The sequence below is a fragment of the Saccostrea echinata genome, unplaced genomic scaffold, assembly GCF_033153115.1.
Source record: "Saccostrea echinata isolate AGI-Se365-2 ecotype Australia unplaced genomic scaffold, CSIRO_AGI_Sech_v1 ptg000056l, whole genome shotgun sequence".
Taxonomy (NCBI): Eukaryota; Metazoa; Mollusca; class Bivalvia; order Ostreida; family Ostreidae; genus Saccostrea; species Saccostrea echinata.
Window position 1 is genome coordinate 18,125,377 of NW_026889805.1, and position 144,179 is coordinate 18,269,555.

The 144,179-nt window shown below is 33.1% G+C and overlaps 6 protein-coding genes and 1 long non-coding RNA gene across 8 annotated transcripts; 4 read left to right on the plus strand and 3 right to left on the minus strand.

Annotated features, from left to right (window-relative positions):
* Positions 1-41,033: 41,033 nt before the first annotated feature.
* Positions 41,034-43,177, minus strand: LOC133173434 (ankyrin repeat domain-containing protein 29-like). The gene is made up of 4 exons (XM_061308417.1): positions 42,990-43,177; positions 42,537-42,638; positions 41,812-42,018; positions 41,034-41,399 (listed from the first exon to the last, which is right to left on the minus strand). The coding sequence occupies exons 1-4, from the start codon at positions 43,174-43,176 to the stop codon at positions 41,236-41,238; spliced, it is 660 nt and encodes a 219-aa protein (XP_061164401.1). The 5' UTR covers position 43,177; the 3' UTR covers positions 41,034-41,235.
* Positions 43,178-73,536: 30,359 nt separating this feature from the next.
* Positions 73,537-82,687, minus strand: LOC133173768 (prefoldin subunit 6-like). The gene is made up of 4 exons (XM_061308796.1): positions 82,571-82,687; positions 81,733-81,803; positions 75,255-75,379; positions 73,537-74,101 (listed from the first exon to the last, which is right to left on the minus strand). The coding sequence occupies exons 1-4, from the start codon at positions 82,629-82,631 to the stop codon at positions 73,981-73,983; spliced, it is 378 nt and encodes a 125-aa protein (XP_061164780.1). The 5' UTR covers positions 82,632-82,687; the 3' UTR covers positions 73,537-73,980.
* A 29-nt stretch (positions 82,688-82,716) lies between these two features.
* Positions 82,717-97,078, plus strand: LOC133173767 (surfeit locus protein 1-like). The gene is made up of 8 exons (XM_061308794.1): positions 82,717-82,807; positions 85,216-85,410; positions 86,443-86,564; positions 89,057-89,239; positions 89,524-89,644; positions 90,011-90,134; positions 92,393-92,474; positions 96,937-97,078. Exons 1-8 carry the CDS (start codon positions 82,772-82,774, stop codon positions 97,058-97,060), a joined length of 987 nt encoding a protein of 328 aa, XP_061164778.1. The 5' UTR covers positions 82,717-82,771; the 3' UTR covers positions 97,061-97,078.
* A 2,087-nt stretch (positions 97,079-99,165) lies between these two features.
* Positions 99,166-108,217, minus strand: LOC133173119 (uridine-cytidine kinase 2-like). Of its 2 annotated transcripts, XM_061308051.1 has the most exons (8): positions 108,206-108,217; positions 107,925-108,069; positions 107,516-107,675; positions 105,715-105,811; positions 105,424-105,566; positions 104,576-104,673; positions 103,582-103,630; positions 99,166-103,447 (listed from the first exon to the last, which is right to left on the minus strand). In XM_061308051.1, the coding sequence occupies exons 2-8, from the start codon at positions 108,039-108,041 to the stop codon at positions 103,332-103,334; spliced, it is 780 nt and encodes a 259-aa protein (XP_061164035.1). In that variant the 5' UTR covers positions 108,042-108,069; positions 108,206-108,217; the 3' UTR covers positions 99,166-103,331. The 2 variants fall into 2 exon arrangements, with proteins under 2 accessions (XP_061164035.1, XP_061164034.1); XM_061308050.1 differs by lacking the exon at positions 108,206-108,217 and having other exon boundaries at positions 107,925-108,179.
* A 6,656-nt stretch (positions 108,218-114,873) lies between these two features.
* LOC133173195 (protein PML-like) lies at positions 114,874-117,217 on the plus strand. The gene has a single exon (XM_061308149.1). It carries the CDS (start codon positions 115,040-115,042, stop codon positions 117,056-117,058), a length of 2,019 nt encoding a protein of 672 aa, XP_061164133.1. The 5' UTR covers positions 114,874-115,039; the 3' UTR covers positions 117,059-117,217.
* A 5,043-nt stretch (positions 117,218-122,260) lies between these two features.
* Positions 122,261-123,950, plus strand: LOC133173272 (uncharacterized). The gene is made up of 2 exons (XR_009719013.1): positions 122,261-122,647; positions 122,934-123,950. It is a non-coding gene; the product is annotated as an uncharacterized LOC133173272 (long non-coding RNA).
* Positions 123,951-128,070: 4,120 nt separating this feature from the next.
* On the plus strand, positions 128,071-139,505 carry LOC133172942 (uncharacterized). Its single transcript, XM_061307795.1, has 14 exons — positions 128,071-128,133; positions 128,526-128,604; positions 129,675-129,889; positions 130,668-130,869; positions 131,421-131,570; positions 131,916-132,058; positions 132,221-132,446; positions 132,651-132,788; positions 133,373-133,522; positions 135,709-135,818; positions 136,955-137,153; positions 137,323-137,433; positions 137,514-137,684; positions 137,998-139,505. Exons 1-14 carry the CDS (start codon positions 128,071-128,073, stop codon positions 138,282-138,284), a joined length of 2,244 nt encoding a protein of 747 aa, XP_061163779.1. The 3' UTR covers positions 138,285-139,505.
* Positions 139,506-144,179: the final 4,674 nt, after the last annotated feature.

Below are 144,179 nucleotides of genomic sequence, written 5' to 3' on the forward strand. Positions count from 1 at the left end.
TCTGCATGTATGGTTTTTTACAAATCTTGACTTCCTTTGAATATGAGCTAAACACTTGTTAAAGAAAAGTGATGTCAAGGTCAAAGGGAAGGTCAAGGTCAAAATATGTTGATACAGTTGAATAGCTCTCATAAATATGTATCAGCATATGAAGTTTGCTAAAATACCTTGAAACGTTTCATTGAAACGCAAAGTATAACGGAGTGAAAGACGGAAGGAAGGAAAACGGACATGACAAACACTGTATGCCCCTGCCATATTCATGGCGGGGCATAAAAAAAAATCAAAAATTAACAGCTTTTATCAATTTTCCCATTCTGAAACTGTTTCAAAAGAGATGTCTTAAAGATCAATTGAAGAAAATTTGGGTGTAGCATTCCTCCCAAAACAATTAAATGCAGGTTTAGTAAGTCCATACGGGTAATCTCTATCTGTATCCCTTAGAGGGCCCATTAATTGAGTTTGATAATTAGATGTTGGTTATTGGTGAGTAGACGTTCGGGGAACAAACCTTGTGGGTTGGGGAACACACCATGTGTTTTGTTGACATAGAGTAACCTCTGATTAATGTACCCTTTATTTGAATTAATTTTCGAAGGAAATTTTAAACTCTACTGATTATACTTTGAAAACAAAGCTGGTCTAAAATAACTTATGAAAATGTAAATGTTTAGTACATTTGGTTATTATTATTATTATTATTATTATTATTATTATTATTATATATATATATATATATATATATATATATATATATATATATATATATATATATATATATATATATAAAAGTGTAAGTTTATTTGAATATACAGAAACTAATTTTTTTGAACAAGTTAAATTGTTTATGTTTTTAAATATGATATCAGTATAAATCTTAAAGTCTTAATATTGATTATCATGTTCATTTTCAATTCTTTTGAAGGACCCTCTATACACCAGTGTAAAATGTTTTTTGGACATTGAGAAAATTATATTGTATATGGGTGTAAATTTTGAGCTTATCTATATAATTTTCAATATATAGTACGTGGGATTTACCCCATGGAAAAATGTTCAAAGACAACAAAATATCAATGAACCGAAATCACTGTTGTTTACTTCAGTGGATAAAATATATGCAAATGAAGTGTTCAGTTAATTTATCTTGGCCTTTTAAAATGTTAAGAATGCTTGAGCTGATTACAAATTGAGAAATACACTGTAGATTTCATTCAATTGAATTTAGATCTAAGGGCAGATCACTCTAGCTGCAGAAAAATTCCACAGAATCAGAACTCTTTAGTGTGCAGTGTAGAGAGGGTTCTTAATTTAAGAAAATGACTACACCTACACAAAGTAATGCAGTGTAATGCCAATATTACACAAGATTTGAGAAAGTTAAGCATTACATTATCATTACATGTAATACAACTATTTTGGCATTACACATTACTAGCATTACTTCACTTTAAAGTAATAGCAATATATAACCATTAAATTCAGCATTATCCCGAGCCTGCTCTCTACCTAATTTTTCAATCCTTTTCATTTCTTGGGGCAACGTAAACTATTCAACAGATTAAATCTTAAAACGTATTCTTTGTAAATAGCGCAGTTTACAGAAAACGCATGGTTTATCAATTCTTTTCATATACATTTTTTACCATTTATTACACCTTTGAAACTACTTATGTCTCTTTAGATTTGGTGTTACAAAAATCAGCTATTGAAATCAGTCTACAAATAAAAATCTAAACATCATTCAGTGTAAAAAAAAAAAAATGGGGAGGGGGAGAATATCATTTTTTGAATTGACTTTTAATATTGAGGTAAAAAAAAGAAAGCCACTCAAAATGAGGAAAATTGTTGGGTTGGGCGGGTGTGGTGGTTGATTTATCAATAGTACATGAGATAATATTATTTAGTAGTATTCCACTGCCACCTGCATATGGTTTATGACTCCCATCTGATTCGGTACTACAGTGCAAGCCACTGATAAACAACTCAATACTACAGGGCTTTAACATACCGTTTACAGTAAGCATTTGTAAATATATGGTCGGTATGAAGACCTTTTTTCAAATAGAACCTTCATCTGGTGTTTGCATGTTTTGTATTGCTTACATAAATTATGAGATTGATCAAGGGCCGTTATCGTCACCCTTTTTAATTTCTATTCCTACAGATAATTTTTCTGCATAGGTCATAGAGTGATGTGATTATACATGTAAGCATACTTTCCCCTGAATACTGATGAAATTCATTAAAATTTGTGATGCACTTGATTTCAATTACGAACAACGATGTCAGAAATGTGGAAAATATGTTTGCAATTATTCGTGTTCAAATAGCATTTTCTTATTCTAATAAACACTTATTTTTCATATCTTTTCTTAATTTTGAAACCTTATAAACTTTTAAGTTTAACTTCTAACATATTCTTTATCAAGATAGCAATAACTGTTTGATTTATGGAATGAGCGGTAACGTAATTTATGAATTGAGTGACTTAGATGATTTTAAAATTTATTATCAAGGACATTCTTGATGAATCGTGCTGATTTCTAATGAAAAGTTAGATAAATAAGCCTTCATTTAACTTGAGATTTTTAATTAAAATAAGCATCAGATATATATCGAATTAATATTAAGAATTAAAAATTAAGAATTAATTTTATCACTCTCGTTACAATTTTCAACTTGGAAAACAAAAAATAGATTTTTTTTCCCTTTCAACTTTTTTCTTTTTTTCAGTGGAATTTAATTCTGCGTCAAATGATCACATTTCAGCTCCTCCTCTCTCTCTCTCTCTCTCTCTCTCTCATGCTGCAACTTGAGGCTCGACACAAACATTTTGCTTCTTGAAACTCATTCACATGGTATACTTGGTATGTCAGTGCTTAATTATAATGCATATGCAAACTTAACATTAAGTATGCAAAATTACTTTTGCATTGCATTCAAATTTGTGAGAAAATCTGCAATAGTTTTAACTAAAGCGGATGTCATTAGGTTCTAAGAAGGAGAAAAACATCAGTTGAGCTCGAGCAATAATGCTGGCGTTGGGGGGGAGGGGGGGGGCAATAATTATCTTCACTTTTACAGATTTTATAAGATTGTGAATTCTCCAACACTATTGTTGTACCAATTTTTTCTTTCTTGTTTTCTTTGTTTTATTTCCAAAATTCACTCTTTTTCTTCTGTCTCTTCAATGACCAGTTTCTCAAATCTCATTATTTCTTTTTGTTTGAAAATAGGAAATCGTTTATTTATTTTTTGGTTGTCGCTAAACGAAATAACCTTATTTTATTTCATGGTATTCATTACTTTTGCTAATGTTCAAATACATTACAGCTAACAAGCATATACACTTACACATTTTGCATGGGAATGAAAAATATATTTTTTATGCAAATGTTAACACATAAGTAAAGAAAGGATTGGATAACTGATTATATTCACTCACATCTGGCCAGTTTTTGGTTTTTCTTAAAAACTTTTTGCAAAAAAAAAATTATTTTAACATTAATGAAGTCGTCAAAATGTTTCATTATTAAATTATTTAATACGCTTTCAGAATGGTTTTACGGAAAATTGGTCTAAAAGGTCAGCCTGCCAGATATAAATCTTTGCATTTAGAAGTAATGTACATTACACAGTGGTACCATGTCAAAAGTTTCTCACTACTTTTGATCAGAAATATTAATGAAGAAAGGTTTTATCCTTTTTTAAATTTCTTTTTCTGATTTATAACGTGATCAAAAGGTAAACGATATGACATTTGTAGGCAGATGGTTTTTCATAGTACAAGGTCAAACATAAATCAAAATGATCATCGTTCATCATTTATTAATTAAAAGTTTAACGATTTTATTATCATTTAATTATCTTTCTGTTTGTTTGAACAGTTTATTTAAAGAAAATGATAAGTCATTTTTTGTGAATTATTACTCACTCCATACAATTAAGCGTAATTTTCTAGACTTTTCTCGATCTTTTGCTTAAATATATATATCCATAGATACATGTATATACAGGTACTTCATTTCTTAATTCTGCAGAAATCAATGTTAGTTTTTTCCTTCCTTTGTGTTACATGTATTTTGATACAAGGCAAAATTTGTAAAATTACAAGTTATATTATCTTTCATTTGCTTGGCATCAAGGGCATACGACTGTGCACACATCCCTGAGAGTACACGCACGTCAGACACGTAAGTCATCTTTAATGTCCAAGTATTATCCTAGATTATTTAAAAGCAATTCCATATGAATGTTTTCTTCCTCTTAAAGAAGTCTCAAAATAAAGCTTCATATAGAAAAAAATTCCTCTTTACTTCAAATTATTATAAAGTATCAAGGAGTTAAGGTATTCAATGTATAATGACCATATTTTGTACCTAATAAATGAGTGGTCCGATATTTTTAAACATGGTAGCATTTTGAAGGTGTTTATTAAATAAAAATCCTCCACCAAAGGAATTTACAAAATTTTGATTATTATCAAATTACATTGAAGTCTATGGGCAGCGCAGGTTTTATTAAGATATTGTAAAAAGTAATTTGAATTTCATTCAGATCTCTTGGTGAAAATATGCAAAAACTCTCTCTTTATTAAAATATGAAATTAAATAAATCATTTACCACAGATATTTTGATAAAATTAAAATTTTCTTTTTTTCGTCAAGGGCAGATAACTCTTCAAAAACTTTTAAGGTGCAAAATGACCAGCTTCTTTCCTGTTATCAGTCATATGAATTTGGTTCATTTCCTTTCCATCGTTATCTAGCAATGCATTTTTAACTAGTTTAAAATGATTAAAAATTGTTCAGAATCCATTCATCATACATTGAATACCTTAATAAGGAACAATTAAACTACTATGACAACATGATGTAAAATCCTTTGCTGTGAATGCCGGGTAGAGTGTCATCCAGTTCATGTGTTTTAATTGCACACATTACAGGCTGAATAAAGAAAGGATACAGGCAAAGCATTTACAGTTCTGTCTCAAAATGTTAGATAACGCGCGTCAAATTAAGGATGTGCTTTATCGTCATGAATGCTAAATGCACATGCATTATTGTAGTCAAAAAGAGTCGCAATATGATTAATTTGACTTGTTAATTAATTTTATTTGTTTCCATTTTTCGAAAGTTTTGACAATTCATGTCATTTTTATTTGGAGATTCCTTATTTTTGTTTAATCAATTCTCATTATTTGTTTAATTAAAGCAATACAATTTAATTAACGAAAAGGTGTCGTGATGGGCGAAACATACTGCGCCCTCCATTAGTCAGTTGTATACTGTCCACTTTTTTTTTTAGAAATCGCCAGATTATAAACATATGGAGTTATTAACTACTAGTACTGCAAATTTATTATTGAATAACACATTTGTACGTTATCGTTAAACCTATCCCCAAGGGCCCAGATTAAAAACCTTTCATTTCTAGGATTTAGAGAATAATCGATGTGTGTTACAAAACATTAGGTTTTAAGTGATTCGCGCAGAGATATTGTAAATAGAGTTTGTAATCGTTAGTAATCGGTTTCTCTCCCATTACCGCTATATCTTCAACACAGTAATTTTTTGAATCTCTACAATGTTACCCAATTATGACGTCATGTTCTAAGTTATATTGATTTGTGAATGTTTCATGTGGTAAAACTGCACATATAATTTTGAATAAAATATGGAGATAACGAACAGTAATCAAGCTCAGAGGTTCATTGAAACAGGACGAATCGGGAACAGAGCAAACATGACACTCTAAAAAGCGTCAGAGGTGGAATCAGGTGCCATGGAGGAGTAAGCATCTCCTGTCGACCGGTCACACTCGCCATGTGCTCATTGTCATGATCAGGCAAACAAAAGACCCGTACATTACATGTATTGAATGTGTAAATAACGGCCTAGCAAATATTATGAAAAATATGTCAGTCATCATTCGACTTAATGATAGATTGTATTTGCTGACAAGATCATTGTATGGACCATAGAACTTGCGAAATGACAACTTTAAACGAGACTGTTGGTATTCTTGTTTCATCAACTTGTTTGCCAATAACTTGCCTTGTTTAAGAAAGTGTTCGTAAAGGTGGAGCATGCTCTTGCGTATCAAGTCAAGTGGGAGATAGAAACCCCATATGCAGGTGATGAGTATATTGCTAAATAATTAAGGAAGCTGAGGATAGAAACGTTGAAGTCATCACGTTTATCATAAAGTTTTGTTGTTAGGTAACCATTAACGTCCTTTTTTTTACAGTAAATATCCAAATGACTCAGGATCTGTGGTATCTTTGATTTCAAGTTCACTGGGATACATCGAGTCGAGGTTTGACAGGTAAAAAGGATAAAGAACTAGAGCCGAGCTCGTTGCAATGCAACGAATAGGTCTTCCGTCGGAGCTCCGGACAGGACAGAGCGACCTTGAGTCAAGGTCATGCAACATTTTAAGGTTATAAACAATCCTGTAAGGGGCATCAACTTTCAATGTTTCAACAGTAGAAAGACAGCAAAGGAATGTAAAATTCCCCTGTCAGTGAACTTGAACTTGTCCAAATAACTTTGCGTCAAGTCATGACACATTCTGCAGCTTGTTAAGAGCAAACACCATCTTTATGTCACCGACATAAAAAAAAATCACAGTCACGTATTCTTTCAGACTATTCATCCAAAACATCATATTCTAAGTGACCTCGTATTTAAGTCAAGGCCATTACACACTCTGGATGATATATTTATCATCTTTTTCAGTGAAATGCAAATGCATGCAATTTTTTCTATTACAAAAGTATAGACCTTTTTGTTTATTTGTTTGTATGTTGTTTAACGCCCCCTTCGAGAATTTTTCAATCATATGGAGACGCCACCATTTGCCGATGGAGATCTGCAAATTTTGACCTATACTCGGCACACATGGCCATTTATCAGTGAGGGATCTTTTTCGTGCCAGCACCTACTGCCAGACGGGACCTCAGTTTGTACGGTCTCATCCGAAGGATCAGTCTCTGCGTCCCACAGTGGGATTCGAACCTGCGACGTAAGGATCAACTCCATAATCCACGACTCTAGAGCAGACACTCTTACCACTGCGCCACTTGGGCGACTAGACCTTTTTGAATTTTACACTTATTATATCAGTGACCTTGAACTTGCCTAAATGACCTATGTTAAGGTCAAAAACAACCTTTGAACAAATCATGAGCTTCCAGTGATACCCAATGACAAAGATATACCTGAAAAAGAATATTGCACTTTTCTGTCAGTGACCTTGAACTTGCCAGAAAGACCTTGGATTAAGGTCAAAACACATTCTTGGATCATAAGCAATCTCTGTATCAAGTAAAAGCTTCCAGTGGTTTTATATAACAAAGTTATAGCATGTGGAAAAAAAATATTTATCTGCCAGTGACCTTGAACTTGCCGAAAAAACCTTTGTTCAAGGTCAGGAAAACCCATCTCAAGCAATCTGAGAAAAAGTTTCCTGTGTTCCTCCCACCCCTTATAAATTTATAATCCAGGCACGAATTTTGCCACTTCTTCTGCCAGTCTAGTACTATGTTATCTCAAACCGGTGGATCATAAGCAATCTTTGTTCCAAGTATGAGCTTCAAAAGTTATAACACATACAGTAATCTTACAGTTTTCTGTCAGTGACCTTGAACTTACAGGAATGACCTTGGATGAAAGTCGTGTCAAACCCTTTTATTTTGTCATAAGCAATTTCTGTATCAAGTATGATACTTGCTATTTTTTTCCAATGACCTTGAACTTGCTGGAATGATGTTGGATCAAAACCATGACACACCTTCGGATCATTAGTAATCTTTGTACCAAGTATGACCTTCCAGTTTCTTCATAACAAAGTTATAATATCCTTGGCGAACTATCACGTACAGACGGACAGCTAGGCAGACGGACAGTGTGATTCCAAAAGACTCAAAACACCCCCACCCCAAACCCACACACTTCGTTTGGGGGGATATATAAATTCCTTTGTTAAATTATGAACACTCTTTCCGGCCCAAACCTTCTCCCTGGAATCAATATTTGAAAAAAGAAAAAAATGAATGTATGCTATGTTGGAAATTTTCTCATTCTAGTCCAGGGATTCTTGAGAATACTATTTTCAAATGACCCCATGCGCGGATCTAGAGGGGGTTGGGGGCAGTTAAATGTATATACTAAACAAGAGGCCCATGGGCCACATCGCTCACCTGAGTAACTTTGGCCATGCTGTTCATTACCAGACTTCCCCCCTTGTAATACCTATTGTGGCCCCACCCTACCCCCAGGGGCCATGATTTGAACAATTTAGAATCTACACTACCCCAGGATGCTTCCACATAAGTTTCAGTTTTTCTGGTCCAGTGGTTCTTGAGAAGATTTTTAAAGATTTTTCCTATATATTTCAATGTAAAACTTGTATTTCCTATTGTGGCCTCGTCCTACCCCCGGGGGTCATGATTTGAACAATTTAGAGTCTACACTACCCCAGGATGCTTCCAAAAAAAGTTTCAGCTTTTCTGGCTCAGTGGTTCTTGAGAAGAAGATTTTTAAAGATTTTTCCTATATATTTCTAAGTAAAACTTGTATTTCCTATTGTGGCCCAGTCCTGTCCCTGGGGGTCATGATTTGAACAATTTAGAATCTACATTACACCAGGATGCTTCCACATAAGTTTCAGCTTTTCTGGCCCAGTGGTTCTTGAGAAGAAGATTTTTAATGTAAAATGTGTATTTCCTATTGTGGCCACGCCCTACCCCCGGGGGTCATGATTTGAACAATTTAGAATCTACACTACCCCAGGATGCTTCCACATAAGTTTCAGCTTTTCTGGCCCAGTGGTTCTTGAGAAGAAGATTTTTAAAGATTTTTCCTATATATTTCAATGTAAAACTTGTATTCCCTATTGTGGCCTCGCCCTACCCCCAGTGGTCATGATTTGAACAATTTAGAATCTACACTACCCCAGGATGCTTCCACATAAGTTTCAGCTTTTCTAGCCCAGTGGTTCTTGAGAAGAAGATTTTAAAAGATTTTTCCTATATATTTCAATGTAAAACTTGGATTCCCTTTTGTGGCCCCGCCCTACTCCCGGGGGTCATGACTTCAGCTTTTCTGGCCCAGTGGTTCTTGAGAAGAAGATTTTTTAATGACCCCACCCTATTTTTGTCTTTTCTTGATTATCTTCCCTTGTAAGGGAACTTGGTCCTTTATTTTAAAAAAAATTAACTCCCCTTCCCCCAAGAATACTTTGTACCAAGTTTGGTTAAAATTGGCCCAGTGGTTCTTGAGAAGAAGTTGAAAATGTGAAAAGTTTACAGACAGACGGACGGACAGACAGACGGACGGACGACGGACAACGGGTGATCAGAAAAGCTCACTTGAGCTTTCAGCTCAGGTGAGCTAACAAGTAAAACTGACCATGCCCCCCCCCTTTAGAAAACACGGACCCTTCCTCGAAAACGCGGATCTGTGTTAAAATGGTATGAAAAGTCTTAGGTATGAAGCTTTAAAAGTCAACGACCCCCCCCCCTCCCCCATACACACACACAAACACACACACGAAATAGGATTTCACGTTTGGGAAAAGAGTTTCTTTTTTTTTTTTGGCTCGTCAAGAAATTTCTGGGTTGAAATATTTTTTTTATTGGGATCCCCTCCTCTCCCCCCTCCGTGGAAAAAAATTCCTTGATCTGCGCCTGGACCCCATCTAACTTTTTCTACATGTATCCGTTAAAAGAGGATGTGACCCTTCATTTGAACAAAACTTTACCAAAAATATTCTGTGTTAATTTTCGTTGTTATGGTCCACTGGTTCTTGATAAGATAAAAATGAGAAAAATTTACGAGTAGCTTTAGAACAACAACGACGATAATGCTTATATACACCAATATAGCAAACAAAGATGAAGAATTATGAACAGCAAAAGCTTACTTGGGTCTTTGGCTTGGGAGATGAGATACTTATTAAAAATTGAAATTATTTTGTCATTTTTTCTTTTTACAATCGACGGGCCTGCATTTCAAAGAGAGAGAGAGAGAGAGAGAGAATTTCTAGCTAGGTCTTTGAATAACAGTGAGATCGCTTCAGAAAACCAGGTCCCTAAGAATGTACATGTATATAAAATAGGCAGTGCCTTTCTCTCGGAATTCATCACCTGCTTCTATAAAGCTCCATCCTCACTTGTACTGACATGTACCTGGTAAAACCAGTAAGAACCACTTTATTTTAAAAAACAAATAATCGTCCTATTATTGGCGCCCATGATATATAAGACTAGGTGTTTAAATAAAACATAATTCAGATATCGACATCCAAGAGAACAACACATTCTTTTTCAGTGGCGGAAACAGGAATCTTGAAAAGGGGGCCCGACCAGTTTTGTGTCGGGGTAGGGGCCCAAAGCCACATTATAAATTGATTTATTAAATCTTGTGTATATTTTGGATACAAAAGGGGGCCATGGGCGGATATAGGATTTGTGAGGGGGGGGGGGCGTGGATAACTTCGTTCAGGCATGGGGTCTGGGGGCCGCCTTAAGGCCCCCAGTGGGTCCAGGGCGAAGCCCTGGTGGTGGCCCAGGGCGCGAAGCCCCCGGAAGCTCCTGGGTTTTCGTGAATTTTAAGAGTCAGTAAAACCAGACACAAAAATAGTTGTATTGATTACTTCCTTTACACAAAAGCCTATAAGATATGAATTAAGTTTGTAACTTACAATACTCTAAAGTCTTTGTAGGAATTTCACGTCTGCTTAAGAATAATGTACAAATTTATTAATCATTTGATAATTTTTATTTCAAATTTACTCTTGAGAAAGCAGAAACTTTGTGTATCTCCGAACTTCGTGAATCTCCGAACTTCATGTATGTCAGAAGTCGTTCTGAATCATTATTATTTCAGCAAGGATGCTAGTCAACCTGATATTTGTATGTAACTCTAATGTTATTCCAAAAAGTGTTGTTGTTTTTTTTTTTTAAATTCCATTCACTGACCTACACATGTATCTCCACCGCAGCCAACGAAACAATATAAACAAACACGCTGTAACGTGCAGTTCCCTTTATAGCAGTATGAAATAAACGAAGCACAATGATACACAAAGAATATCTGAATATTGAAAAATTAAATATTGCAACGTTTGTTTTTATAAGTATTATACATATATGACAGATACACTGTAGGGTAGGGTGGTGTAATTCCGTCCGATTATTTTTTAATATTTAGATTTGTTCAAGTATGTCACTGCCTATTACATGTATTATGTTCAACATTTATGGATTATTTTTCCTTCGGAATACCTTTTATTGTTCAGATTACATTGTGTTATATTTATTATTCGTCATGATATAAAATAAATGTGTTCGATTTACAAGATATGTGTGTTGGGTAACTTCAATTGCACACGGGGTATTTTCGATCGATGTGCAAATATAAATGAAATTATTCGCGTCATCTCTAATTTAAAAAAATACATATATATTAATCTAAATTATTCTGTTGTAAAATATAAAAGATTGTGAAAAAATGCTGACAAAAAGAAAAAAAAGCAATTTTCAAAATGTACCTAATTTGAAGACATTAAGTGCACCAGGTGCCTAGAGACTATATATAATTTACCGATTTGTCAAGGCATGCTACAAATATATATATGCGCAAGCATCTAAACCGCATGTACAAACAAAACAGATGATTTTTTCCACGGTTATAGAACTAGTTTCTACGGAGTATTCTTGTACATAATACTTATCCTAATACTTTTTTATACGGATGGTAGTCATGATTTTTTTTCTGGTAACAAATAGCATTGCGTCATTTTCATTGGTCGAACTGAGTTACCTGCTGACGCCGTATTCATGCAAAGGGTAACTTCGGCCGATTTCTGTTCAGCTGATTTGCATTTTATTTGTAAAAACTAAATACTATAAATTTAAAAGGTATGAATTTAAGTTGCAAATTTAAACATAGTTGATAAATTTCACGCCAGGAATATCCACTGTGTCTTTCTGTATATACAAGATATTTTTAGAGGTGATAAACTGATAATTTTAAGGTATTTATGAACAGTCGAAATTAACCAGGTGGTCGAAGTTACACTCGTCTGTGACCATCCTAACCTATATCCTGACGTTAAAAAAAGTCTTGTATCTATGTAAGTAAATTACTGCATAGTTACACCATTTGATAAATAAATACATCAATCAGTGGATAGGTTTGTAACGTAGACCTTCTGATTTTAAATTCATTTATTTACCTCACTCGGCACACCTCGGCCGATTCGTACCTCATCTGGATGAAGGTGACGGAATCAGCCGAGGTTTGCCGAATGTTATTTACCTTCGACCATCCTTTAAATATTGCAGTATTTTTCTTTGCATCATCATAGGAAATTGACAAGTGCTGTCTACCCTTCAAACGAAATCGGGAGACGTTTTCCGCTTTGAATAATTATGAGATAATATTCATAGCCTAGGGAATGCAAGGTTTTCAGACTTGATTTTTAAGAAAACCGATACTTGATCATAAAATAAAATTACCATTTTTTAATTGACCATTAATTATAAAACCAAAGTATGGCATTATTAATATTAGTCATGTCATATTTTGAAAATTTTAGGGGGGGGGGGGCGTGCGCCTCCAAGCCCCACTTAAATCCGCCAGTGTGGGCAGACACCCTGAACCTCCTCTAAATCTGTCAGTGTTTTCTTTCATTATACGGACTTGCAGAATAAGCGAAATACTCCAGACATTTAATAAAAATCTCAAACCCGATCTAAAACGCGTTGACAAAGTCAAACCAAAAGGTTTTAGTTTTTACGGCATTTTTACAGTGATATGAGAAAAGTCGGATAATTGCTGTTAATTTTAAGAAATAAAGTTCGGCATTTTTCAACCTCGTTCGGTATAATATAATTTACAGATAATTTTTTCCGTTATGGAGGAACACATGGACGAAGGATAAAAAAAAGAGGTATTCTGCATGTACATGTACACATCATTGCTATAAATGTGTACTCGGGATTAAACCCAAAATCCTTCGTTACATTGTATTTGGGTATGATTTTCACATGTTCTCAGGCGGATAATCATTTATTTTTATCTGTCTAAAGACAATAATTTCAGTTAATAGAGAAATGTTTTTATTTCGTCGTTTTTTTCCCATCCTTTTAGTTTACACGTTTCCTTTGTACACAAAAGCGCGTGTTCATATACCGCTGTTTCTACACGCTATCGATGTGATCAGGGAGAACATGATATCCTCCAGCAATTTACTTCTTATGAAAACACTCAATGAAAACATATTAGGTGAAAATATATACACCCATTAGTATCTTAGTACCTTAGTATCGACCTGTTTAATTGCAATGTCACCAACCGTAACGATCGCTGGCCAGGACTTGAATATAATTTATTACCGTTATTAAAACAACTCGTCAGCTGAGTGGACCTATGATTTAAACAGTAAAATAGAGAAATTCCAGAGTTTGAAGTGTATTTATTTTGGGAGCTCTTCCGCATAAACAAATTAAATCGCATTTACGCGTACTTACATGCATGTACCAATAATTTGTGTCATGGGTAAATTCAATTTATTAGATGAAATAAAACAAATGCATAAGATTAATCTTCGTAAACAACACGTTTTTAAAACAATCTATCTGAAATAACTGACGGTATAAAATAACAAAGAAAATAAAGGGTTTGTGTTTGTATTTAATTTGGAATGAGAACAAATCTTAACCTGTCAAATCACTTATAAAACATACTTCGTTTTCCAGACACTAATTGCCATGCGTAATCTTCACATGCACTGACCAAGAGGTCACAAGTTTGAAATGTATGGCTTCTCATTGCGTGAGTTTTGTCAACACATGTCGGAGTAGACTATCTAAGCCAATTGATTCCCAAAGAAAACTGCATAGGAAGGGGTTTTTTTTTTTGGTACACTTTTTAACGGGTAAAATTCATTCGACGCTCGATAGAATTTTCAAATACAAGTGAAATATTGAGGCGGTTAAGTTACATGCGTCCGACCTAGTATTTTGTATGCAATAATATTGTAAGTTAGGAAGAAAATAATACAAACTCAAAAGTACTTAATTTTATTTTCGATTTTCCTGACAATTAAAAATGTGACCTCTACATACAATTATCGTTTTTAATTACATACATCCTGTTTAATGTTCATGAAAGAAATAGCAACTCGTTAAATAATAACATAAGAGAGATAAATAAACTGTTTCTTTAATACGCAAAGAAAGTGGTCTTTTCGGCATTCAAAATGCATTGAATTTGAAGTGAATAAGTGAAAGGCAGTTAAGACTAGCTGATTAAAACGAGCGAGTGATAATTAAACAGTAAGACGGAATCATATGAAAGATTCGAAATGATTTTAAAGTAATTTTCCACAAAGCGCAATTATCTCAACAATGCAATGTTTATAAGACTAAATATGCAACTTTCTTGTAATTGAGCGAATAAAATATAAATCGAAATGTACTAGCGACTTAATCAAAGATATGAAATAATCTGAAAGATTCAACATATTTATCCACTCATCACTTAGTTAAAATGTATTTGGAATGGCCATTCTATTTGTTTTGTGTATGACCTTAGGTCGCTGGTTCACACGCCGATTGATCCTCGGTGACCTCCTTTGCCACGCGCTATCGAGGGAGGGGTTACATAATTGTAAACACACGAGGTGAATGTAAAAGGCGTGTACTTAATGGCTGTGAATAGTCTATGTTTAAAGTTTTGTTTTATTTTCTAACTTTATTGTTTGTTTTTATATGAAAAGAAGAAAAGGTTGTCTTTTTTTCCCTGTTTAGTAGACTGGTTTATCCAAATTTGAAAACAAACGAAATAAAAGGGAAAGTTGTCAGTAAATAATTTGGAAATAAAGCACAAAATACTTCAAAAACCTGATTCTAAAGAATATTAGCATCTAATATAGCAAGGTTTATTATTTATAGTAAGTTTATTTTAATTACACGCATGAAGGGCTCTTGTTTACTTGCTGAATGAAAACACTTACCTGTATATGTGTTATGCTTCTAGCTCATTTAGAACACAAGACTCAAACAAAATAACATTTTCTTGAGATCAATAAGATGTTAAATAACAACTTTAATTACGGCAGCTATTTCGAAATATTTACCGTTTTTGAGTTATAAAGCAAAAACTTTAAAGGGCCCCAGATCCCTAATTTTAGGGGCCAGACCCTTTTTAGTGGTCTCAAATGAAAGGCCTTAAAATTGTGCACAACTTTTATTCTACATGTTTTATCAAAATATTTTTAGTTTAGAAGATAAAAAGGAAAATATGTGTAAATTTTCGCTCTTTTTGGCGTTCTAATTTTTGACCCCTCTCTAGCGCCATTTTGAATACAGAAATTGAAAAACAAAAACCGATGTGCACAACTTCAGTGCTTCTATTATTTAAATTCGGTAGAATTTCTACTCCAGCTTCAGTAGTCTCTGAGCCTTTGTCTGGAAATGAAGCCACCTAAATTTTCATTTAAAGGGAGATAACCCAAAAGCGGAAGTGGGTTTTTGAAATGTTTGACAGCATTCTGATAGAATTTTGTAACGTCTTTAAACCCTGCAAATTTGAGCAAAATCCGTTGAGAAATGAGCAAGATATGAGGTCTCAAAGTTGGCGTCTAGGAAAAAAAAAAAAAGAATAATAAGAACTAGAGCAAAGCTCGTTGCAAAGCAACGAGTGGGTCTTCCTTCTTAGCGATTAGCTTGTAAGTTGACGTCGTAATAAAAGGATAAATATTTGTTTAATTTCCGCCTAAAGGTTACATGTTTCTGTTTAGATTGTCAACTTTGCTAGCATTCTCTTTCTTCTTTGACCCAAATATCAGGAGACCTCATCTCCGGAACTCTGAATCTAGAGTGAGCATGAGGATATATAATTCTGAATAACTGTGCTCTCTCCAACAGTACTCTTGAAATTGTATCCAAAACACTAATACTCCCAGACCCTCATTTCTTGAATTTTGACTTTTGATTTTTAATTTCTAGACTTTTTCTATTCATCTAACATCTTTGATGCAATCATGTTAGTAACACGTGTCATACTACAGAATCATCAGTGTTTTGCTACATCACTGTCATAATAATTGCTTGACAAAACATTTACTCAGCATAGCTACATAGTAAGTAATCCATATGTGTTACTGATTGAGGATATCCATTCTTTGACAATCAGTAAGTAGAAAAATACTCTTACAAGAAATGCACAGGGATGATTTCAGTAAGACACGGTGTCACTTGTGGAAAATTTTAACATAACCTCTCTTTTAGCCTTTAACTTAAAAGTTAAACTTCATTATCTCAAAAACCGATATCTAAATACATGTACCATTTATATGGCGAAGTGAGCTGGTACTCCCAACCCCTTATTCTTTAAGTCTTTTACCCTGCATGGTTATCTGGAGTCATTGGATATCTTGATGTTTAATCTTGGTCCAGTTGAAATTGAGAAAAAAATGGTTTTACTGTACTTCTTGCGTTCATTTATTTAAGCGTTTTACAAGGGGGGAAAAAGACACATATATTTAAATTTTTGTAACATGTTAAAATAATCTTTTACATGCACAAGTATATTACACATATATTCAAGTAAATTTTTTTAATAATAATTCATTAAAAATATTTGAATCCATTGAAGTTGATTGCAGTAGATATAATGTGAATTATGAGCCTAAGACACAACAAGCAAATTTATGGAACAGTGGTCTCATTCTGTCATTTGTCAACTGAAAAAGTTTGATGATAATAGGCTTGAAACTGTTCAAAATATGCCTCTAAATCATTTTGAAAAAGAATGGCTGCAAATTTAAAAAGTAGGTAACCATGAACTACTTTTGAGTCAACATGATATGACGTCCTTAGATGCATCAACTGACAAGATTTGATGATCCTAGTCCTTATAGTAAGCAAAATATCAACATTTTAATAAATGTAATTTTTGGTCAACTTTGAAGTGACCTTGAGACCAAGCCCTTTGTCCCAGGGCGATTCCCCATGCAAATTTAAATCTACAATATATCCTCATCCTTTTGTGAAAGTTTGGTGATAATCTGCCCAGTGGTTCTTGAGAAGGCGATTTTTTAGCAACCAGTTCTTTTGGTTTTATTTACCTAATTATCTCCCCTTGTTTACGGGTCACAACCCTAAGTTTACTAAAAACGGGAGCCCTTGGGCCATGGATACACTATGACAAATTTGACAATAATTGCCCAAGGGGTTCTTGAGTTATGGCCCATATTCTAACAGAGGCCCATGGGTCACAATGCTCACCTGAGTTTCTTTGGCCCTGCTGTTCTTCACCAGACCCTCCCTCCCTTGTAATACTTATTGAGGCCCCACCCTACCCCCAGGGGCCATGATTTAAAAAATTAGAATTTACACTACCACAGGATGCTTCCACATATGTTTCAGTTTTTCTGGCCCAGTGGTTCTTAAGAAGAAGATTTTTGAAGATTTTGCCTATATTTCAATGTAAAACTTTAATTCCCTATTGTGGCCCCGCCCTACCCCCGGGGGCCATGATTTGAAGAATTTAGAATCTACACTACTACAGGATGATTCCACATAAGTTTCAGCTTTTCTGGCCCCCTGGTTCTTGAGAAGAAGATTTTTAAAGATTTTGCCTATATATTTCAATGTAAAACTTTGATTCCCTATTGTGGCCCCGCCCTACCCCCGGGGGCCATGATTTGAAGAATTTTGAATCTACACTACCCCAGGATGCTTCCATATAACTTTCAGCTTTTCTGGCCCTGTGGTTCTTGAGAAGATTTTTTTAATGACCCCACCCTATTTTTGTCTTCTCTTGATTATCTCCCCTTGTAAAGGGGGTTGGTCCTTCATTTTAACAATTTAAACTCCCCTTCACCAAAGGATGCTGTGTACCAACTTTGGTTAAATTTGGCTCAGTGGTTCTTGAGAAGAAGATGAAAATATGAAAAGTTTACAGACGGACGGACAGACAGACGGTCAGACGACGGACAACTGGTGATCAGAAAAGCTCACTTAAGCTTTCAGCTCAGGTGAGCTAAAAAGTTTACATACATCAAACAAATGGCCATAGCATTAGCTCTTTGAGCCTTTGGCTCATAAGAGCTAACAAGAGGCCCATGGGCCACATTGCTCACCTGAGCACATTGGTTAGGCAAAAGCACAAATCAGTTCAGATTGGGGGAGGGGGGGCTTGAATTTTAAACTACCTTCAATGCCAATTTAACAAATGGCTTTGTTGTACTTGAAAAGCTTTAAAAAAAATTTCCCATATATTCCTTTGTAAAAATTTGATCCCCCATTGTGGCTCCTCCCTATCCCATGGGTCATCATTTGAACAAACTTGAATCTACACTATCTGAGGATGCTTCCATATCAATACGACTAAACATAGTTTTCTGTTCTTGAGAATATTTTTTTCTATATGTTCTTATGTAAAACTTTGGGTCCCACCCTACCCCTGCAAAGACAGATCCAGGGCCAGCGCACTGGGCATGCTCCCCCCGTTTGAATTTTTTTATGTAGAACTTATATGTCCATTATCCTAAAATCAAGGAAAAACATCTTTTCTTTGTCAGCTTCCCAGACCCCCACCAAGGCCTTGCTCTAGACCCACTGGGGGCTTCAATGGAGCCCCCAGACCCACTGCCTCTACCCCCCCTCCCCCCCCCGTTACGAAATTCCTGGATCCGCCACTGCCCCGGGGGTCATCATTTGAACAAAATTGAATTTACACTACCTGAGGATGCTTCTATATCAATATGACTAAACATGATTTTCAGTTCTTGAGAAGAAGATATTTTCCTATATGTTCCTATGTAATTTTCAATCCCCCATTGGGCCCCACCCTACCCCTGGGGGTCATCATTTGAACAAAATTGAATTTACACTACCTGAGGATGCTTCCATATCAAAATGACTTATCATGGCTTTGCACTTCTTCAGAAGAAGATATTTTCCTATATATTTCTATTTAAGACTTTGATCCTCCATTGTGGCCCAACCCTACCCCCCCGGGGGTCATGATTTGAACAAAATAGAATCTACACTACCTGAGGATGCTTCCATATAAATATGACTCATCATGGCTTTGCTGCTCTTGAGAAGAAGACTTTTAAATGTTTTTCCTAAATATTTCTATGTAAAACTTTGATCCTCCATTGTGGCCCCGCCCTACCCCCGGGGGTCATGGTTTGAACAAATTTGAATCTACACTACCTGAGGATGCTTCCACATGAGTTTCATCTTTCCTGGCCCTGTGGTTCTTGAGAAGAAGATGTTTAAAAGATGCTATTTATTTTTCACCCATTCTCTATTATCTCCCCTTGAAAGAGGGCGTGGCCCTTCATTTGAACAAACTTGAATCCCCTTCACCCACGAATGCTTTGTGGCAAGTTTGGTTGAAATTGGCCCAGTGGTTCTGGAGAAGAAGATGAAATTGTAAAAAGTTTACAACGCCGATGACAACGCCAACGACAGACAACGGACAAATTTCGATTAGAAAAGCTCACCTGAGCCGAAGGCTCAGGTGAGCTAAAAAGATAAAAAGAATTATGTATCTTAGAGTTGTCTATTTGTAATCAAAGTTATATTGAAATCAGACCAATTTCTTGAAATAAAAAATTGCACTGTTGTAGTGCAAAAAAATTAATGATATTTTACATGTTGCTACAATATTCAAGAGAGGGCATGTTGCAAAATTTTGAATTAAATTAGAGGGGTTATGACTGTTTCATCACTAATTATAGATGATCAATGCGAAAACACAAAGTTGAGAATTGCAATGTCATTGAAAGTCTTGGAGAGCACCGAGCTATTAAAAAATTATTTCTTCAGACAGGAAAATACCCAAAAGAGACTAAAATGTTTTAAGATGCTTCAGGGATTGCCTATACATATCTATGACAAAAGTGTTCAAATAGTAGTAGCTTTGTTAATGGAAGGATTAACATTTTTGATGACCCAGTCCATGCGATATCCCAGTACACCGCTTATCGCATGGATGTTGCGCCTATGGATTTTGCATTGTTTCCATACCTATTGCTTTACTGTGTAGACATAGATTTTAAGAGCTCACTAATATTTGATATGCAACAATAGAAAAAAGTAACATGACTAGCTAGAGTTATTCAATTTTAAAGTAGAGAAAAGACATGTAAATGCTAGAAATGAAAGGTATTTATAGCTGTGAAAAGCTCAGCAGGTTTGGAATCAGGTTGTCACATCACCTAACATCAAAAAACATCAAATATTGCTTGCTCCGTGAATTCTTTGACTGCACAGTAAAAAATCGCATATTTTCAAAATTTTAGTAAATGGACCTGATTTTTTACATACTAATAAACAGATAAACAAAATATAAGAATTTAATCAGATAAATGTCATTTTTCAAAGTGCACAGTAAATTTTTCTTAAATCAATGTGTCCGCAAACTTTTCTAACAATCCTCATTCATGTACATGCCCTTAGCACTGAAGTCATTTGAAATATGCACATATGTTAACATTTGTTGTTGTATATGCCAAAATAGCAGTTCTCTCTAAATTATTTTGTAAAAATACATATATTACAAGTTCTTAATGTATTAAGGCCTGATGTGTCCATAATCCTAGATGGAAGGACTTTTATCCTTGTGTGACTGTTTAAATTTCACTATGCTGCTTATTCTTCGTCATCTCCAAACAGATGCTCTTCTGGCAAATATGGTCATGCTTGGTATCAAATTTCAGTTATCAGATGGCAGTCACACCTATCCAAAAGAAATTGAAATTTCTCATTTAAAATAAAAAAAAAACTGTACAACTTATAAATGATAAAAAATTAACGATGTTAATTTTACTCGGACAGCTAAGTCGAACAGTCAGATGCTTTAGTCAAATGAAAGTCGAGTACTCGTTGAAATTGAAATTAATTTTTCATGTCATTTTCCTTTTTGTCTTTCAGAGACCGCTAGCCTGTACAATATTTAAACTACATTATAACCATTATATAACAAATTATTGAATCATTAACATTTACATAGTAATAAATATATGTATCAAATGTATTTGATTTCAAATATAATATTTACTGCCAGTGTTTTTTTTTCAGTACTTTGGGACTGGGGGCTGGGGCCCTCAGAATTGGGAATTTCAGCATCAATTAGGCTAAATTGGGAATCTCCCAGAAAGCCCAATCACTTAAAAAGCATTGTCAAAAAGCTTTGTTTTTGTCTTTGTATTACTTTAACAAACAATTGTTATAACTAATCAAGACTATTCTTGGCATGGATTATCTAATTACTTGCATCAAGAACAATAGTGGTATGAATTATCTAATTATGAATCAACTTGGCTGAGGTGGCAGAGGATAGTTTTTTAAATGCCAAACATGTGCCGAGGGGGTACACATATACATGCGATCCATAAAAACATGTACATGGGGACAGTTTTTCAGGGGCTAATTAATTACACTTCATATGCCCATGGCTCACAAATTATGTCAACAAATTACATGTAATTTGCCTAGTAGAGTGCACATGTACCAAAAATGCACCTGGGGTCTCCCCAAATTTTGGCTTGTTTTTCCAAGATTTGGGCCTCAGTCGCACCCATCCAACCCACTCCCAGGCCCAAGCGAGCAGGATAAAACACCCAGTAGTCTGTAAATCAATGCATGCCCTAATGAAAATTCACCAATTGATATGGGGCCATTCACCTTCCCTCTGAGATACACACCTTCTTCTAAGGCCTACTGCTTTTCAGCTGAATTTCCTCTGCAACTGACCACGTGTCTTAGGTTCGCATTTACAACTCTGTATATGATAAGCATCATAGTGACACCTACATGTTGCACATTAATTTTTTCAGCAAGCACTCTGCTACACTGCAAATGTGTCCCATAATTATTCGAATCATTTTTCTACATAAAATATCACATCAAACAGGGGATATCTCAAATTTTTAAGAAATTTGACTGGGTCTTTAGTACAAAACTATCCCCTGCCACCTTTAACTTTCAAAGTTTGCTTTTTAATTAAAATAACTTTCCATATTTAGAAAGTGCAATCAATTCTGAGTAAAAATATACTAAATATGTCTTATTTCAATGAAAAATAAAAAAGTTAGAGGCAAATATGTGACCCCACCAATTGTCGATCAACTACCTTAACCCCATATTCTTTGTGTTACTTCAAAAATGACCAACTCCTACAATTCAAAAGAATCTATTTCTTATCAAAACAGTGTTTAATGGTAACTTTGATCAATTTCAAATGCAGCTACATATAAAAAATTCAATAAGAATTGCATGCCTAGATGAAATGTACTCACATGAAACACATACTCTCCTATTTTTGATGTTTTGAGAAATCCCATTTTACCTCTTAATTGCTTGAATTTATACATCTATAGCTTGTTTGCAAAAAGAAAACCTAATCTATTTTTCAGGATATTTATTGTAATATACAAAAACCCCTCTTCCATCAAAGGTTCAAGAAGAAGTATCCTGGAAATTGCAGTTATCTACCCTACCCCTCCAACCATTACCTGATTCTATAGAAAATATACTGTGGAAATCTGATTTTACTGACTGTCCTTTTTCTGAGTATATTTCCATTCAATTTCAATGTATCTGAGTGATCAAATACATGCATTTGATTCCCCTGAATATTTAAAGTGATCATCCTGTCCTTACTTGGCATTTGTGAGTAAATTTCAGGTGTTTAGTAGAATCCAATAATTACATGAAAATGTACATATTTCTGATATTTTGTTCATTAAATATGCAAAAAGACCATCTGTTTTGTTACAATTTAAAGAAAAATATATAATCTATATGAAAATAATGAAAAGTTTAAGTTCTATCACATCATAGAAGACAAATGAGGGGGAAAATGAAGGGGAGGGGGTATTTTTGAGCCCCTTTAATTTTAATTAATACTAAGTGATTGCATCAAAATTTGATAAAATATATGTGACAGTGCCCAAACTATTATTTTCAAACAAATAAATTTTTTTCAGACAAAAATTGCCTTACTCTGTTAAGATTTGTTATGCTGATGCTTCAAACTCTTTGAAAATGTGTACTGGGAAAGGTTTACCCCCCTTGTGTTTAGGTCTCTCTACCTAAATGAATAAGAGTCAAATAAAAGAAATATGGTGAGTTTTGAAAATGGCATACATCAATAAACTTATTTAGAGAAGAATTAGACTAAATTACATAAGCATCATAGTGACACCTACATGTTGCACATCATTTTTTTCAGCAAGCACTCTGCTACACTGCAAATGTGTCCCATAATTATTCGAATCATTTTTCTACATAAAATATCACATCAAACAGGGGATTCTCAATTCTTTAAGAAATTTGACTGGGTCTTTAGTACAAAACTATCCCCTGCCACCTGAACATTAAAACCTGCTTGAACTTCACTAAAAAACATGCAATAAACAAACTGAATTTGATCACATATTTTGTAAGTTTTTCTTTGGGAAAACTTCCATTACATTTTGGGAAAATACAGGCATATTGCCCTAAAAAAATCACTGACTGCACATTTTATCTATATACAGAACATCAAATGCTCCTATTTATCCTTTCTTTTCCTGCCGCTAGTACATGTACCCGTTATTGATTTCTTACCTGAAGCCATTTGAATTTGTTTTGTCAGGGACCCGTGATTGTTAAACAATAAAAGTTAAGTGTAACTCTTATAGAAACAAAATTTTAATTATGAGATTTTTGCAATCAATCAATACAATTTAAAAATGATTGATATTAATATCAGAAAGAAACACCTTTGAATTATGCTCATAATCATTCCCCAATTTACATGTATTTATAAAGTTTTATTATTCTTCATTAATTGGTAGTTGCATTATATGAGATCTTATGAAATTGCAGGTTGAAACTTTACAATTTGGATCCGATGTCTTTTAAAGTATGCCAATGCATGTTTGTCGAACAACAAAATTCCTTTGAACAATTAACAAAGACTGGTTAAGCCTTTCCCTGAGTTTGAACACTGATACGTTAATAAATGAACTGAGCAGATCCATTTTTTTTTTTACACTGAATTTAAGAGTAGCAAATTTTAAACGAACAACCGACTTAACAAATTTTAGTTGATAGTCAATATGATTGAACGATCCGTGTATTATTTGTAAAAAGTACTCTATTAAATAGATGTTTACATGCAGTCAATTTTGAGGATGTAATTAAAAAATATAATATATATAGGGATTAATTAGGAGTTTTTTTTTCATGATTTCACATAAAGGAAATGCACGTTACTTGTACATGTAAAAAATTTATTAGGGATGGCAATGGTCAACTGGGTAACCATCTAATCATTCAGAATGTAGTAACTGGTTTTGTATGGGATGACAGGTTATGATTTTCATAACCGGTTAGTTGGTATTTTTTGTATAATATGTACTTTTTAAATAATATACCAGTATACATATTTTTTTTTAAAAAAATTACCACTTAGATCATGTAGATAGCTTGTGTAAAACTAATATCATTCAAGCAGATGCTCGACTGTCTCCATAAACTCCTGCTCGTTGGCGTTTACGGACACAGACAAGCATCTGCTTGAACGAGATTAGTTTAAAACTGAAAAGTTGCAATCGACTAATTAAATTATTCACAATATACAGCCACTGTGAAAACAAATCCCCATTATTTTGTCATTACAGTAAAACATGCTTATAAGTGACAGGGACAAATAATTTTGATTCATTATAAATGTACAGTGCCCACTGTCCAATCCGACAACTGTGCAATCCGGCACACTGGACTTTCCGACGTAATATTTTATTCCCAAAAATTTCTTTATAATTTATATAGAATAAAACACTGTATATTCCGACCACTGCACATTCCGAATTCCGGCGATTTTTTGTCAACAGAAGTAGATAATTACTTTATGATTTACCCTGAGTAATCCGACATAATTACACTGGTGTACCGTAATTAGCCGCTGGCCAGGTACATGTAACATGAATGTCACGTTTGGTCACAAGATTGGTCTACTTAGAGAGTAGTTAATTACATGTACGAGTTCAAAAGTGTTTATGTAAGCAATTATAAATGAACAGTTTTTGAATTAAAAATTAGGCAATTATTTCTCTTTGATGTTATATATACGTACGTCCCTGTTGTTATCAATTTTATTCTCGCATTGAAAAAAAAATAGCATCCACGCGACAGAAAATAAAAAGAGTACATGGTGTTTAGATCGCCTTTACGTTACAGAATAAATAAGATTTTTAGCTTGAAATTAAAATCAAATATGCAGTCAGGGTCCTTTGTAAAGCCATGTTATGAAAAAAAAAAATGAGTTCGGCGTTCTACTGTGTAACGTATACAATACACAATTTGAAAGGCAGCATCTTGTCTTATAGAAAACGTTTCATTTCCGGGTTAATATATACTGAATCAAGCGAGGCTGTGTACATAAAAGATTCGCCAAAAGCAAAAAATATCGCTTTCATTTGCCCTTTAATTTTAAAATATTACGTCTGTTTGATTAAAATTCAATCGCACAGTTTTAGAGTTACGTCCCATTTGTATGAAAAGTCGCGTGAGGGTATTAATAGCACAGTCTATGTTGAGAAATAAACAATGGCGAAAATCTGTAGAAAAAAACAATACCACTGTGTAGAGAAGGTAGACGAAATATTTACTTTTATATCGACTGTCAGTAAGTAAAAATTAAATTGCAACATCTCGAAATCTCGAAGCGATCGGCAGTTCCATGTTTTGTCCATTAAAAAAAAAGAAAAACATTGTATATTACTGCAGAGTTTACTAATGCTATATCACAAATGCTGTTTCTCAAAGAAATGCTAATCAGATATATTTTATACAGCGAAGAAACACACGATTATGCAAACACTTTGACAATTAAATACAAGTGTACTCTTAACCTAATGAAAAATGATTTTTTTAAAATTTTGTATGAAGTCGTCTGACACTAATGATAATGCTCAGAAATATTCAACACTGGGTAATCCGACACACTGCCTAATCCGACATTGTTTTTATTTCCCGCAGCATGTCGGATAAGACAGGTTTCACTGTATTCATTTTTCAGTTTAGTTTTCAATATGTTTTAAAACCACACGGAATGAAAATCACTTCACTATACGCTTCAATTCCTAATTTAAGTCTGTTCGCAGTAAGCGTGTTTTACTGTATAACCCAAATACCACTCTAAGTTTACATACCCCAATCAAAAAAAATTCTATTTTCTAATTTCAAGAACTAATTTTTTACTAAACAATGTTTTACATGGTAATTAATCTAGTTCATTATCTGTAATGGTAGCCTAGTTGTAGGGCATTCATTTTGTAATCAGGAGGCTTGATTCTCATTTGCTGTGTCAAACCTAAGACATAAACATATAGGTAGTGAAGGTTCCTTCACCAAGCGCCAAGCATTAGAATGAAAGTCAAAGGTTTTTCAGATGAGACCTTAAAAACCTCACAGTAGATGTTGGGACAATAAAGAACCCTCACTGCTCAATGGGCCTTAGTGCCAAGTATTAAGGTCTATGTTTGAAGCCCTTCACCAGTATGTGGTAATGTCTCTATACGAAAGAAAAATACTCAAGAAAGATGTAAAACAACAAACAATCAATCAAAGTGTCAGTAAGAAGCTGATCCTTACGTCGCAGGTTCGAATCCCACAGCTGGATGTGGAGATAGGTTCCTCGGATGAAACCGTATGAACCGAGGTTCTGTGTCACAGAAGGTGCTGGCACGAAAAAGATCCCTCACTTCCCAAAGGCCATAAGTGTCAAGTACAGGTCTATATTTGCAGGCCTCCACCAGCAAGTGGTGGCATAATAATATGACTAAAAAAAATTTGAAGGGGCAATAAACAAAACACAAACCAATCCTGCAGTCTTATCACAGAAATAATTCAAACTTTTATGTATAAATATATTTCCAAATTTCTTTTGCAATTTAACTGAGTGACATTTTTGAGATTTTCCAATAATAATACACATTTACTAACTGGGTTCGAGGGCAACATGTGTTTTGTCGGACACAAGAACCAAACTGTTTGCCTGAGGCCATTAGGCCGAAGGGAAACAGTTTGGTTCAAGGGGTCAGCAAATTGCATATTACCCCGAGAACACGCCCTAATAAATGTTTTGTTATATCTTTTATTTTATTTTCTTGCTTGACATATGCATACATATATTTTGTACTGGCTTCCGTGATGTAAATTTCCTTTACCAGCACTGAGGTAAAACTCTGTCAATTCTGTAACTTTCGAACACCAACGAATGCAAATGAGATTTAACTAATCCCGCGGATACTGTAATATGTAAGCAGTCCAATGATCTCATCGACAGGTTCAATATCTCACTTTGCGGTTCAACATAGATTTTTTTATGATTGCTCATAAAACATTGGAAATGTTAGACATTTTATGTGTACACTGGTATAGATTTAAATAGAAACAAATTTTTAAAGGTATAACAAATTATAATATTAATTAAGGCCCTAGTTATAACTGCTATTCATACTTGTTGAAGAGTATAAAACAATAATTATCATGGTTATACATGCAGTATGTTAGATAGTGTATTGTTGAATTCTTGCATTTTTTTGTTTCAATAAAAAAAAAGTCTTGGTGAAATTACATGCTCTCATGCATTTAAATATAAGTTAAAGCAATGGGGATTTGACAATGTCATGTCAGGGCTAACAGACAGAGACTGAACCATTAAATAGATAACATACATCAGTGTTTGTGCGTACATTTATACATTTGCTGGCATATACATGTAAACATCAGTGCTGTAAGCAGCTGTTAAATTTTAGATAAGAAAAATTCTAACCTTCATTTCCAAGGTCCACGCCAATCATATATTAAAATGTCACCGTGAACTCTTTCATCACTCGCTACATTTATCACAGAAAACTCCGACACAAGACTGTTCATCGCTGTTAATGTGATCGTCAGAATTTCCTCGTAAACAATTTGCGCAAGAATATATATATCCCTTTAAAACTAATGCTCCCTGTACGCAACCAAGGATTTATGTGCTTCGTAGATGTGGATTAAATGTGCATGTCTACATACGGCTCGTACGTTAAGAAAATGTACAACTGTCAACTTAACATATTTTCTTCTCATTTTCTGTCTGTAATTCCGACTTGCATGGCTACTTCCGGGGACGTACTAAAGACTTGATATACTAAAGACCTGATATTCGACCTGATGATTTTTCAAAAAATAAAATAATCAGATTGAGTGTTATACATGATTTATTTTTAAAAATTATTGATTATGAAGCATTATGCTATACTAAACTACACTTTTTTTTTTATATTTGCCAACAAAGCATCAGATCAAATCACGTTTTTCGTATATCGGGTCTTTAGTGTCTTCTTCCCACAATGCCGCTCGTGATTGTTTACATCCAGGTTACAAACAAGAGGCCCCGATTAAGACTTTCTATACGAATGCATTAGTAAATGTTGATTTACCTTTACTTGTGTAAATAACTTGCATTTATAAACGATTTAAATAATAGAAAACAGAGAAATGGAATCAAAACAATTTATTTAAAACACAACAACTATCTAAAACCGTACAAGCATGTGTTACGATGCCCTATAAGGCGTGGCTGGTTTGTAGACAACTTGTTCCTGTACGATTCTCGAATAATTATTTTATAAAATAGAATAAAATATAGCACGGAGCTTGTTTCTCTCTATACCACATGACAAGATTTAATATGTTAGAAATTCTGTCATTCAAACTTTTTCATAATATTTTAATATTTTTAGCTATCCAAAAAATACTTTTATGACCTGCTGTCCCCTGAATATAGGGGCCAGCCCCTTTTTCTTGATGTTATCTGAAAGCTCTCGTAATTACACACAACTTTTATTCTATATGTCTTACCAAATTTTTATCAGTTTAAAAGTTATTAAACAAAAAGCAGCAAAATTTCATGGAAAAATAATTCTTAAAACTTGCCGTCACATAGCTTCCGAACTTAAAAAAATTAGCCTACAATTTTAATGTTCTGCGCATCTGCAATGTATTAGTTACAAGTTCTCCAATTTTCATGCAAATATCATGTGTCGTTCTTGATATTTCTACTGGACAAGAGACCCTCCAAATATCGATTAAAGGGCAATAACTCATGAACGGAGGTATATATCAAAAATTTGAAAAAACCGTTTTTAGGCAATAATACATTGTATCTACCCTGAAAGTTTCATAGCAATCGGACAAAAGGTCTCCGAGAAATCGCCTGCTGAAAATCGGCGGGAAAAAAAAATAAAATAATAATAAGAAACAGTAGAATAACAGTAGGGTCTTCCGAAGGAAGCTCGGAAGACCCTAATAATCTTAACCATCAGAATCAGTAGAAGGTCTTCCGCCTGGAGCGGAAGACCTTAACTACACCCGTTTCTAAGTTGCACAATGTATCGACTAAATTTCTACGTAAGAAAAAAACACTTGCTGTGGCCTTCAACTCGAATTCAGATATATCGACGATGTTTTATCAATTAACAATAGTTACTCGATATATCCCAGTGAACTTAAAATAAAAGACACCAAATAATTTGCCACAACTGTTTTATATTTGGATGCTTTACTGAATATAGACGATAAGGGTCAACTAACAACAAAATGAATGAGAACGAGATGACTTCAACTTTTCCTTCGTCAACTTTCGTTGTAGTAATATTCCGCTATCACCTGCATATGGTGTTTACGTTTCCCAGCTTATTCGATACTCCTGAGTGCGGTCAATCTTTAAACCGAGGCAGTCTACTAAAAAATAAGTTGTGTTAAAGGGATTTCAACAATCTCGTTGTAAGAATTTCGTAAATTCTACGGTCGTCATAATGACCTTGGCAAATATTACCTATTATTGGGTTGTATTTTGGCTGAATTGTTTCATACCAATTGTTAGACTTTTTATACTTAACTTATACTTAATTTGACTACGGAATACTCCGTCTACCTGATCAAAGCATGGGGCTCACGGCGGGTGTTTGGTCAGGCCCGTAGAACGCGCGGGGAGGGGGGGGGGCAGGGGGAAGTTGCCTACTCACTTTTGGTCAGTTTATGTTTTTTTCTTCTTTTTTGCTTGGCAGAATTTTTGGGGAAGTTGCCCCCCCGCCCTTTTTTTGAAAACGCTACGGGCCTGTTTGGTCAACAGGGGATGATTACTTTTTCTAGGCACCTAATCCCACTTCAGGAATTTCCGGGGGTCTTGTTTTATGTCCTGTTCACTGATTTGTATCCTTTGTAGATTTTTTGAGATCGATAACTGTTCTTTATCTACATCTTTTTCATTCTCGCTCTCTTGTCCCTCAAGTTTTTAATTGTCAGAACACACTCTGCAAGCTTCGTGGTTATATAAATTAAATAGAAGGGGAACTCAAGTTGGAGAATAAGTAGTAACTACTGATTAATCACTAGTTTTCGTAGGGGTTTAAATTTCCTTTTTTTTTTTGTGTGTGTGAAGAAATTCACAATCCATATCCCCCCACGAAATGTTTAAAATTTATTTTCATACTGCAGTACTATGTTTCTCCTTTAACCATGAAATTAAATCCTCTCGAACCTGTATTTTTTCATCAAATCACAAAAGTTTGACCCCACGAAAATAAATGATTTAATAGTAACTTGCACGAGGTATAGCTTGTGTATGAAGTTTGCTTTTTATCATTTAAATTTTAAAATTCCAATTCAATAAGTCTTTCGATGTGCATGTGGGATAATCAAATTAATATAATTATGAATAAACTGATGATAATGAATATTTTGATTTAAAAGTCTAGAATGGTCATTCAAATTCGATTGCACTGTTCATGCCATGGCATAAGCTATTATAATTTTTAATTCGTCTGCGACGCATCCATCACCTAGCTAATAGAGACATGTACTTTAGACTTTTCTATTTCAGTAAATACTAGTCTGGTAATTTCTCAAATATAAGATCGACCATTAATCTTTCATTGTTTCGTCCATCTATGATTTTCAATAATAAATTGATGGCGTTATTTAGATATTCAAATTTTAATGCAATTCGAAAGAAATATACATATTTGGATTACCTCCTCAAGGATTTTCTAACATCAAATAATGTACTGTTAATGATTTATGACGTATATTTAGAGAGCAAATAAAATGTGATAAATCTGAAATTATCAATATCTATTATGTATTATTAATACTCGCTTAATCATCAATCAATTTAAGTATGGTATAAAACTGAAGGATAAAGAATACTACTGACTAAGGTTGGTTTTATAACTTGGTTATGTAATTTTTAGTTTTATCATGTGAACAAAGTTGTATGCTCTCGTCTCTGCATTCACAGTAAAGTCAAGTTTTCTAATACCACCCCGTATTCATTTCCCATAGACTGAAACTCTTATCCCTTATCTTAAGAAGCACTTGAAATTATTGCTAAAATGCCTACAAAAACATAACTATTGTTTGATTTCAAAACACTGTGAGACCATCTTTAAAAAATTGTTTTGTTGCCCTCTCTCGACCGACTGGCTAAAAATGATCCGACTCAACAAAAAATTTAACCTCCAAAAAGCAATTATTGTTTATATGCATCCCGGAAAATAGAGTTCAATTGTTGTGTGTCAAAGTATACTGGGAAAAAAGAACGCGACTTTGGTTTTTTTTTTTAGCATAGTAAAATAAAGACAAATACTTTTTAAAAGAGTTTTTGTTTTGATTTCTTTTCTTAGTATAATTGAATAGAGTAGATGGATTTTTTAACAATACTTGTTATTTTTCTAAAAATTATGAAAAAAAGAAATATTTTTGTGTGAAGTGTTGCTTTCTGAATATTATGAAATGATGACACATTTTGTGTTACGTTTTCGTACATATCGTTTTGTATCAGTAACAGCATTTCTGGTATAACAACCTCATTTCAGATTTTGTACTGCCGCCATATCAATTTTACAATACATGCATATACAACTCAAGTCCTTAATATTATTTATTTGCATAAAATTGGATAGAAATTAATGCATTTTTATTTACTAATAAATTCAAATGAAAAACATCTCTAATAATAAAGTTTTCACAATTTACAAATAAATAGCAAGAAATATACATTTCCAAAATGAGTGAAACAGGTCTTTACATAACTATCATGTCAACATATGTTTCTATTAAAAGATTGTTAGATACACACTGGCAAAACTTTGTACACACAATCATTGATGATTTTCCTGGCACGGTCACCTCGGAAATAGAATGAGAAACTTGTAACGATGCAAAGTTACTAAGTTTTAATCATTTTAATACAGGCCTTAAGAAAAGAGGGATAACTCTCTCCCTACACTCAGATTTATGTTACCTTTAAAGATACATACCACAAATAGTCTTATCTCTCACACAGAAGAGTTTATTTTTTAATCATTTCTTTTAATGGAAATCTAATAAGGAAATGTTAATTGCTTAAAATGTTAAAAAAAAATACTCTTGAAAATGTTTCGGAAACTTTACAGAGACAAAACTTCATATATTTCTAAAACTTTTCAAAAATTATGCTGAGCTGTTAAGCTACCTTTTTCCAGTTTTCGTCAATTGAAATTATATGGCTTGGTCAAACCTGAATTTGTTTAGCTAAAAAGATATTACTTCCTTCATGGGAGAGGAAACCTATTTAAGTAAAGCTATTTTAATTCTGGGAGAAAAAAATTCTTTGATTTATTCATCCCTAAGTTCACATATCAAATAATAGCAATGGACATTCTCCATTCCACTAGCTGATACAACTGGTTACTATATGCCTATACTTAAAATGAAGTGGTATTTGTCAATACATAAAGGGGATTCAAAGTCCAAAAAATAAAAGATCATTAGACAAAGTCAGTGATACAGGAAATAAAGGTTCAATTTTAACCTTGTAAATTAAGGAACTTCAGAAGCAAAATAATTTATTACAATCTAAATCTTGCATGTCTATGTACATGTAAACAAGCATTCTGAGAGTATTGCATTAGCAATGCTAGTCCCCTACCGGCAAGTCTAATCTGGTTCCCGTTAAAAATTGAAAATGCCATATTTCGGTCAAAAATCAATGAAGTGAAATGAAAATGCAAACTTGATCTATAAATCATCAAGGTAAAGTCACATACCAAAAATCAGCTCAATATTTGCAAGCGGTCATAATGTAAATAATATACGGTCACCAGATGTGTATTTAGACAAATTATGTCTCTTCAGTGATGCTCATGCCGAAACGTTGGAAATCCGAAATATTTAAATAAAAAAAAAACTTTGAAGAGCTGAAAAAGGGGGGGGGGGCAAAGACTGGAGCCAAATCCGTTGAAGGATCAGAGCTATGCATGAGGGAGATAATCCTTAATTTTGAAAGAAATTTCTAAATTTTACCACAGCAATTAATACGTCGAAGGATCAGAGCTATGCATGAAGGAGATACATGTAAATAATTTCCATGTCGATAAATCAAAGTTGCAGACACCTGTTGGGACCTAGGGTGAATAAATAGGTCCCCTGGAATCCCTTGCATGTCGTAAGAGGCAGCTGAATGGGGCAACTTGTTTTGGTGGCGATGAGGAACCCAGTAGCTGAAGTCTGCAGGTGCTGGGTGTATCTGACTTGATCAACACTACACATTGGCCCCATATTCATCTAGACAGAAAGGCAAGTTTGGCCCGACTTCATCAAGTCACGCCGAGCTGATTTTTTTTTTTATCTACAAGCCTTAGTATGCTTGATGTATTTGCAACTGCATTCAATTTGTTATTATCTCTCTTCCTTAATAACATATTTTAGTCAGATAAGATCAGATTCTTTGGATTCTCTTGGTGTCAGTCTGACTGGATATCCATTTGTTTTGACATCTCACTACTTGGCGCTTCGAGGCAAGCAAGGAGCAAGGATTCTGAAATTCTTTCATTTATCTACGGCTTCTTCAAAAAAAAAAATAAATGTAAAAACATTATTACCCATCAGCTTTGGAAATCACATATTATTCCTGTTATAGAACACTGTCTTCACTTCTTCAAGAACATTCAAGAATGCCTTACTGGAACATTTCTGAGCTTAATCTGATCCATTACAGAGTCAAATTTCTTTGATCTTTTAAGAGAAGCTGCCTCCATCATGGTGAGAAAAATCAACATCGCTCTGCCAATTTCCCTTGGTGGCCAGCAAAAGCGGCATTACACGATACTCCAGAAGGACGCGAACCCTCTCCGTGGTGACAAATTCAAATAAGACAGAGCTTTCTGAGGGCTCTTCCCCCGAGATAGATGGAGGGACTAATGAAGACAATTGTGGCAGCTGTAGGATCTGCAAACTTCCAAAGGACGTATTCCTTAATGTCTGGAAGCTCAATGCTGGGAAATAATGTGGAGTATACAGGCCTCTTTTAAGTAGAAACAAGCTTTCCTGGGATTTAGATGACATGGAAGAAATAGAAGTCTCAGAAAAAAGCAGGAGGGCAATTGACAAGAGGCTGAGATGTCACTAGTAAAGACTCATGTGGCACATCTGCATCCTGGGGCTGGCCTTAACCAACAGGAATAGCAATGAGAGGCTCGCAATCACCAGATGCAGGTGGTGAAACTTTGGCAGCTTCGCTAGTTACCTCTTGAGTTTGTTTTGAAAGTTCTGCAAGAAATAAAAGGATGGCCTGGATAGTACATAGGCAGGTGGTGAGGTTCCTTTCCTTACAGAAACTACCAGCTTGGCATCCACCCTAGCCTCTTCGACATCTCCCTCACAGCGTAGGTGACGTGACATGAGTAAACAAGGTTGGGAGCAGGAATAATGGGTCTGGCCGGATATTTTGCGACTTCCTCAGACAAAACTAGCGACTAGCTTCCGACGTCATTACGACATTGAATACCTTATTCTCTTCAGACATCACATGGACGCTAATCAACCCACCTTCTATGTTGATTGATGGTGAACTTCTCGTCTTGTTCGGGCTTTGATTGTGAATACCCTCTACCTTTTAACCACTTGACTGGGATCTTCTTCCACGTCTTCAGAGTTATCCGCTCAACAATGTTCCTCAAGTGTGAGTGAGGGGCTCCTACCTAATTCCCAATCTTGTTCGAGTTCCTGAAATCTTTTCCTGCTCAAGCTGCTGTTTCTCACCCAAGTTATCATCTCTGGTCTAGCCCTGGTGGCAGCTTCACTCCTCCAATGATTAGGCTGAACCAATTTCTTGTGGTCTTGGGTATGAAGCACGAACCAGAACCCGTTTGCCTCGGAGGGCACGTCCTTCAGTCCTCCTTCCTCTTTGAGATATGAACATTTAGGTCGGCCATCCTCTTAAAAAATTCTCCTTTTTCATTTTTGACAGGACACAAAGGACACGCATCCTTTCATGGGGCCTGGAGATGAGATTATTCATTCTGTCCTTGAAAGTCTTAAGCTTTTCTGGATACGGCCAGTAGGCATAGACTAATGAGGACATGCTGAAAGCGGGTAAAAAAAAATATGTCAGTATTATTTTTTTTAAACTGAGAATAAGGTCGCCTGCAGATATATATTAATTTTTATTGTTAAAACTTATTCTAAAATCCACCCCCTACCCAGCTATCACAAAAATATTGATGGCCAGCAGGACAAGGAAAAGTAAGACATTTTACAACACAACATACCTAAGGCAGAAAGCAGACACCACAACAATCTCAATTATACATATATAGATAAATAGCATGGCAGAGGTATAGATTTTCTTGGCAGGCGTATTTTTCTCGACAGGCCTATTTCAGTATGACCATTTATAGATATGTTTTTTGTAAAAATGGAAGAATGTGATCATGCAGTTATTGCACTGCAATGCACACATATTAATGCAACACATATAACTGAAAGTCAGAGATCCCTTGTTTTTAAAATTAAACAAATTGATAAATGTGAAGTATTCGTATAAGTACAGTAAATATATAGAGAGTACATCAATTATATGACAGGTATTGATGCAATCTGTTTAAAGCTGACAGGCGTGGATGATTATCCATCTGATAGAAATACACTTTCTGATTCTTACACAAAAGCTGCCTTTGGCAGTGATAATGATCTTCACTTGGATGGCAAAACTGATGAAACCATCAAAGAATACCCGCATATGGACGATACATAGTGGGGTTTCAGGTATTAGGCTATCATTTGAAGAAAGACTGTGTAACATGTGGAGAGACATTGCATCTTTCGTCATACATTTGAGAAAACAGATATGGCTTAGATAATTTGAAATAAATTAAAGTTTCATTGTGTGCTTTACTCACTGGCATCCCATTAAAAGAAGTTATCTATCCCTTGATTATACTGTATAGTTTGTTTTCTAGGAATACTATTAAATATTTTTTTTCTTCTATTTATACAAAGGAGAAGCTTTAAAGTCAAATCCAACAAATGTATTTCTTTACACATGTATCATTAAAATCCACAGGTCATAAAATATTTGCACAGAACATTTAATAAATTCATTGTGATGGAATTTTGTAAATTAAGAACAATTTTAGACAAGAAACTTGGTTTTTGTTTTATTTTTTTGTTTTTCTTTACTTTAAAAACTTTTTGATTCATTGGCTGTGCTGTACAAGTGCAAAATAATCATAGCAAGGCCAACAAATTGTCACTTGTGAAGGAAGGTATTGCCTTTATATAAGGCATATATAATTTAAAAGGTTTCGACTTCAGAAGGGTTTATGACTTTTTTGAACTTGAGAATACAAAGGATAATACTTTGTTTGCAACATTTACACAAATGTAATAATAAACAACTCCTAAAGTTTAATTTACCGTCCATAGTTTTTGAAAAAACGTACATTTTAAGCATTGTAAGAATGAATTATTTGAAGAAATTTACGCTTAATATAATAAAATGACAATATTTGAAGGTGAAGGACCAAATAAAAATGATTTTTGTGACATTAAGACTCATACCTAATGGTAATCATATAAGTATTTATACACCAACATATGATTAAGGAGTTTTCTTGAATAACAAATCGACCACAACGGGTTTATATACTGGTAACAACAACTATAAACTCTGTCTGTGGCTAAGACCATTTGTCATCAATATAAGAAACACTTTTTCTTTTTGTAAGCAAAATGCAAATGTTGAGGTAAGGGTTAAAAATCGCAGATGAACTTCCGATGTTTTGATAATAGCAAAACGACAGGAAAAATATCTTCATCGCTGGAGAACGTCTTTGGCTGAAAATAAAAACAGAAGTAAAGAAACTTGTTTCATGCTGAATTTAATCTTATTAACGTTGATATTATTTGGTTTCTTATCACAATTGAGTCAATATCAGATTTATTCCTAGATTTTGTTATTTTGCTACAAGTGTGTGGATGCTTAATATATTCCTGACTACAATATGGAATAATTTTCCCCCTGAGCAATGACTGCAGTGGAACAAAAACTTATTTATAGTCATGTTATGTTTCTCTCTTTGATTGGTAAGAACTTTAGCATGGTGGCTCAGATGCAACATTTGAAAAACTAGTGAATTCATTTTATTTGAGAAATGCCAACTTTGGTATTAAGGTGTTATCATAATGGTAATCTTGCGAAAGTTTCGCAAAACATGGTTTACAACTAAACAAAAGAAAGCCAGATTGTTCTGCAAGTTTCGCATGCTAGGTTTCGTTGTCGGTTGTCACGTATAGTCAATCAAGGTATTTCCAAAAAATATTTTTAAATGCATCGTTGTTTTATACATTCCAGAATACTAGTAATGTGTGAATATTTTCTATGTGTCTTTTCTATACTCAAAATACTATGAATCCAAACATGCAATTCGTATATGATTTATCCCTTCGTTAAAAAACGATATTTTTGAAAGTGACCCCCCCCCCCCAAAAGAAAATCGACGTGTATAAAGTGTGCGAAAATCTCTTTGTATATCATGAAAAATTTGCATATATGAAAAAAGGTAAGAGCATAAAACACGGACCCCTGATTAATATTTGGATGTTTTACTGACACTTGACGATGAGGATCAACTAACAACTACATTGTAAGACAAACAAGATGACTTCAGTTTCTCCATCGTCAATTTTCCATATTTATGTAGTAATATTCCGCTATCACCTGCATATAGTGTTTATGTGTCCAAATTATTTGATACTCAAGAGCATGTTCTGAGTACGATCATTTTTTAAACTAAGGCAGGTTACTGACAGATATATTGATGTTACTTGGATTTCAACAACCCCGTTTAAAGTCAGCATTTTGTAATTCTATGGTCGTTATAATGACCTTATTAGCAAATATATAACCTATCACTGGATCGTTTTTTGACTGACATATTTCATACAATTTTTGTTGTTGTTTTTGTTTTTATACTTGATTCGAGTACGAAATACAGGCCCCACGGCGGGTGCTTACTCCTCCTAGGCACCTGATCTCACCTCTGAAATTTCCATGGGTCCGATGTATGCCCTGTTCAAAGAATTGTATTGTCTTGTGTGTGTGTGTGGGGGGGGGGGGTTCGATCATTGTTCATTTTCATTTTCCAACCCTAAACAAAATCAATTGATACTACTTTACCCAATCTGTCATTAGAAATTAGAAAAATATTTGAAGATTAAATTTCTTTTTTCTTTGGGGAAGAAAATTCCATTAAGTAGAAATACTATTATTCAAGACGACAGAGAAGGTGGTCTTAGGATGGTAGATTATTCTGAATTTTGTTAGCAATTAAATGAAGCTGGATAAGAAGATTAATCTATTCCGATTTCAAGTGGGTAAAATTACGAAAGTACAATTGCATACAGATATTAAAAATCTTAAAATCTTCATTAATGGGTCCATACTTTACGGCAAAATTATTTAAGAAAATAACAAAGAATATTTGGATATATGTCCTTAGAAGATGGCTTGAGTATCTCATAAAGAACAACAGAAAAATACAAATATATTTCTAGAACACATAATTTAATCCAATGGGTACTGCATGGAGGTCATAAACAAATTTCAATAACGCAAGGGCATACCCTAAGTCAGTGATAAATAGTTTCTACATATCTTGTAGTTTCTGGGAAGTGCTGCTGCTTTAAACAGAATTTGCATTTTATTATTTTAAATTTCAAGTTATCAGACTCAAGGTGAAATATGTGTGACCTTGACTATATGATATTTACTATTTTTTAAGTAATCCCGATTTCACGAAATCAGCAGGAATGTTCAAGTTAAGGAAATCTTTGATTAATGGGTCCATATTTTACTGCAAAATTATTTAAGAAAATAACATTCTTTATGTATATTCAAAAAATGGTGAAGATCTACAAAGGGTATGTCTTTGCGAAAAGGCGATTTAATGAGACACCTCGATGTTAAACACGCCAACTCTGTACACAAAAACACGATAGAATTAATGCAGTACATTCGTTCGATGATAATTAAATAGTGGCACTAAACAAAGGTTTCGCATCAGTATTCATCGTCTAACTAACATTTCTAAATTAAAAATATTCTCTTCCTTTATTAAAATGCATTTTTTTACTGTGAAAAAATTACTTGATCCACCTCCACTCCACAAAAATGCGTCAACTTTTACTACGATGATGTCTGACCTTTGGAATGATATTGAAGAGTGGTTTTTATTTAAGTTTAAAATATCTGTATATATGTATTTTGACGGACAAAGAATATTATTCAGTAAATATAAAAACAAGAATGTTTATAAAGAACAAAATTTAATTACGTTGATAATCAAGGATTATAATTATTTCAATTAAGTACATGTATAAAAGCATCCAGTTCTATGTGCAACGGCAACGGCTCTAAAAATGAAAACGGTGAAGATAACGAACAGTGAGGTATCATTGTGAAAAGAATCATGATAGAGATTTTTTTATTATTATTCAAACAATGTAAATATACAGGATATATATGATATGTTGTAAATTATGTGTACGAATGTAAAATTTCATTACAAATGAATTTTACTCATTACCTACTTAATCTATATAAGTACTGTGTCTCGTATACTATTTGACCCCCCTTCCTTCTCATTTGTTTCCCTTTTTTCCTCCTGTTTATAAAAACGTCATTCACAAAAGTATATATATTTAATATTTACATGTACATGATTTATTAATTTGATGTAAATGTGAAAGTTAAAATAAACATATACAAAAAAGCAAAAATAAATAAATAAAAACAAACAAACAAATGAATAAATAGATAAACAAACGAATGACTAAATAAAATAAATAAAAAAAAACACCCCCCCCCCTATTTTTATTAATTTTTTTCTTTTGTTTTTATGTATATTTATGTATTAAAGAATTTAAGATATATTTACAAATAACTGTCTTTTAAGAAAAATGTTTGCTTGTTTCTTTGTTTTAAACTTCCCTTTAAGAATTTTTAACTCCTATTGAGAGGCAACCACTCGCCGGTTGGGGCTGCAAATTAAGACTTGTGCTCGGCTCTCACGGCCTGTGAGCAGTGAGGGATTTTTTTCGAGCCAGCACCTACTGCGACGTGCGACCTCGTTTTAAATATACGGTCTATCTGAAGGACCAGCCTCCACGTCCCGCAGTGGGATTCAAACTTCGACATACGGATCAACTCTACTCCGCGACTCTAGAGAAAAAGCTCCTACCACTGCATCACGCAGGCGACTCAAGAAAAATAAAAATATGTATTAAATGCTACAAATTATTTTTGGTAGTTGTGTTCTGCAGTACTCTAAATTAATATATACACCTTGACAAACAAAGGAATATCTATAAGAAAGTAAAAAGAATTATTTTATTTCTCTTGGTACATTACACTTCTAATATAATTAGGAATTTGTAACACTGACCTAAATCTAAGGTAAAAAAGGGTTACGCAAAAACAAAAAAGACAAGCTATCAAAAAATTAGGTGACAGGTATTTTTTTTTTTTTTATTATTTCATGTCAATTATACTACATGTGCTCAAGTCATATGAGGTCTTTTACGCATTTCCTGCATCTTTCCGTGATGGGATTTTTACGATTTAAGTATGAATGCATAATCCACTTCTCACCAGCGACTTGTCAGGTGAAGAAATTAATGGTCAAAAAGGGCAGCCTTGCGCTGCATAGGTGCCGACTGGGACCGGGCTTGTGATGAGGTTTTTATGGCATGAGGTTTTTTACGCTCTTTGATTTGGTAGAGCTCTTGCAATTCATCATATACTTTGGCCTGATGAACTGGATTTTTCACCTGAAGCTTCAGGTCTTAAGGGTATTTGGTTTGGCTTTTCGGAAACTCGGAAAATTTTTCACCCTCATGCTGAATGTTCGCATCACCTTGGGAATCTTTGTTTTTCGTCCTAATGTTCTTGATTTTACATTCGCCGCCGGAATCCATTCGTTATGGTCCTCTAGATTAAAACCTAAAAAAAAAAATAAAGCTTTCGTAATTTGTTTCTTCAGATTTTACATTCTGGACTTCTTTCAAGTGAAAAAGGTTATAAAGGCGTTTATGATAGTCCAAATTTTACTTCTTTTTTTCAACAGTTTTTCCGCCAAAAATGAGTTTTGTTGGACCTGGTTGTACATATATCAAATATGTACATATATTATATTTGCTTTATTCTTATATATATATGATCTCTACGTAAGTGAAGGAAACAATGAGTATGCAAATAAAAAGATCCTTTTTATTTTCTCTTAATGTTGTAAAGGATATTTTAGTATTCAACATAAAATCATTTTAACATTTATATGCGAAATGTTATGTATACGGGTATAAATTAAAATGTTTTGTTAAATTAATGGTAACAGGCTGTGAAATGTGAAACTTACCACTTTTGAGAATTTTGTCCACCATTCTGATACAATGACTATGATTTCCATTTGCCACAAATTGAAGAGCGCTCTGTCCTAGTCCGTCCACAACGTTAACATTACAACCACGCTTAATAAGGTACTCAGCAATTTCAAAACGCCCCTCCTCCAGCGCCAACAGCAGCGGTGTCTTCCCCGATCCATCAGTACAATCGATGTTTGCTCCTACAGGAGATTTTACATGCATTTAAGATAGAAATAGAAAGTTCATATTTGTTGACCGAGACCACCAAAAACACAATCGACTTAATAAAGACAATGTAATGAGTAAAACTTAATTATGTATTTGAAATTTGAAAAAAACAATTAAGCGTGTAAATAACATGTACTTTATAAAGTGATCAGTCTCTGAATAATCTATAAATTTCTACATTTTTTATTCGAATCATAACCTATTATACCCTATGATGTACACATACATGTATGAAGGTTTACAACATTTGTCTTGATTCATTGACATGGGCAGTTTTACTCATACGTGTTTGTGATCTCCACATGCCCTCAGCTAGGTGTACCTTATATATTCAAGCTCATGTCATGTACAATAAAGTTGACCCAATACCCTATCTGACCTACTGATCATGAACTGACTCTATGACTTGCTGACCACTAAAAATATTTAACATGACAAAGAATAGTCTTATGATAAAATCCATCTGTGTCTTTGTTGTACATTGTCTAACCTGCTTTTATGAGGGTCTTCACAAACTCCATGTCGTCCAACTCTACTGCAATTAGCAACGGAGTCCGGAGATCTTGGCTGCGAATGTTTATATTGCATGTTTCTGCAATTGAAAAAAAGTTAAACACCATTCACATAATTTTTTTTCTAATGTACATCAGTATATTAAACTGGGTTTAATAGAGACACAGTTCTATGCTGAAGAAAGAAAGAATCCATTATGGCATGGAGGTTATTGGGGTATTATTGGTAATTCACATAAATAATTTTATGCCAGAAAAACTTTTAAACAGCTAATTACTTGTACAGAGAACAAATATTTTTTCTCTCCAAATTTATTATGTTAAAAATAAAATATGTTATGATGGAAATTTTAATACATGTATTCTAATGTGGTGTTTACTCTTGTTCTAGGAAATCAAGCAGCATTCAACGATTCAGGATTGTCACTTACCAAAAGACAAGAGTATATCCATCATTTCATCATCCCCACTGATAATGGGAAGAAAAAGGAGCGGATTTCCCTCTTCATCGTAAATATTTGGATCCGCACCAGATTTCAGCTGCTTTTTCACTGCACTATAGTCACCTTTATTAACAAACTTTACAAGTTCTTTCTCAGAAAAATTTTTCACTTCCATATTTTACGCTGTAATTGAAGATATTATGGAAATACGTGAACAAGGGTCAGTAGGACAGAACCAGAGAATAAGGAAACTAAGACTGTCAAAGGTTAAATCATAACGCGTTATATACATGAAGTGACCGGTAAAAAATCATGGTTAGGAGGCGCGACGGTTCCGCAATGTGATTGGCCCAGCCCTCTGATGGTGGCGCTTCTGACAGTAATATTCATTTTTTACGATTTTCAATTAATTTAATGGTCTTTCTCTCCTTTTCCACCGAGAAATATAACGTGTCCTAATTAGTAGAATAATTAAAAGAATTTCTATGTCTTATATGTATGTCAAGGTAGTTGTAGTGACATCGTTCATAGATGGCTGGTTTTTATAGTTTCTTATATAATACCATCTAAAGTGTGGCATGCTGAGGACATGTGCATTACTGGACATTTATTTTTAATACCTAACATTAAATTGTTTATTTATCTTAATTATTGTTCAAAATTCATAATTGAAGCGTCTGTTATAGCTTATGATCAAACGTTTAATTTTGATACAAATTGCCTCTCCTGGCGTATTGCATCGTAAGATCATAAATGTTTTAAAACAATATGAGCTGCAACTTTGTTGTCAGAAATTTTTGTTGCAAAATTGTAATTAACTATTTCAATGACAGAAAAAAAGAAAGTTATAAACTTCTGTTGTTCATATTTGCGATGGAAGAACTATTTATAAGGTTTGAATGAAGCAAAATTACATTATTGTCGTCCTGTACAATATTGATTTCTTATATAATATTATATATTTGATTGTATAGAATCCTTTATTCTGAAACAATTTGATACTTTATTTTTGTCTAATTGATCAAAAAGGTTTAAATTACATACAAATGTATCATGATAACACATTTTAACAGCAAAATGATATTCTCAAAAATGCAGCTCATATTGCTTTAAATTTTCGGTGTCATTTGACAAAATTGTCCCAAATGTGTTCAATAGGGCTTAATTCCAGACTTCGAGCAAGCCATGGTAGTGTTGCAACTGACTCTCAAAGCAACAACAACAAAAAAAATCCTATACTGCAATTGTCATCCATAAACACTGAACTTGTTCGTAGAGGATGACTGTCAAAATGAAACGCAACGCTTGCAGGACGAGTATCTCTTTTGAAATTAATTGTGTTTATATTGAGGTTGCCTTTAACTGTAATAAGATCCTACTTACATGACCTTACATTCTAACTGATTCGTCTCATAATAGCATATGCAGAGCTAGGTTTTCCGCTTAGAGCCAAATTCCAACGATGGCAAGCTTCATCCATTACAAATGTTCTGCTTGTAGTTGGGTGTTAGAGGTGTCCCTTTATGGGTCTTCTTGCAAATAGCCAGATTCCACATCAAGCAATGTGGTAACTGTCCTTTTTTCAAAACTGAGCTTTTGACAGAACCGTTTTGTCTAGCCACACTTCTTTGTGTATTGTCCCTCCAAACAGATGTTTCGTGGGGTCTTCCAGATTTTGCACGATGCATCATTTGTTAATTGATAGTTAAATGGTGATGATCCACTTCATATTTACTATGGAAGAAAAGTTAATTTAATCATTCTAACTATTTATAGATTAATTTAAGAGCCAAAGCACTGTGTACGAAAATTGCAATTCTGTTGAAAATGAGTACAATAGTTGCAAGAGCGATTCTCAGCAAATAATTGAACTCTAGACAATTGAATACAATTATGTTGTAAAGAAACGTAAAGCACAAATTGTGTTTCTACTTTGGAAAGTCCTATAACGGAATAATTTTGGTGTGACATAATTTTTTTCAAGTATATATAATTCTCAATAAAATTCATATAATTCTACTCATGCAAACCAATTTAATCACGCCTATAAGTACAGCTTGGTTTCGGTTACATATATATTGTTTAATGAACATGATATACTGATAACAACAAGTGATTCATCTCATTGTTTTGCCATCAGTCTACCGTTATTCTGTTGGTGACAAATGAATTACTGTCAACACTTTGTTTTGTAATGTAGTAATTATACAAAAACAGACTCAGTACAGGTGAGTGGATTGTGCTAAGTAAACAACTTTTGTTATATAGACGTAATATACATATATATTTGTTACCTTAGGTGTACTGGATTCCAAAACTTTATAAAGTCCTTACAAAGATACATTTCAAGATCAAGTAAATGTTATCTCAAGCCCTACTTTTCTCTTCATGTATTAACTGTTATGAAGGAGATGCATGTACGTACTGTTTTCACATATGATCAAGAAATGTTTTAAATCAAATGTAGATTAAAAAACAATAGAGAACATTTTTAAAAAATTTGAAATTTCAACTTTTTTTAACATCAAAAACCATTTTAAGGTATGACTTTACAAAACTTCATACAAAACTTTATTTTCACTATAAATGAAAACCATACAAAAGAGGAAAAAAACTAGCTTCTTCAAAGAAATGGAACTCAAGACATTTTCACATCTTGTGAATGGTCATCTACAAAATTATTCTGGTAAAAATCATTCTGATTCTACACACTCTATAGTAACTGTTGATCTATGAAAAAGGAAAAGATAACAATCTTTGATCCACCTCATAAATCCTGCAAATAATATCAAACACGGAACAAAACACAGACCTCTGGGAACACTAGAGATGAGATCACTTACCTAGAAGGAGTAAACATCAGTAGAACGGTCACACTGGCCCTGAGCCATTTGTACTGAACAGGTAAACTCGATAGATCCTAAGTCTGCCACATCTGTTTCGTATTTGAATATTTTACTGACTATGACACTAATGGAAAACTAACAACTTAACTTCATCAATTTTCCTTACTTATATACATGTACGTGCATATTATATTTCCACATGGTGTTTATGTCTCCCAACCTATTCGGTCCGAAGAGCTTGTTCTGAGTATGACCATTTTTTAAAACTAGTCAGGCTACTGACAAATAAATTGATGATACGGGGCTTTAAACATTATCGTTTAAAGTCATTTTTAATTCTCTGGTCGTTAAAATGATTTTGTTTGCAAATACAACATATCGTTAGGTCGAACTTGACTGACATGTTTCATACTATAATTGTTATGTCATTGTTTTATATTAATTTTGGCTAAGGGTTACTCCGTTTACATAATGAATACAGAGGGCTGACTGTGGGTGTGATCGATCGGCAGGGGATGCTTACTCCTCCTAGCCACCTGACCCCACCTCTGGTGTTTTCAGGGGTCCGAGTTATTGCTCTGTGAACGATTTGTGCTGCTTACTAGTAGAGGACTAATGAGATTAATCACTGTTCAACAATTATCTTAACCTTTTTTATTTCTATAGCAACTATCTTTATTTTACATTTGTGCATTTATCTTTTAAATAAAAAAACACAAAATACAGTTAAATTTGACTCTTTTTAATGTCTTTTTGTGTACATTTGTTAATTTTTTTTACACATACATTCACACACAAACACACACCCTCTCTCACACACACACAGGGAGAGAGAGAGAGAAAGAGAGTTCACGCGAATTATTTCACGTTCTCAAGAATTATTATTTCTCATTAGCATACTCACTTTTAGTTCAATTTGGAAGATGAAAAAAGGACATCATAATCAAAGGCTATTTGTTTGTCCTGGTTCGTACTATGTTGTATTTTTAGTGCTATTGTTCTTTGGGCCAATTGGGTTACACCCTCTAATACATTTTGCATTTTATTATATTGCCTCTATAGACTGGTATTGACTGGTATGAAGTGGTGATAAAACACAAGCGATTATTTGCATTGACTCACCGACTGTCTACACATGATACACCGTGTCCATCTGATGACATTTTTTGATAATAATTTTGAACTGACAATTTCATATTGAGTCCTAAACAAAAAAAAAAAACATCTCTGGGATGCCAAAAAAAATCATAACTGAAACATAAGTGAATACTATATTGCAAAACTAAATAGACAAACTGTCTGAATGTTTCAGCGTGACAACATTTTTTTTCAGCCTTTCCCCTCTTTAAAATTTTTATTTAGTTTATTTATTCTGAATATTCTGTCTTTTTTTTTTAATTATTCGTATATATATATATATATATATATATATATATATATATATATATATATATATATATATATATATATATATATATATATAATTTATTTGTTTATTCTCCTTATATATTTATTTATTTGTTTGTGTAATTATGCATTTAATATTTTGTTTTTTAGGAGCGAACATTAGCTCTATTATGTTCACACATTTGTTTTTGTTTTGTTTGTTTGTTGTTTGTTTGTTTGTTTGATTTTTTGGTTTTGTTTTGTTTTTTGTTTGTGTGTGTGTGTGTGTGTGCTATTTTATCCGGGAAAAGTGGCTGTATATTTGGAACAAAACCATATCTGAACAACATGTATTACATAAACAATAATAAAGTGCATATGCCATGCACAGAATGGACAAGATATGATGAAAACTGGGAATACTTATATGCTCTATTAATTTGAACCTCGGGTTTAATTCAGATTTTGACTTCCGTGATTTTGACAACAACTTTACATGATACACTTACTCATATATTTCCTTTTCAGGAAAAATTCGCATTTTACAAGTCACGATATGTAAAAAAAAATCATTCCGATCTCTGAATATTTTAATTCATTTGTTAGCATTTAAAATATGTCATATCGAATATCCTCAGCGCTTTTATCACTTGAAAATATAGATTATATAACTCATTTTCGTGAGTAAAGGAAGATGAGAGCATCTGCATGGGAAATAATAATAAATATTTCTGAATTCGTGTCAAGTACCCTTAAAATTGTGAACATGGTTGATCGACTGAAAATATACATCTATACCAGAATATAAACATTTCCATGAGGAAAAGCGTTGGAATATTTTCTCTCGTCCTGAGCCCGATGAAAAAATTAACAAATTTGACAAGCAAATGGGGAGTAACTGTCATTCATTTTGCCAAAATGGATGTATTTGAACTCGGTTTTCTTTCTTTCTCTATTAATTTTAACTTGTTTATTGACTTAAATACATTATTCGGTAGGGTGCATAATGCACTTTTAGATAAGTATTCGTCACGCAACGTTGGAAAAATAAATCTCCTGATATAGACTATTACATTTATCTAAAAATGTGAAGAAATACTATACAAATGGAAAATTCAAATACATAATTCACCGAAGTGTTTAAATTATAGGGTTTATAAGACTGAATGTGGATTTGAGAAGTATTTTTGCAAGTTACCTGTTGATCTTAATTATGTATACATTTTGCAAATTCAGATGTGGTAGTCACAGACTCCCAATTGAAACTCTTGTACATATGTTTGTTCGTATTTTGTTGACTAGTTTTAGATACATGTATTTATAATTGTATTACATGTATGTTTGTTCTCTTATGCCACATGTAAGGCTTTGAGTAAATAAAAAGTTTTAAAAGTTTCAAAAAGTTGGTGTATCAAATACTTTATTCTGATATTTTGATCTGTTTTTCGTTTTTATAAAACCACGATTCCTGGAAATCGTTTTTATTAAATCTTTTGTTTTAAACATAATGGGATGGTCTAAATATTGTGCTTTTTGTGCATATTATAAAACACACGTGTGATAAAAGCTGGATATTTGAAAAGACTACTTTGACATTTCGATTCTTGATTATTGAAATAAATAATCAGCCCTACCAAAAACAACATTAGCTGAAATTTATGACTACAGTAAAATTGAAAGGTTAGATCGAAGTAACTGTATCAATTTGTGTAATATTATCGTATCGTTTAGTGCCTTTACAGATAACTCTCGCAACATTTTGGTCATTTCAAATTCTGCTGCTCAGCAAAGGTGGGCCGACAACCCACCAACCACAATCCTCATAATATCAGGTTGTTTTAGCGCAAAGTATACAAATCTTACATAGAAATAAATGTAGGTCTGATCTCTTATAACTGTGAGATACACAGAGAACACCTGCAATAATTGTAGCCGCTTTATCACGAGGATAACCTTAAGCTAAAGTTGATAACGATCAAACAAGAAAACATTAAGCAAGAACAAGGATACATGACTAAGCTTTTTTTCCCACTATATGAATTGTTCAGGGAAAATTATTTTATATTTTACTAAGGTATATACGATACACTTTCTTCGATATCGATTCGAATCACAATATTTATACAATACAATACAATACGTACATTATCAAAATCGTTAAAACTGGTTATAAAATTTTCTCTCTTTTTTGGAAAAAGCAATATATTTCTTCACAAATAAGGAAAATTTACGCAGAGAAGCTCTATATATGTTGTGCATGTAAACAAATTATTTTACAAGGTAGTGTTAATCATTGCGTATTTCATATTTATATTTCAAATATTTATTTTATATATTTAACCCAAAAGTTAAGTAAAAGAAAAAAAATAAGTCTGGGAGTTTATTTTCCACATCGATATTTCTGCTCATGCATCGGTAAGCGTATCGTCCACAGATTTTCGGTATTATCGCATCTCTATATTTTAGTCAGTGGGATAAACCAAGCATCCATAGATTTGTAGATGAATAACAAAATCATTTATTAACGAAAGAGGAAAAGAATTATGAAAACAACCATCCAAGTTTAGAGAATTAAAAATATACTTGTATTCTACATTCGGAAAATAATGGTTTTGACTTTGTACGAAGAGCTTTTTAATTCTTATACTAACTGTAAATTTTGCCGCAGCTTTGATTAATGCGACCTCACACACACAAGGCATTCCTTGGTGAAATGTTTGGTATGATAAAATTCTTCAGTTCTCATCATTCTGAAATTGGGATATCATCTAGTTGGATATTTTTATTGTATTTTATGAAGTACTTTTGGCGTTTTGATTGATTGATTGATTGTATGCTGTTTTACGTCTCATTCGAGAATTTTTCACTCATATAGAGACCTCACCATATACCGGTGAAGGACTTCAAATTTAGACCTTTACTCGGCACCCCGGGCCATTGAGCAGTGAGGGATCTTTATGGTGCCAACGCCTGCCGTAACATGGGGCCTAGGTTTTTAAGGTCTCATCCGAAGGACCCGCAACTTTCACTTCAAAGTGCCGAGCGCTTGGCGAAGGAACAGTTGCTACCTATTTTTTATCGACTTAGGTCAGTCGCGGCCAGGGCTCGTGACGGTTTGGCGTTATGTGATACATTCCTAAACGGTAACGCGTGTAATATTCTATTCTTGCACTGTACTGAGATTCTGAGGATGTCTAGCTACATGTATTTATGACGAGTAGCTATTTATGACGGTCAATGACAGATTTGGACTGCTCTTTCCACATGCAGATGATCAGACACGGAAGTTATTGTATCAATGACTTCCCTGCGACAGGTGACAATGACCGATGTATAACTCAACTAATCTAACCAATTCAAAGTTCACGTGATGTGTATTGAATGTACAAGTGGTATAACTTTCATTGGTTAATAAAAAACGGGTAATGTAGCTTTGCAATCTTACTTTTTGTGCCGTGTGCAGAGCAGACCGACACTTAAGGATCACTTTGCCTGCCGTCGGTCTGTCTCCCTGTCTGTCACACCTTATATCTTGGTACGTGTTAGAGGTAAGGATTTGGTATTTTATCAATATATAACTTAGAAGAACGGCTTTTTTAAAATACCAGGGTTACCGACCTCGTGGCATTTTAACTTGAACTTTGACATACCTTTCAAAATACACGATAGTGCCGATATACACATATCTTTTGACCTTTGAGAGATAAGTCTGTGACATTTGGCATGTCCACTGCTTGACGTAACACATGTTGAAAGGTATATTTAGCGTTACTGTCCACCTGACCTTGACCTTTGGCCTATGAATTTTTCAAGAACACCCCGAACCGTTAACTTTTAAGAAGTAAGATTTTCATCCTTAGGATTATAACATCATAGCATTTTCTTTCGCGTGATGCTTCGACTGTTCCGTTAGTTCAGGATATTTAGATCTGTATACTGACTTGGGCTTGTGTGAAATAAACCCGTATGAATGGATATTTACTTTTAATATATTAATCCAATTTAATTATTCGTTTTAACTTGAATTTATTATGACTGTAACTTTTATGATAAATAGTATTTATTGCTCCATGTCTTACTATATATTGTGTAAACATAAGATTTTATGATGGTTTTTGCTGTTTGTTTTTGTTTATATTACATAATGTGTTTAATTGTGTTTGGTATTGCCAATTATACTATATGTGTTTATATATTTTGGTTGCTTTGTAATTCATTTATTAATAAATGATCGTTTAAATTCCTACCTTGCGTTTTCATTTGTGTCAAACAGAGCACCGCCATATCAGGTATGCATAAAACAGTTCTATAAAAACATTTATAAATACTGATAGTTTTTGTATTATTATTTTAATGCTCCTTTGGGAAGCCTCTCTCCCTTGGGAGACCCCTTTATTCTTGTCTTATCACTATATGCGCATGCCCGCAAGACAACGTCAGTTTCCATCTTTATCTTTTGCTGTTAGCATTGTTTACAATTTTCTGTTGCCGCCACCCACCTCACCTTCATATATTAAATAACGTCTTTAGTTTTAAAACTTTAAGGGTGGATGTGGCACAAGCTTTGACACTTTTAGATTTGAATTATGTGCCCCATCTTTGACAATGTTTAGATCTGAAATACGCATTCTTTTAACTTTACATTTTTGTACCTTGCGTAACCTCATTGCATAAATTTTGTAAACTTGGCGGATGTTGCCTCATCTTTGACACTGTTTAAATATGAAATACACATTCTGTTAACTGTACATTTTTGTACCTTGCGTAACCTCATTGTATAATATTGTAAACATAAGATTTTATGATGGTTTTTATGCCCCAAGATCGAAAGATCCTGGGGGTATATTGTTTTTTCCTGTCTTCTGTTTGTCTGTCTGTCTGTTGTCAACTTCAACCTTGCCCATAACTTTTGATTGGTTGGAGCTATGAGTTTCATATTTCACATGTGTATTCCTTGGGACAAGACCTTTCTTTGGGTACCATCATATTTGACCTATTGACCTTGGAGTTTGACCCACTTTTGCAAAATTTTATGAGACTTTAACCTTGGCCATAATTTCTAAATAGTTGGTGCTTGCGGTTTCAAACTTCACATGTGTATTATTTGTGACAAGGCCTTCCTTTGGATACCAACAACTTTGACCTTGGAGTTTTACCTACTTTTGAAAAACTTTAACTTTGGCCATAACTTTTGAACGGTTAGAGCTAGAGCTTTCATACTTCACATATGTAATCCTTGTGACAAGACCTTCCTTTGGATACCAACCACTTTGACGTTTTGATCTTGACCTAGGACCTTGACCTACTTTTGAAAAACTTTAACCTTGGCCATAACTTTTGAATGGTTGATGCTAGGGCTTTCATACTTCACATCTGTAATTCTTGTGACATCACCTACCTTTGGATTCCAACCACTTTGACCCTTTGGCCTTGACATAGGAGTTTGACCTACTTTTGAAAAACTTTAACCTTGGCCATAACTTTTGAATGGTTGGTGCTAGGGCTTTCATACTTCACATACGTAATCCTTGTGACAAGACCTTCCTTTGGATACTAACCACTTTGACCCTTTGACCTTGACATAGGAGTTTGACGTACTTTCGAAAAACTTTAACCTTGGCCATAACTTTTGAATGGTTGGTGCTAGGGCTTTCATACTTCACAGGTTTATTCCTCGAGACAAGACCTTTCTTTGGGTACCAACATTTTTTATCTTTTGGCCTGCATTTTGACTTGTATTTGAGAAACTTTAACCTTCGCCATAAGCTGCCATACGGGAGCCTCAGTGTTTCACAAACCCATCTTGTTTCTACATGTTTTTGTTCATATAACATAATGTGTTTAATTGTGTTTGGTACTGTCAATTATACTATGTGTTTATAATTTTTTTGCAGTGTAGTTGACTTTTGTACCAGGTTATATTGAATTCAGACTAAAACTGTTGGAGGTGTAGTGTTTTGAAAGTATTTCACAGAAATATTTATTTTTAGTAACCATGGCATTCCCGTTTATCGAAATCAAAAACCCATACACAGAATTAGGTATCTTAGTGTAGTCTATTTGTGTACCAAGTTATACTGAATGAAAAATATGGAGATAGCGAACAATATTCAAGCTCAGAAGTCCATTCAAACAATACAAATCAGGAGGAGAGCAAACACAAAATTCTTAAACATCAGAGGTGGGATTAGGTGCCATGGTGGAGTGAGCATCCCTTGCCAACCGGTCACGCCCGCCGTGTGCTCCTTGTCATGATGGGAAATAACGGAAAAATCCGTCGACAATTCAGTGTGTAACTAATGGCCTAACAATTAATATGAAAACATTAATTTGACTTAATGATAGATTGTATTTCCTGACAAGATCATTGTATTGACCAAAGAACTCACGAAATGGTGATTTTAAAAGAAACTATTCTTGTTTCCTCAACTTGTTTGTCAATAATTTACCTCGCTTAAGAAATTGTTTATACGTAGAGCATGCTCTTGCGTGTCGAATCAATTGAGAGAAATAAACCCCGTATGCAGGTGATAATGGTATATTGCTGGATAAGTAAGGGAAGTTGGCGATTGAACCAAAACTCTTGGTGGAGTAGTGTTTTGAAAGTATTTCACAGAAATTTCTATTTTTAGTAACCGTGGCAACACCGGTCATCGAAGTCAAAAACCGATAGACAGATTTATGTAGTATAGAGTACTTGTGTTCCAAGTAATACTGAAATCTGTCAAAAACTGTAGGAGTAGCATTTTGAAAAAAATGTTTACAGACATACGGACTGACTAGAAACGGACGACCGACGGACACCTTACTATCGCATAAGCTCTTCTGGTTTCTGACCAGTAGTATTAAAAAATGATAATCAAAATCTTAATTTAGACTCAAGTGTTTTTTTTCTTTCATTGTGTTATCTGAGGGTCTGAGAGGATCATAATGATCAAATGTAAGTTTAACAGTGATCGAGATATTATTATAGTCCTACTTAGGAAAGAGCGGTATACGGTATACGCATATTTTTGCCCCCATAAAAGTCAAAATTTGAAACATTCTTGAAATTTTGCTGAATTGTATATATTATATGAAAAAATTTAATCTACAAATTGTAAATCACATACGGTACCAATTTTGATGCACCAGATGCGCATTTCGACAAATGTTCTTTAGTGATGCTCATGCCGAAACGTTGGAAATCCGAAATATTTACGTAAAAAAAACTTTGAAGAGCAGAAAATGTCAAAGGATCAGAGCTATGCATGAGGGAGATAATCCTTAATTTGGAAATAAATTTCTAAATTTTACCACAGCAATTAAATATATATCCGTATTTTCAAGCTATAGCTAGTACCGACGTACTTAGCTACTGGGCTGTAGAGACCCTCGGGGACTAACAGTCCAACAACAGAGGCCTCGACCTAGGGTCAAAATGTAAATCATATACGGTACCAATTTTGATGCACCAGATGCGCATTTCGACAAATTATGTCTCTTCAGTGATGCTCATGCCGAAATGTTGGAAATCTGAAAATAATAATTTTGAAGCAGGCTGTTGGCATTTTTTGTTTCTATGACGTCACAAACTATTTGGACTTCGCGTAATTTTTCAAAAAGAGGACAAAATGGATTGATTGATTGATTGTATGTTGTTTTACGTCCAGTTCGAGAATTTTTCACTCATATAGAGACGTCACCATATACCGGTGAAGGGCTTCAAATGTTGACCTTTACTCGGCACTCATGGCCATTGATCAGTGACTTCTTATCAAAATATCAACGTAATATACACCTTTTTCTCTATATATCATGGAAATTTTGAATTAACGTCACTTTCCTGGCATCATATTTAACATGGCTGATGAAAATATTTTAATGCTTTGAAGCCTACAGATATACCACTGATTTAAAATTTCCGTCAAAGTTTGGTTTTTTGGGCAAATATGTTGTCATTACCGAATAATCCTTTGTTTATTTGTTTGTTTGTTTGTTTTTATTATAAATAGTTGCCCAAGTTATACTTTATAACTTGGGTTGGGGCAGTTTGCGCTTTATTAACCGCGAAGCGGTTTATAAAAAAGTATAAACTGTTCCAACTCAGGTTATAGCAGTATAACTTGGGTAGCTATTAAATTTATTCCTTATAATTTAATTTTCCATCATTAAGTATAGAAATTAAAACAATTTCTCCTTCAAAAATACCTTCAAACTGTATATATTTTAAATGTAACATCAAGCTGATTCAGTACGTTTTTGGCGTAAGTCATTGTGACGCAGGCAACGCAGGAAATACGATATAAACCAATCTTTTAATCCAATCAAATAACGCGTTACAACTAAAATTAAATTATATATTAGTAATAGTAAAAATTAGATTTGTTTGTCGAGTTGAAGATCATTTTAATTCTATTTTTCTACTCGAAGCATCGATCACGTATGTAATTCAGTTGACTTGGATATTTTTACATATTTTTTTTTTTATAGAAGTCCAGAGTTGGTATGAAGTAAAATGCTATGTCGTCCTTTAACAGAAATCTCTTATTCATTGTTAATTTCTAGCTGTTAGTAAATTGTTTTAACATATGTCTCCTCAAAATCTACACAGCAAAACTGTCTGAATTCTCTGGAAATGAACATTTCTTGATATGTCAACAGAGGGGAATCAAAGTTGGTACACGATAGTTCACAAGGGGATCAAGTCAGCTGCGCAGTATATTTATCATGGCGGAAACTCTCTTTCTCTTGCATCAACGGATAATGACAATTCAGATTTGAATACATAGCAAGGAATCTCCACCACACAATTTGCTGCGAAAAAAATGCCGACAAATTTCTCATTCTAGAAAAAAAAAGTTATGGACTATCCAGAGCTATTTTGATTTTTCGATTCTGCGCTACATTCTATGTAAGAATTGTGCATCTAAATTCTGTAGATGCAGAATCGAAAAAAGATGTATAATTTATTTTCATAATATATTTATTCTCTAAAACTGCGTGTTCCTTTACATTCCGAACTTTAAGAAACTGGACTAGTGTTCATTCTTCGGTAGGCTACTGGCGACCGCGAATGGAATTTAACCACTACCTAAATCCACCCCACCCTTAAACCTATCCAACAGGCGCTAACTCTACTCCAGAAGGAGACAATATCGCAGACGATAGGTATGCTTATCAAAGGCATTCTTTGCGTAAAAAAGTTTACCCACATACATTGTAGTATGATAATACTAGTACATTGGAGTAAAATTTTATTACAGAAACAAGTATGTCTATTGCTTGTATTTAGAGCACTGGATTTCCTAAAGAGCTCAATTCGAATAAAAGCATCATTTCTCGGAGACTTTATCTGTAGAATATATCATGGTGCTCTGTAGATAAAATTTGAGTTCTTGGTGTATGTATTCATTTGATATCCCATTTTTTTTTTAATATTTTCACTGGCACGTTGAACTAACATCTTTTTTGAATAACGTTTTTAGAGAAAAGAAATAATTGTTATGTAAGTCATATTTTTTATGCGAAAGACATATCATTTCCTTTTGTATAGCGATCATTTTCGTATTTGTTAGGACATGTTATTGCTTTGCCGGAAGGTATTTCATCGTAGTACAAATACGGCCATCACGTTTACGTTTGACAAACAATTGAGGGGTCTGCCTTTTCATAAAGCCATGTCGAAAATAATTGTTTTGTTGTTGGTAAGTTTTTCTTTACATTGCATCACAGGGGGGCTTGCTCCCTGTGTGTTAGAAATATCTAACTATAAATTTTTTTACCAGCAACAGTCGTTAGTATATGAATACCTTAAAATGTTTTTACAGAGTAAACCCTTGTGATTGCATAAATTTTTACCCATATTTTTAAAGATTTTAACAACTCTGCATTTCAGCGGGTATTTTTTAAAATACAAATTGAATCGACTTATATTATAAACAAAAGTCTATGTGGTTAAATTTCCTGAAATTTGTGTGATTCGTGAAAATATACCAAACCGATACAGGTCTCTGATTAGACTGTAGCTGTACTGGTTTGTACTAGTAACAGGGGAAGAATAAAATGCATCTGGACTTGAAACAATTTTATTTTGTCTCACATTTACAGAATTATGTACCTCGACATTTCCTAAACTTGTTTTAATGAAATTAGGCCAAACAAAAAAATATGTGTGGTTCCGGTTACACCTCCAAAAAAATTAGGGTAGGTAGGTAGGGTCTTTTTTTTTTTTTTTTCAACAAAATGATTTTCTTAATTTTTCTAAATAATACCTATCACTCCTGTGCAAGTGGCATTTAGATGTGGTATGATAATATACTAGTCAATATTGGTAGGGGACACCTACATGCTAGCTTGCTTTGGATTTAACACTGTTAAACACTTGCACTATGTTTTGCAAGGAGGCCGTCATTGCTGAAACTAAAACTTAAACCGGAGCCATTGATAGAAATCTGGGAAAATTCTGGAAAAAATATGAAAATTGCCAAAAAAAAAAAAAGTTTAGCGTCGGGGGTATAAAATAGGGACGTTCGGGAACCACACACATTTTTTTATTTGGCCTAATGATGAATATTGTTTTTTATAGAATTTCAGAGAATTGTGTATTTTTAGTAATTATCGCAACATCATTTTTTATCTTTATATCGATGCACAGAATTTTATATATTGGTTTTGTTTTTATGTTATATTGAAATCAGACCAAAACTGCATGTATGAGGAAGTTAAAACTGTTTTCAGAGAATATTATTAGATACACTATTCCTCTAAGTCTAATTGTAGTCTAGTAGATTGTTATGCTTTACTAAAATCGGACCATACAGGCCCGTAGGAAGCATTTTCACTTGGGGGGGGGGGAGGGGCAAAACAACACATTTTCAGTTGGGGGCACTATCAACTACCAAAAATTCCTTGACAGGCAAAGAAAAAAAAAGGACATTAATAAAGTCAGTGTATAAAAATGTATTGAAACTGGATAAAAAGAAGTAGTGTTTTGGATGAATTTCATAGAAAAAATTCAATTTCAATTAACCATGCCAATAATGCTTATCGAAATCAAATATCAATAAAAAGAATTATGTTTCTTAGATAATCTTCTTATATTATTCTTTAATGTAAATTGATTGAATTTGACCCATCGAGAAAGTTTGTTTAAAGGCACCGGCACTATTATCCTCGGAATAACGAAATCGTCCCCAGCGCGATAGAACGTAGCAACATTATTACTAGTGATATTCCAAAAAAAAAAAAAGTTGACGCGCGGAGTTTATGCGCGCACGATTTATCTTTATTATTTGAATTTGTACTAAATAATCATTATAATACAATAAATACTGCATTTAGTTGAGAGTAACATTGAAAAATTCCACCCAATCGAAAACCATTTTTAACTGAGGCGCAAATGCCATGTAATTCATGCAGTATTTATATACTGTACAATTTCTTAAGGTTTTCCATCCCTAATAGGACCTAATTCTCTATTCTTAAATATTCATCACGCATATAATACTCTGATATTAATTCAAAGCATTTTACAGTAGAAAAGGATTTACCAAGAGAAAGTTTCAAAAATGTAATTAACTAAGCAGTAATTAATTAACAGAAATTGCATTGAAGTCTATGGAGACAAGCGATTTTTTAAAATAAAAATTCAAATAATAAGAATGAATACTGTGGTGGAAAGATGCATTAAATCATTCGAAATAGAATGACAATTGAAAACAAATTTTTTACCGTATAGATTTTTTAAAATTGATTTTTATTACTTAAACAAAAAGAGGGAGATAACTCTTCAACAAAGGTCAAGGTCATAAATTAGGACACGTTCCATTCTTACATGCTACATGTAATAGTAATAAATGGGAATTATGTCTAAATATACTGAGTATTACATCCGTACACATCTCTTATGTATTCAAATTCATCGAATCTGAGGCTATTAGGGATGGAATACCCTAATCGAAGTAGGACCAAAACTGTAAAACTACGTTTTGAAAGAATTTCACATAAATTTTCACTTCTAGTTATCAGGGCCGTTCGTTGAAATCATAAATACACAGAATTAGGTATCTTGTAAACTGGGTTTTATTAAAAACGGACCAAAACTATAACAAAAAAGTGTCATTTAGTGAGAAAAACAGAAGGACACAAACCGATTACGTAATCTCTCCTATAGTGTACTACAGTGAAGGTCTGCTTTATTAATTAAAAAACATGGATTGTACAATAATTTTAGTGGGTCTGTTTTTCATTAGGAAAATGTCTTAGGTCATTTTAGAGTACTTAACTCTACTTTCAAAAACTATAATTACCAGGGTGTCATTTTGGTTCATTGCAATAACCAATAAAGGAACAACCATGCCCTAGCAAAAATTTATAACAGTAAACTATAGTTTACTATAGTTAACTATAGTAAATACTTTGATTTACTATGAAACTTTAATCTAGAGCTTTATTGAGAGTTTGAAGCGTAAAATCTCCCAAATTCAGTACTAATGATGTAAAATTTGGAAATACTCTTAGTATATACAAGTAATATTTTCATTTCATATCAGAAATGTGCATCTATGAACTGGAAAACAAATTATAGCAATCTGAAATCCATAGTAATAATACTTTGATTTACTATAGTGAAAATTTTGGTTAAACTATAGTATATTTTTGTCAGGGTGTTTCCACAAAAATATGTATTTATTTATTCATTTGGTTTTCATTTTGTATGTGTTTGTGTGTTTTAATTGATATTTTGTGGTCTTCTTTAAATTTTTTTGAAATGATCAACATTATATAATTGTAGAATTGCATGGCCGTAGGAACGCGGGGTGGGGGGGGGGCTGTGCCCCCCCCCCCTAATAATTTTACCGATATATAGAATTATAGAATACTATAGAAAACATAGCTACTGTATGCTTGTGACCCCTCAATTATAACATATCATGTCCTTTTTTTCTGCTTGTCAAGGAATTTTTGGTAGTTGATAGTCCCCCCCCCCACACTCTGAAAATGTATGCCCCCCCCCCCCAAAAAAAAAAACGAAATGGCTTCCTACGGGCCTTAATTGATTGTTGAATTTTCTTTGTATTCAAATTTTTTACCAGGTCAACATATACATAGATTGATATCACAATAAAATCTGCTTGTTCGATCATTTCTAAGCAGCAATATAACCTTATTCATATGTTCAAGACCAATCTTACTACGATGACATGTCATTATTTCATGTTTACAACGGTCGCTCCGGATCAAACATAGATTTTATGGACGAATTACGTGAAGCTATAAGAAAAAAAAAATCACAGCAATGATGGATTCTTGAACAACAGTCTGCTTTTAGGTTGTGTTTGTTCAAGGTTATAATAGCCATTCGGTGAACATGGACAGGATTATGTCTCAGTAATGATTTTTATTATGGCCACTTTCAATCATTATACAATGGTAGTTAAAAAAGACAATCGCTAATTTGATATATACGTAAAACACGTGAGTTACCGTTAAATGCATCATTGCTCAGATCAGGGGTTGCAGTGGCGGATCCAAGGATCATATTCTGGAAAAACCATAATGATTTTGTATTTTAAACCATTTTTCGCATGTTCATGCAAAACCTTTAAAAAACATTACTAGAACAGGTTTTTTTGAAAATAACTTTTCATTCGCATTATCATGTATAAACCTAAAAAAAATAAATCTAGTAAAAATATACATTTGTATTTTTAATCTCGTTAACCCCCACCCATTCAGAAATCTTAAATACATCCCTCAGTTTCTGCTGCACAGTCCTACAGGACCCGCTGGTATTGTCTCCTTTGGTCTCACATGAAGTGTTATAACATAGTTGAAATTATCTGGTACTTTTCATTAGGGCAGATTATGATTTCATCTGGGTGAATTTTGTTTTCATTTGGGCTGACAAAATGTTTTCATTTAGGGATTTTTTTCACAAAAGATTAAAAAGTGAGGTTAATTTGTAAAAACTAGAGAGATAGATTAAGTTATTATTAATTTTTCATTGATAATTATCTTTGCAAAAAAGGCATGCACAGTACATGAAATACATAATAAGAGTCAGTTAATAAAAAAAACCTACTTTATTTTTATTTATATTCTTAAAGATATATTAATAAATATTGTACATGAAATACATGTACTTGAAAAAGTGAAAAGAACACACCGCTGTGTAGAATCTACGCTTAAAGGTCATATGAAACAATGTCCAGAGCATTTTTGGTTGTATACGGAAATGAGTTCATCTGAGCTACTTTAATAAGCCTGAAATTACATTTTTGATTTTTTATGCAAGTTAGTGGCAGCAGAGTCGATCAAAATTACTTGACTGCAGAAATGAACTTCAACTAGTGCTGCTTATCTCCCTTGCTTATGATGTCAGTAAGACCCAGTCACTACATCCAGTACTAACATTTTATACAACTGTCTTTTGCAGCATAATTTTTAAGAAATATCATTATCTGGGCTAAAACGTCGCATAAATAAACGATGTTCAAACAAGATAGTATGTGTCTTTTCACATCCTATTGCACATTTGCAAGATTTTAGTATGTTTTGTCTGTGTAATTTATTGTCTTTCTTCGACACTTAAATTCAATCGACAGAGACGATACGACAAAGAGCGGGGATCTGTACTCGAGTAACTGTATATAGACGCTGTCAAATAATTTACAATTGAATAAATTTCTTACATAAGAATATTGATGATTTGTTTTCTGATTAAATTTTTTAAGCCATGATTAGACGATGCTATCTATGTACTCGGTAGTACGCGCCTAGCTGAATTCGATTGACCGCGGTGTGTAAAATTGAAACTAAACCTGCATATAAATGATTTCATTTATTTATGGGAAATGAAATGATTCCATCGCTTTCTCGCTTTCCTCCTTTCTTAATCACTTTTCCTCTTCTCTCTCTGGTTTTCCCTGTCTCGATGACTCTCTCTCTCTCTCAGTATTTTTTTCCTACCAAAAAGTTGGTACATATACAGTGTACACGTAACACTGTAACTATATTATCGTAATAATTTTAAAAAGTCAGACATTAAACGAAATTCTATCCACTTTTTTACAGACCGAATTGTTTAAATTTGTATCAGTTTATTTTAACACAGATTAGCCTGATTTAAAAAAAATGAACTGTAAAAATATTAATTTTGAAAATTGTTCAGATTCAGTCTTGCAAACAATGGGGGTATGGATTTTTTTAACTGATCAATTTATGCACGAAGTGTATGAGTATTTTCAAACTGCAATTGCTCAGCCAAACTGTAAGAAGTATCAGCACCGTAACATTACAGTACATGTATATATACATGTACACTCTCGTAATGCCGGTAAGTTTCGAGCCATTTTTTTTTTTAATAAAATCGTGCTTCTTGTGACAGCAAAATTACGATGATGTCGTCATAAACCCCTATTTCTATATTGTTTTTACATTAGTCCTCGTGTTTCAGATTGCAGAAAGCGCGCATTCAAATACGCCGATTTTTCATTGATCCACTTTAATTATCATCCCCGTGTTTATTTGGGGAAAAAAGGGAGGGGGGGGGTACTCTTGAGCTACATATTTTTCCCTCTCAATATATGACACAACTTTATTTTACAGATTTTGCATGCCCATTAAATTTTTTGTCGTTAGAAGCTTCAGGTCAATATTAATTAATTACACTGTTTTTTGTTGTTAATTATACGATTTCACTGGGAATGGAAAAAAACCCATCATGTATCATATACTTATCAACCAGAAATAAGAAGACTTTTGTTTCTGAAGTATTAATTTAGAAATAATTAATCATAGTTGGAGAAAAATCTTGATTTAGAACTACGGGGTATTCATCAGGATCATCCTACGATGAAAAGCTCTCGTTTTCAGTTGCTGTGTCTAATTAACGATTAGTTCAAATAGAGTAAACTGTGTTTTAGAATCAGATAGCTCATCTGAATACATAATCACATTTATACCCACAAAAATGACTAAAATTAACTCAATAAAATACGGTAAAATCACACTAGATCTAATGCGTTATTTACATCAATGGGTCTTTGTGACTTTATAAAAACACAAAATCAAGAACGATAAGCGGGTAACAAATTTATCAAGTGGACAAGTTTAGGTCTTCATTTTTCAGTTAAGCAAAGGCATTTTTTTTTTTTACTAAACGTAATTTGACTTTCTTTCATACCAATCTTTACGTTTAAAGTGTAAACTCCTTGTGTTAAGAACTGTTTCATATGACCTTTAATGTAAAAAAGGAGTATCCAATATCAGACCTAATTTTACCCTTGTTCGTTTCCGTCAGCTTGATATCCATTTTCTTTCCTAAGCAACTCAAAAACTAGAAATTTGTCCATAGGACATGAATGCCCCGCCCAGGGTTCGTTAGAAATGCAACATGAAAAATCAGTGCATGAATTTTGATGAAAATACCTTGAATATTTTCTTTAAAACTGAGTTTTATACACAATAAATAGTACAGTCAAAGGTCACTGAGAAAGTTAATAATGGACATTGCTGATAAAGTTTCACTTAATAATATATCAGTGCACAAGCTTACATAAAAAATATATGGAAAAGTTTCTTTAAAAAGGGAGATATACATGTGCACAAATTAGAGAAAAGTGAGTTCAAAGTCAAAAGAAAGGTCTAGGTTAAAGAAATGTTGATGCACTTGAATAGTTCTCCTCAATATGTATCGGCATTGAGATTAGATAAAATATCTTGATTTGTTTCTTTGAAACTAAACTAAACACAAATTTGAGGAAAATGAGGTCACGGTAAGTTGAAAAGTCAAGGTAAAATTTTTTGAAGCAATTGGAAAGCTTTCATCTATAAAGGAGAAGGATGAACAAGGCGTGCAAAACGCATTATTTGAATTTAGTATTTAGAGTGAAGTTTTCGTTATTGAAATTTAAGAAATCATGATAAAACTTTTCTGAGGAAAATATTCTCGGCAAAAAGTTTTATCAAAAAAATAATATAGTATTCGTGGGGTTCGAACCCTTAGCAATAAAAATCCCGAGTATCATTTTCCTATTACGGTAACCACTACATTACGCAACTCCAGACGAATAGTGATATTTAAATCATGGTTGTGATATGACCCTTGTTTAAATGGACTTTAAGTACATGTATTTCGCGGAAAGATGCGATTGTTGTGTCAAAAAAATGTATTTTTAAGGTATAGGGGGTCCTTGCTCCATGTTTTTGGTAACCAAAAAATGTATATATTTTTACGCAATCTTTGAGGATAAATTTTAAAAAATGGAGCGAAGACCCGCTCATATCGAAAAATTGTGTTAAAGTATGAGAAAATTATCCTTTTTGCCGTCTGTAGTGTGTGTATGCTATTTCATAGGCAAATAATTGCAATCTTTGTGAGATATTTTCAAATTGTGGAGATTTTACATAATGTATACTTTAATTTTAGATGAAACAATCAAAGAAGATTTTGTTATAATTGAGATTTAATTTTTCATCTTCATTCTTGTCGCACTATAAGCATTTCTTTTTCGCCTATCTTCTTCAAATTGATAAAAATATCTTGAATACTTCCTTTGATATTAACTAAACACAAATTTAAAGTCAAGGTCAAGGGTCAAGGTAAAAAATGTTTAAGCCATTTGATTTCTCTCATCAACATGTATAAGCGAACAAAGTTTGATAAAAAATATTGAATACACGTACTTTCTTTATAATTTAGCTAATCAAAACTTTGAGGTCAAGATCAAAAAATGTCATGGTAAAAATTTGATGCAATTGAATAGCTCCCATCAATAAGTATAAACATATAGATTTTGAAAAAAAAATATTTTTTTGAAATCTTTCTTGTAATTTTAAAGCAAAACACGATTTGAGGTCAACCTCAAAAGAAACGTCAAGGTCACAAATGTGATTGAGTTGAATAGCTCTCATCAACTTTTGTATTTGCACATGAAGTTTGAAAAAATATCTCGAAAAGTTTCTTTGAAACTGAGCTAAACCTTAATTAAAAAAAAAGTGAGATCAAGGTCAAAGAAAAGGTCAAGGTCAAAAAATGTTGATGTCATCAATATAAAGCAGCATATGAAGTTTAATAGAAATATCTTGAATAGTTTCTTTGAAACTGAGCTAAATACAAAGTGTGACGGACGGACAGCCGGAAGAACAGAACGATGGAAGGACAGAAGAAGGACATGACAAACACTATATGCCCCGGCCACATTCATGGTGGGTCATAATAACACGACATTCCCTAGAATGATCATTACTCTCATTTGTCCTTTCGAATAGTTGATATGTTTTAGATGTAGTTAAAGGGAGAATATTCTTTCTGTTTTATGGAGTTGTATTATTAACTGCAAAATAATTCGCCCCAAAATGTAACAAGTTTCCACCCAGATGAAAAAAAATTGCCCAAATGAAATCCACCCAGATTATCATTTCATGTCTCAGATATTTATTTTGAAAAATGATCAATCCTTCCCTTTTTAGGTCACCTGAGTCACTCATGTGACCTATTGCTGTCTGTTTTGTCCGTCGTCGTGTGTTGTGCGTCGTCCGTTAACATTTGAACATTTACAGCTTCTTCTCCAATTTCAACCAATTTTGGCATTGAGCATCTATGAGTGAAGGGAAAAACAATTGTGAAATTCATGGTCCCTGCCTCCCCTGGGGCCTGAGGGGTGGGGCTTAAAATTAGTGCTATCTTTAAAAATCTTCTTCACTCCTGAACATCAAGCATTCAAGCTACTGGCATGAATGTAATAAGCATTTAGCCCTCTACAAAAATTGTGAAATTCATGATCCCAGGATTGGGGTTCCAGAGTTAGGGTGGGGCTTTTAGATCACATAGTGAAAATGCAAAAATTCTTTAAAAATCTTCTTCATTCCCCCTGTATATTAAGCAGAAAAACGTTATGCATAGTTGTGTTGAGCAAGGTGCCTCTTCCAAAATTGTGAAATTTGTGGCCCGAGGGCCATGCAGGGGTTGTAGTTTTGTATTATATAATGAAAATACATTAATTCTTTGAAAATCTTCTTCTCTGCTCCTGGGTAATTAAAAAAAACAAACTAAATGCATTGTTATGATGAGCAAGGGGGCCTCTTCCAAAATTATGAATTTCATGCCCCCTGGGTCAGGGGTTCTAGTGTTAGGGCGGGGCTATATTGATTATACAGTGAAAATGTATAAATTATTTAAAAATTTTCGCTCCCCCTGTATGTTTAGCAGATGATCAAGCGTGCCTTTTCCAAAATTTTGAATTTCATGGCAGAAGGGTCGGGAGTTCTGTTGTATGAGGGGTGTTCTATTGATTTTATAGTGAAAATGCTGTAATTCTTTGAAAATCTCCTTCTCTGTTCCTGGGTATTTAGCAAATAAATGTAGTGTTAGTATATATTTATGATGAGCAAAGTTGCCTCTTCCAGAATTGTGAATATGATGGCCCCTGGGTCAGGGGTTCTAGCGTTATGTCCGGGATTTATTGATTATATAGTGAAAATGCATAAATTCTTTGAATATCTTCTTCTCTGCTCCTGAATACTTAGAAGATAAACTAAGTGCATGGTTATGATGAGCAAGAGTGCCTCTTTCAAATTGTGAATTTTATGGCCCCTTGGCCAGAAGTTTTGTTGTTGTTGGGGGAGGGGGGTCTCTATTAATTATAAGGGAAAAAGCATTTTTTCTTTCTTTCAATTTTTTTCTGCTCCCTGGTAGTATGTAAGAAAATTAAATGCATACTTATGATGAGCAAGGGTGCCTCTCCCAGAATAATAAATTTCATGACCCCTGGGTCAGGGGTTGTGGTGTTAGGATAGGGCTCTACTGATTATATAGTGAAAATGCATTATGTCTTTGAAAATCTTCTTTGCTCCTGGGAATTTAGCAAACAAACATAGTGTATAGTCATGATGAGCAAGGATGCCTCTTGCAAAAGTGTGAATTTTATGGCCCCTGGGTCAGGGATGCTGGTGTTAGGATAGGGCTCTATTGATAATAAATGAAAATGAATCAATTCTTTGAAAATTTTTGTCCTCCTCTCCTGGGTATTAAGAAGAGAAATTAAGTGCATAGTATGATGAGCAAGGGTACATCTTCCAAAATTTTGAAATTTGTGGCCCCAGGGTCAGTGTTCAAATCGTCCACTAAGTCAAGTGTTCTGGTGTTGGGCAGGGCTCAATTAATTTGTATTCTACTAAGGGAAGTAATTCCCCTTTGCTAGTCACCTATGATAATTAATCACTGTAAATAATGTAATTGAAAGGTCAAGTTTATGAGATTTGTACAAGAATTTTTATAATATGTTATACAAAAAGTTCTTTCATAGTTCGATATGGTACGATAGACTTGTTATTTATAGATAAATAAAAATGAGACAAAAACTTATCTTTATATACATTAAATTTTCTCCATAGACCAAGAGAGGCCAATATGAGGGGGATAAGATGGGTTTACCAACAGTACTCAAGCACTAATAGTTACCAATCTAATTAAAATTGGATCCTTTACGCTGCCGTATTTTGTTATGTCGCTGTAAATACGGGAGCGTAAAGGACTTAATTTTAATTAGATTGTAGTAGTTACGTTACAAATGGGGGCAGGTACAGGCAACTAAATAGATCTAATTTAAAATTTATCAAGGAGCAGTAGACTAATTATGTTGTTGATCCCTTATTAATATTTCTTGCTTTTGGGCAACATAGTTCATCTTTCAGTTTGTTTTATTTGATACCTCTATGGATCTTTTTACAATAATGTACTATACTCAGGTGACCGTTAAGGGCCTTTGGCCTCTTGATTTGATAAATAAACTTTAGGCACAAAAAATATGAAACATTCAAAAATCAAAATGATTAGATTACTGAAGAGAAAGTAATCATTCAATAAGATATATATCAATACTTAGTACACTTTACTCCATATATGAGTAAAGCACATCTAGAAATGCATTTCCACAAAATACACTCTATGCACGCAAATTCTCATATTCATTGTTCATTACAATTTATGCATTTTATTTACACTCAACCATTATAATATCACTGTTATGTGAAGTGACACTGACCAGACGGTGCAATTGACTAAAAGATTTTATTTTTAACCATTGCTTTAATGGATTCTGTCTAGTTTTCCAACACATGATGATCGGTTATAATAAAGTTTCTTCCATCGTCCAGACATTTCTCAAATAACTCAATTTAATTTGTGAAGGAAACCTTAGAATCCGACAAAGTGAAATTTATAAAGGAAAATGGGGGGAAAATATTCAGAATCGTGTTTTTGTGCAATTTTTCTATGTATGATTTTAGCAATCAGGAATTTTCTGAAGATTGTTTTGCTAAAGAGTTCTGTTTTGATAGGTCCGTGTCTTCGAACACACATAAACTATATTAAGGTCCGAAAACTTGTCCATGCCAATATGCAGCTGTTAATAATAAAATTGCATTTTCTATATCAAACTTGAAAATCGTAAAATTCTAAAAAAGTAGATAAGGTAAAATGTTGAAATTCGTGACATATGAAAGCTTACTATTTACATCATTGTATAATGAAATATCCATTTACACGACATCGTAGAGAATGAAAAAGGGATTATAAATATTATCTCATAGATTCAACACTAAATTTACAATTTTTTTTTTTTTACAGGTCTTCGTTGCTGTGGCATCCGCATTTCACTTGCAGAGTGACCCTAATATTATAAGACAAGTTTGTGTAAGTAAAAAATAAGCTTCATTTGTGTAAAGGTGCATTCAATTAGAGAAAGTATTTACCGATATCAAAATATTTTAATATATATATATATATATATATATATATATATATATATATATATATATATATATATATATATATATATATATATATATTTCATTGCCTTTAAGCATTTAACCCATGTAAAATTATATAATTTTACATTTTCGGCCAAACTTGTCTATATGTGGGCATATATCATCTACAGCAATTTCTTGTTTTCAGCCACAAAACAAATTTAATTTCATTTGTATTTTTATTAAAACTAAATAATGTTTTCTTTTTGTATCAGAAATAATTTTATAATATGATCGCTATATCCTCTAAAGAATATTCAATTATCTCTTCCTAACCAAAATATCAAATTTTACTGAAATGTGAACACTTCTTATTGATATATTCTTGGATTTCATTTTTCTATTGAATGAATTTAACAAATTCAATACATTTTCATTGTAGATTATGGCATGTCAAACGTTGCAATATTCGATCTTTTCCATTTATATTGTATAATTTTCCATGTATTCAATAATTTTTCATTTGCATTGTAAATTTTTTATTTGTATTCAATATTATTTCGTTTGTATTGTAAATTTTTTCTCTGTATTAAAAAATTCTTCACTTGTATGGTATAATTCTTTATTTGTATTGTATAATTTTTTTTATCTGTATTGTATAATTTTTTTATTTGTATTGTATAATTTTCAATTTGTATTGTATAATTTTAAATTAGTATTGTATAATTTTCCATTTGTATTGTAAAATTAAACAAAATTATTACAAATGAAAAATGATTGAATACAAATGGAAAATTATACAATACAAATAAAAATTATACCATACAAATGAAAAATTTTACAATACAAATGAAGAATTATAGAATACAAATAAAAATTTTACAATGCAAATGGAAAATTATAGAATATAAATGGAAAATTATACAATACAAATGGAAAAAATCGAATATTAATTGCAACATTGGACATGCCATAGTAAATGTTCAGGGTCAATTAATATTTTATGATTCTTTTACATCTGAACATCCCGTAATTATCACCTACTTACAATATCGTTTACAGTTCCAATGGAATGCTTATTGTCAGAGCAGAGGTATGGTCTGCCGGGCGTTCCAGCAGTTTGATGCCAGTACTCCTGTGCCTCGATGTGAATATCCATGGCAACGAGGGTATGCGCTGTGTAATAAAGAAATATTTTAGAATCAGAAGTACACCCCCCCCCCTTTAAAAAAAAGCCCGTGTTTGTCCATCGCCTCCTTTCTGCGTGCACAACGAGGGTCGTTCAATAAGTAATGCAACATATACAGTGTGTACAATATTTAATGAAGTTCTGATTAAATTAAACCTTCCACTAGCTCCTTTATTCTGATGGACGTGACCTTCAGAATAAAGGAGCTAGTGGAATTTTCATTTTCATTAGACTGCTGTTGGAACTAAGGATTGCATCCAGTAATTACGGTTTCATGTTCTACTTTTTTCCTGCTCTACTTTTGTGGGCAATAAATACTTTAACAAGGCCGTAACTAGGCTCAAATTTTTAGTGGGGCAAGGATTCTAGTCGGCGCAGGACCGACGGGCCGACGCTAATTTCGAACACATTTCTGGGTGCAACCAGAGTCCCAAGCGGGTCGAGGTTAGTGCCCTGATGGGTATTCTCGGGGGGGGGGGGGTCTCAAAACCTGGGTTTTAGTACATTAAAGACAATCTTTGAAATTTTTCACGTTTTGTATTATTTTTTACATGCTTTCTAAACTATATAATGAAGCACCTGGTGAGAAGATCGATTTTCAGAAATTGAAAGTAAAGTTGAAAGTATTATAATGAGTTTAGTACAAAGACGCAAATAATTTCAGATCAAACTAAAGCCATTTTAAATTTTCAGAAAACTCTAAAAATTTTAGTACTTGCCTCAGTGGTAGTTACGGCCTTGTTTAATAAACCATGCTGGACGGGCGGGGGTATTCTTCATTATATATAAGGCTGCAAGTTTTCCTTTTTAATTCTATTATTTCCTTTTATAGTTGAGGATGGTGAAGAATTTCAACAATCCGACAGATCAGAACAGAAAATGGTGGCTGAAGAATTGTACTTACATCAATAAAAAATAAATCACAAGTTGGCTTGACTATTCTCCGGCTTGAATTTTCTACTATGTAAAAAATGCTAGGGAGATATAACTGAAATTAATTGCACACCATTTTTTTTTTTGCATGAGGGGTAATCAGAAAGCAATAGTATGGTTATTTGGTGAATGTTTTTGGTATATATATACAATACAAGAATATATTAGGTAAGGTCAGAGGAAGTGACTTTATAAAGAAGTTAAAGGCACCTGACCTTATTATTTCTCATAACAATCCAAAGAATCAGATACTCTAGATTCCTTATCTTACATGAGTACTGAATTTTGCAAAATGACTATGAAAGATGATATGATATGATTTGCAAAATGATAGATGTCAAATCATGAGCACATGAACCCACAATAGGATGTTTGATCCCAATATTTACATTTCCAAATATTTTTTCCTTAAGATTCTTTGCAAATTAGAAAAAGTTCACGTTCTCATGAACTACTGTGGGATGAGTAAGAATATTTCCATTGTGACATAACTGAAGTCAAAAAAGATCATTGAATAACAAAAATATGTGGCAAGTCATCAGAAAAATAATGTAAATATAAGATAAGCGCTAACACTTCATGAAATATGCCGGCATGAAGTGTCGTAGTTCATGTCCTCATGAGTTCTTCAAAATTAAATTAATCTTTTAAGTTTTTACATGCTTTGCAGCAAAATAAAGATAAGTAATTTTATTTTGCAAGTGTTTCTTCCATCAATATTATACAAAATAAATTACTTGGGTATAATTAGGAATCTACAGTAAAATTCAAAAAGATGCCCATGAGTCATATCGCTCACTGAGCACTTTGGCTAGAAAAAAGCAGAAATGTTTAGTTTTAAAAAGTTTAATTATATGTGGTCCCTCCCTATCCCTGGAGATGAAAATTTAAATACACTTGAATCTTCACTATCACATGAATGCTTACAAATTAATATGATTGTGAGTTTTCTGTTCTTGAGAAGATTTTTTCCTTCATATTCCTATGTAAAAGTTTGATTTTCTTTTGTGGCCCACTTTATACCAGGGGGTCATGATTTGAACAAACTTGAATCTACACTACTTGAGGATGCTTCTGTATCAGTAATCATAGCTTTGCTGTTCTTAAGAAAAAGATTTTTCCTACACAGATATATTCCAATGTAAAATTTGATGACCCATTGTGACTCCACCCTACCCCAGGGGTCATGATTTGAACAAACTTGAAATTGCACTACCTGTGGATGCTTCTGTGTCAATATGAATAATCATGACTTTGCTGTTCTTTAGAAGATTTTTAATTTTCATTAAAGATGCAAATAAATCTTATAGTGGTCAGCTATTTACTTGTTTATACTTAAGTATTATAGTTCATGCATTTGCCCCCCCCTCCCCCCCCCCCCCAAAAAAAAATCCATGGATAGTAGGACTGTGATAGAATCAGAATATGATTCCCCAATCCTCAAAGCTAAAATGAAATGTAGGAAATTGAAATCATTAGAAATAATTATTTATCATTTTATGTGTTTAATCCATTAATCTTCCATAATTAATTTCAGTCTGTCTTTACTGCAATTGTCAGTCTACAACCATCCATTTTGATATACTGATCCTGATTTATTTTCATAATATTTAAATTTCAGTTTGTGTAGTAACCAAGTGTACATCATACAGTTTCAAAGCACAGTTTCATAAGTGCATAAATGAAATATTTTTTAAAGGTTTGTCCCATCTTTTTTGCCAAAATTTTTTCTAGTCATATTCTTAGGTCTTCATTATATATGTTAAATCATTATTAGGAATATGTTTAAATATGGTCATTTCTAATTTTTGTCCTTATTTGGTGAATTTTGTTTGGCATACTAATAAATGCTCATTTACAACAACTGAAAGGTTCATGTTATATTTGGCAAGAGTAGAGTACAGAGTAGAGAACAGAGCAGAGTAGACTCATGGATTGAGAGTATTGATTACTTTCAGAAAAGTCCAGAACGATGGTATAAATGCTAATTATCAAAACAATTCAGAACATGAACCTCCAGAGTGTTTTTGCAAAATAGGTCAAAGGTCAAGTAATCAGTAAAGCTGGTAATTTTCACTCTATGACAAACTGTACACATGCTACTAAACATAAATTAGCTCTAAAATGTCAAAAGAATGCTGTATATCAGCACCATGAAGTATAAAGGTCAAGTTCAAGGGCCATGACATTGGTAACCATGGTAATTTAAGACATAAGTTGTGACAGACAGACACCAGCTAAAGTGATCCCTAAATGTTGCTCTGCTCTACAGTGACACAAAAATGACTTAACATGGTGTCTTTCCAGCTGCAATGATGCAGGTCACCCTGAGGTCACTAAATCAAGCTCAGTCATTGATTAGCAACAGCTGATACTTGAATACCTCCACTGCATACTCTGCACTTACACTGAACATCAATAATGAAATATCAAACAAATTTGAAAATAATGTCATCATCAGTTCATCACATTCATTTGTATATTGACAAATACATGCAAGAAAAATCAAAAACTTTCACATTTTACTTGTACAGTAAAATAATCCTTAACTGATGTATCAAATTATTTCAATGTAAAAATAAAACCACTTGTAAATTTTACATTTTCTGGAGGTATTTAAAAGGTAGGGATATAATTTGAAAATTATAATATAGACTTAGGATTTTATGTTACAATAATAAGATGCAAATTTAATTCACTGTTCAGATTTTTGTTCATAGTAGTTGTTAGCACTGAACCAAACTAATGTGTATGAAACACATTGCACAAATGATTTCCATCATTATTTCACATTTTATACAGTAACTTAGATCTACTGAACATCCTCAAATATAGTAAACAAATGATGTTAATAATGGTTAATGTTTTTATGTAGAGTCCTATAGGTGGACTACGACCGCGCAGCAGCTTTAACCTGCTGTTGTTGTAACTGCTGTTGGAGTTTACTTAATGCTTCCCTCTGGCTCTCTTGTTTCTTTTCTAGATCTTTGATTGCACCATCATGTCTTTTACTAAAAAAAATAATTAAGCACATTATTGAAACAGAAGTCTCTAACGAAACTGTAGTTCTACTGGTTTGTACTTATAACAAAGGAAGAGATTAGAAGCACTTGGACTTGAAACTTCGCAACAGCAAGAAATAGAATAATAATTCTTGGTTTCTTTTATGTTAAGATTTATTGCAGTCAGATTAAAATTGTAGGAAAAGTACCCTTTAAAAAAAATTTGACAGAAATTTCTATTTTTACTTACCATGGCAACATCATTCATCAAAATTAAAAACCAATTAAAACAACTATGCATCTTAGTGGTCTAATAGCATGCCAAGTTATATTAAAATCAGACTTGTAACTGTAGTAGTAGTGTCTTGAAAGTATTTCACAGAAATTTCTATTTTTAGAAACCATGGCAACACCATTCATCAAAATCAAAAACTGATAAATAGAATAATGTATCTTAGTGTAGTTTATTTGTGTGCCAAGTTATACTGAATTCAGACCAAAACTGTAAAAGGAGTAGCTTTTTGAAACTGTTTACAGATGGACAAACATATACGGACGACGGACACCTTACTATTGCATAAGCTCTTCTGATTTCTGACCAGTAGAGCTAAAATCTAGTGTACTAGAAAACAAGTGAGCCTAATATTTGGTAGCAATGCCATTTCAATCTCTAACATAAGTTTTTCATACCAAAGACTTCATTATTTATATACAGTTGAATTTCAATATCTCGAACACCAATATCTCAGATACCATGGATATATTGAAGTATTTTGTAAGTCCCAACCACTTACTGTAAACCAACTTTTATTCGCATGCAAGAAATATCTGGGAGTTTTGCGACCTTCATTCATTTTGCTTTGTATTTGTAGAGAATGATTCCTCAATTGCAAAAATTAATCGTCGCGTATTGATTTTTTACACCGACGAGTCCGAAATAAAAGATGACACGAAGTAATAGTTGGTTTACAGTGTCAATTAGTATTTTACCCTCAATACCTCAAAACCTCAGATATCTCAAAAGTTTTTTTTTCTTGGTCACTTCAAGTTCAAGATAACGAGGATTATCTGTACATGTATTTACAATGTTCAACAAACACCTTGATTGTTGATTGTTGATGACATATTACAGAAATACACATTTTAAATGTTCTTGACATACATTTCTCCATTGATGTAGTCTATTCTTTTCTGGACATTCTGCTTGGCCTCTGTCAAATCTTGCTTGACCAAGACTGGCCCAATCATTTTAAATACATTGGCACCGTCCTCTACACGATCTAGCTCCTGAAAAATATCATTGTTTACAAACATAACATACTATAACATTTAAATTAATATGTGTACAGGTTTGTGAAAATAATGAAGACTTTATCTGGCTTGAATCCACTACTAGTAACTGATTTAATAAGCTGCCTGTTTACATCTATACTTTTCATACCATTACCTTTCAATGTCAATAAACAAGACAAACTATAAGTCTGTGATAAAACTTTAGCTCTAGCTCTATTGATCTGAACTTATAATAACAGAGGAAAACATGCACCTGGACCTGAAATACTTCCTTTGATTTAATATTCAAAGGATTGCGTTGTCTTAACTTTTACCACATATCATTGAAATCAAACTGGAGGAGTAGCCATTTTAAAAGATTTTAGGTTTTTATTCTATTTTTCATTGCCTTGGGTACATCATTCATCTAAATTTTATTTCAGTAAATAAAAAATTGAATCTCTTGCAGTTGGTCTAGATTACTAACCCTGGGCTTAAACACTCTTTTTTAGTTTTCTATTTATAGAATTATGTATCCTGATATTTCTTAAACTAAGACATACAAAGTTCTACTGAAATCAAACCAAAACTGTAAGAAGGTTAATATTTTCTACAAAATGTGTTTGTGAAACACTGATGCCATCGTACGGCAGCTCATGGTGAAGGTTAAAAATTCTAAAATGCAAATCAAACAACAACGTCAGGAGATAAAAAATGTTGGTACCCAAAGAAAGGTCTTGTTACAATGAATAAACTTGTGAAATATGAAAGCCCATGCACCAACAGTTCAAAATTTATCTCCAAGTTTAAAATCTTCTGAAAGTAGGTCAAACTCTAGGGTCAAGGAAAAAAGTCAAAACTGTTGGTATCCAAGAGAAGGTCTTGTCACAAGAAATACACTGATGAAATATAAAAGCTCTAGCACTAACTGTTCAAAAGTTATGGCTAAGGTTAAAGTTTTTCAAAAGTAGATCATACTCCATGGTCAAGGTCAAAAGGTCAAAAATATTGGTATGAAAAGAAAGTCTTATCACAAAGAATATATAACTTAAATATGAAGCCCTAGCACCAATCATTCAAAAGCTATGGCCAAGGGTTTCATATAATATAGATATTATAGGTCAAAGTCCAAGGTCAAAAGATAAAAAACGTTGACACCTCATGAAGGTCTGGAATCTATACTACTATATTAAAATAATAGACTCGAATTTTTGGCCTTTAATACAGATAAATCGGAAGAGTACTGTCTTTTGTTTTATATATTTTAAACATAATTGGTACTTGAAGATTACCAATTTGTTTTTATTTTTTCTCAATTAGCCTTCGCTAATTAATAATCAACGAAAATTCCACAAAAAAATCCAATCTTGTGCGCGCGCATTACATTCACGCTAAATCACGGTGTTCAAATCAGAGAAGACAAAAGAAGTACTAAGTAGATATATATTTGTTATTTTATAATTTCTCTAATAAGAAATAAGAAATCATAAATATATATGAACAGAATATATAGCAAATTTCCAATGAAAATTTACACGTATTTGTATTATCTTTCTGAGTTTATCCATACAAATGTGATATTGTGGCCACGTGGGTAATCATTTGCCATCTCGGAGACACATTTATTATATGTTATTTATGTCTCTGGCCATCTCAACGGGGGCAAAAAGCTCATGATCGTAGGAGCAATATTATTATAACTACCCGATTTTATTTTATCCTTCCTTTCTTTTATGCTCTTTTGAGGGGAAGGGGGGGGGGTGTTACAACTCCAGCTTGAATCACATCTTAGTGAAGTAGGCATTCTTTTTCCGCATAAAATTACAATAACATTATTTTCATTTCTTAACTTTGAAATAAATCGAAGTAATTAAATAACGTCAATATAACCGATATTTTCAATTTAAAATGTGTCTAAATGATTGCAACTTGAATTTGTTCGCCATGTTTACTATTACATGTACCTTCACTGCTGAAATTTATAACGCGGTAAATATGAAACATAAACTAAGGGCAAAGAAATATTTGATTCCATGCAAAAAATTCACATTATATTTCTTAGAAGTGTAGTGAAATCAATAGTGCTAGCATTATTGTAGGTTTATAGCTTTGTTATGTAATACATGTAATGACCTCTGACCCTGGTCTGTCAACAATACGGTGAACACCCCCTGCAAAGCTTGCGCCGTGCATTTCCCACGTGAACCATCAAAGAAAGCATTTTATTGTTTATATTTAAATTCACCTCTAAAAATTTCTTTAACTTTCAAAAAAGTGGGTGAAATATGTAAATTATTGTTATTGATCTTCAGTACGTTATATAGAAGGGACAGCCTGTTCTTCTAAATATGTAAAGGTTGTCATGGTAACTACGCTTGATAGGTAGTCTGAAGTCAGCCCTTGCGGTCCGTACAGTCTTCATTCTTCATTCTATCAATGAAGCTATTCTTATCGATCGTTTGTAAAATATAATCCATGCATAGTAAATCTCAAAACTATGAGGTGGGACAAAATTAAGATCATAAAAAAATATTTATTCATTGATGAAATGAATTATATTTAATCGTAGCAAACAAACTAACGCTTTATTAAATCGCCACAAGAAAAAATACACCAGCGTAAAAACAAGTTGTCTTCTTCAGCAGTCATGACAGTTCTCAAGTGAGTAATGACTTTTGATTGAAAACGTTTAATACTGCAGTAGATTACCTTTTGTTATCACTAAACAGATATATAAATGTTTATGAGGTATGTATTTTATTTTTGCTGCATTATTTACGTATGAAGTAAGAAAAATTCCCATATTCAGTTCAAGATCCCGCACCCAAATTCTCATTGGCTGTCCCAAAATAAAATCGGTCAAGGTCAGTAAACTCAGACTTTACTAAATATTTTGGAAAAAATTATGTTCTGAATAATTACATCAGAAACATTTATTTTAAAATGTTTATGATTACATTGTATGATTTCATTTAAAAAATGGAAATGATATTGTATGATCCAAAAAGAGTTGTACCCCCCCCCCCCCCCCCCCCAGGAAAAGGCTTCATTATTGCAGCAAGAAGTACTTTCAAGTTCCTACTTTCCTACTTAGCTTGGTTTATCTAATAATAATGATAATTTATGTTTCCCATATATTTTATACTGTACTAATTCAAGGATATCACATTAATTTTTATCAAAACAGACAATTATGAGAGCATTTTCTTATATCATATATAAAGTACATTTGATATTCTTAATTTTTATTAATTTACTTATTTAATTAAACTTGATTTTCTAACTACCTGATGATGCTTCCATATCAATGTAACAAACGGCTTTGTTGTTCTTGAGCAAAAGATTTTTTCCTATATATTCATTTGGAAATTTGATCTCCCATTGTGGCCCCACCCTACCCCGGGAGTCCTCATTTAAACAAATTTGAATCTACACTACCTGGGTTTTGGAGAAATATATTGGTGAAAAATTATGCAGGTCTCTTTTATCAACATGTTACATAGGAAATGCATTGAGAATTGTAAAAATACTGATTTGACAAAATCTAAACAAGAAGGTAGGCTTGGTAGGTTAAATGATCCAGAATATAGTCTATTTAGTACGTTTAAACTTACTCAAGAGTTCTTGAAAAATTCTATATGATAACCAGGAACCTTGCCAATGTCCTTATAAAGCAGAACTCCATTACATGATCATTCAGTGAAACTATGTTGTGTATTCCAAAATCTTGTCTAATTTGATGTAAACTTTAAGTAAAATCAGTTGTTAAAAATGTTTTCTAATCCAGACTGTTGTCTTATCTGGCCAATTCCTATGGACCCAGTGGTATCTGGATTAGACAATTTTTACTGTAAAGCCCTATCCTAACACCAGATACCCTGATCTGGGGTTTATGAATGTCTCAATTTTGAAGGAAACACTCTTTCTCATAATAACCATGCATCTTAAGTTTCTATGCTAAATACTCAAAAGCAAAGAGGAAATTTCAAAGAATTCATGCATTTTCACTAAATAATCATTAGAGCCCCTCCTTAACACCAGAATCCTTGACCCAGGAGCCATGCATTTCACAATATAGAAGAGCTAGGAACTCTTGCTCATCATAACCAGTTAGTTTGTATTCTATTTAAAATTTAAAAAAAAACATGTACAGGAGCAGAAAAGTAGACTTTCAAAGAATGAACTTTCACAACAAGACCAATAAAGCTCCACCCAAACACCAGAATCCCTGACCCACTCAGCTATGTTAAGGACGGTAATGGAAAATGTGACAGTAATACTTTTTCAATATGTTTTACATTTAATAATCACTGTAAAATAGTAACTATAAAGTAGTAGGAAAGGTAATATAGTTGTCTATAATAAATAGGTTTGTGTTGTAGTTAGTATTTACATGACATGTATCAGCTGTTGTCATGTGACTGGTATAAAAATAGAATTATTAGGCTGAATGTAGAAAATGGCACTAGTGCAAGGGCATCCCGTTTGTTTTTGGCCATAAACTTGATACACATTAAAAGAGGTTTACATCCCTTATCTGAAAAGTGCTGGGAGCTAGTTTGTATTGTTTGGGAAGTAATCGTAGTTTTGCTGACAATGCCTGTAATGGCAAAAATTTTCCACTTCGCCTCTACATTGCAATGAGTTTAAAAATATTCTTCAGAGCAGAATCAACTCCCAGCACTTTTTAGAAAATACATGATATAAGCAATTAATTTTCGTATATCAGCATTAACAGTCAAGTGTATGCCCTTGCACTTTTTAAAAGGTTTATCAGGAATATTATTATCATATTAGTGATTTTCTTTACATTCTCTGATGCTGTGCAGCTTTATAAAGTCTTGATAAATTAATTTTATACACAATTGTTTTTAAGAAATGCTTTGTTTTCAGTTTTAATTATTAGATTTAAAGATTGGCAATGATTTTGTAATTAATTAAGCATTTTTATGATTATTAAACCAAAACTGTGTCAAGTGAAGACAAATGATGTCATATATGACACAAGATTTGTTTCTAAAAACTCAGCAGGTTTGTTATTAAATGGTGAGAGTTTTGCATTCCTAATAGATAAAACAAATGCATGCAATCTTTTATTTACATATTATCATGCTGTATAATTTATTTTTCTTACTTGTTAAATTTTTAATGATGTCACAATGATACTTGCAACACAGTGTCTAACAAATGTGAACTCAGGTATTCCTTAATGTAGCTGAGCAGTGGCTATGAATTTCACAATTTTAAGCAGCCTTGCTCATCATACCTATCTGCTTAATTAGTTTGTCTGGTAGATATATAGGGAAATAGAAGACTTTTGAAGATTTTTTTTTTATTAATTTCAATATAATGATCTATAGAGCCTCTACTTAACACCAGAACCCCTGACCCTGGGGATAAAAAATTTCATAATTTTTCCAAGGGGCTCAATGCTTTATTATAATCATTCCAATAGTTTCAATGCCTGATGTCCAGGAGTAAAGAAGAAGATTTTGAAATATTGGATTAATTTTGGGTTTTGTTAGCCCTATCCTCAGGCCCAAAGGGGGAGAGGATGGGAGAGGGACCATGAAATTCACAATTTTTGTTCCCCTTCACCCATAGATGCCAAAATTGGTTGAAATTCAAATTGGTACAGTGGTTCCAGAGAAGAAGCAGAAAATTTTCAAATGTTAACACAAGACAGACAACAGATGACACACATCACATGGATAAAATCAGATAACAATAGGTTACCTGACTTAGGTGATCTAAAAATTGTTTACAGAAAGATGTTGATACCTTATATTGCCTTAGCTCAACTTGTCTCAGACCCGTAGAGCTAAAGGACTACCGGGATTATTCGGTATTAATGACCAATATTTGCCCCCCATATCAAATTTTAATGGAGAAATATATAATTATGTTCTAAAACAGGGGGGTATCTGCAGACTTCAGGGCATTGAATATTTTCATCAGCCATGGCATTATGTGTTAGAATTATATGACATCAGGAAAATAACGTTAATTCAAATTTCCATGATTTATCAAAATGGTTAACTGAAAAAAAAATGAAAACTTAAAATCTATACTAAGAGATAAAATATGTATTTTTACACTTTTTTTTTTTGAATGAACAGCATATAACATAAGGTCTATAACTTATTACTCACCATTGTGAATATTTTTTGTCTTGTCTACTTATCATATATTTACAGATAGGCCTGACAGAACTCTGCTGTTTCCACTGCATGTGTTTCTGTGTTTGTTTGTACATGTGCAATTTAACTGATTTTTCTTGATACAGGGTTAAATTCTCAAAAGAAATGTATTCTTTTTTAATATTATAAAGCATGTCAAAACCTCATTTCAAGTAATATTTATCTTACCTCTTTAACCAAAGAATTTTCATTCATTTGGGCATCTAATTGTTGTCTTACATTGACATGTTTTTGATAATCTGAAAAACAAAACACCAACAATAAAATTTAAGTAAGATTTTCTGCGCACTTTGTGGATGTATTTTGTCACTTTCCAGCATTTGTCAATCAATTACCCTTCATTCCTAATTCTAGACATATTCTCTACAGACCACTAAACTCGCTTGTTGTGAATTTTATGCCATCCAACAACAAATTCACAACAAGCTAGTGGTCTGCAGAGATGACTAGAAAGGGAGAGGTGGATAAAATATACAGGTTGGTTATAGAATATATGTCTTGAATTAGGGAATGAAAGGTCGCTGATTGCCAAATGCTGGAAAGTGGCAAAATATGTCTCCAAAGTGCGCAGAAAATCTTGCGCCATAAATTGCACAATATATGCATTATGGGATCTGTAGCGTACTAGCGTTATGGTCAAAGACTAAAATATAAAACCATAACGCTACACTTCTGCAGATACCCAAATCAAAGATAGTTCTGACATTACAGCTAAAATTTTCACAAAGTCTGTTTTAAATTTGTGTAAGAAAATAAGTTACCACATGCTTTTTTCAGAATTATAGAGTTCTGCGACTTAAATTTAACCACTAAAATACAGTGTGTGTTATATATTCCTTGCCGAGGAAATGCGGACGAAAACTCGTGGTTTACCACCTAGTTACAGAATGAACTTTTACTTCTTTAAATACCATAAACATTAGCTTTTCAAAACTGTTTACAGGAACTCATACCTTATGAAGAATATTTAAAATGAGAGTTGATTTTAAATACTTTTTCAGTATACCTTTTTGAACAGCTTGAAATTTTTCAACTTCAGTTTGGAGTCTTTTCTGTATTTCAGCCATTTTGACGGTAAGCAAAATGCTTTTGAAAGGCCAACAATGATTAGCTCCTCTGTTCAAAAGAACCAATCAGAATTCTTGATAGAATTTCTCAATTCGCAGTAGACTAAAACTTGTTTCCTAAATGAAGAGTTCCCAAAACAATGTCAAGACGTGTTTTAGCAAGGATTTCTACGAAAGTAAATTATTAGGCTTCTTTACCTAATACTAAAATACGCCTGCCGACGCCTGACAGGGGAAAACACGCCTGCCGAAAAAATATGTACGCCTGCTGTGTTATTTATCGAATTAATTTGTATTTTGTTAGATTTTTTTTTTTTTACAGACCATGTAGTTGATGTTTTACCAAACAAAAATAATTTAAAAAGCACAGTTTGGAGTTTTTATTCGTTTTAAAGTTTGCATACTTCGTAGAGCACGCCTGCTATATAAGTATTGTGAAGTAAAAGTTATCTCCTTTAATATTACTGCAAACTCTTGTGTAGAATTTATCAAATCAAATCTTTCTTTCTTTTTTGTTTCATTTTTAGTTAAATTTCAACCAAATACTTTATTAAAGTAATAAATTATATAAAATAGTACATAATTATAGAGAAACAACACTGCGGGCATGTAGATTTTCTCGGCGAGCGTGCTCTACGATGTATGCATACTAGAATACGAATAAAAACTCCAAATTATACTTTAAAAATTATTTTGGTTTGGTAAAACATCAAGTAAATGGTCTATTAAAGTAATATATCTAGTAAAATATAAATTTAGTCAATAAATAACACGGCAGGTCTATAGATTTTCTCGGCAGGCGTATTTTCCCTTGGCAGGCATCCGCAGGCGTATTTTAGTATGACCGCCTAATACGGGAATTATATTTGGGTTTATTCAGTGACGGTTGTTTGTTAGTTATTCCTTTAATTAATTAATTTGTTTGGGTTTCCTTTTGAAAAGACATAAAGATCAAAATGATTAGTAACTTTGTAAAATAACTCCAAGAATACTTTTTAAATTGTTTGTCTCTGTCATAAACAAATAATCTTAACCAATGGATAGAATAAAGTCTTGTCGTAAGGTTTTTGACTTTCGGAAAAGTAGGAATCTAAATCACTGCATGTCTGTCAACATTTTTTGTGTTTTAATTTTTATGATAATTGAATAGATAATACATGTTATAGGAATGAACATGATACACGAAGACATGTTAATCATGAAGAAAGTTTTACAAACAATGTCATATGTGATGAGAAATTTACTCTTGAGCACATTTGTTCCTGTGTGCAAAAGTCACCTTGCCTCACCTATCCTCTTTGTGCCCGCTGGCACATAAGGCCCAAATACACTGCCTCCACCTGCCTTTGTCCTTGGCTGCTTCCCTTGCTGACGCCCAGCTTTACCATCCCAGCTGTAATCTTTCTTGTTCCGTAGTTCTTCTCCAATTTGTTTTCGGCTGGCCTACTTTCCTCTTTCCTTCGGGATGCCATGTCAGTGCGGTGGTACAAATTCTGGTGTTCTCCATCCTAATTAGTACATGGCCAATCCAATTCCACTTCCTGAGAGTTATTATCTCGCTTGCTCTAGCTGTCTTTGTTCTATTATGAAGTTCTTCATTTGACATTTTCTCAGGCCATATTACTCTAAGGATTTTTGTAAGGCATTTATTCTGGAAGGTGTCAATCATCTTTTTGTCTCCCTCTGTTGTTTTCCATGTCTCACTTCCATACATTAGAACCAACAGGACCAAGCTGTTAAATAGCTTTACTTTTGTTTGGATGGAAAATTTTGATGAGCTCCAGATTTTTCTGAGCCTTCCAAATTGAGATTTAGCTTTTCCAAGTCTGTTGGTAATGTCCTCATCAGATCCTCCTTTTGTTGTTATCACACCTCCAAGATAAGTAAATGTTTCTACATTCTCCAGGTCTTGTCCACCAATCTTGACTGGCTCTATCATGTCAGAATTGAGACTCATCACTTTGGTTTTGTCAATGTTTATTCTGAGACCAGCTTGTTTAATCTTTGTGTCTTTTGTTGGATGTCCTGAAATTTTGAGGAAAGTAGAGGAAGATCATCTACAAAGTCTAGATCTTCAATTTTTGTTGTGAAATTCCACCTTATTCCTGTTAGTTTCGTTTCTGTAGTTCTTCTCATTACAAAATCTATAACCAACAAAAATAGGAATCCAGACATTGTGTAACCCAGCTTCACTCCTGTTGTTATCTGGAACCTGTTGGATTCTTCTCCATCTTAGACTGCACATTGGAATGAATCATATAGGAGTTTCAACATTCTAACCAGTTTGTCTGGGACGTTATAAAACTTCATGGTAGATCAAAGGCTCTCTCTTTGAATGGAATCAAATGCCTTTTCAAAATCAAGGTAGTTTACAAACAATGCTGAGTTTGCATAGGAGTAAAGTTAGCCATATGATAAAGGCTACAGACACTCCAAAAATAGTCAAATTTTCAATAGTGTATTGTGTCAATATTAATTCTGAATCTGACAGTTCTCTTAATGTGCTGTTCAATATAGCATGCAATGGCCATTATTGGTATCACCACAGGCAATAGTTTTATAATTATTGTATTTATTTTTTCAGGATCTCTCATTTCACAGCTGTAATTGTGGAAGAGTTAGAAGGAATGGGTGCCTTCTAAATGAAATTCATTGTATGAAGAATGTTCCTAAAAGAACTTTAATGGATGTTCATGATGCTCCAAGTAAATTTAAGAATGCACCAAGAACAAAACCATTAGTCAGACCAGCTAGTATATCATTAAATATTTTTTTATCAGTAAGTATTTTTACTAGGTTAGTTTAACAATTTATTATTTTCAATTATAGAATTTATGATAATGAAAAAAAAAGCTAGTTCAATTATAGCTACATGCATCAGTTTAGTTTTGTCTATCTATTTGAATCTGAGTGGTTTTGCCCCAATTATCTGTTAGCGCTAATGGTTTTGCCCCATTTCCCTGTTTGCCATGAGGGGATTTACCCCGTGTGATTTCACTCGACCAGTGTTCTGGATGTTTATGTAGGCAAAAGTCGTTTCATCAGTAGGTGTTTAGATTAAAACTTTAATGAATTTAATAAATAAATGGGCACTTTAATAAATTTCAAAAATTTGCCAATCAATACCAATTTAATTATTTCCCAATTTTAAGACAGCTGAGATGCTAGCACCGAGGATGAGATGCTAGATGATAAACTCAAACTTTTTTTTTTCAAAAATCATGAGAATAACAATATCTTTGTTTATATAAGTAAAATAAATAAGCTAGGCCAGATACATGTAAATATTATTTCCTCGATCTTCATCTTTTTCTGAAATTTTTAATAAAGAAGCTTTACTTTATTAAAAATGTTATTAATCAAATACTGGCATGTGTCACTATTTAGATCTATATAAAAAGCTTTGGATAACTCAAAAATCTTCCCCATAGCAAGCACACAAAAACAAAAGTGTAGAACATTGGCAATTTGTCAAACAAGCTGCCCAAATCCACTTGTAATTACTAATATTGGTGTGGCAAAACCACTCAGAGCAAACATGTAATCAAGGCAAACCCACCTGTTACTGTCTATTTATCAATGCAATATCTTGGATGGAAAGTTTCTTCAGGAATGATATTAAAGTGTTTTTTTTTTCTTTTTCAAATATCTGATGGAAAAGCATAGATATAGATAAATGTGATCTGATCTTTTCAGTCTTCAATGGTATTCATTTAGCTCTGTGTGTAAAAAAGTTTGAATGCCAATTTGATTTATGAAAGAAGTGCAGTCTGTGAGTGTCTTATAGTATTATTTCGTATTTTCATTTTAGACAATTCCGTTTTGGACTATAGGCATTGCCTACTGGCAGTATCAGCGGAAAAGGGAAATTGCGGAACTGAGAGGCAGAATAGAAACACAAACTTCAAAACATCCTAGTCCTGTATCAAAGTTGTTAGTGCTTTCATTTATTAATGAAAAAAAACCCAGTTCCCTAAATTAAATAACCACTGGTACCATGATAGGGTTAATAATTTTAATTGAATGATTTTAACCCCTAGCTGATTTATGGTTTTGGCAAATAATTTCATGTTTTTATTTATGTACTACCTTGAAAATTCAATTCATTTTTTCATTAAGAAGGAATCATAATTATTCAATATATCATAAATTTTCTGCAGGAGTTTTTTTCCCTTGATCTTGAATTTTATAAAAAAGATAACCTTAAGTTGTAATAAACAGAAATTACTGTATACATTTGAATTTCATGTTACCTTTCCCCAGACTAAAATAATGAAACTGATAAAGATAATATAAAATGTGTATAATTTGAACCTAATGTAGAACAGCTATATGATCTACCAATGGTATACACAGCTTATGTTGACACTGTAAATTTTCCATTCCTCTAATAGTTTTTAGCTCACCTCAACAAAGTCAGGGCTATGCTATATTATATACTCAGCTCTTCTGTGCAATAGACCACTGTTGAATACTTCATTAATCATTGCAAAGCTGGCAATTGATGTCAACTGACCATTTTAGGCAAAACAGTTGATAACCTTGAGAAAAGAATTTAACTCCTAGTGGTCAACTGTTTTCAAGTATTCATTTGACAGTTAGTTGATTGTCAACTGGACAGTTTCATATGGGAGGTTTTTGGAGCAATTTTCTTTCAAAGTAACTGTATGCCCTATTTTGATCAGAGGTGCATAGATAATGTTTGGTGCATGTTTTTCAATACTTTCATTGTACCAGTAAGGTTTCAGAAGCTATATTTTCAATCAATATTTTACATAAGAATGACCAGGTTAATGTATTTGGAGCAAGTCTCATTCCCAAGTAACTATAAGTTCTATGGCGACAAAACTTGCATAGGTTATTGATCAAGGGATGCACAATGCCAGACTTGCTTTGAATGCTGGATCTGACCTACATTTTGCAGGTGATTAAATTGGCAAAGTTTTTACAGCATATCCATTCCAGGTAACTATAAGACCTACAATGACCAAACTTGCATGGATGATGTATTTAGGGATGCACACTAACCAGACTTGCTCAGTATGTTAAATCTGACGTACATTTTCCAGATGAGTGAACAGGTTAAAGTATTTGGAACAGGTGCATTTTCAAAATGATGAAAGCCTTACCTTGACCAAATTTGCAAGATGATGCTTCTAGGGAAGCACACTACCAGACTTGCTTTGGATGCTGGATCTGCCTGGCCTAAATTTTCCAGATGTGTGACTAGGAATAAGTTTTGGAGGTTTATTCCAAAGTATTTATAAACCCTTTTGTTACCAAACTTGTGTTGATGATGCATTTAGGGATGCAAATCAATACTCTTGCTTCATATGCTGGATCTGACCTACATTTTTCTGGCGATTGAATAGGTTAAAGTTTTTAGAGCAGATCTATACCTAAGTAATCTAAGACCTATCTGAACCAAACTTGCATCGATAATGCACCTAGGGATAGAAATTATAAGAGCTGCTTTTGTTGCTGGATTTGACCTACATTTTCTGGACAATTAAGTGGTTAAAATTTTTGGAGCAGGCCCATTACAAAGAAACTATAAGCTTTATATTTGGACCAAATTTGCAGGATGAGGCATGTAGACACTTCCAGGTTTGCTCCATATGCTGGATCTGACCAACATTTTCTAGACAATCAAACATGTTAAAGATTTTGGAGTAAGGTCCATTACAAAATTACCATAGGTATAAGCCTACCTGGATCAAACTCAAAGGAATGATGCATCTAGGAATCTACACTACCAGGCTTGCTTTGTATCTACATTTTCTGGTTACGAACAGTACATATTTTTTTTAATAGGTCCATTCCCAAGTAACAACAAATCCTAACCAGACTACTTTCATGGATGTTGTATTTTGGGATGCACACTACCATAAAAAAAAATGGTTTGAGATTTGCCTTATAGATAATATTCATCAAGGCAAGTTTTGAAGTCTTTGATTACCTAATATGTTTTAATTTCGGGTAGTAGGAAGTTATATAGAAAAAAAATCATGAATCATAAGCATTTAACGATTCTAGCAGTGCTCATGCTGATGACTGGTATTTAAACTGATATTGATGAATTGAAAATAAAATCATATTTAATGAATTATCATGTTTAATAAAGTATTTATTGATGGTAATTCTAAATATGAGTATGAATTGAATTTCTGTATAGCAAGAATTTTAAGCATCAACAGAATAATTTAATCTTGTGTGATCTTTTGATGTTTTAAATTAAAATACCATAACTAACACATTGCTGCAATATCAGCATCTTACAAGCTAATTAATTTACTACCACATATGTTCCAGAATAGAATACAAATGCTGTGTTATACAAGTAACATGTACAGCTGTATATACAGTAATATCATGAAATTTAATCAAGACTGTCTCAATAAAAGCATCCATTTCTATATTCACAGACTTGATGAACCAGATCAAAGAAAGTCAGAATTTACATATGTAGAATTGGAGGGAGAGTTTGATAATGATCGTGAGGTATATATAGGATACAGAGCCAATGTCAAACCAGAATTAACACCAGATGGAAGTAAATGGCAGAAAGGGGTTCTCGTTGTCACACCTTTCAAGCTTAAGGATACTGGGTAGGTCCCTTAAAAAAATTGCGTAGTTTTATCTTAAGTCACTTCTTGCATTTTTTGTGCTAGAAAAGTAGTAGTTGTTGAATGGAAGTCCAAAACAGTTAGAAAGATGACAGCTAGGTAAACTTTGGAGTCAGTTGATTAAATACTAGTATACCTCTTCACTAGAAAGTTCAACTGCAGAAAATACCATTATAAACCAAAATACCGGTATTTGCCATCATAAAAAGAAAAGAAACTGAGTTCTCATACTTTCTTTATTAATTTCTGGAGATATCTTTTTATAGAGATGTTGTACTGGTGAATCGTGGCTGGGTACCATTGCAGTGGACTAGTCCCACAAAAACAACAGCTAAGCAGGCCACTGGTGTGGTTAAGATCACCGGTCTGAGCAGGGCATCAGAGAGGGTGAGTCTTAGTGGCTGGACAATAAATATATGTGCAGCAATATAAACCTCAAAGGTTTGCAGAGCCTTGTTAATCATAACTATAATTCAAATACTAATATCAGAAGTTTACAGGAAAGTCTGTATTTAACTTTGTTTTATGCAGCTGTTTTATATATAATTGTGATAAAGGAGCTAAATTTGATTATACTGCAATACTCACTATCTTTCTACAGACAATTTATACATGTAGTGAACCTATATTGTTAATCACCTTTCTCTTCTCCTCATATAAATATTAGTTAATAGAATTTGTTAGCCAATATAATTGCAATTTACCAGCTAATGAATATAATTGCATGCTTTGAATTTTTTTTTTATTTCTTAGAAAAATCCCTTTGATTTCCGACCAACTCAGGACTCTTTAAATAAGAAGTTTTTTAGCCATTTAGATGTGGACACCATTGCTCACTTTCTGAAAACTAAGCCTGTATTTGTAGATGCTGATCTAGGTAAGAAAATGATCATGTTTTTTTTTTTGGCTGCAGTTCAGAGACATTTAAGGATCATTATGCCTTTTATCTGTCTGTTACCTCAATTTCTTTTGAAATCTAAGGAATTGGGAATTGATAATTTGCGTATGTACATGTATCCCCTTTTGCAGGATTACTCATGACAACAAACTTGACCTACTTTTGTTCCAAAAATAATTCATAACTAGATGAAGTCCCGCACAAGCGCAGGAAATAACATTGATGCTAATGTTGATAAAAGCTGAAATCCACTCAAAATACAAAATCAATAGTTTTAAGCTTTGATGTTTAATGTTTCATGTTAATACATGACAATGGGGTAATATGGGCTTTCATAAAAAAGATGATTTAAGAGATCTTTTAAACCATAAAATGTCAGGCCTTGATATTTCGCATGTATATTGCTAATCACAAAAAAAAAGATTATAAACTTTTTAGCTCACCTGAGCAGAAGGCTCAAGTGAGCTTTTCTGATCACATTTTGTCCGGCGTCCGTCTGTCCATCTGTCTGTCTGTAAACTTTTCATATTTTTTACTTCTTCTCAAGAACCACTAGGCCAAATTCAACCAAACTTGCCACAAAGCATCCTTGGGTAAAGGGGATTCAAGTTTGTTCAAATGAAGGGCCATGCCCTCTTTCAAGGGGAGATAATTAGGAATTAGTGAAAAAATAAAGGCATCATTTAAAAATCTTCTTCTCAAGAACCACTAGGCCAGGAAAGATGAAACTTATGTGGAAACATCCTCAGGTAGTGTAAATTCAAATTTGAACAAATCATGACCCCCGGGGGTAGCGTGGGGCCACAATGGGGGATCAAAGTTTTACATAGAAGTATATAGGAAAATATCTTTAAAAATCTTCTTCTTAAGAACAGCAAAGCCATGATTGGTCATATTTATATGGAAGCATCCTCAGGTACTGAGGATTCAAGTTTGTTAAAATCATGACCCCCGGGGGTAGGTTGGGGCCACAATGGGGGATCAAATTTTACATAGAAATATATAGGAAAATATCTTTAAAAATCTTCTTCTTAAGAACAGTAAAGCCATGATTGGTCATATTTATATGGAGGCATCCTCAGGTAGTGAAAATTCAAGTTTGTTCAAATCATGACCCCCGGGGGTAGGGTGGGGCTACAATGGGGGATCAAAGTTTTACATAGAAGTATATAGGAAAATATCTTTAAAAATCTTCTTCTTAAGAACAGCAAAGCCATGATTGGTCATATTTATATGGAAGCATCCTCAGGTAGTGAAAATTCAAGTTTGTTCAAATCATGACCCCCAGGGGTAGGGTGGGGCCACAATGGGGGATCAAATTTTTACAAATGAATATATGGTAAAAAATCTTCTGCTCAAAAACAGCAAAGCCATTTGTTGTATTGATATGAAAGCATCATCAGGAAGTTTAAAATTCAACACCCCCTCCCCGTAAATTTTTCAATACTGAACTGATTTTTGCTTTTTTTTTCCTAGCCAATGTGCTCAGGTGAGCGATGTGGCCCATGGGCCTCTTGTTTTATTTTGACACTGATTTTCAGTAAGCTATTTAAGTCACTCAGTGATTTATTGCCATTTTTATCTGTCATCATTCATAATCAAAAATTCAACATTTCAATTTTTTGACCTCTCAGTAAACAAACCGTAAGGTCATTTTCAACCAAACTTGCCTTTAGGTATTCTTTAATGGCAGAAACTCAGTTTATTCAAATGTAGAGCAGTACTCCTTTCCAAGGATGATAAAGAAATAGAGGAAATAGGTATAGGTCATTTACAAGTCTTCTTTTCAAGAATGACAGCAAAATATTTCTTAAAATGCTGTAGAATCTGGTTAACAACATTTGGATTTGCGCTCAAGATATGTTCAAAATAAGGACCTGGGAGTCAGGATTGGACCAAAAAAGAGATTCAAATATCTGTGTAGAAATGTATAAGAAAATCTTTCACAGTCTGGAAGACGAAGAATACCACCGAGCTACAAATTGTTTAATTATCCTCAACCAACCTCTTTTAAAGTACTGTAGACGAAAATTTACTCTAACCATAGCCCCATTGACTAGGATGAGGCTACAATTGGTGTCTAAAGTTTTACCAAGGAAGATTTTAGCTTTCCTTACAATCCTAATGACCCCATATCCTTTACAATTAATTCCAAGTCATATTAAAGTTTTGCAGAATTCGTACATATACACACATTATGTAGTCCTGTATTTAATTTACCTTCACTTTGTCTACAGAGAGTTCAATTCCTGGTGGACCTATTGGAGGACAAACAAAAATAATGCATTACAACTCCATCCGAGATCTTAGTTTAAGCTTGTAAGTAACGTTTTGTCTTTAGATTGAAAATATTCAATTTTAGAATCAAGTGAGATTTTTTCTGAATATTAGAATCAAGTGAGATTTTTTCTGATCAAAAAACATTCGTTGTCTGTCTGTCCTTCTGTTTGTCTTGTGTTGTATTGGGTTGGTTGGGCCACTACAGGGCATCAAAGTTTTACATAGAAATATATAGGAAAAATCTTTAAAAATCTTCTTTAGAACTTGTCATATCACAGGTAGTGTACATTTAAGTTTGTTCAAATCATGACCCCTGGGGGTAGGTTGGGGCCACAACTGGGCATCAACATTTTACATAGGAATAAATAGGAGATATCTTTAAAAAGTAATACTATGATTAGTCATATCAATACAGAAGCACTCAGGTAGTGTAGATTCAAGTTTGTTAAATCATGACCCTTTGGGGTAGGGCAGGCCTCAATATAAATTCAAACTTTTACATAGGAAAATATAGGATAAAATCTTTAAAAATCTTCTTCTCATGAAGAGCAAAGCCATGATTGGTCATTGATATGGATGTATCCGGGGGTAGAGAAGATTCAAGTTTCTTCAAATCATCTCCCCTAGAGGGACCAATTAAGCCCTAAAAAACTTTTTAATACAGAACTGATTTCTGCTTTTCTCTAGCAGTAGCCAAAGTACTGAGGTGAGTCATGTGGCCCATGGGCCTCTTGTTTAACTCACCTGAGCTGAAGGCTCAAGTGTGCTTTCCTGATAAATATTTGTCTATTGTCTACCATTGATTTTGTAAACTTTTTATGATTTCATCTTCTTCTCTAGATTCAATTTCAACCAAACTTGGCACAGAGTATTCTTTGAAGGGGATCCAAGTTTGTTCAAATGAACGGCCACACACTCTTCCAATGGGAGATAATTGAGAAATAAAAAATTCGGTGCGGTCATTTAAAAATGTTCTTCTCAAGAACCACTGGACCAGAAAAGATTAAACTTTTGTGAAAGCTTTCTTAAACAGTGTAGATTCATATTTGTTCAAATCAAATCATGACTCCTGGAGGGTAAGATTGGGCCACTATGGTTGATCAATGGGTGTATATAAAAATCTTCTCAAGAAAAGCAAAGCCATGATTAGTCACATCCATATGGAAGCATCCTCAAGTAGTGAATTTTCAATTTTAAGCTCTAGTGGTCAGCAACCAGAAAAGCTTATGCCATAGTAATGTCCTTTGTTAATTTGTCTGTCTGTCCGTCCGTCCACCTGTAAACATTTTTAGCTCACCTGATCCGAAGGCTCAAGTGAGCTTTTCTGATCACATTTTGTCTGTAGTCCGTCTGTCTGTCTGTCTGTCCGTCCGAAAAATCTTCTTCTCAAGAACCACAAAGCCAGGGAAGATGAAACTCATGTGGAAGCATCCTCAGGTAGTGTAGATTCAAGTTTTTTCAAATCATGACCCCCGGGGGTAGGGTGGGGCCACAATGGAGGATCAAAGTTTTACATAGAAATATATGGGAAAAATCTTTAAAAATCTTCTTCTCAGGAACAGCAAAGCCCTGATTGATCATATTTATGTGGAAGTATCCTCAGGTAGTGTAGATTCAAGTTTGTTCAAATCATGACCCCCTGGGGTAGGGTGGGTCCACAATGGAGGATCTAAGTCTGAAATAGAAATATATAGGAAGATATCTTCTGATGAAAAACTGCAAAGCCATGATTAGTCATTTTGATATGGAAGCCTCCTCAGGTAGTGTAGATTTAAGTTTGTTCAAATGATGACCCCAGGGGATAGGGATGGGCCATAATGGGGGATCGAAAATTTTACATAGGAACATATAGGAAAATATCTTCTTCTCAAGAACTGAAAATCATGTTTAGTCATTTTGATATGACAGCATCCTCAGGTAGTGTAAATTCAATTTTGTTCAAATGATGACCCTCGAGGGTAGGGTGGGGCCCAATAGGGGGATCAAAAGTTTTACATAAGAACATATAGAAAAATATTTCTTCTCAAGAACAGAAAAGCTGTGTTTAGTCATATTGATATGGAAGCATCCTCAGGTAGTGTAGATTCAAGTTTGTTCAAATGATGACCCCTGGGATAGGGAGTAGCCACAATGGGGGATCAAATTTTTACAAAGGAATATATGGGAAACTTTTTTAAAAATCTTCTCAAGTACAACAAAGCCATTTGTTATATTGACATGGAAGCATCATCAGGTAGTTTAAAATTCAAGCCCCCCCCCCCCCTCCCATAATCTTTTCAATACTGAACTGATTTGTGCTCTTGCCTTGCCAATGTGCTCAGGTGAGCGATGTGGCCCATGGGCCTCTTGTTTTCAAAATGCAGGGTTAGAAATTCACTATATACAACTCGCAAAACGCGAGTTAGAATTCCCAAATTGCGAGTTAAAAATTAGGTAACTCGCAAAAACTTGCAAGTTGATTTTTTTTGCATTGAAACTGTAGCAAAATTATATAATATGACAGAACACAATGCTTTTGATTTCAATCAGTAATTGCTAGCGCTCTCAACCGCTAGCAACTACGTTAGTCTATATTTCTGAAATACGCATGCTCGACTTCACGGTCGGGGATTCTGGGAAAACTACTGTAGATAGACTGTACGATAACAATTTCGTTTTGTCATACAAAAATAGAAATGATCCGAATTTACACTGGCCTTTCCTGTCTGATATGCGCGATATACATTTCGTAGGTTCGAGACAGTCAATACCAGTCTAGATCCGGATTCTGAATTTTTTTTTATTTATTGTCTAACCTACACATAAAAGTACAAGAAAAATTTGGCCATATAATGCCAAGATTCTAGACTTCTAGCTTTCCTTACAGTTTTACCACCTAAGTGGAAGCTCGGAAAAAACAACAGCAACAACAACAAAAATCTTTTTCAGAGTATGTCGGAAAAACATGTCAATTTAGTGTTCATTATCTGAAAATACATATGATCTGAAGTTTCGTGTTTTGTTGTCTAACCTGCACGTAAATGAACAAAAAGTAACAGTAACTCGGGTCTTATAAAACCAATACTGTTATTTCTAAAGTTGTAATAAATACATAGCTTTTCTAATCTACCTTCATAGATCTTTCCGGCAAGCTCGGAAAACCGCAGCAACCTCGGATATGTTTTCCGAGCTTGCCGGAAAGGCCCGAAGGTGCTCATTGGTTCTACTGGCCTTTTATTTTTCACCCCGAAATTGAAATTACAGTAAAATACAGAATGCTTGAAGCACAGTTAGGAGTTATGCCATTGCCGACGTGAAGCACACTCTTAGATTCACCATTCTGAATTGTGACCCCCCCCCCCCCAAACTCAACCCCAAGTGCACCAATCTGCCTTCCTATTAATAATTAATCGATTCAGCAAATTTAACAAATGGTTCAGATATCTTCTTCTGTATTTTATTAAGCTACAGCGCTAGCTCACCAATCTTTTTAAAAGATAAGCTTGTTTAAATAAAAGTCACACTGTAGTTGTATTTTTGTATTGTACAGTAGTTACTTTTTCCTTAAGTTACATGTATTTAATTTATATAAATTTAACTTTATATGAAAATTGCGAGTAGTCTTATAAAATTGCGAGTTAACTTTCTTGGTACTCGCAATTAATTGCGAGTTGCAATTTTAGGGAGTTTCTAACCCTGAAATGCTACTTCTCCTACAGTTTTGGTCTGATTTCAGTATAACTTGGCATACATGTAGACTGCACTAAGATACATAATTCTATATATCGGTTTTTGATTCCCTTGAATCCTTAATATAATAAATATTATACAAGGCAAGGATGTGTATAACATTAATTTCATGATTACGCCAACCACTCAATATCCAGTGATTGCACTAAATTTTGAATACTTTAATTTATGTACACGTACAGTACCTTGGGACACAAGACTACTGTACTCTAAGATACATAATTCTATTTACCTGTTTTTGATTTTACTGAGGGGTGTAGCCATGGTTGCTAAAAATAAAATTTCTGTAAAATCTCTCAAAAGTCTTCTCCTCCCACAGTTTTAGTCTGATTGCAATAAATTTTGCCACAAAAGGGACTAAACCAAGGATTATAATTCTATTTATGGCTGTTGCAATGTTTCAAGTCCAAGTGCTACTTTTCTTTGTTATATAAGTACAAACCAGTAGAGCTACAGTCTTGTCAGAGACTTCTATTTTTTTTTTTCAAATCATGACCCCATGCAGGGGTAGGGTGGGGCCACAATGGGCAATGAAAGTTTTACATAGGAATATAGAAGAAAAAATCTGCTGATGAAGAACAAGAACATTGTTTATGTACATGTATTTTATAGCTGTCAGATGGTGTGTTAAAAACGTTTAACATGAACTGTTGTAAAGATAATGTATTTAATTTGGAAATCATGAAAATTTATCTTTCAGAGTTTATATGTATTAAAGTATCAATTCTGTGAAGATGATGTTGATAATGAATTGGGATTATTTTTTTGGCAGTTTGATGATAACAGCAGTATTTGGACTGTTCTGGTTCACACAGATCCATCCACAGAGAGCAGCACAAAAATATGTCAAATTGTATTATGCCAATAAGCAACATATTGTGACAAATATTAAATAATTTTCTAAACTTTATAAAGATTTGTTTTCTTGAAAGAAGATTCAAGATTTAGAAAAGAGGGTATATTGTTTTCTTGAGGTTTGCTCAAAATTTTGGCCTCGACCTCTAAACCTTGTACAGTGTACATGTATATACACTGTACAAAAAAATTTCACATTCAGTATTTTTGTACAGGCAACAGTAAAGGCTGAAAATAATTATGCCAATATACATGTACATATTGCTAGAATGCAAATTTTCTAAGGATAAAAGCCAGTATGCATACTGGCACTGGCTTTGTGCTCCAATATGAAAGTTTTTTTAAAACAAATTTCAGCATATTAAGTACATGTTCATATGCATGGATTTTCTGCTTACTTCAACTTGCAAAATATTAAATATGATCAAGATACATAGGCCACAACACTTATCTGAAATGGCAATTTCTTCCTGCAAGTGAATATGTAGTTGAGTCCCCTTTATGTATATGTAGCTGTCAGTATAGAGTACAAAATTTCAGCAATTGAAATTCGACTTTATTGATATTTTCTGGGTTTACCAGTTAAAATGTAACCTTTATGTTATACAGTGTAAATTGCTACATAGAACTTTATTCCCTATTGTGGCCTTTATTTGAGAGAAACATAGGTAATCAGAGATTACAGAGCTCACCTCAACGAATGTTGTCTTTAAGTAAGGCAAAGTCCCACACTAAACTAATAATCTAGGAGTGTGCATCTCTAGATGCAACATTTATGCAATTTTAGTCTGATAGGGCTTGCAGTTACTTGGGAATAGACTTATCTGAAAACTTAAAACTAGTCACTCATTCAGAAAATGTAAGTCAAATCCAGCATCCGAAGCAAGTTTTGAGATTGTTCATCCCTTGATGCATCATCCATGCAAGTTTGGTTCAGATAGGCCTTATAGTTACTTGGAAATGAGATCTGCTCCAAAAAACTTTAATCTGGTTACTCATCTGGAAAATGTAGGTCAGATCCAGCATCCGAAGCAAGTCCAGTAGTGTGAATCCTTAGATGTATCATCCATGCAAGTTTGGTCAATATAGGGTTTATAGTTACTTGGAAATGAGATCTGCTCCAAAAACTTTAACCTGGTCTCTCATCCGGAAAATATAGGTCAGATCCAGCATCCGAAGCAAATCCAGTAGTGTGCATCCTTAGATGTAACATCCATGCAAGTTTAGTCAATATAGGGCTTATAGTTACTTGGAAATGAGATCAGCTCCAAAAACTTTAACCTGCTCCAAAAACATTAACCTGGTCATTCTTTAGCTGAAATTGCAGCATCTGAAACCTTGACTGTACAATGAAACCCACTAGAAGCATCCTCCATGCATCTCTGACTAATATAGGCCATAGAAGTACTTGAAAAGAAAACTGCTCCAAAAACCTTAACCTGGGACGCCGACACCGACGCCGAGGGTATTACATTAGCTCCCCCAACTTCGTTGAGGTGAGCTAAAAAATTAACCTTTCCAAAATGGAAGGTGATTATTGCCTATAATTTGTATGAGTATAGATAATATATAAATGCAAAATTAGAAACCTATAAGTTTAATATATGTACATGTCTTGTAACCATCTGGGCTAAAAATAAATATTTTCTCAAGTGCTTCCATCTATGTATTACAAATATTATTGGACTTACACAAGTACACACATTCCTTGTACATCGTACAGACCAATTGTACACGTCCTTAGTATAGGGTAATGATAATACTATATTATCAATTTTAAAAATGTAACCATAAAAATCTTTTTCAAACGCTTCTGTCTGAAATAAAGCTGAAAGATGAATTGGTAGAAATGTGTTGATCAATTCCTACATTCCCAGCCACCATCCCCTGCAGTTTTGCAGATATTTACATGTACCTTTCTTTAAGATAATTATTAATAAAATCATTATATGTCATGAGGATTCAATTGTTATGGGTTTACCCCTTGTAGCAAAATATCGAGAACCCTGACAAATGAGCCGTACAATTCTGAACAAGACATTCACCAATAAAATTGTTGCTGCAAACCTTGAAATTTTTGAAATCCACAAAAACTGTCTCCCTCAAATTAAAATGATTATGTGATATTGAAAATAAGAGAGCAATGTAAAATGATTATTTATTATTTATCTATGGAACTACTAAAACAATTTATGTACATGTATAACAAGGACAAACCAGAACACACATAAGTGTTGAGAGTTTTTTTTCTTCAGTTACATGGATACACTGTATTATGATATTCACAAGATGTAAACATAGCCGAGATAAAACCATGTACAAAACATGAATGACCAGGATACTCAAAAAAATTTCCACATCACACAAAATGTTATCGGTACAAAAAACTATACATTACATGGGGAAAAAAACAAGAACATATATTTTGTGATCTACACACTACCAGCAAGCACATTTAGTATATACATGTACCTAGACTGGATGAAAGATTGTAACCTTTGATTTTTTACACATCAGGCCTCAAAGTAACCTCTAAAATTTAGGCACCAGCTGGCTCCTAATCAAAAAAAAAAAAAAAAAAAAAAAAAAAAAAAAATAGCGCCACCCATGGGCAATGCAAGTTTTTAGGAGCCTGGCCAATTTTTCTTTGGTGCCACCATCAATTTTTTTGAAAGAAATAATGGAAAGAGTATTTTTGTGCTTGGATGAACTTGGATATCTGTATTCTTCTTCAATAATTTTTATATTGAAGATTGTTTACATGATTAATATTTTATCCTGGTACATACCCACCATTACATGTACAATAATGTGGAAACTCTAATGAATGAAAATTTAATTGACAAACAATTGACCATAACACCCTTCAAATTTACTGCATTTCACAATTATTAATTATCTGGAACCTAAAATTACCAGATACCTGGGGTACATGTAGTTACTGTCTTGTCTTGGCTGAGTTCAAGATTGTAGCTAAGTTAGATATCTAAGTCATATTGAATACATTGTATGAATTAATGCTTGCTATGGCTAGGTTAGCATTACTGTTCATAGCAGTTACATAGACCTACATAGCTGCTACCATTTTGAACACAGCCCTGGTCTACCTGAGCTCTGTGTACATTGAAACAACATGAAATTCGTTCACATGTGCACTGACTGAAATTTAACAATCACCAAGTCAATTCAAAATGGTCACCAAATTGGCAACTTGTGGTGAGATTTTAGTCACCAATTAAAATTTTAGGCACCATGACAACTAAATTAGTTGCCAATTACAGCACGTACATTATAAATTTTTAACAGATATACCTGTCTTACAAAATTAATAACATTGTACAGTATACAAATTGAGATTAGAGTAATTTTTAACTGAATTTATACATGCAAGGTCTTTGAACTTGAACCACTTTATTTTTCAAGACAAGCACATGTTATTTCCTGAACACAGGGTGTGAATAAAAAGAAATAAACTTGATGTTTAGCAAAAAGGTTAAGTTCAACATACATGTAAAAGTTTAATTTCAACATACATGTAAAAGTTTGAGTAAAAAAAATTTTCTCTACTATTAATACCAAAATTATGAATATTTTTCATAAAGAAGATGAGTGAACAAGGCAAGCAAAATTCCTATGGTGCGACAAATAATACAGTGTAAAAAATAAAATTTTCTTTGAATTTTCATTTAACATTAACATTTACTTCATGTAAAATCTCCACAATTTGCAACAATCTCACAAAGATTGAAATTAAAGAGGGCAGAAATGATCATATCTTCAAACAAGAGGCCACAACGCTCACCTGAGTATCTTTGGCCCTGTGGTTTTCACCAGACTTTGCCCCCTTGTAATACCTTTTGTGGCCCCACCCTAGCCCCAAGGTCATGATTTTAACAATTTAGAAACTACACTACCCAAGGATACACAAGTTTCAGCATTTCTAGCCCATTGGTTCTTGAGAAGATTGTAAAAGATTTTTCCTAATGTATTTCAATGTAAAACTTGGATTTCCTATTGTGGCCCTGCCCTACCCCCAGGGGTCATGATTTTAATAAATTAGAATTTACACTACCCCAAGATGCTTCTACATAAGTTTCAGCTTTTCTAGCCCAGTGGTTCTTGAGAAGAAGATTTTTTAATGGTCCCACCCTATTTTTGTCTTTTCTTGATTATCTCCCCTTGTAAGGGGGTTTGTCCCTTCATTTAAACAAAACTTAACAATTTGAACCAATTGTACCAATTTTGGTTAAAATTGGCCCAGTGGTTCTTGAGAAGAAGTTGAAAATGTGAAAAGTTTACAGACGGAGGGACAGATGGATGGATGGACAATGGGTGATCAGAAAAGCTCACTTGAGCTTTCAGCTCAGGTGAGCTAAAAATGAGTACTGTAAAAGATGTCAGAAGAAGTGCCAAGTTGTTATATATTTGAAAATTTACAATACGTAGACAAATGAATAAGTGGGTCTCATCATGCCTCAAAAACAATGAAAATTAAACCCCCATGAAAACGAGATGTTTGTGAAACACTTATCCCCCCCCCAAAAACAATTGGAATTTTTCAAAGTCCAAGGGGTATAACTCTGTCAAAAATTGCTCGATCGTATCCAAAACAGAATTTAACCTAGACATTCTTATGATAAATCTGGATACCAAATTTCATTTCAGTATGTGCAACTCTGTGAAGAAAATGAATAGAAACTGCAAACAATCAGAATTTTTCAAAGTCCTAGGGGCATAACTCTGTCAAAAATTGCTCATTTGTACCCAAAAGAGAACGTAACCTAGATATTCTTATGAAAAATCTGTATACCAAATTTCATTTCAGTACGTGCAACCTCTGCGAAGAAAATGAACGGAAACTGCAAATAATTGGAATTTTTCACATCCAAGGGGCATAACTCTGTCAAAAATTGCTTGATCGTACCCAAATCAGAACTTGACCTAGATATTTTTTATGATAAATCTGTATATCAAATTTATTAGAGTATGTGCAACCTCTGTGAAGAAAATGAATGGAAACTGTTGGTGGACTGACAGACCGACTGACAGTCAGCAGCAAAGCAATATGCCCTCCCTTCTTTGAAGGGGGGCATAATTAGTAATTTCAAAGTATGAGTTTTATATTTTTAAAGCTATAGGCATTTTGCACACCTTGTTCATTCATCTCCTTTGTTATACATGTATTTAATACACAGTAACAGTTTTACATTCTGACATATAATGTAAAACATCACTGGGCCATTGAAAAAAGAGCTTCTCAACATGTGACCTACATGTTCATCGTATTTTGCCCCATATTTGACTGGATCCATGTGAGATGAATTTTTACAATTTTGGAGACACTCCATGATTCTTAGAAAATGGAACTCTTTTGTTCCTCTTTATATTACCAAAAGATGCTTTATATTGACACTCATTTAAATCTATTCAGCTAACTATAATGGGAACTGATAGCATTCAGGTCATATGAAAATCTAAAGGCCTCTTTCTTACATTCTTCCAGCTATGTATGAAAATCTGTAGCTGATCTATTTTAAAGTTTTGGTGTCACATGACAGCTAGTGTATTTTAAATTGTATAGTCTTAGAAAATAAGGCCCCAGCCAGGATCATGAAATAGACTTTAGACTTGTCATGATTCAATCATCTGTAAAATATTTATTACTTATAAAACTGAAATCCTAAATCTGCAGACAACAGCAGTTTAATTATGTAAGGTTGAAGGGCAGTTTATTTTGGACTGTTGTTCATCACACTACATATATTAAGTTTTCAACAAAAGCTTAAGATGTTTCATGATCCTGGGGCCAGTTTTTTGTCCTTTGACTAAATGACATTAAATCTGTAAGTTTCTTCCCCGAACCATTTTTCACCTATACAGTGAAATTGTAATAAGGTTTAAAAAAAAACAACCAAGTCACCCATAAAACATAGTGGTGAAATAGTATCACAGAAATATATAGGAGTCTTCCCCTAACCCTTCTCAACTTATGTGACAAAAATGAAGTCTGTAGTTGAAAAATACTCAGCTTACATCATTACAGGTAGACAGACATGGTGATTACCATAAGTCCCTAACATTTGATGCAAAGACCTAATTATGTTGAACATCTTTACATTAAAATATATGAAACAAAATATTTGTCTAGAGAAAAATTATTTCCAGTCCATGCTAGAAAATGGCAGTGAATGTACATGATAATAAGTTGTTAAAAATCTCTCATTAACTTGCCAATAGTTATGAGTAGACCAATATAACTTGTCACTGAACTTTTCTGGACTGCATTTTTTTGGATGGTCACAGTCTGAAATCCTAATGTGGTCTGCCAACAAAGGAGTCTGAGTTGTGACGCGGTCTTTTGGCACTGACCATGCTTTTAGAAGGGCGCAGTAACTCTTGAATGTGCTGCACAATTAAATCAATTGCCACTGCAGAGAAATGAATAAAATTGAATATATTAGAAGAATACTTAAATGTTGGCTTGTTGTCCTTTCGAAGTACAATGATGGTTGTTATTGAAAATTCCAGACAAATTATAACTTTGTGAAATAGCTTTATTTACCTGTATTATCAGCTCCTCTGGGTATTATAACATCAGCATATTTTTTTGTCTTGAAAAGAAAAAAAAACAGAAATACAATGTATATATCATCTTTAAGACATAAATGCCCCCCTCTGAATGTAGGAGAGGTTGTTACATAATTTTGGAATGGTTTAAATATTCTCACTCTGATATTCATGTATCTAGTATGTAATACATGTATTCTACACAGGAATTCAACAATCACAATTGAGCTCCTCCAAAGTTAGAAAATAACAGGCATAAGTCATAGGCAGTTGTGGTCAAATTCACAATTAACACAACAACATTCAAAATAGAATCTACTTCTTTCCAGAAACAACTGTTTTTGGTTTATTGGGATTTATACATGTATAATGAACATACATGTATCAATATATACATTGGAGCATGTGATAATCCATATAAAATGGTCAATCCATTTAATATGCTTAAATTACCTTGTGTTTTAATGTACAATACATATACAAATGTACTTTTAACCCCATGGATCAAAATGAAAACCAAGAAAGACATTTTTTTATGAATTATGACATATTTGAACTACAGGTATTTAGTATGTTTGAATCAAAAGACCCCTAATTTGCAATAAGTTTATTTTTAATGTGTCATAATCAAGACTATGATATCATGTTCAGTGACTGCTATTACATACTGTGTACAAGTTCACACACACACACATTGAGATGTAAAGGAAGTATCACTGACTTGACATCACTTAATGAATATATTCAAATACATGTATATCTGTGCCTGGGAGAATCTTTAATGATATTCTATAAAAAAAAGATGTAAATGCAAATGAGAAAATTCAAGTTGATGAAGAAGAGGGTCAAGTCAAAAATAAAAATTAATAAAACTGAATTCCTCTTCTCACAAAGAATGTTTTAAAAAATATTTTACATGTTTAATGAAAATGCATAGGATGCCTTTGTTTGTTTGTTTGTTTGTTTTAAGTTATTTTTTAAAGACTTACTGGGAGACAAAATTCTTCAAAAGCTGGCTTCACTAAGGTAGTATACTGATGTAGTATATTCTCTATGTCCCTCCCTCTCTCTTTTGTGTCTCTTAATACTGAAAATTAATGTCATGTTTCATAAAATGATTACAAAAATAAGATATTTTTTTTTTCTATAATAGAGCATAACTATATAGTCAGTGTCTATTTGTTGAAATAATACTTTGAAATATAGTCTGGGTCTATTTGCCAAAAAATACTTTGAATTAGTCTGTGTCTGTTTACTGCAATAATATTTTGATTATGTTTTTTTTTCCCGAAAAAAAGTTCTAAATGCTCAAATTCTGGTATATTTTTCATTTCATAAATATTAATAGCAAGTGCAGTGAGCTCAATAGACTAACGTGTAAGAACAGAGAAAATTCGGAATGACATATACGTCTGGCAACTTTTAGTGTGAAACCTTCCCAGAATTCCCTCACTACTAGGATTCCCTGGTATAATGGCGAATATGAAAATAATATAAAATATAAAAGGCCTGCAGTTTGCTGAGAGCTTAAAATAACAAAAAATAATTATATTTACACTACAACGTATTTCGTTAAAAATTGCACTAGGCCTGTAGTCTCGTTCAACCAGATGCTCAACTGTCTCCGTAAATTCCGACGTCATGTGACATCACAGTCTAGACTGTGTCTCGTTTGGAAGTTTGAAGAGGCGGATCAAAGTTTACAAGTGTAAGCTGTGTAAGGGTTTTTGATGGTACAACTGCGCTTGCCCCAGTGGTCACACCGTAAAACATATTATTTGAAAATTCTTTAATTAAAATTTAAAAACAACACAAATATTGGTCTTATTAATTGTACCTCTTCTGGATAATCTTGTGTCTGGATCTGTGTCCACAAAAAGCTTCATGTGATACATATCTCTAAGTTCTTTGAAATAAAACACTAAGATGCCCTCAAACAGAACAACATCAGCAGGGTATACAGTATGCCATTCCTCATTTCTGAAAATGAAAGAAAAGAATACAATAATTTTGAATCTCAATGGCACTAAATACCTTATGCTTATACTACACCAAACATTGGTTTTGCTGATTGTTTTTACAATACGAGAGTATTACAACCCCTTCATAATTTGTATGTTACACTTACCTGGCATTTGTCACATAGTTATATTGAGGTAATTTCACTGCTTTACCAGCTACAAGATCCTTTAATGTCTGTGACATAAAATCATAGTCAAAAGCATCTGAAAAAGACATTGATTTCCGTAAAGGAAAAAGGTCCTTTTGTACTTTCAATAGTAGTTATAAACTGAAATACAGTGTACATTTGATCTGTACGCAATATTTATGTCATCAAATCTGCCCTAATGGCACTTTATACTGAATGACTTCGTATCATATTTGACTGTAAAATTTGCAATATTTTTCATTATCCTAAGGTATTTTACCAGCATTAATGATAATTGTTATACCTCTAAAAAAGTATAATATTTTTGATGTTTTACTGAGTGGTCATAAAAAAAATAAATGTTTGACCGCAGAGTGAGATATTGGACCTGTCAATGAGATATTGGACTGCTTACGTCACACTGTGGGCCGATCAGCTAAATCTTTTTTACATTCATTGGTGTTCAACAATGCAGAATTAATCAAGTTTTGGTGCAGGTAAAGGAAATTTATATCATGGAAGCCAGCACAAGATACATGTATGTCAAAAAAATAAAAGATATAACAAAACATTATTGACTGTTTTCTTGGGCAAAAGGCTTTTTGTCTGACCCAGGAGGGGTCGACAAAACAAATGTTGCCCTTGAACCCAGTCAATAAATGTGTAGTATTCAGTAACAGTGACTGTAAGTTAACATTCTATTATTTCTTTATATTTACATTTCCAAATATTTTCAAAGATTCTTTGCAAATTAGAAAAAGTTCACATTCTCATGAACTTCTGTGGGATGAGTAAGAATATTTTCATTGTGATGTAACTGAAGTCAAAAATAGTGCAATCTTTTTTTCAAAAATGATCGCTGAATTACAAAAAAATGTGGCAAGTCATCAGGAAAAATAATGTAAATATAAGATATTAATTTAATTTTTGAGAATTCATGAGGTACATGAACTACAATGCTTCACGCCTGCATATTTAATAAATATTATTTATCATGAAGCGCTAACGCGCTTCATGAAATATGCTGGCATGAAGAGTCGTAGTTCATGTCCTCATGAATTCTCAAAAATTAAATTGATGTCTTAAAAAACCTTCATCTAATAAATTTTCATGCATGATTCTTCATTATTACTTTTTCATTTTATGCATGTTTGTTATTTTTTCAAAGATGCAGTTGATTGGTCATTACTCAGCCCTTTCAAAATTTGCGGTAACCCCCCCCCCCCTTTTTTTTTTACCTGGTTGAAATCGTGATTGTAACACCCAAAATATTCTATAAAATATAAATTATTTTATTGAGAAAAATTCAATAACATATTTAATGAAAATCCCTTCCACAAGGTACATCCTATTTTTGTACAAGTATTACCTCATGACCTGTTTCCAATTTTTTGAAAGCCCTGATTACTACACCAAATTCTGGAAGAACTTTTTGCACTGTTATGGTCATGCTTATATCTTTACCTCCGAAAAATCATCAATAGTGGATAATAGCTGAATTTGGTGATAAAAGGTTTAACATATATAATAATTGAAGTTTGTGCTTGAATAGTATCACAGTTCTCTAATCATTATTTTATACACGTACCATTAATTCTTTTTATGTGCATCAATTCAAGGAATCTTAGGTTTATACAAAATTTCAGGATGACCAAAAAAATACTGTATCCAAATTGAACTCCTCATTAGCAGAGAAAGAGATAGAGATTCACTCATATATCATGTACATACGTAGCTCATATACACATATAAGAAATATATGAGACTGTAGCGAGTGTACCTGGATGATCAAAGTTGAACTCTCCCTTCAATGCTCTTATGTTCTCTTCAGGTGTGAGAGGACGGTAAAATGTGTCTTGATTTATTATAACGACCTGTCTCTGTCGGTGATCCACATCATCCTGACCCAGCTGCTGCATGATTTTGGCACACACAGAGGACTATGAATGTTCAGGGGAAAAAATCTTATTCATTAAATTATATCAGTTAGTTAAGTAAAATTTTCCCTCCAACACAATATAATTTAATATCAGTATTCTATCATCTTAAGAAAATCCCTTATAAAAGTCCGGAACAAAAATAAATGTTACTGATATCATGAAACATACTAGCTGCATGTTGCATCAGGTACATCAATTTTTACAGATTATTCCTTTAATTGTATTATATAAAATTTATTCATAGTTTACTTTTCCAGAGGCAGTGCCACCAGCTACACCAATAACAAAAGGTCTTGGAACTCTGTCTCTTTCGAATCCATTCTTTCTCTGTCCATTCGTCTCAGAAGTGTGTGCTGAAGCCATCATCTGCAATTTGAAGTTTGTTGCAAAATATCTACAACAATTTAATATTTTTTGACGAAATATCATAACTGAGTCGTCGAATTTTTTTGAGTTGTAGGCTAATTAAAAAAGATTTTTAAACAAGTCAAGACACATGACGCAATAAAACAGACATAAGTTGCACCCACATGGTTTTGTTGACTTTTCACCTATTCTCACATAATCCGTCCATATGCGCTATTTGGATGTCGCAAGCAATTTAAATTACATTATTATTAAAATAATTGGTAAATTTTGTAGTGTTTTCGTTTGTGATACGTCTAGTTACCAAACCAACATCGTTAAGTGTTAATACACAGGTTAAAACTTCCCTGGGATCCAAGTATATAGTCTAATAAATGGCTTCTCGATCTGTCGCTTAGGCAAAAAGCAAAGTTTGGACCAATGAATAAAACAAAACAATTACATTTTATGCTAAAAAGCACGACTTTTACCTATAACAATGCATGAATATATTGATTTTTAACACTTTTAGATATTTGTCTACAGTGAAATTTTTAAAAAATATATAATAACGTTGTCGCTAAATTTCTGTAATTTACGTTATCAAAATCTTAGTATTTGTGTAAACAGCATAAAAGGGTATCTAAAAACATAAAATATCTACTAGAATATCCAACAAAGTCCATAAAATGCAATCAGAAACAAAGAAAAGTTATATGACAGAATACCTACAGAAACACATTTGTCTTTTAACCAGAGGTGAGTGGTTCGTTTTAAGGATGTATTTTACGTTATCAACGATACTTAAAGAACACAAGTAAAATTGTCTTTGCATATTAATTTATTTCTTCTTCCTGACCTACCAAACACGTAAAATATTAAAACGAACATTGATCTGTGCGACTACACATTTTACACCAATTAATCTGATAGAAAGTAATTTACGTTATGTAATTTACGTTATCAGTATAATACATATATGGTACCTATCTTGCAAATAAGACGTCGGGACAATACGGAACCATGCAGGAAACGTTATTGGTTTCTTCTCGAAAGCATCTTAACATCACCGAACTTCCGATGTAGATCTGATGCAGGAAGCGCCATCAGATAACGTAAATTACGTGTTACCTTTAAAAACTTTCAAATAATTCCTCAAAGATGTATTTTTGGCGTGAATTTCAGTTGATTTTACAAACAAGGTGTACTTCTATTTATTTGTAGCAATATTTTACGCATAAATCTCTCTTCATTGATTACTTGATGAAGCAAAACATTCATAACGTAAATTACAGTAAAAATAACATAAATTAAATATAATTTAATTGCCTTTCTCCGTAATTATATTTCATAGATTTCATTTAACAGAGATTGTAAAGTCAAAAACAGAAATTAAAAAAGCATATGGGGAATAAAAGAAGAAAAAATAGGGAGAGGCATAACTAGAGAAAGATAGGAAAAAAAACATACCAAGAGCAGATCTTACATTGTCATTATATTTAACTGTGAATCTCTCAAAAGGATGAAAAATAATCAGTGTTTGTGGCATTTTGTGGGCAATTGAAAATACTGCATGTCATTAGATGGATGAAAATAAGTTCAAGAAAATATTAATTTTTGGTTTGAATACCAGTAAAATTGTAATTTACGTTATCAATATATTTCTTAAAGAAAAACCAATTTAGAATTTTCACTGTCTCTTCCCAAATTAAATTTTAAAATCCTCTTCTCTTATGATTCATAAACATAAAATTAAGTCGCACAGGAATTCAGCTTAAACATTTCTAGTAAGAAGGAACAGAATTATTTCAGTTGAAAAATAAGATTAAAGCAAATAAAATTTGTTAATTACAAATTAAGAGAAAAACACTGGCAAAAAACAAAATATTCGAAGTGTTTTTATTAGTACAGACATAGTGCTAAAAAAATCCAAGTGAAACTGAATATTCATTTTGACAATATTTTAAACGATTTTTGACGGGTTCATTTCGACGTAAGATAATAACGTAAATTACGAAGGTATATACACTACCTATATTGCATATTGAATATTTTTGTCATCATGCATGGTTGAGTTCTGATATTTTGAAAAATAATTCTCCCATGTTTTGTTTGCTAAAAAACATCGACTTCTCACCCAAATAATGACTTTATTTTTTTAATGAAAGTTAGGCTGCATGTGGACGGATTATGTGAGAATAGGTGTTTTACGACATTCCCCATCAATTTGCGGCGTATATATTTTTTTTTATTTATTAATGCGTACTAAAATCATTTCGAATCATAAGCGAATTTTTCTAGAATATGTAAACACTCTGCGACATTGGTTTATGACAAGTTTTAAATACCTTTCTAGAAAAATAATATATTCCATGTGCAAAGAAAAATCTAGCATTTTTAATCGAAAATGCCTCATTCATGCAAAGTTGTTCGTTTATCTCTCAAACCAGAGCATACATGTATGCCATTATATGGCAAGAAATTGGTACTGTAGTGCACATAATCTTGCCATAGAAAAAAAGGTAGACATTTGTCTATACCCACCTATGAAAGATTTGTAATATTTGCAACACAGGAGAGATTGAAGATGAATTTCATTTTCTATTCAGCTGACAACAATCATAGGTTAACTTTTGAAAGGAACTTAATGATTTTTTTTTCAAGGAAAAATATCAAATAATGTCTTATACTAAAAAAGTTCAACTTTGCTTTAATAGCTAATGTCCTGAAATACTGAAAATAATACACTCATTTATTTAAAAAAGTCATATGTCTAGATATTATTGTATTACATAATAATTGTACAAATGATTGTATGATTTATGCATATCCTCACATTCTAGAAAATTGTATAAATGTATCAACAATTGATGATTCTTATATGTTGTGCCTTTGCCAATTATTGTATCGTGTTGTGTCTTGAGGTTTATTCATCATCAATTCAATCATGTATATACTTTTCAGTTTAATTTCGTCCTTATTAACATAGTTTACAATGTAGTAGTACGCTGATTGTCTTTCATAACTCGTGTGACCTATATACCGGTATATGGAGAGCGCTCTAGTGTGCTGGAGCTTCACCCATTTGTTTGTCCTCATTTTCGTAGAACTTACTATCTTTTTTTTACCTGTTTTGTTCTTATTGTTCCACGTCGAGCATGTTCATTCCGTAAACATGGTAAAAGGGTCAATCTCCCTCAGCTTTCTAAAACATATCAGTTTATTTTCATTATTTTACAATGCCTGAATGCAACGACAGGCACATATTATTGTTTTTGAAAAAGGGGAGGGGGCAGCCTGAAAAAAAATATTTGACTGATTTATCTTTGACAAGCAAATAATTATAATAATAATGTTAAAAAAGAAGAAAAAAAGGAATGAAAAATTGTCCACACCCCAAACTCCGTTTCGGGGGGGGGGGGGGGGGCTAATTAGGTTATTTCACTCTAAGATTTATTTATACATTAGCACATTACCTTGATTTAAATATACCGCAACCAAAAGGGGGGCTAGCATTTCCATGAATATTTTTGACAGTAAAAAGTTTTGTCTGGAAAAAAAAGGGGGGGGCAGCCCCCATCCCCGATATTACGTGCCTGAACGAAATTTACCATTAGTACTTCAAATTGTTGACTACCTGTAATAAGCATTATGTGCATGTATGTAAGTGACACTGAGGAAACAAAACAAGATCGAGGTTTCCGAGCCTGAGTTTCACAAAGCATTTAAGTAAAATAAAACGTATTAACTATTTTAAAGCAACTTTTTTTTGACATAATTTATAAAAATTAACAAATTTAGGAAATATCAGGTTAACAAATCTAATTACATTTTTAAATAACTGATTTTTTAAACGATTTTTCAAATGATGGGTAGATAGACGTCGTAATAGTGTGTTTTTGACGTTATGAATAACCGAGGTTCTTTAAGAGGGGTAATTAATTATGTCATAAAATGAAAAGTATTTTAAATAGATGCTCTTGAAATTTTAAACATAGGAAATTGAGAATCTCACAATCATTTTTATTATTTTTTATGTAAATCTGTGGTATCTGACATGTTTTGTTGTACTCCAGAAGAACAGGAAAATATCACGAATTTTTACATTTTGAGATGTCCCCTCTGGAAACCAGACGGTAGAATTTTGTGTTTCTTTCGTAAAATGTACAATATAGTATTACCCATCAAATAATATAATTTGAGCAAAAAGTCTATAGCAGCATTTGTATAATTTGCTCCGAAGTGCGAAAAAATGGCATTTTCCTTTATAATCCCATAGTAAATGTACCTGTATTTTGAGATGGTCCCTAAAAAATAACTAGACGGTAGATTTTCACTAAACTTGGCATATAAACTGAAGTCAATGTAAGGTACATATGGTATAAAATTAAAGAGTTTCACTATAGTAGTTTTCACACAATAAAACCCCAGTCGGCTCCCTTAATTTTAGCCACGTTACTTGTTCTTTAGTCATTTCTTACTTTTACTTATACATTTACTTGAATATATTTTGAGAAGACAAGTTACGTTTTTGTCTCATGCACGATCACTTTTTCTTTTTCTTTTTTTTTTTTATTTTTTTACCCCATCTCATGAATATGATGATCAATAAGTTTACAGCCAAGGTTGGGGAGCCTAGGTGATCACTTAGCTTAATTCTAATTTTCTGGTACATTTTAAAGTTCTTATAAATTGGTTTCATAAAGATGAAAAAAGATGATTTGTAAAGATGATTTGTCAACAGGCTTAGGTTTGCAGTCACCGACTAGCACACTTTCGTATAGCAACATAAAAACATGCAGGTATTCTTTTTTGTATTAATTATACACGCTAGACTCTCCTATTTAAATATCCACCTATACAGCTTGTCTTCTGAAATAAATCAACAAAAAAAAATGTTCTGCAAAATAGGCTTATATAATCGCACAAATAGGATTTTGTTTCCAAATACAGTTTTAAATTAGAAGCTAATTAGCATATGCCATAATAGGTCATATCAAAAATAAAAGTTAAAATTCAACTACATGTACATAAAAGTCATTTCAATTTGTTTGCTGTAGTAGACAAATTTAGTTTTGTATCTATAAAATTTACAATAATAACCAATTTACAGTAATAACACAATTGGTTATTCCACATCACTCTGAATGATAGTTTTTGCATTTTTTCCAGATATTGTTGTTGACATTTAAACGTAATATATTTTTTATTTAATGGTTTACTGGTTTATTTTCTTACAATGCAATTAAAAAAATTATCTGCTGATTGATACAATGAGAAATTAAGCCAGATGTGTGCCATAAACCCAGTTCTGATCAATAACTCTGGCTTTGTATATAAACATGTCATGATTTCAATTAGAGTGTTGTTTGTTGAAATTGTGAGATTGACAAAAAAATCACCATAATGCCCCCACCCAATCTTTTTAAGGTTGATAGTGTCCATCTTTTTTCTGTGATGTTCTAAATCATGCATGGTTACAATGAGTCAGTGCTTTTTTCAAAATTTAGAACAATCCATTTTCAAGCCAACTAATAATAAGTATAGTGCATGGCTTTCGTATTTTAAATTTTTGACGAGGTGTTTATTTACGTTGTCGTTATAAACATCATTAATTATCTCTGTAAAAAATTAAAGGTTTTGATATTTTATCTGATCAGTTGGTACCTTTATTGCGTAAAAGAATTTTTACTCTGGTAATTACAATTTTTATACATTTATTTTAACAATAATACATTATACATTGTATTTTAACCAGATATCCTCAAATCTAGCAGCTTGTACATGTATGTCGTATACTGTTGTAGGTAAAGGACACATAAAAATACGAGTAACATTAAAAAAAATAATTGATATCGAATAAAGTCTCGACATTCCATCATTTACTCCAAGACTTTGCTTGTTCAATAACAATTCCAGGGGTTTTCGCTCGTATTACAACAACAATAAATAATAATAATGACAGTACAATGCATCTTCAGTATCAGACTATATAAACAGTTCTAATATTTTTTTTATTTTGACTAAAAATGTTAAATTGTTGCATTCAATTAAATACAAGGATGTTTTCAAATGATTAAGCATTCTATCATGTTGAAATCGTTAATTAAAATGCAGCAGGATACATCTGTTAATAGATTCTAATATATACATTCAATTATGTGTTTCAAGTTCTATAATTTATGTTTCCTCTGCTGAAAATTGTGCAAAAAGATCCTGTTTCAAAAATAGAATTTGTTTGACAATGTCAGAAAAATGACTCTTTAGTTTATCTAAACTACTATAGTATGTTAATGACCTGTCTAGGTATATTTAAATCGCAAAGATTAACGACAATCCTAGAACATATATCCCCCGCCTCCAAATTTTTCAAGCTTCGTAACTTTTTAATGACATATTCAATCAAAACATACTGGAGTAATATCCATGTTATTATATTGGTATTAAAAGTTTTGATTTAATTTGTAGTAACCTCAAGAACAGAAATTCAATAGTTAATAAAGAGATATTCTTAATTTCGCTTTGCTAAATTTGCATTAATCTTTTCATAAGTGACCATTTTGTAAAAACATAATAAACTCTTCCTTAGGTAAGCAATAAGGTTAACCTTTGCTCAAAGTTTTATGACGTGTATAGAGCTGATGCTAAATTTATGAAAACAATCTCAATGTGAGACTTTTAAAAGTTCTTTTAAAATCCATTGTACCGCTTAAGATAAATTTTAAAACAATGACATCTATCAAAGTATAAAGATAATAGGTACGTCTAGGGCTGGATTTAAAGTGCGGGAACTTTATTAAAAGAAATCTGATCGAAGGCTTTTCTAACAATTCACGGTATCCAGAGTTTGATAAAGAACACGCATCTGATTCATTACAGATTAAATCAACTTTATCAAGCAGACTTGGACATGAATTTGCGTCCTTTTTAGTATGCAGATATTTCAAAATGGCTGTGAACGACTAAGGGTGGTTTCATTCGTTCTGGAATTCTTGAGTGATAGAGAAAACTAAATCAAAATGGCAGGAATATCAGCGACGACATCACGCCAAGGAACTCAGTTATCGGCTCGAACACGACCCACAACATCACTTCGCGGTGACGATGAAGTCGGCGAAAATCTTGTTATTTGTAAACTTTGTGATAAAGAGCTCACAACTCCAAAACATTTTCCATGTCTCCATACCTTCTGTGAGGGATGCCTGAATATCCACGCAAAAGCTGCAAAAGAGTCAGATCCCAGCGCTCAAATAAGGTGTCCGACATGTTCTGTTCCAGTCCCAGAATCTACAGAGGTCGACCCAGAGAAAATTGTAGCCAGACTTCCATCCAACTATCTTCTTTTGGCACACGTTATGAAGCGTCAATTGAAAACCAAAAGATGTAAGCCATGTCAACGTCGAACAAAAACGTCCACCGCTAAGTCTTGGTGTGCGGACTGCGCCGAAGCTCTTTGTGATGATTGTGTGGAGAACCATGCTTCTATCCAATCTTCAAATCGACATCCCGTTATTCCGATTACCGATGCCGAGAACAATCCGTTTACTATGCAGAAAAAGGTATACTGCGTAGACCATCCACGAGAGCAGGTAACAAAATTTTGCATGGAGCACCAGACGGCATGTTGTGGTAGATGCAAGACAGGAACCCACTCCCAGTGCACTTCCTTTCTTCCAATCGACAGAGCAATTGAAGTTATGCGAAAGAAACAGGAACTAACTGTTCTTGTGTCTCAGCTTGACACGATGAGCAGCAACGCTGAGAAAATCGTAGCCGAAAGAAAAAAAGCTGTGGAAGATCTTGCCAGCCATAAGACGGAAGAGGAAAAACTGATACCAACATTTCGAGAACGAGTAAATGAACATTTGGACAGCTTAGAAAAGGCACTAAAAGAAGAGTTTGAAGAATTACACGAGAAAGAAACGAATCATATAAGACAGGACATTGAGGTATTTGAACAGAAACTTCAGAATATCAATTATTACAAAGAGCTTCTAGATGCTGCAACCATGAACATTCCTCCACTTGCTGTCCTTACAGAGGGAGCGAAAATTCGACAGCAGTGTCAGCTGTTGGAGGAAAACATGCAACATCGTGCTGGTAAAATCGTCAGGACTCAGTACGAATTAAAGGAGACGGACCTCATTTCCAAAATGCCAACATTAGGAGTGGTTGAAGCAAAACACACAGCCATGCATTCTGATAAAACAATTGACCACTTGCAGTTGTCGCCAAGAAATCCGATCCGGATGTCAGAAAAAAGACATAATTTCTTGGCACTGAAGTACCAAAGTAGCTTAATATCGGGCGGATTCGCAATGAATAGAAACCTGATTTTGGTAGACAACAAAGGAAGAGAAGTTAGAGGATATTCCGATTCTGGTCAACGAATTGATACTCAAGTATGTCCCATGTATGGAAATCCCTTTGACGCAACTTTCCTACCAGACCGAAAAGGTACAAATATAATTGCTGTCACGATCCCAGTGATGAAAACGATCCAACTTTTAGAAGTAGGGCCAAAAACGTTAACCATCATGGACCGTCTCCATTTCAAAACGATAAACCAATGTTTTGGCATCACCTTCATAGACGGTAGAATCTTGGTTGCCTGCTTGAAATCCATAGACATATGGGACGTAGATCCGGAAAACCGATTAAATTTCTTCAATAACATGGAAATCGAAGGAGAAAAGGTCAAATACATTTGTGCAGCAGATCACAACCGTATATACTACTCGGATTCCGATTTTCGCGGATGTCTTTACTGCATCACAACGGATGGAGACAAAATTTTTCGATATTCGCATAAAAACTTGCGCGTGCCGATGGGAATTGCGTTGGATCAACGCGGGAATGTATACGTGGCTGGCCATTATTCCAACAATATCCACCAGGTGTCTCCAGAGGGAGGTCTTATCCAGATCATCGCCCCCGAAGACGAGGGCTTTAAGAAACCGATCATGATGATATACAACGGAGAAAAGATCTTCTTGAGCTACGAGAGTCACACCATCACCTATATGTATCCGTCATAAGATGTCGTGTTTAAATGTAATTTTTTCTTATTTTAACATTTACATATTTGCTCTGTGAATCCAAGAACTCCTTTAACATATCTTTTGTCGAAAAGTCCGTATGTATCTTAAATCGTAAATGTGTCAAATGCAACTTATAATTAAATACATGTACCTGTATTTCAATCGTAATCATTTTCTGTTGTTTTCGAATTGGCGTTAAGTCTGCACAATTGGTTATATGATGTAATGTCACTTTATGAATACTAGTGCTGTCACTTTTTGTATCATATATGTATACAGTACGTTTAATATAGTACAACAGGTACTTTGAATATATCCCTCTCCTTTGAGTTGAATTTCCTGTGATCTATTTCTTTCTGTGATAAATCTTTGGAAAAAACGCCCCCAAGCTACGAAAAAATGTTTACAAATGTACTAACATGTATTTGTATATATAAACAGTCACTTTTTTGTCCCCCTCTATCACTGAAAGGGAATATTAATTTGGGTCCGTCCGTTCGTCCGTCAATCTTCCTGTGTATAACATTTTTTTCCGGATAACATTTCAAAAAGCCTTTCAGCTTTAAAAAAATTGCAATCATATTATATTTATATCGTATCTCCCTATGGCATAAGAAGACCCCTATGGATTTTGAGGTCAAATGGTCAAAGGCCAAGGTCAAAAATTCATACATTGTTTGTTAAAAATTCGTTTCCGGACGATATCTTAAAAAGCCTTTAAGATTTTGTAATGAAATTTCACATCACATCTCCTTGTGGAAAAAAAACTATAGATTTTTAGATCAAAAGTCAAAGGTTAACTCAAAGGTTAACCCAGGTCAGAAATTTATACATTGCAAATAACATTTTCCAGATGATAACTTTATTATTTTTTTTAGCTTTTGTAATGAAAGAGCTAAAAACACGAAGGGGCTAGATCGGTCTAATTTTTCGATTTTGATACTTCGAGTTTCTTGTTCTTTATATCACAACTCTGTATGACCTTATAAAGACCTCCATTGATCTTGAGGTGACAAGTCCAAAGGTCAAGTTCAGAAATTCGTACAATCTCTTTGTGTGTAACACTTTCATTTCCGGACGATATATTAAGAAGCCTTTGAGATTTTGCAATGGATTTTTTATCACAACTTCCTATGCCCTAAAAAAGGCACCTATCTATTTTGAGGTCAAAAGATCAAAGGTCAACGTAAGAAATTCATATGCACATGTTTTGCTGGTTTCTAGAAGATAACTTTAGTTCTCTTTGGGCCTTTTGAACGAAGATATTTAAGTATTATACTAGTAACTCCTAGTAACTTAAAGAAAGATCCCTTTTAATTTTCGTGTTAAAATATCAAGGTCAGTGACAGAAATATGTACAATGTCAAAAAAAAAAAATTGGTTTCCAGGTTTTAACTTTGGTTTTCCTTGAGATTTTTCTATGAAATTTTAAATTGTAGCTCCCAATGATTTAAACAAGAACCCTTTTGATTTTGATTGTAGGTCAAAAGTTCAATGTAAAAGATTTACATCATTCATAGAATGGTTTCCAGGTGATAATTCTAGTTCTTTTTTAGGCTTTGCAATGAAATTCCATTCCTTTAATCAATATGACTTAAAAAAGACAATTATTGATTCTGAGATCAAAAGGTCAAAGACCAAGATCAGAAATTAAGATCATGAATTTCTTTAATTAAAACAAGAATGTGTTTGTGAAACACTGATGCCCCCGTATGGCAACTTATAGCAAAGGTTAAACTTCCTCAAATGCAAATCAAATAGGTTGGTACCCAAAGTAAGGTCTTGTCTCGAGGAATACACCTGTGAAATATGAAAGCCCTAGCAGCAACCATTAAATAGATATGGAAAAGGTTAAAGTTTTTTTTTTCAAAAATAAGTCAAACATCAAGGTAAAATGGTCAAAATTAATGGTGCAAAAAAGAAAGGCCTTCTCAAAAGAAATATACATTTGAATTATGAAAAACATAGTACCAATCGTTCAAAAGTTATGGCCAAAGTTTAACGTTTTTTTCAAAAGTAGGTCAAATTCCAAGGTCAAGGTCAATGGATTACAATTGTTGGTATCCAAAGGAAGGATTACATATGTGAAGTATGAAATCCCTAGAACCAACCGTTCAAAAGTTATGGCCAAGTTTTTTTTTTTCAAAAGTAGGTCAAACTCCTAAGTCAAGGTCAAAGGTCAAAGTTGTTGGTATCCAAAGGAAGGTCTTGTCATAAAGATTACTTGTGAAGTATGAAAGCACCAGCACCAATTGTTCAAAAATTATAGCCCAGGTTAAAGTTCGGTAAAATTTTCCAAAAATGGATCAAACTCCTAGGTCAAGGTCAAAAGGTCTAATTTGATGGTACCCAAGGGAATGTCTTGTCATAAGGTATACACATGTGAAATATGAAAGCCATAGCCCCAACCAGTCAAAAGTTATTGGCAACGTTAAAGTTTTTGCTTACAAACACACAGACAGACGGACGGACCAGGCAAAAACTATATACCCCGAATCTTCGATACAGGGGCATAAGAAAGACCCTTACTGACTTTAAAGCCAAGAGCTGAAAGGTCAAGGTTGACCCTTTTTTCTCAATCTGCTTCCATCTCCTTTTTTCTTAAGCGAGCGGGAACACAAATTCGTTATGGAGTGATTTTATCCAGATATATATAATGAAATGATGCATTTAAACATTAATATTAACTTCATACACATTCTTTTTTTTTGGGGGGGGGGGTGCACCTCATACACTTTGTTTTTGATGATAAGGTTTTGCTTTTATTATCACTGATAGGCCGGTTTCCCCACACTCCCAATTTCCGTTGCAGTATTGTCTAATGGATGTCTTTTTTTCTTGTCCCTCGCAAAAGGAACGTTGGAACCTAATCCCAATCAAGATTGTTTTTTGTTTGTTTGTTTGTTGTTTTTTTTTTTTTACGATTTGGGGACATTTTATAATTTCCCTCTTTTTTTTCTCTTTGTGTCGCCTGCAAAGCAGAGCGCTTACCCGGCTGTCTGTCACACCTTTTATCTTGAGAAAGAAGTATGGATTTAATATTTTGCACATATATAGCTTGGCACTATGGCTTTTGTAGTTTACTCTTATAGTAACTTTTGAACTTGACCTTTGACCTACTTTTCAAAATACTTGTACATGTATATTATGTCTAACATATATATATATATATATATATATATATATATATATATATATATATATATATATATATATATATATATATATATACACGAGGGTTGTTCGGAAAGTTCGTGGACTATACCAATCTTCGTTATACTATCTTCAAGAAATTTAAAATGAGCACATTGTCATATGTAAAAATATTTATTTTGTTTAATTGTGAAGTTTCATTCCATGTGATTTAATAGAATTCATGTTATTAAATTTTAAAATCAACACGTTTAGTAACCACGGATCGAGCAATCTCAACAACACTGTAACGTCAAAAACATACCAACATGAGGTTCTCAAAAATATCCCTATACATTTCACACAGTATTGCCCAATACCAATGCACTCATCAAAAACGTTTCTCTATCACTTGAAATCTATTTTGCTAATAATTGTTCCAGTAGCATTATTTTGTTTGTCAAGGTTATTTTTTTTTTTTTACTGTATAAGTGTGCTTTCACAAGATCATCATCTGTGAAGCGCCAAACTCTTAGCATGACGCTACTAACTTTTCAATGTTTAAAGATAATCCGTTTTCTCAGAGATCACCATCGTCTAAGCAGAGTAGTCTATCATTCAAATACCGCTTGTACTATATACACACACATGTATGGCTCGCTTTTGACATATTTCTTACTTCCTCCGGCATTTTCAGAGTTTTTTTTCTGGAGTTTTCCAGAGTTCAACACAAAATTGAACTGTTAACTGCTGCTCCGCGAGTTGTTCGACGTCATTTTTTTGCCTTTTTCAAAGGACTAACTATCTTCTGAAACTGATTTCTTTTCACTGAAGCAAAATATTAAGTCATAATTTGGAATCAGAAACGATGAAACAATTCTTAATTTGAACGTGTACAATTTTTCCGTTGTGGTGTCATTTAACAGAAGATATGACTTCAGACATTATTTTGTGTCTTGCTTGTAAATTTCAAAATTTTGATCTGCTCCGTGATCCGATTTTCGCATTTTTTAAGGCTAAATAAGTCTGAAACAAGCCACGATATTTTAAAAATTCTTAATACACATCATTTGAATTTTCTGTTGAAATATTTATTCCAAATTTGGATATAATATGACGTTAAATAAAAAAGTTATGACGATAGTCCACGAACTTTCCGAACAACTCTCGTATATAGGCTGCGCCTCGGTTGACAATGGTTTTCTTGGGGTGAAAGTTTTCAGTGTTACACTCAACTACATGCAATATTTATATAATATATAAAAATCAGACACAGTTATATATATGTAATATTATCTATGTCTCTGCGCACACAAATAACTTTCTTTATTGAGTGAATACAAAAAGTAATCTTTGAATGATCATGATAATTTACTTTAAAAAAAAAAAAAGAGTGACAAAAATCAACTACATGCAATATTTATATAATATATAAAAATCAGACACAGTTATATATATGTAATATTATCTATGTCTCTGCGCACACAAATAACTTTCTTTATTGAGTGAATACAAAAAGTAATCTTTGAATGATCATGATAATTTACTTCAAAAAAAAAAAAAAATAAAGCTTTAGTACATAAATGCATCAAAAGTTTGAGGCAAGCCAAGCGAATGATGTTAATTCTTTTTTAATGTAAATGTTATAAAAAGAGGAAAATATGAAGTTGGAAAAATCAAAAGAATAGGCAAGAAAGACGGATGAGACCATCGATCAAGGCCATGACAAAGCCTTTATGCAAAAATTAAGAAATTATAACTACCATGCCATTCGATTCAGTGGTGGTGTTAAGTATAGCGTGCGGACAAATCAGTTTTCTGGACATTAATGACCTTGACCTTTGAGATACGACCATGGATCAAAACTGTCTAACTGTACAATGTTTGAGGCATTTTTTTGGGAAGAAAAAGAACGATATAAATTATATTTACCGAAAAAAAACCTTTCAATTGCGGATTAATGATAAACATTTGATAACATGAATTTTTACATTTTGAATTGAATTCTGAATATGGATTTTGTTTTAATTATACCAGGTGTTGACTTGTCATGATGACAGGCATGTATATTTTTATAAAACTATTATGTACTTGAATTTTTTTTAATCTAATTTATTTGAAAATTTAACTACTATAACATCCTGCTAAGCACTGCCACGGGGGTAGTGTTACGAAAAAGATCATTAATTTGCTTTCTTTTTTTATTCAAATTAATTAACTCCACCATGTTCGGTTAATCACTTTCGCAAGAAAGATCCTTTTCTGAGAAAGGAAATGCATATATAGACGTCGCTGGTCGTGAAATGTGTTGTTACCTTGTAAACAAATCGTAAAACATTATCCCTAAAGCTGGAGCCTTAGAAAGCATTAACGCCCAAGTCTCGAACATGAACAGGAATTGGATGTTGTGTGTTTGCTTTCTCTTTGCAGGAGTTTTCCTGGAAAAATGTGAATGTAAGTCTGCTTTATTCATTCTAAATGCTGTTAATTGACTATAGATATCTGACTGAGAAATCACAAAAACACATGAAAAAAATATATAGTAAAAATTATTATAAATCAACACTTTTTTAATTGACCTGCGATATGATTTTTTGCGAGTTAAGGATTTGGATGTTTTGAAATTCCTAATCAGGGCAATATCTTTACTCTAAATACTGATTGCATATAGTGTTTTGTTCAAGTAAAGCAACGTCATTTTCAATATACATTGTACTTTCACAGTTGTTTTGTTTTGTAGGTCTTAATGTTCCTAAATTCATTACTTCACATCCAAGACTTGGAACAACAAATGATAAAGCGCATTCTTTGAAAACAGCTATTCTTTTTCATTATATTAACTACTTTGGAGCGTGAAAACCCGAAAAGATGCACACAATGGAGGTCAAAATATGTTTTGCGTGCATTGACGCTGCGTGCGCTCTTATTGGCGAGAGACCGAGAGACAGGAAAAGTGCGAAGAAGAACAAGTTGACAAAGCTCTGTTACCTGGCCCACAAGGGGAAGGATGTTACAAGATGGTTCACAATCGCAAGTCAAATAGCCGAGGTCCTTTGTGCCGCTTGTTCCGATTTAGTGACTGACGAGGAAAAAACAGTTTGTGAAAAGAAAATGTGTCAGTGAATATTCTACACAAACAAGGCCGTGATCGCGAAACCCGTCCAACCACATGAAATCTTCGTCTTATTAATTGATCACCAGCGAAAATGGGAATTATCTATGCCACATACATTTTTAACAATTGAACATGTTCAATAATTCAGCAGGTTTTATAATCATTACTGTGTCAGGAAGGGCGATGTTCTTTTGGGTAGTTTCGATCTTATTAATAAGAGCACTGACATTTACTTTACAATGTATTAGAAACGTGTACGTGTTTGTACCTTCTAGAGATGCTGTAGTTACTCCGAAAAATCTCTCTTTTATTGGAAGAATGTGGTTGACTAGGATAAAAAATTAAACATTTAGAGATAAAATGTATTAAACAGTATAGATATGCACATGTATGTAATAATTAAACATAGATATGTACTTGTGAGTGATGTGGTAGAGTAGCACTGAATGTAATCAATATTTGTATAATCTATAAAATGTCAAATAAATTGCAATAAATATTAATAAATATACACGTTGATTATGTTTCAGAGCATATAGATTTTAGTGGTACTTGTGATGTGGTAGAGCAGCACTGAATGTAATCAATTTTTGTATAATCTATAAAATGTCAAATAAATTGCAATAAATATTAATAAATATACACGTTGATTATGTTTCAGAGCATAGATTTTAGTGGTACACACGCTCACAACAAACATGATGAAAGTAAATTAACTCTTACCGCGAAGTAATTTTCACTTCGTGGATATGAATCAAGATTACTCCTTCTATAGTTTTTAGATATAAGTTTCCATTGTATATTAAAACTTTTGAGTGTTTAGAAAACAGCAAGTTGCCCTTAGATATGGCAGTTGGGAGGGGGAGGTCACCAAAGTGCGATATATATATTATGGCACATCCTCACAATGTCAAGGTTTTGTGATTTCGGAACTCCACGTGTGTGTGGATTTCCGAAATCACAAAACCTTGACATTGTGAGGATGATTATGGCATTTTTTAAAATCTATATTTATATGCGTAAACTGAAATTTTATTGAGAATATGCCCTCCACGACCCCCCTCCCCCTCTAAATCCGCAGTGTGCAGGCATTTACTTAATTGTTTCTGTATTAAAAAAAGTTCACTACCATTGCACACGTTGTGACCATAGCATGCGCGGACCTAGAGGGGGGTTGGGGGTCCGGACTCCCTTTCTCCCTAGAAATTGCAGAGGTATTAAAAGTATATACTGAAGCAAATAAAAAATGACTTTGGACTCCCCTAGAAAACGTGTACCCACCATCAACACCACGAAATAGGTGTTTTTCACGTTTGGGAAATGGATTTTTTTTTTAATTTTATTATTATTATTATTATTATTATTATTATTTTTTTTTTTTTGCTTGTCAATAAAATAAATTTTTGAGTTGGATTTTTTTTTTTGACGGGGTGAACCCCCCTTGTAAAAATTCCTGGATCCGCGCCTACCTGACGAATGGTTGGTGAACACCCCCCTTTCCTTCTGAGATTTTTTTAAGACACGATAACTTAGAATATATATATGAATTCCTAGTCTATCATAACAAAACTTCGTTATTTGATATCATTTTCCGTTTTTGTTAAGTTTCAGAAATTATGCAAGAGGCATTTCAGGGAGATGTTTTACAAGCCCCTTATGTCTATATCTGTATATGTATAAGGAAGGAAAAATTACCTTGGAATCCGCCTTAGGAAACACAGATCCCACTTGAAATGTGAGAAGAAATTCTGAACGAAATTGACTTAGGAAAGTGTCTTCCCAAGAAAAAGGGTTTTCAGGTATGGGGAGGTTGAATAGTTTTTTTCTGTTTGTTTGTTTGTTTGTTTTTATTTATTTATATATTTTTTTTTTGTGAGTCAAAACATTACCGAGTCTGACATCTGTTAGAGTTGATGTGGAACACCCCCTCCTGGAAAATAAATTCTGGATCCGCGCCTGCATGGGAGGGGACCGTCACAGGTGGCCTCAAGATAGCCTTCAGACCCCTTTCAAGTGTTTTAATGATCAAATACGTGTATACAGGGGAAAAAAATACTCAGTGGTACAGTATATTTTAGTTTGCTTCGAAACCAAAGTAGTTTTTGCAAATCCAATAAAAAAGCCGTAACCTACCTTCGGCCAATGAATTTGTTTCCCTCGTCCAATGAAACGGTAAGAAACTGATGCCTATGGTCAACTTTCAAGTCTGATTGTGGTAATCAAAAATAACATAATCGTACTTGCCTTACTCTTATTTTAGTCTTATGGGGTTATTGAACTTGGTGAATATACATGTATTTGCAAGAGTTGGCTGTACAAATGCACGAGCTTGCGACTGCATTTGCACAGTCAACGAGTGCCATAATTCAAAAACTCCTTTATTATATGGCATTTCCCATTGATTTATCTTATTTGTTTCAATTAGATAACTCAAATTAATGAGGATGTTTTGGTATCAGTATATTTAAATTAAAACTGTGCAATATCAGCGTCTATCCTGAAAGTGTACAATATCACATCATTCCAATCATTGGCGGATCCAGAGTGGTGTTTTCGAGGGGTTGGATCCCCCCTCTTTGTTTCTACCACGTGGAGAGGTGGTGATGAAACGTGTTTTCTGGAATACATATTTTTGCGTCTACCTAATATGATTCAAATATAAACATAGTTCAAAACAACTCGATCGGCAATCTTTGTCCATTCCCTTACTAGGTGAAGTCTCGCGCATTTCCTTTCGTCCGTTACCTTCATTATCCTCCCTTTCAAAAAACATTTTCATTTATGAGTGAATGATAGAAAATATATTGCTAAATTTGATATACGATAAGTAACATGCGAGATTTCAATTTGATATTCTCAAATTGAAATCTGGCGAAATTTGGCAATACCATTTTCGAACATCTTCTAAAGGAACTTACTCAGTAAGTCATTAAAGGGAGTATGCGTAAGAACATTCTTCTAGCTTCCTCAGTGAGTGTGTTGAATGTGTGTGTGGGGTTGGGGGGGGGCACCATCCTGGAACCCTCCCTTTCAAAAAATTGCTGGATCCACCCCTTGCTAATGACCATACCAAGCGTTATGATTTGCTTATTGAGGTTTTCATTGAGACTAACAAGACAGTACTAAATTATTAATTTCAATTTTTTGTGTAAAAACAGACACATCTTTCCTAGCTGCATTTACCCAATGATTTTTGACCTTGTAACAAGGTAAATGTCAGGAGTTGCCTCACCCTTTATTTGTTTAAAATTTATTTGTCCTCTCTCTGAAGCCACTTGAAAATCATCCCTGCTATTATTACTTTGTTATTTGGTATTTATGTAACCGTTCTTGTAGAAATTAAAAATAACTGCAAGATGGTATAGGGTTGGATTCTTAATATTTATTCCGTGGAGATAGTTGATTTCAAGATGAAATAAATGTTTTAATCAACCCTAAAATAACAATAACAACATATAAATACATAGACAACATATAAACAAGCACATTCACTTTACAACACAAAACGATCACAATTTAAACACATAAAACATTCATTTAGGTCATTACTTTACACTTCATACGAACGCATTCAAAGGGCGATAACTCTTTGAAACTCTTATTGAATTAATTGATATAAATTATGTTTCTCTATACTGAAATATTTACAATACTTTATAAATATGAGTTTAACATACCAGTGTATGGAACTGAGTGATTACACTGTATTCTCTCACTCGGATGACTTTAAGAGTTTACATGATGACCTAATAGATTAATAAATTATAAAATCATAATAATTCAAACCTAGATCTGATTTTTAAATGATCTACATGAATTAGATTAAAACATATCTTGCTCATACTTTACAATATCAATCTTAACTTTAATAACTTTAGAACCTTCACTCTAGCACATTCATACTCATTTAGCAAGTTTGAATCTAAAATACTTTATTTTTATTCATTATCTTTAATTTTAGTTTATGATCATTAGATGCAGTTTATAAAAGGATTACTTCGGTTTATGGGCGTTTAATATACTCCAAAATATCAAATTTAAATAATCAGACACAGAACTCTGACTACACCCTTCTCAGACAATATCTCTGAATGGAATAATAAAACAAAGGTTTCCCGCCTGAATGGACATCTCTGACCAAACAATGCCAACTGACCAATAGAATGTATGAAAACAGACAAAACCCTTATTTATAAATAGACTAATCCATATATCTCCTTAACCAATAGTCTTTGGGTTAAACCATTATTTAAATAGGGATGTTTATGATTTTAAACATATCAGTAATGCATGCGCAGGCAGCGCTTGTGTAAATGTATGGATGAATGAATGAAGTGAAATTCCTGAAATAAAATATACATTGATTAAAATAAAATAAAACTAAGTACAACTATCACATTTATCTTACTTTATTAAAGATTTAAAACTTTATTTTAATATTTATTTGTTACTGGACCAGTCTCACTCTAGATAGGCGGACTCCAATTTGCCTGGAAAATATCTATTTAAAGGTTAAATACAGTACAAAAACGACTAAAAACTACAAAGGAAGTATGAAACATTTCAATAGTAGTGGCTGAATGCCCAACTACTGCTGTTGAGGTTTTTCAGAAGAGATGTTTATTAGTCTCGACGAATCTCGCTGAGATTATCTACATGTATCCTTTATTATATAAAGTGTCAATAAATTTGTAATTTAGGCGCCTAAATATTTTTGGTCATGTGACAAATGTCATGTGCTTTTAAAACACATGATATCAAAATGGACGATGGTCGCTGCCAACGAAAATTATTTTTCATATGCACTTTTGTCCTTTCTGTAGCTGTAATGATTTGATTATGATTATATTATTTGTCTTATATAAAATTTGAAATTTGGCCGTGCTTTATCTAATTCAATATTGAAGTTAAATGGGATGGTTATTTTTATTTATTTTGTTGCATAAGAGTTTTGGGTAATGTGAAATGTACATGTATTTGCTTCTCAAATTGTGGTCTTCGAAATAAAATATGCGTTTAAATGTTTTCTTCTTAAGAAATACTTTCCGTTTATTCATTATCATAGATTTAAAATTCATCAACTTTTCCTAGTGATTATTTTAAAATACTACAGAAATGTTTAGGGCATGTTGTACATTTAATATACTGATATAGACATGATAGATGTCTTGTGAAGCATGCGACCTAGATTTTAAATTGGGTCATTTTGTGTTTCAGCTCCTAATTCATGGACTCCATTCCAGTAAAGATGCAACCAATGTCAAGTTTGTCCATGTTATATTTATGAATCATTTAGGTAAGCATGGTTAGATTTTTTTGTATGAGAAAATTTTTAAGCATTATTTTATACCATCCTCACAATGTCAAGGGTCCTGAGTCAATTTGTTGACCAAACCAGCTGACATTTGATATTCTTTCAGGGAAATAACAAATCTTGACGGATCAATCTCTCAACCAATCACATTAAAATTTTGGTGATTAATTAGCAACCTGTAACATGTGCATTGAGGTGTCAACTGCTTACTTTCTGCTTATGTTTTATATCAACTGAAAGCTCCGATTGGATTGCTGCTTATCAATGAGAGAAACGATCTTGTAAAAAAAATTAAACAAATGAATTAAATTTGTCAAGTTGTCAAACGGCATTAACAAGTGAACTCAGGATCCCTGACGTTTCAAGGATGTATTTTATACACAGTGAAGAGTATGATTTATTATATTTGACAAATACTAAATTTGTGTGGACATAATTTTCAAAATTAGAGGATCCAGATTAAAGAATTGAGATCATAATAACAACAATTCACAAAATGTATTTTCAGTGAAAGAAATTATATCACTTACAACGATGTGCATTGAAATTGGTAAAATTATTCATTTCAGTGGAGGTTTTGATCTTTCTTATAGAACTTCAATTATTTCATAATCTCGCAGGCATTTCTTCAGAAAAGAAAATGCAATATTCATTACAATTTTTAAGGCACCCCATTCTAGCAATGCAAGTTTTGCTGAAATTTTATGAAGTTAAGTACTCAAGAGAGTGAGAGACTCCCCACTTTTGTAAAACTTGCTTATTGTAATGAATATCACAGTACATAATTATGTGTTTATCAATGTTCATTGAAGTTATCATGTGTATTTATTGAACACAGCTTACCTGCTGTTTATCTGGTTGGCTTTTGTATATATTCCAAAACGTATTATGTGTTTTTCATCCCAATTTTTTTTTTACATGAATATTGTTTTTTTTTTTTTAAAGATAATTGGTCCAAGTAATTTTTTTTTTTTTTACCAATTTCTGATTTTACTTACATAAATTTAGAACTTTATGTATTGACCATCATGTTTCTGTTTAATTTGTTTCAGATGTGGGTTATGATGGGATCTCCCCAGAAGTAGGATTTATAAATAACATTCTCAATAAATACTTTCATGAATACTTTCCGAGAGCTGTCAATTTGTCCATACAATTACGAGCCGCAGAATATGTTGAAAATTTTGTGTATACAACTCATCCTTGGCTGGTCAGCTTGTTTTTGGATTGTCCAGGAAGTTTCAAACTTACAGACATCCCTCTTATGGTAAAGTTTATTTACCTATATTTATGCATAAATATTTACATTCAGTGTTATTTTCTTTATGAAATCCATTGGAACTACAACATTCAATACCCTAGAACCACGTGGAACCTTGTCACTGCATGGTAGAATACACAGTAGGAACTATATGCATTTTCAGTTCTCTAGCCAAACCAAACCAAAATGTAAATTGTTTTCTTCAATTTAATTAAAACAAATACCCTATTAAATTATGCAAAAACTGTCATTTTTTCCACTTGCAATATTCAATTGCATTGTTTAACTTTCCACTTCACAACGGGTCTTTTGTCTATTAAGCACATCATTGTTGAAAGATGCTAAATTCATTATGAAGATTAACAAAATAAACAGTTATGAAGAGAGAATTGGAGAATGTAGCTACACATTGAATTCTTATTTTTGGATGTCGTCGGTCCTATATTATAACAGCACCTGTCCATGCCGACATATTATCATAACGCACTAACGCGTGGTATTTAATTTGTTAATACGGCCAGGTGCTGTTATAGGACCGACGACATCCCAAAGTAAGAATTCAATGCTTAAGTAAAGAAGCTTATTTTAATTGATTTGCTACTCATATTCTTTGACATACATGTGCAGATAAGTTTGGTTTGCTATATATTATAAAAGATTTGTTCTTCCTGTTCAAGATTGAAAACAAATGATACAAATACTTTGCATTAAAACCATGAGTTGTAAGTAATCTTTTACACCCAATTAATCTTATCTAATTAATTATCATGTCTATGTTAACCAGTGTCCTAATGAAACTGAGAAGGAATACTTTGAGGCAGCTATTAAGAGAGGAGACATAACATGGCATGCTGGTCCAATGAACATGCAGCCAGAGAACATGAACAACCTGCTCTTCCAGATGAGCCTGAACATGAGTTTTGAACTAGACAAAAGATTTGGAATTACAAGATTGTTTCCGACACTGAGTCAGAGAGATGTACCAGGTAAGATTATATGTACATTGCACCTACATGTATACTCAATATATGTTATCAGTGTGTCAATTGAATTTCATATCAAAAATGTTATGCTCAGTTAAAATTAGAAATTGTCATCCTTTAAAATTTGTTGACATAAATAAACACAAATCCATATAATTTATGAAATTAAGCCATATCACTTATTTTTACTTTGTTGTTGCAAATGTTTTCTTTTATATAACACTATTAAAAGCAATGCATATCTATATCCGTATAAACACGGGTTCCTCACGTCATAAATGTTCGACGTAATTTCTCAGTGACATCATAAAGGGTCAACACGCAATCAATGGATCGAACACATACGGTTGAGTTTGGAAAATAAAACATTTCACACATTAAAGATTATAATCAGGCAAATATATAATATAAATAAGTCACAAATGTAAATATAAGTAATAAGGTATCATTTTCGGGCTTTATGGAATTTGATCTCGTGACCAACCTGATAGATATTTAAAAATGATACCTTATTTCTTAAATGATTCCATTTTGTCATGTTTTATTATAATAAGGACTGACACAGGCAGTGATTCCTAGCCTGGTGCAGAGGGGGGTTTCTGCTGTTTCTGTTGGGGTCAATCCAGGCACCAGTCCCCCAGCAGTTCCTCCACTTTTCAGGTGGAGCTTTGAGGGTGATGAGGTTATGGCAACATGGCATCCAGGTAATTTAATTTTTATCATTCATAATGTAGTAGTGGATTGTATGTTGTAAGTTCATTGCATGTGTAAAAGTTGAAGAGAGAAATGTGACAGACCAGGCCAGGATTCGAACGCGGGCCCCTTGAATCATTAGTCAGGTGCTCTACCAACTGAGCTATTTGGCCACCAGCAATCAAACCAGCCTGACCACCACATATGTATAGACTGACAAAAATAAAATTTGGGAAGGATAAGCTGTGAAGTTTATTTTGAAATGTTTTGAATGGATTTAGGAAACATTTAGTGAACTTAGAAAAAAATCTGCCTGTACATTTCATTCATGTAATGTTTGTATAATGTATTTTCAGGAGGTTACCCACTGGGACCAGGACCAAACCCGGCCCGCCCAGGAGGGTTGTCGACTAAAGACTGTGTGGTGAAGCCAGGATTTGAACATGCTCTCTGTTTTGCATTTATACAAGATAATGGAGGTCCACCAATTGATGTCCTGGTAAATGTGTATAATACCTGAATTTGTGCACTCTATTACTTTGAAAAAATGTATATGAGAATTATTCATATTAAGTAATGTTTAATCTTTACTTTAATCCTTGGAGATATTCATTTTCCTTTTCATAGTGTTGGTTAAACGGATTTTGTATAATATTTGCAGGAAATTTTAGGCAATTATGAAATCCTCAGAAAAGAATTTCCAAATGCTAAAATAAAAGGATCCACATTTGAGGATTATTTTGCTGAGGTGAACAAGATCAGACATAGTCTGCCCATTATTAGACAGGAAGTGGGCGACACTTGGATACAGGGAATATCATCGGATCCTTTCAAAATGGCCACCTATAGAGCCATAAGTGAAGCAATGTCAGACTGTGTAATCTCAGGTAGCAAATTCTAAAGGTGTACGTTTTCCTAAGTATATGTAACAGTTATATTAGTGTATTTGTTCGAGTGCCAATGAATAAATATTATATATATGATTTATGTACAGTATTTTATGTAAACGTTTATAAAAATCTTTTTATATAGAATTATTATTACTGCAAGTTGCAAATTAGATGTTTAAGAGTTTTTCATTACAAAAATAGGTGCCTGCAATGTGTCTGATCCAAGCATAGTGAGTGCCGTTAGGCTGCTCATTAAGTTACCAGAACACACATGGGGTCTTCCAGGGGTAGGGGACAATGTAAACTGGAGCAACCCACAGTTTAATGTAGCAAGATCAGGTAGGCACTCAATGTGTTAGTAAAATCAAAATTACAACCCACAGTTTAATGTAGCAACATCAGGTAGGCCCTGGATGTGTTAGTAAAATCAAAATTACAACCCACAGTCTTATGTAGCAAGATCAGGTAGACCCTGGTTGTGTTAGTAAAATCAAAATTACAACCCACAGTTTAATGTAGCAAGACCAGATAGGCACTCAAAGTTTAATGTGACAAGATCAGGTAGGCACTCAATGTGTTAGTAAATTCAAAATTACAACCCAAAGTTTAATATGACAAGATCAGGTAGGCAGTAGATGTGTTAGTAAAATCAAAATTACAACCCACAGTTTGATGTGGCAAGGCCATGTAGACACTTAGCATGATTGTAAAATCAAAATTAGACCCAACATGATTGTAACAAGTATGTAATAGATTATCAATGATGTTATGCCAGTGTTGGCTTTTTTTCATCTCAAGGCACTGAATAACAGTGTATTAACAGTTAGGATATGCATATTTCAATTTGCCCGGAGTGTTTGATAATTTTTCCAAGTAGTAGGAAACAAAATTTTACCACAGGATTAAATTAATTCTATTTGAAGGTGAGAATTTTAGAAACTGTGAAAAAGCTTGGCAGGAACAGAGAGCATTTCTTGGAATGACCATGGATCAGCTAAAGAATGCACAGCTATTGTATGATATGATTGAACAAGCCTTATCTCAGTTGGTGCCACAGGAGCCAGATCTCAATGGTTAGTCTATCTTTTGTTTTACCACTTGTTGAGCTTTAGTTAATATTTTTATCCCAACAAATTTACTTATTTAAAAAAAAATCTTTTAATTCTAATTCTTATATGAACTTTAGTCTGGTGTTATTTTTATGTTCTATGATTTATTTACTGTTCTTCGTTTTATATTATACTTGTTTTTACATGTAATTAAGGTATGTCACTCATGAAATTTATTATGTCAAGGATTTTTTGAGAAGTAAATTTTAGATAAGTACTCATATAGCATGACTCAAAATCGGAAAGAAAATGGGGGGTCAGTGTGCATCATACTGAGCTACGGTACAATTAAGATGACCTTTTTGCACTTAAATTGTAACTATTTGGTTAATCACTTTAATCTTTATCATATTTTATCAGATGTAATTATGGCAATAAATATGATCTTATTTTACGTAAAATAGTTTGAATAATATTTATCATTGAACAAATCATGCAAATTAATGTGCATAAATTGTGTGACCTTTTTGCACTAAAAAAGTATCATATTTGAGGCACAAAAAAATCTAAGTATGCAATAAAATATTTTCTTGTATCAAACTTTTTATGACTTGAGTGCAGATTTGTTGGAAGTATCGTGTTGTTTAAAATAATGAAAGAAAAGGTTGGGGTCAGTGATGTAAATTTTGAGATATTGGTCAAAATGTGCGATTTTCAAGCAAAAAACGATGTAAATTTTATCATGACTTATTTAACGAGGTTCGCTCCTGAGCTTTTGAGCAGATTTATATCTTAACCTATATTTCAAAAATTCTGCATAAACTTTTAATTCTTACAATAATTTTGGATTCTACAATGTGAATTAAACTATATTCAGTTAAAACTCCGTGATTAAATTTCATACCAAAAGCATTAAGTGATGAACTATATTTTGTGGCGGAAGGTTTTTTTTTAGAAGAAAATGATCATTTTTTTCTCTTTCGAAGTATTTAAAGTATGTGAAGTTTGGATTCCTATTTTTACATGCAGTCTGCACACAGAGTTATTTTGTGCAGTGAACTGTTTTATACTGGTCCTAAATTATATATTAAATAAAATGGAATGAATTCTATCATCGTATTTGATAAATATAGCAAATATATTGTGAAAATCAGGAAAAAAAATATCCTTATTTTAAGCTTAAAATTAGCATTATTTTAGAAATATCTAAAAATTAACATCACAGACCCCCACTTTTTATGTTCTTTTCTGAATATATAAAATATTTTTAACCATTCTTCTTAAATTCAGTAAAATGTCATTACCTTCAAATGATATTTTTGCTTGTTAAATTTTTAATGCCAGAAAAATGAATTTTTTTTTAGTGCAAAAAGGTCAAATAATTGAACATGCGGAGTAATTTGAAAATGTTTTCGTTGTCACAAATTTTAATGTGTCTATTCAAGATGAAATAAGACTGTGTTTGTTCCCATAATTTATTTGAATAAAAATATTGGAGGAAAAACTTTAAAAATTGATTTATGTGTAAGACGTATTTACAGTGCAAAAAGGTCAAACTAAATGCTCTGTAGCGCCAAAAGAAGTGCATTGACCCCCATTTTTTGTTTTAATTTTTAATTAAGCTGTGTGTATAAAAATATACTTGATAAAAAATTCTCATTACTTTTGGTGGCAGGATCCAACCTATGTGAAGATTTGAAGAATTTTTTTCTAAATATCCTTCCACCTCAAGAAATAGTCCCTGACATAAATCTTGTTTCTTTATGAATTTGTGAGTAGTTTTTTAATTGAATGTTGAATAGTTTGCATTGTTTAATTTAAATATGTTATAAAAATTGAATTGTAATAAATAGTTTTGAAGTTAAAGGTTCTGACTGAAATTTTCTAAAAAGCTGACGAGTGACATGCCTTAAGTGCTTTAGGATAATTGTAGAATTAGATAAGGTGCTATATAAAAGTAGAATAATAATACTGTTACTTAAAAATTGACAACAAGCTTAATATATTTTGATTAACCTTAAAACACATGGAAAACTGAAATATTTTTGCATAGATGAGATGGACCATTTCATTTTAGTATCTGTTGTTTTAAATTTGATTCTTTACAACATTCTTTGATATTACATATTTTAATGTATTTACAGCATATGAGATATTACATATTTATGTATTCACAGCATATGAGATATTACATATTTATGTATTCACAGCATATGAGATTGTCAGTGACATGTCGGAGACTTTTAAATGTGAAGATGGAATGAAAATCCAATTTGGAAAGGATGGATCAATTCTGTCACTATATGACCCTTATAATTTTGTAAGATTGAATTTTTAATAGGGAAATATTTTGTAATACAGAGAGTAAAGAAAAATTCATTTTCCTTAAGGAGGGATTCTTGTCTGGTTTCTGACTAGATGAAATATTCAAAGTATATTTGCTTATATGTTTTATATATTTAGATGTAAGAGATTTAAAAGATCATATTTTCTTTCCTCATCACAATTGTACAACTTTAAATAGATATGGTAAACTGAGTTTGAAATCTAGCAGGGACTATATTTTTGGCGGAATGGCGGCGTATGAAAATATCTTCTTTTCTGCCTCTCAAAATAATTATAGAACAATGAATTTAGTTATAATTTTTACATAATCAAAGACTTGGAGAAAATTTTTAAATGTAAGTTAAATTAATAATAAGGGACTAACGTTTTAAAATATATGAAATAAATATGATTTTCCAAACAAACTAATTATGTTAGCTTTTAAAAGCTTCCAATCTAAGTTCAGATTTGAGCCAAAAATCCGTAAAAAGTGTTTTTTCTCTCTTAGTAAATGGTCAAAACTTTTTTGTTTTTATATCATTTTGTATCTTGTGATAACTTTACCATATGTGAAAATAAGAAAAATTTAAATATAGGAAGCATATAAAAATAACTAAAATATCTTAAAATTTGAAGAAAAATAGAGAAAATTTGGATTAGCCAATATCCATTTTAGATAAATTATTTATGTCAATTTGGTAATATCATCTTATAGACCCTATATGGTAATATCTCTTTATGCAAAAAGAAAAACATTTGATTTATTGAAATAGAAGTAGGCATCGCATGATTGGCAACAGTAATTTTTTTATTCTTAATGTCCAGGGAAAAGGTACTGACCTTGACCTGACCTTGCCTCTAATATAAAACGGTCAAATTTAATCTAACTGATACCATCACTTAGTAATATTGTCTTCTTGATTCTGTAAAATTTCATTGATTTTTAAATATAAGAAATAAATGTTCTTATGAGAAGAATCCCTCCTTAACAATCTGCTTTATGAACAGTAATATTTCAGTAACATTAAAATTATGCTTTTTTTCTCCAAAATATAGCATATTATTTTTCTCTTTACCTTACTCTATGCATTATAAATTACTAGTATTATTTGTTGTTTGAAACCTGCTCAGGTAGAATGGGCAACAGGTGCCCCTCTAGGACAGTTTCTGTATGTCACCTATAATGAGACAAATTTTATGGACATGGCCAAGCAGTATAACTATTATGGCGGAGCAGGGTACGACAAGAAAAACTCCACTAAAAATGCCCATCCTGAATCTAGGCCTTGGTCAACAGTTCTCAGTCAAATGTACCGAGCCAAAAAACCTGGTAATTCAACTTATCCCATACTTTTGATATAGCTTCCACTCATATTGATGATTTGCTTACAAAAATCCATCCTTTTCTCAATTTAACTACATGTAGATTCAATGTACATGTATTTCTTAAGTTCCTAGGAGTTGGTGAATAATATTCAATCTCATTTTGTTATACTCAGCTTTAGATAGTTGTGACATTCTACTTAAGCTGGTGATGGCAGAGTCAAAAAGTCACACATGGTATGGTGCCCCAGAGTCTGTGTGGATAAACTACAAGTCAAGAGCTGAAGGTAAACTCTTTGTTCTCTAGATAAAATTGTTAGGAGCTACGTTTCATAATTTATATTTAATCCTATATTTTATCAATAAGGGTTTGATGTAACATTGCAATGGACAAACAAAACACCAACTAGACTTGCAGAATCAATAATGTACTTCTTCAGTCCAGCTAAGAAGAAGGGCTTTAATTGGAGATTATCTAAAGTAGGCCACCTGGTGGACCCTGGTAATGTTATTCTAAATGGAAGTCAGTATGTTCATGGTGAGTTGAATATTGTAATTTTAATACATGTTTATATTTCATTTTCATTTTGTCTGTCCTTTCATTTTGGCATCATGATAATGAATTTGATTATCATCAAAGATCATTATATATCCATGAACATGTACATATTATTTTAGAAAAATATCCCTGAAATGCCTTTTGCTTGGTGGCTATTCAAATGAAAATTATCTTTCAAGTTTGAATCCTAATAAAAATTGATTAATGAAAGTTATGTGTTTGTCAGTGAAGATTATTCTGCTTGATTACCAATGCATACCTAGAACTGAGGTTAATTTTACCATATTTACAGCTGTTGACAGTGGCGCTTATTACATCAATAACATTGGACAAGGTCTCCAACTCCTTACTCCGGATGTACCACTGGTTTCCATAGCAACAAAAGAAAGACCACCATCACCTTTTCCTGTTCCATTAAAGCCTATTTCACAGAGTGACATTTCTGGGGTAGCCTTTAATTTGTTTAATAATATATGGAATACAAATTACATATTGTGGTATCCGTACAATGATGGGGCAAACTCTTCTAAACCTGGTGATTTTAAAGCAAGATTTCAAATTAATTTTTATGTCCCATAGAAATCATGGCTACTTTTATCATCAATGAATCATCAGTATTCAATACTCAATGATTTTTTTTCATTGCTTTTTAACTCACTTTGGTAAAGTTATGGGAAGCTCTCCTATCCCTGAAAGACCTACTTTCAAGTAACAATAAACCCTAGCAGGACCAAGCTTGCAAGGGTGATACATCTAGGGATCAGGGCTCGAAATAATTGATGGCCCGCTGGTCTGGGGCCATTGAATTTTCAATCTGGGCTAGTACATTGCAGAGGGCACGTGCCCTTTGGGTCAGCATTTTTTTTATGCATAATAAAATTCATTCACAGTAGGGCGAGTTAATTGGACAGAGTTGTGTGTCCCAACTTCTACTGTTTCTTGTTTTGTTAAGTTGTACTAAGTATCACAATATAAAAAAATATTACTATTATTATTATGGTTTTGAGCCAGACTTTTTAAAATCTACTGGGCCAGTGGGACAGTGAAAGTACTAAGCTGACCAGTAAAAATTTAAGGCGATAGCCCGAGTGACCAGTAAACAAAAATAATTATTTCTAGCCCTGGGGATTCTTACTAACAGTCATGCTTTGGATGGTGACTCCGACAAATATTTTTCTTGATGAGTGAGGAGGTTAAATTTTTGGAGGAGGTCCATTTTAAAGTAACTTTCAGCACTTTATGAATCAAACTTACATGGATGATGCATCTAAGAGTGCAACACTACCAGACTTGCTCTGAATGCTGTTCGTTGCATTGTACATGTATATGGATGGCGATTCTAGAAATATCAACTTGCAATTTTGCTCAAGCTGCTGCAAGTAATCTGTATTTTTAGCTGCGTAATCAAGTATGATACAAATATTGGAGTCATTTGGTATACTGCCGTACTTATACTGTAGATAACATTCCTCAAGGAAAGCTATGTACATATACCTGAGCTTTTGATAACTTACATTTTGCTACTCTTCAACCTTCATTATATACATTTATTTACAAAAGTTGAGAGAGAATTTGAAATTGTATTGTGTAAAAATGTGATATTATTCACTGTATGAAATAAGTTCAGAAAGAAAGAAAAATACATATATAAAGGCAAAGGGACACATACTACGGTTAATAACTGATTGTCACAGTACTAGGCATTTCTTATCTAACCAGTTTTATTTTCATTGACTTTAAGTTTTGATTTTACTAACAGTCTGTGATAAATGAATTTGTAAAAATTTTGTAATAAATTTGGAAATAAATTTAATTTAAAATAGAGTAAAATGTATTTTCCTCATTTTAGTGCTAAATTTATGCATACTTGTTGAAGACTTTATCCCTTTGTCTGCCAATGCTAATCCTCTTACAATTTTTCCCATTTTCAATCAGGAGGCCTATGCTCAATAGATACCAGAGTACTCTACAAATCATGTCCACAAAATTGGCAGAGAGACTTTAAAAATGACCATGACCTTTAAACCTTTTGTGGTGGTCAGATGGATTCGATTGTAAGTGGCCAGATAGCTCAGTTGGTAGAGCACCTGACTGGAGATTCAGGGATTTGAGTCCTGCTCTGTCCTTCACGTTTTTCTCCTCTCCTGTTATATTTGGTGCTGTGACAGGTGAAAGACCTGCCAGGGAAGAGCCTGGGTTGGTGTCTTCAGGGGTGAAGCCTTCAAGGAGAGAGGAATGTGGTGGTCAGGCGGATTCAGTTGCCGTTTGAGCCAAGGATATCAACCTGGGTAGCTCAGTTGGTAGAGCACCTGACTAGTGATGCAGGGGTCCTGGGTTCGATTCCTGGTTCAGTCATACATTTTCTCCTTTCTGTTACATAATTTGGACTTGCAGGTGAAAATCCTGCCAGGGGCAATAAGAACTTGCCCAATGGGTTGTGTCTTTGAGGGTGTCGACAATTTTAGGAGGGAGGAATGTAATGGTTTGGGCTGTGGATATTGGCCTGGATAACTCAGCTGGTAGAGTACCTGACTAGTGATGCAGGGGTCCCGGGTTTGATTCCCTGTCTAGCCATAAATTTTCTACTTTCCTGTTACACATGTATAATTATACACTATATAAGGTTTGGAATAAAAATGGTCAAGATGTTGTTTTAATAATTTTATTAATCTTCCTAAATGGCTAAATTATAATCAACAAAATGTCATGAACTTTCATAACATAATCAAAGCAGCTTGACTCCAACTTTCTACTGGATCTCTTAACTTATAGCACTATTCCACTGCATCTATTACATTAAATAAATAAACTAATCACTTGTTCTTTAGTAATTACTTGGAGAAACCATAAATAACAGTTGAAAAAAATTATACAAGAATTTATGGAATGCAACTCAACAATTTAAAGTTTACAGAGAGACACAATTAACATAGCTCAGAACATCAAGATATTCTATACTATAGTTTAAAAACTAGCTTTAATGTTTTTTTTAACATATACACTGCTTTAAATGTCTACAATAGAAATTACAACATACTGTACTTGTAATTAATGCTCCTATTTATTGCAAAGGTCAAAATATAAATAAGAAGATAAACATGCAATAATACACAAGTTGAAAGGCATCATTATTATATATATACATCATTATACATGATGGAAAGCAAGAGGTACTGAGATGAGAAACGAGATGTACACTGGTCTGGTTTTAGCTCTTTCAATATACTTGTACATGCACAGTAAAACATGTATAACAAACATGCATAAAGCAAAACCAGTAAGCCTTATAGCAATCATCCTTTTTTTTTAACCATGCTAGGAAATAAGATAACAAATTAATAATATTAAGGACCAATTTTTGGTTGCCTCTGCAGTTTCGAACCATGTCTTTGAGATGTAGTAGTTGATGCTCTAGCAACATTTAAGGAGACAAAGTGACAATTTGAGATCAGTCAGCATCTTGATACAAGTATTTTTTTGGGAGGGAATTTAAAATATTTTTATATGTATGTTCTAGTGGTGAGCATATGCATGTACACCAATAAACACAAAATTATGAAATTAATATACATTTAACATTTAAAGTTTACTTACTAAGTTATATATTGAATGCATTCTAAATTTTATTTTGAATACCATTAGTAAGAATCTCATGTTTCTTTTAAATAAAATTTTTCTTCTCAAATTATTAAATCTAAAAAACTTCCAATGTTATAGGGAAAGACTATATGTGTATCTCAATAAAACATTGTTGAAATCAAATACATGTATGTTTTAACACTGATACATGTAGTTGTTATCAATATTTATGATTTTAGATCAAAATTAACATTTGTTCTGCTTTTAAAAGTTTAAATTTTAGAATTTCCTACATTTTGTTTAAATATGCTCTACTAGTCATTTATTCAAAAGATAAATATCCATGCAGAATTTTCCTAAGGCCATAAAATATTAATTAATAGTTTCTCGGGTCAAAAATTTCAAAATTCTATGTGGCAGGCAGGTTCTTTTTTTTTTTTTTTTTCTTTTTAGAAGCATGTGTTTTACCTTTTTTTCATGTCAATTGTTTAAACAAAATGATGATATAAACTGATTTTTACTTTTTTTTGTTCTCTTACATCAATTATAATATGTATTCAACTTTAAATAATGTTATTCCAAACAAAGTTAATTCATAAAATACCATATTAACAAGAAATGTATCGTTTATCTAATAAAAACGTCTATCTATTAGCATTTATGAAAAGGGGAATAACTAAATTTTCTTTTTCAACTTGGAAAACTAGAAAATTGAGTTATTTCCCTTTTCAATATGTCAATAAAATTGATCAATGCGGTAGTGTTTGACCTGATGCGGCGGTGCCTGAGAAACTATTGATTATTTTTTTTGGCCTAATGATCAATTATTGGTACATTTCTTGTCACCAATTTTGAAGCACAAGTCTCTGGCAAGACTAAAGTCTACTGTTGTGTACATATAATGAAAAAAAAATTATCTTTGTTTAGTCTACTGTAATGTGTATAAAGTTTTGAGGAAATTGGACCAAAACTGTAGATGTAATGTTTTGAAAGAACTTACTATTTTTAGTAATCATGGCAACATCATTTGTCAAAATCAGATACAGAATTTTATGAATATTTGTATTTTAGTACTTTCCTATTTCACCAAGACTGATTATAAAATCAGAACAAAAATGTTAAAGGAGTAGCATTTTGAAAGAATTTCAAAGAATTTTCTAATTTTAGTAACCATGGCAACAATGTTTGTCAAAATCAAAGAAACATTACACAGAATTATGTATTTTAGTGTAGTCTACTTGTACTCCAGGTCTTACTGAAATCAGACCAAAACTGTAGGAAAACTGGCATTTTGATGGAATTTCATAGAAATTTCTATTTTTACTAAAGATGACAGCACCATTCATAAAAAGCTGATGAAGAGAATGATATATCTTAGTAAAGTTTACACAGAAGTAAATGTATACATACAGTGTACATGTATGTAGATAGAAGTATGGACAGCAGAAACCTTACTATTAAATGCATAAGTTCTCCTGGTCTCTGACCAGTAGATCTAAAAACCACAACAAAGAATGTACATGAAGTTTAGTTCACAGACCTCTTAAATCCTTGCAGCTATGATTTTCATGCATATAAAATATCTGCAAAGTATGTAACCTATTGTAAGAAATATAACCAGAAGTCTCTGATGAGACTGTAGCTCTACTGGTCTGTTTGTATAACAAAAGAAAAGTAGCACTTGGATTTGAAACATTGCAACATGCAACAATAAATAGAATTATGTATCTTAATGTAGTCTACTTTTGTGACAAGTTATATTGAAATCAAATGAAAGCTAGGAGTAGTAGCGTTTTGAAAGTATTTCACGGAAATTTCTATTTTTAGTAACCATGACAACACCATTCACCCAAATAAAAAAAAACAGAAATACATATTATGTATCGTAGTGTATTCTAACTGTGTGCCAAATTAGATTGAAATCAGACCAAAATTGTAGGAGGAGTAACGTTTAATGGGAATTTCACAAAAATTTCTATTTTAAGTAACCATGGCAACACTGTTCATCGAATTCAAAAACCAATGCAATAAATTATGTATCTTAGTATAGTCTTCTTGTATGCCTAATTATATTAGAAGCAGACTAAAACTGTAGCAGGAGTAGCGTTTTAAAGAAATTTCACAGAAATTCCTATTTTTAGTAACCATGGCAACACCGTCCATCGAAATCAAAAACCAATGCACTAAATTGTGTATCTTAGTGTAGTCTACTTGTGTGCCAAGTTATATTGAATCGGACTAAAACTGTAGGAGGAATAGCGTTTTAAAGAAATTTCACAGAAATTTCTATTTTTAGTAACCATGGCAACACCGTCCATCGAAATCAAAAACCGATGCACTAAATTATGTATCTTAGTGTAGTCTACTTGTGTGCCAAGTTATATTGAAATCGGACCAAAACTGTAGGGGGAGTAGCGTTTTAAAGGAATTTCACAGAAATTTCTATTTTTAGTAACCATGGCAACACCGTCCATCGAAATCAAAAACCGATGCACTAAATTATGTATCTTAGTGTAGTCTACTTGTGTGCCAAGTTATACTGAAATCGGACCAAAACTGTAGGAGGAATAGCGTTTTAAAGGAATTTCACAGAAATTTCTATTTTTAGTAACCATGGCAACACCGTCCATCGAAATCAAAAACCGATGCACTAAATTGTGTATCTTAGTGTAGTCTACTTGTGTGCCAAGTTATATTGAAATCGTACCAAAACTGTAGGAGGAGTAGCGTTTTAAAGGAATTTCACAGAAATTTCTATTTTTAGTAACCATGGCAACACCGTCCATCGAAATCAAAAACCGATGCACTAAATTATGTATCTTAGTGTAGTCTACTTGTGTGCCAAGTTATACTGAAATCGGACCAAAACTGTAGGAGGAGTAGCGTTTTAAAGGA

Excerpts from the sequence above, each read along its gene's own strand:
- LOC133173434 (XM_061308417.1), bottom strand. The coding sequence starts at position 43,176 with ATGGAAGTGAAAAATTTTTCTGAGAAAGAACTTGTAAAGTTTGTTAAT. Across the intron at positions 42,639-42,989 it reads GGATATACTCTTGTCTTTTG|AAACATGCAATATAAACATT; the intron begins GTAAGTGACAAT and ends TTTCAATTGCAG. Across the intron at positions 42,019-42,536 it reads GAAGACCCTCATAAAAGCAG|GAGCAAACATCGATTGTACT; the intron begins GTTAGACAATGT and ends AATCTCCTGTAG.
- LOC133173768 (XM_061308796.1), bottom strand. The coding sequence starts at position 82,631 with ATGGCTGAAATACAGAAAAGACTCCAAACTGAAGTTGAAAAATTTCAA. Across the intron at positions 75,380-81,732 it reads AAAATTCTTTGGTTAAAGAG|GAGCTAGATCGTGTAGAGGA; the intron begins GTAAGATAAATA and ends GATATTTTTCAG. Across the intron at positions 74,102-75,254 it reads GACTACATCAATGGAGAAAT|TAAAAGACATGATGGTGCAA; the intron begins GTATGTCAAGAA and ends TATTTTTTTTAG.
- LOC133173767 (XM_061308794.1), top strand. The coding sequence starts at position 82,772 with ATGTCAAGACGTGTTTTAGCAAGGATTTCTACGAAA. Across the intron at positions 82,808-85,215 it reads TAGCAAGGATTTCTACGAAA|GATCTCTCATTTCACAGCTG; the intron begins GTAAATTATTAG and ends TTATTTTTTCAG. Across the intron at positions 92,475-96,936 it reads CGAGATCTTAGTTTAAGCTT|TTTGATGATAACAGCAGTAT; the intron begins GTAAGTAACGTT and ends TTTTTTTGGCAG.
- LOC133173119 (XM_061308050.1), bottom strand. The coding sequence starts at position 108,104 with ATGATATTTCGTCAAAAAATATTAAATTGTTGTAGATATTTTGCAACA. Across the intron at positions 107,676-107,924 it reads GTGGCACTGCCTCTGGAAAA|TCCTCTGTGTGTGCCAAAAT; the intron begins GTAAACTATGAA and ends GAACATTCATAG. Across the intron at positions 103,631-104,575 it reads TTGAAGAATTTTGTCTCCCA|ACAAAAAAATATGCTGATGT; the intron begins GTAAGTCTTTAA and ends TTTCTTTTCAAG.
- LOC133173195 (XM_061308149.1), top strand. The coding sequence starts at position 115,040 with ATGGCAGGAATATCAGCGACGACATCACGCCAAGGAACTCAGTTATCG.
- LOC133172942 (XM_061307795.1), top strand. The coding sequence starts at position 128,071 with ATGGACGATGGTCGCTGCCAACGAAAATTATTTTTCATATGCACTTTT. Across the intron at positions 128,134-128,525 it reads CTTTTGTCCTTTCTGTAGCT|CTCCTAATTCATGGACTCCA; the intron begins GTAATGATTTGA and ends TTTGTGTTTCAG. Across the intron at positions 132,059-132,220 it reads GTCCACCAATTGATGTCCTG|GAAATTTTAGGCAATTATGA; the intron begins GTAAATGTGTAT and ends TAATATTTGCAG.